A 143,444-nucleotide genomic window follows, 5' to 3' on the forward strand; every position below is an offset into this window, starting at 1 on the left:
TTCCAGCACCAAGCGGAAACCAACAACAATGAACCAACCCAGGCTATCTCCCACAGGCTACGTAACCGTTAATATGCTCCAGAAAGTTTTAGAACAAGTTTAATTTACAAAACAATTTCACTCATTCTTGATATATATCAGGGGACCCAAATCAACAATGTGGAACCTCGATTCTAACTTTCGAATGTTCTATCCGCTTCCTCTCTCCACCTCCGGCCCCCCGGCGATACCCTGTCACCACCTCTTGCGTTATTTCATATTTCCCTCATCCTGGATGGGCTTCTAACGCTTCCCTCTATTTTCCCCTCAACTTATGCGTGGGATCGGCTGTGCGGGCTGGTGGGGGGTGGTCATGGTCGTCGCGGCGGGGGGCGGGTGCGTCTGCGTCGGCGGTGCGGCCGCAGCCAAACACTACGGCCCCTCCTTAACCTGCGTCCACAATCACTGCCTCCTGTCATGTCACATCGATTTTCCCTGACAAGTCATATCCGTTAAATCACATCCCTGTACAACTCACTGACAGGAAATGTTTGTGCTGCCAGGTGAACAAACTGATGAGTCTTCTGGTTTACGTTCACTCAGACTAGAAACTATATGTCTCACAACACGGTACTGGTTTTAGAAACTAGAAGAGTCGTTTTCCCTCTTCTCTTATCCAATTAGTAATAATAACTATATGCATCTTGTTAGCGTAGCCAAGAACATTGGTACACAGCGGGCTGAACCTAACATGTGTCCCTCAACGGTTCTGGACCTCATCTATCTTAGTTCTTTTTTGTTTGTTTTCTTCCCCTGTTTTTTCTTCCCCCCTTTCCCCTTTTTTTGTCCTTCTTTTCCTTTTTTCTTTTTCCCCAGTTCTTCTTCTCCTTTCTTTGGTTCTCTCTCTTTTGGTTTTCTTTTTCTTTTTGTGTTTTCCCCTTCCCCCTTCTTGTTTTTTCTTTGTTTTAAAAAAAATCATAAAAAAAGTGTTGGGTCAAGAGGAGGAGAGTCATCAGAGGGAGAGCAGTCAGAGAGGACGTGAAAAGCTGAGGAGTGGAGGGCATAGTTTAAAAAAAAAAAAATTTGAGACGATAGGATAATTTTGTTTATAATAATCAAAGTTGAAAAGCAAAACATAAACAATGGCACCCCAATCTATAATTTGATCAAGTTTAAATGATAAAACTTCTATGTTGTTTTGTTGGTGGTCTAAATTTTTTCTATTCTTCTATCTTTAGTTTTTTTTTTTCTTTTTTCTTCTTTTTTTTTTTTTTTTTTTTTTTTTTTTTTTTTTTTTTTTTAATCTTTTTTTATTTCTTGCTTTTTTTTTTTTCTTTGCTTTTTTGTTTTTATTTTTGTTTTTTATTTTTTTTTCATTATATAATAAAAATTTTCCAATATATATATTTAATATCTATATCTATGTGTTGGGGGGTTGGGTGGTTGGTTGCTGTTTGTTTGTGGGGTTAAATGGGAAAATTGTTAGTTATTTGTTATTATACATAACTACTAAATTTATATTATATTTTCTTCTCTTCTGTTTTATCTCTAATCATATCATAATCTCGATTTAGAAGTGGTTTTGGTGTGTTTTAATATAAAAAAAATATTTGGTCAAACCAATGATATGACTCTCGTATCCATTTCTCTCTAATCTATCTGTCTTTAATTTAGGCATTAGGTGTTTTTCCATTGTGAAATCTCATAAGAACATTTGGAATTACATAATTGTAAAGGTAGTAAAACCCTGTGGTGTAATATGGGTGAGTTATAGAGCTTGGATGTTTTTTTAAATGGTATCGCGAAGCTCGCCACAAGAATTTTGGTTGGGTGGTAATTGTCCTCTTAACACTAAACACACGTGTGGTTTTTTGTTTTCTGTTCTGCTTTGTGTCTATGCACCAGATAGGACTGTTTCGGTTTTGCCACATTTGTTATTTTGTAGTGTTCACGTTTTGTTGTTATTAAACATGATAACACTAACTACGCTGCGTCTTGTGTCCGATCCCTGCTACACGACGAAGAGGAGGAAATCTGCCGTTACAGAACCACCCACCAAAACCGGACCAAGCAGCGTGGTAAAGGACAGCAGCAGCAGCAGCGGCCAAGTACACAGGACTCCTGGTCATGGGAGGAAATTCTGGACGGTAAGGGACCCTGGGTTCAAGCTGGAGAATATCGCCGCCCTCGTGAAGAGCTGGAGGCAGCTAAAGCCGAGAGGCGGTGGTATGAGGAGCAGCACGGAAGCGTGGGTGGAAGCCAGAGAGGCAGCCCCAAAAATTTCTTGGGGGGGGCACACGGGGAGTGTGGTGAGTCAGGTAGGAGACCTGCGCCAACTTCCCGTGCTTACCTGGAGAGCGAGAGTACGGGCGACACCGTGTTATGCGGAAGAGCGCACGGTGTCTCCTGTACGTGTGCATAGCCCGGTGCAGTACATCCCAGCTCCTCTTATCGGCCGGGCTAGAGTGGGCATCGAGCCAGGTGCCATGAAGCCGGCTCAACGCATCTGGTCTCCAGTGCGTCTCCTTGGGCCGGTGTACATGGCACCAGCCTTACCATGGTGTCCCCCGTTCGCCAGCACAGCTGGGCGGGCTAAGGGGAGTATTCAACCAGGTAAGGTTGGGCAGGCTCGGTGCTCAAGAGCTCCAGTACGCCTTCACGGTCCGGTATATCCGGTGCCACCTCCTCGCACCAGCCCAGTGCCAACACCACGCACCAGGCTTCCTGTGCGTCTCCAGACCCTGTTCCTCCTCCACCACTCCGCCTGTGGTGCGTTTCTCCCCCGGTACCACCAGTTCCGGCACCACGCACCAAGCCTCCTGTGCGTCTCCAGAGCCCTGTACGCCCTGTTGCTGCTCCCCGCACTAGCCTTGAGGTGCGTGTCCTTAGCCCGGTACCACCAGTTCTGGCACACGCACCAGGCCTACTGTGCGCCTCAGCAGGTCAGAGTCTGCCGTCTGCCCAGCGCCGCCTGCGCTGCCCGTCTGCCCAGCGCCGTTTGAGCTGCCCGTCTGCCCACCGCCATCTGAGCTGCCCGTCTGCCCAGCGCCGTCTGAGCTGCCGTCTGCCCAGCGCCATCTGCGCCGCCCGTCCTGCCCTGAGCCTTCAGAGCCGTCCGTCAGTCAGGAGTTGCCAGAGCCGCCCGCCAGTCAGGAGTTGCCAGAGCCGCCCGCCAGTCAGGAGTTGCCAGAGCGCCAGCCCAGTCAGGAGTTGCCAGAGCCGCCCGCCAGTCAGGAGTTGCCAGAGCCGCCCGCCAGTCAGGAGTTGCCAGAGCCGCCCGCCAGTCAGGAGTTGCCAGAGCCCCGCCCGCCAGTCAGGAGTTGCCAGAGCCGCCCGCCAGTCAGGAGTTGCCAGAGCCGCCCGCCAGTCCTGCCAGTCAGGAGTTGCCAGAGCCGCCCGCCAGTCAGGAGTTGCCAGAGCCGCCCGCCAGTCAGGAGTTGCCAGAGCCGCCCGCCAGTCAGGAGTTGCCAGAGCCGTCCGCCAGTCAGGGGCTGCCAGAGCCGCCCGTCAGTCAGGAGCCGCCCGCCAGTCCGGAGCCGCCCCTCAGTCCGGAGCCGCCCCTCAGTCCGGAGCCGCCCCTCAGTCCGGAGCCGCCCCTCAGTCCGGAGCCGCCCCTCAGTCCGGAGCCGCCCCTCAGTCCGGAGCCGCCCCTCCGTCCAGAGGCGCCCATCAGTGTGGGGTTAATTTGGAGGGTCGCCGTTAAGAGGAGGCCACGAAAGCGGGGATTGACTATGGTGGGGTGGGGTCCACGTCCCGCACCCGAGCCGCCGCCGTGAGAAGGCCCACCCGGACCCTCCCTTCTGTGTCAGGTTTTGCGGCCGGAGTCCGCACCTTTGGGGGGGGTACTGTCACACCCTGGCCTTAGTTATCTTTGTTTTCTTTAATATTTTAGTTAGGTCAGGGTGTGACATGGGGGATGTATGTGTTTTGTATTGTCTAGGGGTTTTGTATGTTTATGGGGCAGTGTTCAGTCTAGGTGTATGTATGTCTATGGTTGCCTAGATTGGTTCTCAATTAGAGACAGCTGTCTATCGTTGTCTCTGATTGGGAACCATATTTAGGCAGCCATATTCATTAGGTAGTTCGTGGGTGATTGTCTTCCGTGTTAGTGTTAGTGCCACACGGGACTGTTTCGGTTTGTTCACGTTTATTGTTTTTGTATTTGTGTAGTGTTCAGTTTACTTTAATAAAACATGGACACTTACCACTCTGCGTTTTGGTCCGATCCCTGCTACACCTCCTCTTCAGACGAAGAGGAGGACATCAGCCGTTACAAAGGCACAGTATGTGTGGATGGTGTGGTGTGTGTTTATTTTTTATTTTATTTGTTATGTTTGGAAAGTTGAGTGAGTGAGTAATGAAATGGTTGCATATCCCAGAGCCAATGTATTGCTGTGAGCCGGGGTATGAGAGGGCTTTCAATGTTGTTCAGATGATGGATATACTTTTATAATGAATTATACGTCTTATTTATTTATTGTCCTATCATGGTGGAACAGTTTTTAAATAAATGATACATTTGATTTATTATTGCCCTATCATGGGGAACTACATTTTAAAATAAATGATATCTAATTATATATTTTTGATCCTATTTTAATGGTACGGTCCATGACCGTATACCCTAGACACCCACCTGAATGACCCAGATACTAAGGAGAAGTCCCTAACTGTTTTATGTGCCTGCTGTAAGCGGTCTGTATGCAGCCAAAATGAGGTCAGAGACCAAGAGCAGCACTGCCCCCTCAAGATTCTGAGCCTGCTTGGCAGGGTTGGTCCTGCAAATCCAAAGCCCCCTAAAGGAAGAGCATACTACACAAGGAAGTTCTCAAAGCTGCTAATGAGAACCTTGACGACCTTGTACCTAGCCAGTGGGGATTCTTGTGGGGTGCCCTCACCCAGGCAGTGGCAGTGCTGGCAACACTAGCTGCAGTAGCCCATGGGGAGGGGGTCACACTCGGGCATTCAGAGAGGGAGTATATTATTGTGACCCTGGTGGCACAAAATCAAAGTCAGACTGCATGGAGATGCTTGGGAATATGGTCAATACGGGTGACCGTATTGTGGGTGTTTCAGGAAAAAGGTGTACATTTCACCTCCATCATCTAGGATGTGACAATGGTAAATAAAATCTCTAAATTTTTGCCAATTTTTTGCACGGTCTTGCAGGCCTTCTCATGCAGCTGCAACTGCAAGTGCATTTGTAAATCAAGACCTATCTTGAGTTGGGCTCTGGGATGGTGCAATTGTTGAGAAAGTGAGCTTATGGTTGTGTGGGGGTAAGGGTTGAGTGTGTATGTGTGTATCCCACAACTGTTGTGAAGGAGTAAAAGATGTTAGGGACAATAGAGGATGATCCACAGCTATATATAATACAAATCGAGGTGAGGGCGATGGAAATGCATTTGGCAGTTGATCTACTTCAATTCGATAAATGGCACTGTGTGCTCTTTTCAAAGGATGGATCCCAGTCGGTTCAGGGCTATGGGATACAGGGGGTCGAGGGTGGTCTGCCGGGCATTGGGATGACAACCCAACTCGGGATGAGGAGGGCTTTTAGCGGGTGGAATAGTAGGGACCAATTGGAGGTTTACTTAGTAGAAATGCAAATATCATGGTACAGCTATATTGTCACGTTCTGACCATAGTTCTTGTGTGTTGTGCTTGTTTTAGTGTTGGTCAGGACGTGAGCTGGGTGGGCATTCTATGTTGTGTGTCTAGTTTGTCTGTTTCTGTGTTCGGCCTAATATGGTTCTCAATCAGAGGCAGCTGTCAATCGTTGTCCCTGATTGAGAATCATATATAGGTGGCTTGTTTTGTGTTGGGGATTTGTGGGTGGTTGTTTCCTGTCTTTGTGTTTTGTCTGCACCAGAAAGGACTGTATCGGTTTGCCACATTTGTTATTTTGTTTTGTAAGTGTTCACGTTTATTTGTCGTAATTAAACATGTTGAGCACTGGCTACGCTGCGTGTTGGTCCGATCCCTGCTACACTCTCTCTTCTCGTGAAGAGAGGGAAGGCTGCCGTTACATATATAGACACTCAATCATCATGTTACTTTTTAATGGTACGTTTACAAGCATATATTTTGATAAAAATAATTGAAAGTTGTGTCTCATTATGGTAAGTGGTGAAATAAGTTATAGCCAGTTACAATTGTAATGGCCAAGCAGATAATAAGAAAAGACGATCAGTATTTACCTGGTTAAAAGAGAAGGAATATAATATCTATTGTTTACAGGAAACCCATTCAACAGTTTTAGATTAAGTTTTGTGGAAAAAGAACTGGGGGGCGAAATATATTTCTCCCATGGGCAAAGAAATTCAAAAGGGGTGATGGTTTTAATTAACAATAATTTTGATCCAAATGTCCAAACAGATCCTCAAGGTAGATGGATTCTTTTAAATATGTTATTGGACAATAAACAGATATGTCTTATTAACCTATTCGGTCCGAATAATGATGATCCAAGCTTCTTTGAAAATATATACACTGCTCAAAAAAATAAAGGGAACACTTAAACAACACAATGTAACTCCAAGTCAATCACACTTCTGTGAAATCAAACTGTCCACTTAGGAAGCAACACTGATTGACAATAAATTGCACATGCTGTTGTGCAAATGGAATAGACAAAAGGTGGAAATTATAGGCAATTAGCAAGACACCCCCAATAAAGGAGTGGTTCTGCAGGTGGTGACCACAGACCACTTCTCAGTTCCTATGCTTCCTGGCTGATGTTTTGGTCACTTTTGAATGCTGGCGGTGCTTTCACTCTAGTGGTAGCATGAGACGGAGTCTACAACCCACACAAGTGGCTCAGGTAGTGCAGCTCATCCAGGATGGCACATCAATGCGAGCTGTGGCAAGAAGGTTTGCTGTGTCTGTCAGCGTAGTGTCCAGAGCATGGAGGCGCTACCAGGAGACAGGCCAGTACATCAGGAGACGTGGAGGAGGCCGTAGGAGGGCAACAACCCAGCAGCAGGACCGCTACCTCCGCCTTTGTGCAAGGAGGAGCACTGCCAGAGCCCTGCAAAATGACCTCCAGCAGGCCACAACCCAACCTCCCGGGTGGCGCAGTGGTCTAGGGCACTGCATCGCAGTGCTAGCTGCGCCACCAGAGTCTCTGGGTTCGCGCCCAGGCTGGGCTGGGTTCGCGCCCAGGCTCTGTCGCAGCCGGCTGCAACCGGGAGGTCCGTGGGGCGACGCACAATTGGCATAGCGTCGTCCGGGTTAGGGAGGGTTTGGCCAGTAGGGATATCCTTGTCTCAGTATGTAAAAAATGTAATAAAATGTATGCACTCTACTGTAAGTCGCTCTGGATAAGAGCGTCTGCTAAATGACTAAAATGTAAATGTAAATGTATACCTGAAATATGCACATTTTTCAAACAAAACATAGATTTATTGAATAACATGTTATAAGACTGTCATCTGATGAAGTTGTTTGTTGGTTAGTTTGGTTGGTTCTTGGTTAGTTAGGTTGGCTTTGTGCATGCTACCTGTGCTGTGAAAAATGTCTGTCCTTTTTTGTATTTGGTGGTGAGCTAACATAAATATACGTGCTGTTTTCGCTGTAAAACATTTTAAAAATCGGACATGTTGGCTGGATTCACAAGATGTGTACCTTTCATTTGCTGTATTGGACTTGTTAATGTGTGAAAGTTAAATATTTCAAAAAAATATATTTTGAATTTCGCGCCCTGCACTTGAAGTGGCTGTTGTCATATTGATCCCGACTTAGGGCTTGCAGCCAGAAGAAGTTAAACCACATTACATTAGTTTCTTCTGCTCACCAGAGATGTGATACATTGTAACCTAGTCTAGCTGTTAGGTCGCTAACTTATGTTTCGTTTTTTTGTCAGTGCAACCTGTTATTTAGACTGGTTTATTGAATGAGTTTGGCTGTGGATGTGTTCCGTGTGATGCTTGGATGATGAAGTTTGCATTTATCTTTTACAATAAAAGGTCAAATTGAGGAATAAAGTTTAAGACCTTTATTTTCCATCCTTACAAAAAATATTTAGATACTGTTCTGACAACACTGGTGTTTAGACGTGATTGTTGCGTCATACTTTCTGTTGCTACTGTTCCAATCACGTATTTGAGATCGTACGCAGCAGGGACCACTTAACAATGATCACAAACATGTGATTGTACGCGTCAAAGGGTTAATATTAGGAATGTTGAGAAATAAATATAGTAGGCCTAGCCTATAGAAAGCTGATGGCATCCTCCTCTTTTTAGTAGAGGCCATCACTCTGTTTTCTCACTCAATTACATAGCCTATAGAAATGTTGCGCAACATGAGCTCATGGGCTCTCATGAAGTGTTTGATTAGATTTCAATTACACTTGCATTGGATGTCAGAGTGATTAGAGGGACAAAAGAATGCTGAGTACCAGGCAGTTAGCAAGTTTGGGAGGCTAATAATGACCAGCAGCAGCATCAGAGCTCAGAGAAGTCTAATTACCATGACTTAACAGTCACGTGGAATTTAACTGCCTTCATCGCTCGTGACCGCCGGTGTGGTGGTAATACGGTCACTGCAACAGCCCTAATTTACACACGACACCCCATAATGACAAAGCGAAAACAGGTTTTTAGAAATGTTTGCTAATTTTTTACAAATCAAAAACAGAAATACCTTATTTACATAAGTATTCAGGTCCTTTGCTATGAGACTCGAAATTGAGCGCAGGTGCATTCTTTTTCCATTGATCATGCTTGAGATAGTTCTACAACTTATTTGAAGTCCACCTGTGTTAAATTCAATTGATTTGAGATGATTTGGAAAGGCACACACCTGTCAATATAAGGTCCCACAGTTGACAATGCATGTCAGATCAAAAACCAAGCCATTAGGTCGAAGGAATTGTCTGAAGAGCTCAGAGACAGAATTGTGTCGAGACACAGATCTGGGGAAGGCTACCATAAAATCACCAACGATGTTGAGCATGGCCGTAACTACATATGAGGACACCATGGTATGGACCTCAGTTATTATTTCTAAAAATACATATTTTACCTGGTCAATGTGTAAATATTGCTCCCAGCATTAATCGAAGCGCAGAACGCTTATATTCTTGATCTAACAGATTTCTAATCATGCCTGCCTCTTTGCGAATGAGTGGAATCATGAACAGTGGTTTGTTCGTTATGTTTGCCTGCATCCCCCGGATTAGCATCACATTCACCACTCTCTCAAAGGGGGGTGCTTGTCTCCACCCCCCTCCAGGTGACACCTATCTTTCCCATTATGCCCAGTGTATTTATACCTGTGCTCTCTGTTTGTCTGTTGCCAGTTCGACTTGTCTCGTCAAGCCTACCAGTGTTTTTTCCCGTACTCCTGTTTTATCTCTAGTCCCTGTTTTCAAGTTTTTCCCGGGTTTTGACCATTCTGCCTGCCCCGACCCCGAGCCTGCCTGCCGTTCTGTACCTTGTCACACTGCCCTGGATAACTGACCTCTGCCTGCCGTTCTGTACCTTTCGGACTCTGCTCTTGATTACTGACCTCTGCCTGCCTGTCGTTTACCTGCCCCCTGTTTTTCTAATAAACTTTTGTTACTTCAAACTGTCTGCATCTGGGTCTCCTCCTGAGCCGTGATACTCTCGCAGCACAGGCTGAGGGCCTAAGACCTGAAACAAATTACTCCAGCTCGCAGTCAGCTCAAGTAAACAACTAGTCTAGAGAAGCTGCTGACAGTTTGTTTGTGATGCCGGCCAAAAAGCTATTTTAAAACTCCCACGACTCATGCCACGTCTACAGACATCCCCCGAACAAACAAAAAACGACTCTTGGTGAATGAGTGCACAACTGGTAAAAAATATATGCTACTTATAGGTAAGCTATGTCAGTCAGGTGCAGGGGTGCAAGTAAGAAGGTACAGTCTTGTACCATGTGTCCGCAAAATAAATAGTGGGGGTACGCTGTACCGGTAAAACATTAGCCTATTACAATGATTAAAACAAAATGTCAAGAAAACTGTAGGCTAGTACACCACTTTTTATCATTACTGCATGTCAGAGGCATAAAACAATAGCAAATGGACTTGAAAACGGGTGGTATATACTACTCTCCAAAATGCGATGTGGTTAGACTAGAACACTGAAATGTTGCCAAGGCAGAGATGAGTGGCCCACACCGAGACGCACATGGACAGAACTGGACGCATTATATTCTGGACAAAATACAATCTACAAATGTCATTACACTTTTTGGTGCTTTGTGTAACTGATGTCTCTTTCCAATCACCACTGTTTTTGAGGCTGGAAATATGTTGAGTGGATGAACGTGTGAGGGTAGCCTAGTAAAGGAGCCCTTTGACGTGATTGTTTGACAATCAGATGAAAACATCATGACTGGTTGTGTTTATGCCACAATAAAAGGTAATGTATTTTAAAAGTTAAATAACACTTTTACTTTTAGGTCCACAGAGATCCTATTGAATTAATAGGGATTCTATATGTAATTCTATGATTAGACGCATACACATTTTTGGTGCACGCGCAAACATATAGGAGGTCCTAAAATAATTACACTTTCACCCCTGGTCAGGTGGCTAGCTGCCGGCAGAGACTTTTATTGCAGTAACGTTGCAGGGCTCTGGCTAGTATTACTTAGCGAGCTAGAAGGATGAAGTAATAAGCTAACATTAACTGGAGCCAGAGAGTAGGCTACTGAAACAGACAGTGATGTGGCGCTCAGTGGTGAGGCTGAGGCAGGATACAATGCATGCTGACATAACTTGTCATAACCTGTCATAATATAGTCATAGCACTGTCATGACACATGCTGTGTATTTAGACCTGTTGTGACAGATATTGCATTATTTTATGGCTGGTTATGACACCTACATAAGAGAGTCAAAACCCACAAAACCTACCACACAAAGCAAAACATTCCATTACACCATAGCCTACTTGTCAAGAGTGTGTTTATGTTATACATTTTCTGAAATTGACCATATAAAATTATAATTGTAATTGTGCAGCAAATTATGTCAGACATGCACCTTCTCCCATGCTCTGTTGCTGCTGACTGCGATGAATGCAGGAGTAGATTTCAGGAGCAGGAAAATACACCCTCTTTTTGACTGATGACTGACATAAGGGTATGTATGTGATAGGCCTGTCTGGTTTATATGATTTATGATGGTCATAATGCTTCTTGACATTGTCATAGAGTGTATTTTCTTAGTCCAATTAAAGTGACACAGGATGTTCATAATGCTTCTTGTCAGGGTCATAAATCTTTCTTACTGCAAGTTATTTAAAATATGATGCACAAAAAAAGGAATAAAGAAACACATTTTCAAACGAAAGGAACAGGGGAAAAAACACATTTGAATAAATCTGGGTTTTGACACTCTTATGTAGGTGTCATAACCAGCCATAAAATGGCTTAATATATGTCACAACAGGTGTAAATATATGGGTCATGACAGTGTTATGACCATATTATGACAGGTTATGTAAGCCGTTTTGACATAATGACATAGGTATGACTGTCATAAAGATGGGTGTCAAGTAAAGTGTTACAATCTTATCAAACAAGTTAGGACAAGTTAGAAGATATGTTTCAACATGAACATATCCACATGCCCTATCTTCCCTATAGGCCGACATCAAAATGCAAACAATACAGTTCTAAGAATGTCTTTTGTCGCTGATGCTACGTGTCGGTGTGAAACAGTTCTCATATTTCCCCGCTTTCAGGGGTAGAACATTACAATTGTATAGCTGATAGTGCTGAGTGATTAACCAACATTTCGGTTATGTTTCGGTTTTTAAAACAACTAATTGACCGTCTTCGGTTCAATTATTTGAATTCCATTTGGTTCAGTGTTTTTCTGCGCGCAATGTTCAGTGCAATTATTGTAATTCCATTTTGTTGTGTTTTTTGTCTGCATGCTCAATGAGCACATTTTGCAGTTTCTCTAGAGATAAATCAGATCAAGCCTGAACTGTGAGATGTAGTAGTGAGTTGTAGTTTCCAAAAGGCCAATATTCTACATAGTTTAGCGCAGAAAATGTGGTAATTAACTCTAATGACCAAAATACATTGCGCCTACTTGTCAGATCTGTGTTTTCGGCCTGCTACATAAGAGACAGAAGAATGTGAGATTGAGAGCAGTTGCTTCTCGGCGTATCTATACCTGAAAATACATGATCTAAGTGATTGATAGTTGGTATTCAGCAGTACGCCTTTATTGAATTTGAAGAACTACTAAAATAGTGTATTTTTTTTTCAGACAGCATAGGCAGCAGCTGTATAGAGATGAGATGATGACTTTCAAATTCAATAATAAAGTAATCAAATAAAACCAATGTAATATGCACAACTTTAAATAAATACATTAATGTAAATAAATGATGGTTAATATGTGATAATCAGTAATGGGAAGTGTCACGCCCTGACTTTAGTTATATTTGCTTTCTTTATTATTTGGTTAGGTCAGGGTGTGACAAGGGGTGGTTTGTTTAATTTTTGTATTGTCTAGGGGTTTCGGCTTGTCTAGGGTTTTTTGTTATTTATGGGGATTTTGTATTGTCTAGGGGAATGTAGGTTTATGGTGGCCTGAGTGGGTTCCCAATCAGAGACAGCTGTTTATCGTTGTCTCTGATTGGGGAGCCTATTTAGGTTGCCATTTTCCATGTTGGTTTGGTGGGTAGTTGTCCATGTTTAGTTGCCTGTGAGCACTACGTTGGTGTCACGTTTCGTTTGTTATATTGTTAAGTGTTCTTCGTTGAATTAAACAGTTGCATTCCAATCACGCTGCCCCTTGGTCCACTCCTTTAAACGGCCGTGACAGGAAGTCACTACGATCATTCGTTGTTTTATTCTGTGTAGTTACAGCAAACAACCCACATAATGCATAGTGCATTTAATGTTTTTTAAAATTATCAAAAGCCAAAACCGTGATTATTTTTAAAATAATATAACCGAAACTGAACCGACTTCAAAAAGCACTAATAGCTAGTAAGCTATGTGTTTGTAGATCTACTGAGATGAATGAACTTACCGCAGCCAAGGTGATAATGTCTGGAGTAATTTTTGCTTGTTTTGCTGTTCTCCAAATAGCATTTGAAAGTCATTTCATTGTATAGAAATGCAGCAAATGTGCTTAATTTACTGTAGTGGAGCTTCAAGTTCCTCTGTGTCCACCAGGGGTTTGAACTGATTCAGGGAACAGAACTGAAAACCGGAAAATAACTACATTTGTCAAGGAACAGAATCTGAACTGGGAATGAAAGTGATCTATATTGTTCCGGAACAGAATCATTATTTTTACGTTCCGGGCATTTTTCTACAGTCCCACAAAATGCAACAAAGCGCCTTTGTAAAGCCCTCCCTCTGTCAATAAGAGACTTCTTCCAGTGTCTGCCTGCCAGCTGAAAATCTTTGCCAGTGTGTGTCCTCCACACTCTCTTGCTCTCACCCCACCTGCAAAATTTCAGCTGCTCCACTTGTCTTTCTATCACAGCATGTAAAAGACTCACTGAGCTATAGCTTTCCCACTCCATAGCAAGCTGCTCTGTCCACACTGCATGATTGGTGAAGTAATTTAATGTTAAGTTAAATGTAAAAAAAAAAAAAAAAAAAATGATTTCAGAGGTTTAAAAAGGAACAGAAAGGAACGATATAAACCGGTACAACAAAATAGGGGGGAAGCACCTGAGCGACAGATACTCTGGGTAATTGACATGCAGTGCGCTTCGCACCAATGTCCATACCCCTGAATCGAGTTGCGCACCCCACCCTCACAAGCCTGACTGGGACAGCCAAACGACCGGATTAGGCTACGAGATGCGTCCAAGTGAGTGGCTAGCATTCAACGCTGAAAAGGCATCAACAATAGCCCCACGGGAACGACTTCCATCACAGAAGCCATCATCAACAGTATACATAGGCACTGGTGAAAATGCACTGTGTGACCCAGCCGAAATGTGTGTGATACACGAGTGAGACCCAGAAGAGAGACCCAGAAACGTAATTCGCTGAGATGGAATCAGACAGCTCTTTTTCTGGTTTCTTATGAAGCCTATAGATTGAATATGGGACAGTAGCATGGATGTGTGCAACACTGCTTAGCCCCTTGACTCCGCCGCCACCAGCCAATCGCTGTAATAGCCGCCGGCTCGTAAGCATTCTATTTGTAGACTCTGAGGTGCTTGCTGAGGGCACGTAGGTTTAGAATGGATTGCAAAGTATCATCCCTTTTCATAACCAGGAATAAGTGCTGTACCAACAGTCCCGGATCTACAACATAGGAACAACTCAGATTGCCTGCTTCTGGAGTCGGAAGGATATTTCCTTCCTCAAAACGGGCACTAAGGCCTCGGGAACAGTCGACGTGATGACGCTGCAGAAGCGTGGGGGACGCACAACAAATTGTAGCCTGTACCCTGACGTCACGCATGATCTGGGGCTACATTGAGCATGTGCACCATTGGTCGAAGCAGACAGCGAGACTCCCATGAAGTGCCTTCTGAAGGGGCGGGATGCCACCTTCTGGACTGGGAGATATTGGTTCTGAACATGGAGAAGAAACACAATTGAACTCACATACGGGAGACAACACTTTTAACTTCTTTGGGCTAAGGGGCAGTATTTTGACGTCTGGATGACAAGCGTGCCCAAAGTAAACTGCCTGTTACTCAGGCCCAGAAGCTAGGATATGCATATAATTGGTAGATTTGGATAGAAAACACTCCGAAGTTTCTAAAACTGTTACAATAATATCTATGAGTATAACAAAACTGATATAGCAGGCGAAATCACGAGGAAAATCCATCCAGGAAGTGGGATTTTTTTGATGCGAGTATGTTTTCCATTGAAAGCCTGTTGACTATCTAATAGGTTAGGGCCCAGATTGCAGTTCCTATGGCTTCCACTAGATGTCAAGTCTTGGTTTCAGGCTTGTTTTCTGAAAAATGAAGAAGAATGAGACCTTTTGGTCAGGGGACTATGGAATCATGCAGTACTGGTTTGCACGCGTGACTGTGTGCGCGCTCTTCGTTGTTTTTCCTTTCTATTGAATACGCTATTGTCCGGTTTAAATATTATCGATTATTTAGATAATTGACAACCTGAGGATTAATTATAAACATCGTTTGACATGTTTCGACAAACTTTACCGGTACTATTAGGATGTATTCGTCTGCATGTTTTGACCGCCTTTGAGCCAGTGGATTACTGAACAAAACGCGCCACCAAAACTGAGTTTTTGGGATATAAAGAGGGACTTTATCGAACAAAACAACCATTTATTGTGTAGCTAGGACCCTTGTGATTGCAACCAGATGAAGATCTTCAAAGGTAAGTGATTAATTTTATCGCTATTTCTGACTTTCGTGATTCCTCTACTTGGTTGGAAAATGTTTGTATGCTTTTGTAAGCGGGGCGCTGTCCTCAGATAATCACATGGTATGCTTTCGCCGTAAAGCCTTTTTGAAATCTAACAAAGCGGCTGGATTAACAAGAAGTTTATCTTTTAACTTGTCAATATAGGGGGTGCTGTTTCAACTTTGTAAAATATCGTTCTCAAATTAAACTGCCTTGTACTCAATTCTTGCTCGTACAATATGCATATTATTATTACTATTGGATAGAAAACACTCTCTAGTTTCTAAAACCGTTTGAATTATTTCTCTGAGTGAAACAGAACTCATTCTGCAGCACATTTCCTGTCAGGGAGTGAGATTTCAGAAATCGAGGTCCCTGTTCTGAGGTCAGTTTATAAGTCCCCATGTAAGCCATCGGGCTACATGCACTGCATACGTCTTCCTCTAGATGTCAGTAAGCGGGGAGAATTTGAATGGAGTGGATTGCGCAATCTGGGACCTTATATAAGACCGTGGAACGGAAGTACTGTCCTTTTCAACGGTGCGCCTGGCGCAAGAAGACATCACAATGGCGTCCTGCAAACGCTTTCGTTTTAGTAGTTCTATATCTCCGGTCATGTTTTTATTCGTTATAGGTGTTAAAGACATCATAAGGTAGTTAATTTAAACCGACTTATAGCAGTTTATTGCGATTTTCTGGGATTTCTTTGTCATGCGCTTTCACGAGTTGGACACCTCTCCAGTTGGTGGCTAACATTAGCGGCTATTTCGACCGGACAAGAGGACATCTTTCAACCCAAAGACGATTGTTCTGGAGAAAGGACACCTTGCCCAAGATTCTGATGGAAGCTCAGCTAATAGTAAGCAGTCTTTATGCTGTTAATTCGTACTTATGTTGACAAATGTTAAATAATAATTCCGCCATGAATTATGGGGCGGTCTCGCTTTAGCGCACGCTGTATTGCGCAGTAACGTTAATTTTAAAAATCTAACCCAGCGATTGCATTAAGAACTAATTTATCTTTCATTTGCTGTCCAACTTGTATTTTTTAGTCAAGTTTATGAATAGTTTTCGATTAGAATAGGTGCCTTTCCCAAGATTTCTCCTGACATTTTCTTTGCAGCTTGGCTACTTTTCTCATTGTATAACCACGATTTGTGCCGCTAAATATGCACATTTTCGAACAAACTCTATATGCATTGTGTAATATGATGTTATAGGACTGTCATCTGAAGAATTCTGAGAAGGTTAGTGAAAAAATTTATATCTTTTGGTGGTTTATACGTAATCGCTATGTTTGGCTTGAATCAATGCTGTTGTGATGTTTGCTATTGTGGTATGCTAATATAACGCTATATTGTGTTTTCGCTGTAAAACACTTAGAAAATCTGAAATATTGTCTGGATTCACAAGATTTGTGTCTTTCAATTGCTGTACGCTGTGTATTTTTAAGAAATGTTTTATGATGAGTAATTAGGTAATACACGTTGCTCTCTGTAGTTATTCTAGTCGCTTTGGTGAGATTTTGTGATGGTGGCTGCAATGGTAAACTATGATTTATACCTGAAATATGCAAATTTTTCTAACAAAACATATGCTATACAATAAATATGTTATCAGACTGTCATCTGATGAAGTTGTTTCTTGGTTAGTGGCTATTTATATCTTTATTTGGTCGAATTTGTGATAGCTACTGATGGAGTAAAAAACTGGTGGAGTAAAAAAAGTGGTGTCTTTTGCTAACGTGGTTAGCTAATAGATTTACATATTGTGTCTTCCCTGTAAAACATTTTAAAAATCAGAAATGATGGCTGGATTCACAAGATGTGTATCTTTCATCTGGTGTCTTGGACTTGTGATTTAATGATATTTAGATGCTAGTATTTACTTGTGACGCTATGCTAGGCTATGCTAGTCAGCTTTTTTACTGATGGGGGTGCTCCCGGATCCGGGTTTGGGAGGAACTAGAAGTTAACCGATTTATAACACTTGTATTTTCATGAATATTTATTATTACTATTTCTGTGCAACCAGAGGGGAAAAAATCTAGATAATCTGTACTCCACACACAGAGACGCATACAAAGCTCTCCCTCGCCCTCCATTTGGTAAATCCGACCACAACTCTATCCTCCTGATTCCTGCTTACAAGCAACAATTCAAGCAGGAAGCACCAGTGACTCTGTCTATAAAAAAGTGGTCAGATGAAGCAGATGCTAAACTACAGGACTGTTTTGCTATCACAGCCTGGAACATGTTCCTGGATTCTTCCGATGACATTGAGGAATACACCACATCAGTCACTGGCTTTATCAATAAGTGCATCGAGGATGTCGTCCCCACAGTGACTGTACGTACATACCCCAAACAGAAGCCATGGATTACAGGCAAAATTCGCACTGAGCTAAAGGGTAGAGCTGCCGCTTTCAAGGTGCGGGACTCTAACCCGGAAGCTTACAAGAAATCTCGCTATGCCCTGCGACGAACCATCAAACAGTTAAAGCATCAATACAGGACTAAGATTGAATCATACTACACCGGCTCCGACGCTCGTCGGATGTGGCAGGGCTTGCAAACTATTACAGACTACAAAGGGAAGCACAGCCGTGAGCTGCCCAGTGACACGAGCCTACCAGATGAGCTAAATCACTTCTATGCTCGCTTCGAGGCAAGCAACACTGGGGCATGCATGAGAGCATCAGCTGTTCCGGACGACTGTGTGATCACGCTCTCCATAGCCAACGTGAGTAAGACCTTTAAACAGGTCAACATACACAAGGCTGCGGGGCCAGACGGATTACCAGGACGTGTGCTCCGGGCATGTGCTGACCAACTGGCAGGTGTCTTCACTGACATTTCCAACATGTCCCTGATTGAGTCTGTAATACCAACATGCTTCAAGCAGACCACCATAGTCTCTGTGCCCAAGAACACAAAGGCAACCTGCCTAAATGACTACAGACCCGTAGCACTCACGTCCGTAGCCATGAAGTGCTTTGAAAGGCTGGTCATGGCTCACATCAACACCATTATCCCAGAAACCCTAGACCCACTCCAATTTGCATACCGCCCAAACAGATCCACAGATGATGCAATCTCTATTGCACTCCACACTGCCCTTTCCCACCTGGACAAAAGGAACACCTATGTGAGAATGCTATTCATTGACTACAGCTCAGCGTTCAACACCATAGTACCCTCAAAGCTCATCACTAAGCTAAGGAACCTGGGACTAAACACCTCCGTCTCCAACTTGATCATGGACTTCCTGACGCGCCGCCCCCAGGTGGTGAGGGTAGGTAGCAATACATCTGCCACGCTGATCCTCAACACTGGATCCCCTCGGGTGCGTTCTCAGTCCCCTCCTGTACTCCCTGTTCACCCACGACTGCATGGCCAGGCACGACTCCAACACCATAATTAAGTTTGCAGACAACAGTGGTAGGCCTGATCACCGACAACGACGAGACAGCCTATAGGGAGGAGGTCAGAGACCTGGCCGGGTGGTTCCAGAATAACCTATCCCTCAACGTAACCAAGACTAAGGAGATGATTGTGGACTTCAGGAAAAGGAGCACCGAGCACTCCCCCATTCTCATCGACGGGGCTGTAGTGGAGCAAGTTGAGAGATTCAAGTTCCTTGGTGTCCACATCAACAACAAACTAGATTGGTCCAAACACACCAAGACAAGAGGGCACGACAAAGCCTATTTCCCCATAGGAAACTAAAAAGATTTGGCATGGGTACTGAGATCCTCAAAAGGTTCTACAGCTGCAACATCGAGAGCATCCTGACCGGTTGCATCACTGCCTGGTACGGCAATTGCTCGGCCTCCGACCGCAAGGCACTTCAGAGGGTAGTGCGTACTTTTTTGGGATTCAGTTAATTTGCATGGCAAAGAGTGACTTTGCAATGAATTACAATTCATCTGATCACTCTTCATAACATTCTGGAGTATATGCAAAGTGCAATCATAAAAACTGAGGCATCAGACTTTGTGAAAATTAATATTTGTGTCATTCTCAAAACTTTTGGCCACGACTGTACATACTACCTAAATAAGCCTGACTAACTGGTGTCTGTATATAGCCTTGCTACTGTTATTTTCAAATGTCTTTTTTCTGTTGTTTTATTTCTTTACTTACCTACACACACACACACCTTTTTTTGCCCTATTGGTTAGAGGCTATAAGTAAGCATTTCACTAAGGTCTACACCTGTTGCATTCGGCGCACGTGACAAATAAACTTTGATTTGATTTGAATTTGGCGCTCTGCAATTTCACGTACAGTACCGGTCAAAAGTTTTAGAACACCTACTCATTCAAGGGTTTTTCTTTATTTTTTTACTATTTTCTACATTGTAGAATAATAGTGAAGACATCAAAACTATGAAATAACACATATGGAATCATGTAGTAATGTAACGGCAGTCTAGCTCTTCCTCCTCCTCGGACGAGGAGAGGCGAGAAGGATCGGAGGACCAATGTGCAGCATGGTAAGTTTCCATGATTTAATATACACGAAGACAAGACACTATACAAAATAACAAACGTACTAACCGTCACAGTCCCGTGTGGCACAAACACTGACACAGGAAACAACCACCCACAATCCCCAACACAAAACAAGCCACCTATATATGATTCTCAATCAGAGACAACGATTGACAGCTGCCTCTGATTTGAGAACCATATTAGGCTGAACACAGAAACAGACAAACTAGACACACAACATAGAATGCCCACCCAGCTCACGTCCTGACCAACACTAAAACAAGCACAACACATAAGAACTCTGGTCAGGACGTGACAAGTAACCAAAAAAGTGTTAACTTTTACTTGGTACTCATCCCGGATCCGGGAGCACCCTCATCAGTAAAAAAGCTGACTAGCATAGCCTAGCATAGCGCCACAAGTAAATACTAGCATCTAAATATCATGAAATCACAAGTCCAAGGCACCAGATGAAAGATACACATCTTGTGAATCCAGCCATCATTTCTGATTTTTAAAATGTTTTACAGGGAAGACACAATATGTATTTCTATTAGCTAACCACGATAGCAAAATACCCAACTTTTTTTTCCCACCATTTTTTTACTGCATAGGTAGCTATCACAAATTCGACCAAATAAAGATATAAATAGTCACTAACCAAGAAACAACTTCATCAGATGACAGTCTGATAACATATTTATTGTATAGCATATGTTTTGTTCGAAAAATGTGCATAATTCAGGTATAAATCATAGTTTTACATTGCAGCCACCATCACAAAATCTCACCAAAGCAGCTAGAATAACTACAGAGACCAACGTGAATTACCTAAATACTCATCATAAAACATTTATGAAAAATACACAGTGTACAGCAAATGAAAGACAAACATCTTGTGAATCCAGCCAATATTTCAGATTTTTTAAGTGTTTTACAGCGAAAACACAATATAGCATTATATTAGCTTACTACAATAGCCTACCACACAGCCCCATTCATTCAACATAACGTTAGCGATAGCGAATAAACCAGCAAAAGATATAAATTTTTTCACTAACCTTCTCAAACTCCATCAGATGACAGTCCTATAACATCATATTACACAATACATATATGGTTTGTTCGAAAATGTGCATATTTAGCGGCACAAATCGTGGTTATACAATGAGAATAGTAGCCAAGCTGCAAAGAAAATGTCGGGAGAAATCTTGGGAGAGGCACCTAATCTAATCAATAACTAATCATAAACTTGACTAAAAAATACAGGTTGGACAGCAAATGAAAGATACATTAGTTCTTAATGCAACCGCTGTGTTAGATTTTTAAAATTAACGTTACTACGACATACAGCGTGCGTTAAAGCGAGACCGCGCCGAAATTAATGGCGGAATAATAGTTTAACTTTTTCGACAGAAATTACGAATTAACATCATAAATAGTTCTAACTATTTGATGAGCTTCCATCAGAATCTTGTACAAGTTGTCATTTGTCCAGAATAATCGTTGCTCGGTTGTAGAAGGTCGTCTTCAACTGTGGAATTAGCAGCAAACGTTAGCCATGTGGTGCAGACGTGTCCAACTCAGCATAACGCAGAACAAAGAAGATCCCGAAAATCGCAATATACTGATATAAACTGATATAACTCGGTTTAAAATAACTACATTATGATGTTTTTAACACGTATATCGAATAAAATCAGAGCCGGATATATCTAGCGCCTATAACAACAGCTTTTCAGGACGCAATCCTGAGGTCTGTCTCGTGTCATGACGAACGTAGAAAAGACTGCACACCCGGTTTCAAGAGCTCTTGTTCGGCCTCAGATCTACCTAGACACCCCATTCCAATTCTCACTGCTTACTGACATCTAGGGGAAGGCGTATGCAGTGCATGTAGACCCATAGATTACATGCAAATTAATAAACTGACCCTGGAACAGAGCCCCCGATTTCAGATTTCTCACTTCCTGACAGGAAGTTTGCTGCAAAATGAGTTCTGTTTTACTCACAGATATAATTCAAACGGTTTTAGAAACTAGAGAGTGTTTTCTATCCAATAGTAATAATAATATGCATATTGTACGAGCAAGAATTGAGTACGAGGCAGTTTAATTTGGGAACGAATTTTTACAAAGTCGAAATGGCGCCCCCCTATTGAGAAAAGGTTATCTAGTTCACAGATTCTGGATGTTTAACGTTAAATGGCCAAAACTAGTTCACACAGATTCTAGATATTTAACGCAAAATTACCAAACCCAGGGTATACCTGGCTAGCATATTTAAAATAATTGGAATTCACCCTTTCTGAGGATCACTTAGACAGTCTCACAGACACTTTTCAGAATGAGGTCCTTCTTCCAAAAGGGTTTCACCAGGTACCGTGCTTCACAAAGAACCCACAGTCACCCTGGCCCCTCACCCCTACAGACCGCACCAATCCCCACTGTGATGGCTCTAGGTCGCTCGCAACCGACCAATGATAGGTGTCTTTGAGTCAACTAACTCTCAGATCATCCTCCACTGACCCGGCCCTGTTTACGCATCCAAGGTGCTCCCCTCACACAGGAATACACACTCAGAGCCTACGTAACAGAGGCTTATCTAAAAAACGCAACTTTGCGTGTTTCGCTCACATCTATCTTTTAAAAAAAAACTAGTTCGAGATGTGGTATCCACTTGGCTCGCTGTCTCTCAGATCAACGGTGGGTCGTTCCCAAAGTGCTTGTCTCCCTGAGATCCCAAGTTTGAGGGATCCCTCGTGCACAATTTACCCAGGTCGTCAGGAGCGATCACCACGTGAAGATTCACATCCCATCCTCGTCGCCAAATGTGGTGGTTAATTTCTTTACTATCAAATGAGGAGAGACAAACTTATCACACAAGTCAGAGTTATACTTAAACTAAATCTTTAATCATAAGGACGCAGGTCAATACAACGCACACATATAAAGTGAATCGATCTCTCTATGGTAATGATGGCTGGTCATGGCTGGTCGAGGATTCATGCTCAGATGATTCGTTGAGAGCCCCGAGACAAAAGTACAAAGGTATTTTATAGCCAAGATATACCCCCTTTAACCTACATGACGAACAACAGATATATAGAATGGGTCACAAGGTTAAGATCTGTATGAAAGATACCTATAATAGATAGCAGACAGTATCTGCTGTGTCAACAGTTTTCATTGTGTAGAGACCAGTGTCTAGCCCCATATAGAACAGAAACATTAACTTTAGGTTTTTATACCCCAAAAGACATCATAAATCTCCTCTGTCAGTGTTATCTCTCAGAGGCCCATCCTCAGTAGAACACACACACAATAGTTAATAGAATACTCTATTCTGTTGAATAAAACAACCATTTGATGCAATAAAAGTATTATAACATAATCTTGCAATTTTTCCACCATAGCCTTCATTTCAGGTGAAGCTGGTTGAGAGAATGCCAAGAGTGTGCAAAGCTGTCATCAAGGCAAAGGGTGGCTATTTGAAGAATCTCAAATATAAAATATATTTTGATTTGTTTATTAAGACCATTTATGATATAGTATAAGATAGTAAGGTGCACCTGTAATTGTTTTAAACCTGTACCCCATTTTAGAAGTATTGAAAGATGCAAATGTATGAGTTGCATTATCCTAGGAACTAATCATGAGACATGAGGCTTGATTTTGCCGTGGTCTCTGGGAGGTTAGAGAACCGTTGAGGATCCCATGACGGGCCGGTCATTGTCCGGGAAACAAAAGTAAAACATTTTTGTTCTGCTAGGACTATGTTTGGAGAGCTGCTTCATAGCTGTGGAGAGTCCTTGAAAAAGCAAATGGAATGGTTGTTGTGAGTACCTAAGAATTTCTTACGTTTTATATGGATTCTGTGAATATATGAAAATATGCTAAATTGTATGTGTGTATAATCGATTACTAGAGATTTGATAAAGTAATACTGGGAATATAATTAGATACAATTTAAACCACCCATACGTAGACGTACGTAGGTTTTGAGTTGGTATCTTTAATAAATAATTTTCTAAAGATGAGGTTTAAACTGTCTACAAAGTCTGAGTAATTGTCTCAGAAACTGATTGGAGTGTGTCCACTTTTGGTTAACTTACCCTAATGGTGTAACTATAAAACGCTTATTGGATTTTCTCCGTCCGGGTACTACATTTGAAATTAAACTGCTCTTAAGGCCTGAAAATGTGTTTTATTTTTTTCTTCCCAGTATGAGAGGAGTTGCTGGATTTATTGAATAAACCTTTTTCCATAAAATTATAGTGAATTAAGACGGAATCTCAACGTAATTTATAATGTCGTACAAAGCCTAGTGTATCCATCAAACTAATTATCATTGCGTGATTAATGTGATGTAGTAAAGTAATTGAAATACGTTGCATGAGAAAACATAATCTACTTTTATTAAAAAGCGCAAGATTTGTTTCCTAGTCAATGAAAGTCGATTTAACTCTTTGACTGCTACTCTATTCCTTTGGCATGTGAGAATCTCGCCGGAGAAACACTTGGACCTTTAATTAAGGCTATTTTTGGGGGTATTGTGTCGTTATTTTGTCCCTGATTTTACGACTACAGACAATTGTAAATTGGGTTATTTGCGGGGTTTCTTCGTCATTTCAATAGCATTGGGTCTATGGTATTGACTAAAATCTTGGTTTCTGATTGTAATTGAACTATTGGTATGTTTTGCCTGGAAAGATACGGCCGCCAGTGTTTGCTTAAGATTTGAACTGAACGTTTTAACAGCTTGCTTAGTTCAAGTTGAAAGACTCATTTATTCAACATAAATAGCGAGGTGATTTTGATGTAATAAGTTGTCTTTTGCCTAAATGGTCTGCTGGAATAACATATTGAGAATGGAGTTGTATTTAAATAACTGAATCAAAGAAGAGACAGTTACCTAAATCTAATGAATTCTAATAATAGGGGATAGGTAATTGCGATAGAGCTGTGCCCAATGAAATGTTTTTTTTTGTTATTCTTATGGATTGACTGATGTATTTTATAAATTTGGAGCATTACATGTTATTTTTAAAGTCTTGGACATTTCATAAGTGTGAAGCCGAAAGAGAAGAGAAAGTTGTCAAGTTTGTTTTTAACCTTATGATAGAGGTAATGCAGAACGTTGTTTGAGAATGGGTTATATATTTGCCTACTGGTAAGAATAGGAGAGTTAGTTGTGCTCGCTGGGCTGTAAGGGATTCAGGTCTGAATAGTTGAATCGGAAACGTTTTGTGATAGTTTCTGATTATTGTTGCTTGATTTTATAGTTTAGGTAACACCAGTGAATTTGAGCAGGAAGTTAATGTATTCTTACATTATAATCTATTTCCATTACATGGAACAATGTCCGGTCATAAAAGTGGATTACAGTAGTGAGTTCTTGTGTAGCTTGTTGTTTGCTCTTTGGATGCATATATCACTGTATCATCTGCATACATTGGAACTTCAGACCCAGTACAGACAGAAGGCAGATCATTAATGTACAAGCTGAACAGTATTGACCTTTGGGGCATGCCCACATCGTAGCTAAGAGTGGGGAACAGTTAGTTTTGACTATTACACTGACGAGACAGCACCAACTTTTTAAATGTTCTAGATTTGTTAAACAACAGGTTTATATTTTTTACAAACTTTATGCAACAGGTTGAAATGATTAGATTACTGGAAAGGGGTTATGGATTTTATTGTTTATTTTAGGTGTCAATTTCACTTAATTAAACACTGTATTATCGGATGTGTTTTGAGTAGGATTTTTCCTTCCGGGACTGATGGAAGTTCACTACAGTATGTACTGTGTGTTAAGGGACGTAGGAGAACACGTCTCAAACAACTTTTTATTAAATGCCTGGGATTAAATATCACTGATTCCTTACGCTGAGAAATTTACTACATTTGCGACAGGAGAAATTATTACATTTAGAGGGGTAACAGGAACAAGCTATCACATATTTGTTGGCCATTGGTCTAGTAACAATACCAGGATAATTGTGTCTAAGGGTAGTGCATGCTAAATTAAGCGCACATAAACATTGAGGTGGATTAATACAAACGATAAATGATTTGAGGGAGTACAGTGGATTTATCAGGTTTTGTTTGTAGTTAACTTTTGGTTTGCTGAATCGGTGTAGTTGAGTGAATGCTGACAAAATGTTTTGTGCTCTTTTTGGGAGAATATGGGTTTCATTGTCTCTCTTTGAAATGTTTCCCCGGGCTATAATCTTGGGGAGAGAGTGAGATTGAGGCCGTAAACTACCAAATTAAATAAGGCCTGGCAATTTTGGGTTTGTTTTTACCTTAAGGTTTGCAAATACCCACACACAACACACTTGTTATGACTATTTGTTGGTGTTTTTAAAATACTATGTTTGATTTGTGTGTTCTATTTCCTTTGGGTTTAGTGAGTTTTCCGTTTGTCTTAGTGCCAAGATATCTTAAAGGGGCACGCACACACATGGAATTTTCAGAAGTTTTTATTTTCTGAGTTTTAATTAAACACGTGAATTCTTTTGATAAAGGAATGTTCTGGAAACCTGGGATACGACATGTATGAAATGTTTGACTGTTTTTCATTAATTTGTCTAATATAGTAAGAAACACTTCTTTGAAGGGTTTGTATGACCTCTGACCTCTCATGACTTTCCAGTGTGGTTTGATCACCCTCATTGGAAAGCCATTTGGATAATGAATTTAATGTAATTTGTAATATTGATAATTATGATGACGTTTATAGTTCTTTGCCATATTTGTGATTTGGACCAATGTGAAGAAGGAGAGGGTGTTGCCTTTGACTAAGGGTAGGCTGCCTTATGTCTATTTTCCTATGACCGTATGGGTACAAATATTTTTCTTTATGGAGTTCTTAAGGGTAGTGATTTTAATTCGATTTTGTTTTTTGAAATGCTGTTTTATTTTTTGACCAGTAGTGTTTTATTTTTTATTTTTTTTACACATTACTCACATGGGGAGTTATGTGTCAAAATGGGGGAGGGAACAGTCCTCTGAGGTTTTGGATTGAAGTTTACACACCTTGAGTGATGTGTAGGAGTGTATGGAGTGATATGTGAAGGAGTGTATTGTTGTGTTGTGTTGTGTTGTTTGTTCTGTTCCCGATGGGTTATAGGTCTATCTTCCTGATCCTGTGGCTCTGCGATGAAGTTGACAGTGTGATGGGGAGTTTAAGCCAATTTGAAAGAATAGTTTCAATAGAATGTGTTGTTATTCTCTTTGACATATGTTTAGACATTTGTATTAAGAATAATTGGTAAAAGTAATAATTTATCATATAGTTAATGAACTGAACTAAACTGTTTTTCTGACCTGTCCTCTCAAAGTTATCATGAAAAGTGACATCAGACGGTATCTTAATGTATGGAAGAGATAATTGGACCGAACAGTGTGTGTACCTCAAACCCCCCTCTAACAGGCTGAAGAAGAGCAACAAAGGCATTCAATACGGCCCTGTCCGCACCACTTATACCGAGAGAAATGAGTCCGAGCAAACAACCGGTGTACAGCATCCGATCTCAGCTATCAACTGCTTTTCTCTCATGTCTTTTCTCAGGAGTGTGAGAGGAGTCCACGTGGAGTGAGCATGGGGAGAAATCTGTTCCAAACTTCTCTTATGTTGCTGGTATACTGGTTGACGAATGGACAAAACATAATGGGTGGTAAAGTTGATGGTGGCTCAGGTGAGACATTGAAATTGGGACATTATCATGGCCATCCACTTTGAACTGTAAAGCTATCTGAAGAATATGAAAAGGACACCAGAAGAATCAGTGCCTGAAGGGAGGGGGGGTTGGTCAACTGTGCCCAAAATTGTTTTAGACTTTTGGGGTATCAGGTTGATTGTAGAGGTCTACACACTACATAAAAAGTATAGTAATTTAGATTAAGAATGCATTGAGGTACTGATCTGTATTATAATTGCAATAAAAAGGTTAATAGTAGAATTATGGGATAATTATACTGGATGTTAATATAAATGTACATTCTGCCAATGTTGATGTGTGTTAAATGTATTTATTTACTTTGAGTGATAGGACCAATTTGAATCACTGAGCAATGTCATTCTAAATTTCGGTTGGATAATTAATTGGGTTTTTAATTATGATTTGGAAACTGAATTATTTTTTAAACTGAAAGATTGATTTGAGTTTAGTATGTTAAAACCTGTTTGGGATAGGGGGCAGCATTTTCACTTTGAATGAATCGCGTGCCCATAGTGAACTGCCTCCTACTCTGTCCCAGATGCTAATATATGCATATTATTATTACTATTGGATAGAAAACACTCTGAAGTTTCTAAAACTGTTTGAATTATGTCTGTGAGTATAACAGAACTCATATGGCAGGCAAACTTCCAAACAGGAAGTGAGAATTCTGAGAAGGGTCGATGTTAAAGTCATTGCCTATTCAATTCCCTGTAATATATGGATCTGTTTGCACTTCCTACTAGATGTCAACAGTCTGTAGAATGAGGAATGAAGCCTCTAGTGTGATGTGGGGCCGGATGGGAGCTATTTGAGTCAGTGGTCTGGCAGAATGCTAGTTCCTGGTCTTCTATGGACATGTCTTCCATTACTTATACAGACATGAAGAAATGCTCCGGTTGGAACGTTATTGGATATATATGATAACAACATCCTGAAGATTGATTCTCTACTTAACTTCTTATGGCTGCAAGGGGCAGCACTGAGTAACCTGGAAAGAGGTGGCCATTTCAAACGGCCTCCTACTCAATTCTTGCTCGTACAATATGCATATTATCATTACTATTGGATAGAAAACACTCTCTAGTTTCTTAAACCGTTTGAATTATTTCTCTAAGTGAACCAGAACTCTTTCTGCAGCCCATTTCCTATCCGGAAGTGAGATTTCCAAATGCGAGGTCTCTCTTCAAGAGCTTGTCTATAAAAGGGCATGTCACTTGGGACTATAGAAACACGTCATACGCCTTCCCTTGGGTGTCATGCGGAAGTGAGAGCAGAAATGACTTGAATATCTCGTTCAGGGATTGAATACATCATCTTTGAGTGAGAGGTCCGCCATTATTTTTTGTTTCGAAGGCGCGAAGTTGGACCTGGAATTGCCTCCTGGAAAACCGTCGTTATAGGTGAATATGATCTCCGGCTTCGATTTTACTTGATACATGTCACAATATCATCCTAAAGTATGTTTTTTCAATATAGTTTAATTATATTATTGAAATTTATTCGGGACTTTAGACGTGATTCGTTGGAAGAATTTTTTCAAGAAGGAGAGGTTAGCGCCGCACGGCCAGTGTGCTTGCTAATTCAAGAGGGAAATAGTTCGTTCTGGATCCAAACAAAGAAGGTTCTGGACAATGGACCCCTTTACAACATTCTGATGGAAGATCAACAAAGATAAGGACCCAATTTGGGATGCTATTTCATATATCTGTCGAGCTGTGCTATCGCTACCGATTACTTGGAATCAATGCTGTTGTGTGTTAGCCATTGCAGTAAGCTAATATAACGATATATTGTGTTTTCGCTGTAAAACACTTAAAAAATCGGAAATATTGTCTGTATTCACAAGATCTTTGTCTTTCATTTTGCTATACACCATATATTTTTCTGAAATGTTTTATGATGAGTAATTAGGTAGTTGACGTTGGTGTCTGTATTTACTCTGGCTACTCCCGTGCTATTTCTGACTGTAGCTATGATGGTAGCATCAATGTAAAACTGATTTATAGCTCAAATATGCACATTTTTCGAACAAAATATAGATTTATTGTGTAACATGTTATAGGACTGTCATCTGAGGAAGTTGTTTCTAGGTTTGTTTGGTTGGATCTTGGTTAGTTAGGTTGGCTTTGTGCATGCTACCTGTGCTGTGAAAAATGTCTGTCCTCTTTTGTATTTGGTGGTGAACTAACATAAATATACGTGGTGTTTTTGCTGTAAAACATTTTAAAAATCGGACACGTTGGCTGGTTTCACAAGATCTTTATCTTTCAAATGCTGTATTGGACTTGTTAATGTGTGAAAGTTAAATATTAAAAAAAAATAGATTTTGAATTTCGCGCCCTGCAATTGAGCTGGATGTTGTCATAAGTGTACCGACCTCGGGCTTGCAGCCATAAAAGGTTAATTTGACCAGTTTATTCGACCTGGAATATAACTTTTTGAAGTTTTCGTCCGAGTTCGCCTGGACCGGCGCCAGCGTTTGGACATGTGACCTAAAAGTGCTAGCAAAAGTAGCTAATTAGACACTAGTAATGGACATTATCGAACAAAACAACGATTTATTGTGGAACTAGGATTCCTGGCACCGCATTCTGATGAAAGATCATCAAAGGTAAGGGAATATTTATGATGTAATTTCGTATTTCTGTTGACTCCAACATGGCAGAGAAATGTTGTGTATTTCTGAGCGCCGTCTCAGATTATTGTATGGTATGCTTTTTCCTAAAGTTTTTAAAAAATCTGACACAGCGGTTGCATTAAGAACCAGTGTATCTTTAATTATATGTAAAACATGTATCTTTCATCAAAGTTTATGATGAGTATTTCTGTTATTTGACGTGGCTCTCTGTAATTACTCCGGATATTTTGGAGGCATTTCTGAACATGGCGCCAATGTAAACCGAGATTTGTGGATATAAATATGCACATTATCGAACAAAACATAAATGTATTGTGTAACATGATGTCCTATGAGTGTCATCTGATGAAGATTATCAAAGGTTAGTGATTCATTTTATCTCTTTCTGCTTTTGTGTGACTATCTTTGGCTGGGAAAAATGGCTGTGTGTTTTTTGGATTTGGTGGTGATCTAACATAAATATATGTTGTGTTTTCGCTGTAAAACATTTAAAAAATCGGACACGATGGGTAGATTAACAAGATGTTTATCTTTCATTTGCTGTATTGGACTTGTTAATGTGTGAAAGTTACATATTTCTCAAAAATATTTTGAATTTCGCACGCTGCCTTTTCAGCGGAATGTTGTGGGTGTTCCGCTAGCGGAACCCCTGGGCTAGAAAGGTTAATAACTATATGAGTGAAGCAATTCATGTATTAGGGATTGATTGTTTTGATTGTTGTTATGAACTAAAGATGTTGACACTATTCTCAGCATGCCCTGGTGAATGGAGAGTGTGAACTCTGATCTGGAGAGTGAAACTGATCCTGATCTATAGGCATTGCCTTATAAATAGTGGAATCATGATGCTTGTCTTGGGTCTTGTTCATTAGGCACCAATGGAATACATTTTACTTTAACCAGGAGTCACTAACTGGATTTGTCCAACAATATATGCAAATTTTAGTTTCTGGGATGGAAATAGTTATTTCCACCATGCTGATCCATTGGAGTGTGATAGATAACTAAAGCTTATTTTATTAAAATCCATTGTGGCATGCACTGCATTATGCATTAAATATGTGATTTTCACTGTCTATGAAGATATAGCTTTGAATCTCATAAACTGTATGCATCTTCTGTTTTTCTTCATGGGTTCGTGCAGGTGACTGTGTCTCATAACCTCCCCAGACAAATTGCTAGAGTGCTTAGAAAATGTGTTGGAGGTTGAAATGGGAGACAGTGCTAAGTTTCTTGGAAGGAGGCTGAGCCAGTGCTATAGCAGCCGCTCACGTGCAGGAACCCATGCAATCAGTTATTGCTTTTGTACTTCTTGGTTTATGTAGAATGTGTGCATTTTCTACATGTGAATGAATGTTCTTAAATCTTGTAATTTTCTTTTAAATTGAGAGGATTCTCAAAATGGGGGATTATGGTGGAAAATTGCAAGATTATGTTATAATACTTTTATTGCATTAAATGGTTGTTTTATTCAACATAATAGAGTATTCTATTAACTATTGTGTGTGTGTTCTACTGAGGATGGGCCTCTGGGAGATAACACTGACAGAGGAGATTTAAGATGTATTTTGGGTGATGATAACTAAAGAGCATTCCAGAGCATGAGTTAATGTTTCTGTTCTATACGGGGCCAGACACTGCTCTCTACACAATGAAAACTGTTGACACAGCAGATACTGTCTGCTATGTATTATAGGTATCTTTCAAACAGATTTTAACCTTGTGACCCATTCTATATATCTGTTGTTCGTCATGTAGGTTGAAAGGGGTATATCTTGGCTATAAAAGACCTTTGTACTTTTGTCTCGGGGCTCTCAACGAATCATCTGAGCGTGAATCCTCAACCAGCCATCATTATCGTAGAGCACTCAATCGATTCACTTTATATGTGTGCATTGTATTGACCTGATTCCTTATTAATAAGTGATTAAAGATTTAGTTCAAGAGTAAATCTGACTTGTGTGATAAGTTTGTCTCTCCCCATTTGATAGTAAAGAAATTAACCACCACAAGGCCTACTGTACATTCTGAGACTTTTGTAACGTTTGGAAAATATGCAGGGCTTGACCATTAACCTGTTTATCCACTTATCCTTCAGACAAGGAGGTGACTGAAAATGTGTTGTTTGATGCAAGAAACCACTTTACAAATTAAAGTTAATTATTATTCTCATAACATTATTACAGAGAATTAGACAAATATTTCTACCCTCTGCCTTTTGGCTACTTAGCTTATTCAAGCCTGTACTCTTTACCTCACTCGCTTTGCAAAGATGGCTAGAAATGCACATGTTTTGAGCTCTTGTAGGAAGTAACCACTGCCCAATTGCTGACTATAAATTAGCTATAACTGGGCTAATAACTCACTTACTAGCAAAGAATATGAACAAATGTGCACAAGTGGCTACATGCAGCTCTCGCTTTGATCTCAAAACAAGTGTAACCACTCATGCTGTAAACACAGTCCAGTTCAAAGTGAATGGCACAGATCCATATATGGCAATGGTATATTTGCATTTATAAACTGGGTGGTTCGACCATGGAATGCTGATATGGCTGACAGCCATGGTATATCAGACTGAATACCACAGGTATAACAAAACACTTATTTTTATTGTCCTAATAACATTGGTAACCAGTTTATAATAGCAATATGGCACCTCGGGTTTGTGGTATAAGGCCAATATACCATGGCTATGGGCTGTGTCCAGGCACTCCACGATGCGTCATACATAAGAACAGCCTTAGCCGTGGTATATTGGCCATATACCACACCCCCTCGTGCCTTGTTGCTTATAGAGATAGAGATGCTGCAGCTCTGAGTGGTTATGCCACACAGGTTTGTAGAGTATGGGCTGAGTTGTGCCTGTCATTGCAATAGAATCCTACTCCGGTGCGTTCTGCCTACAAGAAAATCTCTTGCATCGTAAAAATAAACACCTGTCTCCGGATTACATCCTCAAACTAAGGGCAACCATGGCATCCGACAGGAGACGCGTCCATCTATGATGTGTACGGGAAAGAAAGTGGTATAATTTCAAGTTAAAGTGTACTGTTAGCTAGCTAACGTTACATTCATGCAGGGTAGTAACGGGATTATGGTTCATTGTTTAGCTAGCTACATGTCTTAACAAAAGACTCCACTATGCAAGTAACCATTTCAGGTGCATTCGTAAATTCCGGCTGGCCATCTACTCCGATTTCAGAGCACTCTCGTCTGAGTGTGCCAGAGCGCAGAATAAGTGATGAATTTGTGAACGCTCAACACCAGTTGAATATGGCTGGTGTCAGTAAATGTTGGCAAAAAAGCGTAATTAAATTGTTGCCAGCAGCACAGTTACAGTCACCAATGCTCTGGATAACATGAAAACAGCCTAACCAGCTCTGCTAGGGTGAGTAAAATGGTCAGAGTGGGGTTTTCTCTCATTATGTGTCTGGAAGTAGCTAGTAAGCTAGCCAATGTTAGCCAGTTAGCTTGGGTGCTTGACTGCCGTTTTGATGTCAGAATGTTCGGATCAGCCATACTCATCGGCTAGAGCGTCCAGTGTGTGCTCGGAGTGCGAAATGCTCTGAATTTACGAAAGGACAATTTGACAGCACAGTTGTAGTCACCAACGCTCTGGATAACATAACAGCCTAACCAGCTCGGCTAGGGCGAGTAATGTTCAGTGAGCTGTTCTCTCATTTGTGTCTGGAAGTAGCTAGCAAGTTAGCTTGGGTGTTTGACTGCTATTTTTTATTTATTTTATATATATTTATTATTAATATTATTATGAACCAAACAAATACAAAAACAAAAACTGAAAAATACATAAACCTACATATCGAGATACATCTACACAATAGTACGTATTGCTTTTTTGTTTTTACACTTAATTTCAAAATAATATTTCAATTCTATCATAACAATGTGAAGAGGGGTTTGTTCTCCGCCCACTTCATTTTATGGACAAAGAATCTCCCATGAAAAATTAACAAATCAACAATGAAAGTTAAATCAGGGTCCATATCATTTGGATCAAAATAAGACATTATATCAGTCTTTCAAATGAACATCAATAGTATTTTTTTTAGTTTATTTATAAAATCTACTCCGAAATCTTCTGACATAAGAACAGTCCCAAAATAAATGGTCAGGAGTCTCTGGGTCACAAACAACAAAATACACATTTGTTATCAATAGCTAATTTGAATCTGTGTATAATAAAGGTCTTTACAAGGGTGCTTGACTGCTGTTATTAGTACAGAACGCTCGGATCAACCCTTAAAGAGATGGTTGGGGCTAAAGCTTAAGAGGGTGTGAATGATGCTGAATGGGTGTAGACAAAGGGCTCTCCAGCAGTAGTACCAAAAGATTCAAAGGCCATTTTCTCAAAAGTGAGTTTACAAGTTTATCAACTTTCAAAGCAAAATTACTTTCCCATTGTTCCTCAAATACAGTGTATGATATACAATCTTGTAGCTCTGAGTCTCTACATTTATCCAATGTAAAAAACACAATTTCAAATGTTGATACTTAAGACCGATTTGAGCCTGTCGTTCACAAATACTAAACGACCCTAAGGAATGACTCTTGTTGGAGCTACAAAGTCATCAAGAGAGTGTTTTATTGGATATCCCACTTCTGACATCTTGTATTGGTTAGGAGACACCATTATATTATCCTTCATTAACATATTTACTCCGATAAAACCAAAAATGTTATACAGCATTATGGGTATTGAAGTATTTCATCCTACAAGTGTAGCCTGAGGGGGACTTTTGACCTGTGTTTACTGACAGTTGAAGAAACTCCAACTATTCCGTAACACAGAGTGTATTAACAACTGACATTAAGTTGAACAATCACTGAACCTTAGACCACAGACACACAGAACCCCCTTGGGCCGAATGACTTCAAAAGTTATATGCACTGGAGAAGAGGGGTGAAATTTGTTGTTATGAGTAGTATAGCCTAGTTCCAGATCTGTTTGTGCTGTCTTGCCAACTCCTATAGCCATTATCCAGACTCCTATAACCATTGGAGTCTGGATCTGGGACCAGGCTACAGTAGACCTTTTCTCCAGGTCAGCAATATTGTTCCCAGATGTATCATATTCTATTCCCTGACTTAGCACCCAGCAGACCTCCTCAAAGTTGAGATGTGCTGATGTGGGCCCTAAGGGCTCTTCTGATAAGCCCTTTAATTTAACATTCACCATATAGGCCTACCCTCATTCAGTACCATATGATACTGGTACAAAGCACTTTTTATTCCACAGCGATTATCCTTTAAACTGTCTCCAGAGAGAGCAGTTTGTCTGATTCAGTGATTCCGTGTTCAACCACAAAAACAGGAATCTGTTGCTGATCAGACGGAACCCAGAGAGAGAGAGAAGAGAGAGAACTGAGTCATCTGCTGACTCTTCTCATTCTAATTAGCTCCAGAGTTCTAGAACGGTTGACATTTTTTTTCTGTGGTCGTTGAAGAAACTAAAAATGATGGGGGAAAGAAAATAAAAGAAAGAGGAGGAAAGAAAGAAAACAGCTTGGATTTATGGGTCAGTTGGTTTAAACAGGAAATAAGGTGATGAGGTTGGATTTTCCTCCTCCTCCAAAGACTTCCCCCTCTTCCCTCTCTTCCCATTCTATTGGGCCCAATAGATCCCAGGTTTAGATTCCAGGGCCTGTATTCAAAAAGCATCTCAGAGTAGCAGTGCTGATCTAGGATCAGTTCTGATTTGAGATCATAATGAATACGATTTTATGGACGCAGGGACCTGATCTTAGATTAGCACTCCTACTCTGAAGCAGAAGGGGGATGAGTTCATGATAAGAATGGTGCCGGAGGAGAAGGCTGCCGATTTACGGGCTCCTGACCAACGAGTGGGTAAGCCGCCTCTACTATCCACCCTATTAGCCAACGTACAATCACTCGATAATAAACTGCATGAGCTCCGATCAAGACTATCCTACCAACGGGACATTAAGAACTGTAATATCTTATGTTTCACCGAGTCGTGGCTGAATGACGACATCGATAACATACAGCTGACTAGATTTTCAAATGGTTCTGCTCACCTGAGGAAGAGTATCTCATGATAAGCTGTAGACGACACTATTTACCAAGACATTTTCATCTATATTTTTCGTAGCTGTCTATTTACCACCACAAACCGATGCTGGTACTAAGACCGCACTCAACAAGCTGTATAAGGCCATAAGCAAACAAGAAAATACTCATCCAGAGATGGCGATCTTAGAGGCCGAGGACTTTAATGCAGGGAAACTTAAATCCGTTTTACCTCATTTCTATAAGCATGTCACATGTGCCACCAGAGGACAAAAAACTGTAGACCACCTTTACTCGACACACAGAGACGCATGCAAAGCTCTCCCTCGCCCTCCTTTTGGCACATCTGACCATAACTCTATCCTCCTGATTCCTGCTTAAAATCAAAAACTAAAACAGGAAGTACCAGTGACTCGCTCAATACGGAAGTGGTCAGATGACGCAGATATTAAGCTACAGGACTGTTTAACTAGCAGACCAGAATATGTTCCGGGATTCTTCTGATGGCATTGAGGAGTACACCACATCAGTCACTGGCTTCATCAATAAGCGCATCGATGATGTTGTCCCCACAGTGACCGTACGTACATACCCCAACCAGAAACCATGGATTACAGGCAACATCCGCATCGAGCTGAAGGGTAGAGCTGCAGCTTTCAAGGAGCGGGACTCTAACCCGGACGCTCATAGGAAATCCCACTATGCCCTTCGACGAACCATCAAACAGGCAAAGCGTCAATACAGGGATAAGATTGAATCCTACTACACCGGCTCCGACGCTCGTCGGATGTGGCAGGGCTTTCAAACTTTTAAGGACTACAAAGGGAAGCACAGCCGCGAGCTGCCCAGTTACACAAGCCTACCAAATGAGCTAAATGACTTCTATGTGCGCTTCGAGGCAAGCAACAGTGAAACATGCATGAGAGCACCAGCTGCTCTGGACGACTGTGTGATCAAGCTCTCCATAGTCGATGTGAGTAAGACTTTTAAACAGTTCAACATTCACAAGGCCGCAGGGCCAGACGAATTACCAGGACGTGTATTCCGAGTATGCGCTAACCAACTGGCAAGTGTCTTGACATTTTCAACCTGTCACTGACCGAGTCTGTAATACCAACATGTTTCAAGCCGACCACCATACTTCCTGTGCCCAAGAACCCCAAGGTAACCTGCATAAATGACCACCGACCCGTAGCACTCACGTCTGTAGCCATGAAGTGCTTTCAAAGGCTGGTCCTGGCTCACAACACCATTATCCCAGAAACCCCTAGTTTGCATACCGCCCCAACAGATCCACAGATGACGCGATCTCTATTGCACTCCACGCTGCCCGTTCCCAACTAGAAAAAAGGAACACCTATGTGAGAATGCTATTTATTGGCTATAGCTCAGCGTTCAACACCATAGTGCCCTCAAAGCTCATCACTAATGTAAGGACCCTGGGACTAAACACTTCACTCTGCAACTGGATCCTGGACTTCCTGATGGGCCGCCCTTAGGTGATAAGGCTAGTTAACAACACATCTGCCACGCTGATCTTCAACACAGGGGCCCCTCAGAGGGGTGCGTGCCCAGTCCACACCTGTACTCCCTGTTCACCCATGACTGCATGGCCAAGCATGACTCCAACACCATCATTAAGTTTGCCGACGACACAACAGTGGGCCTGATCACCGACAGCCTATAGGGGGGAGGCCAGAGACCTGGCAGTGTGGTGCCAGGATAACAACCTCTCCCTCCCCGTGATCAAGACAAAGGAGATGATCGTGGACTACAGGGTTGTAGTGGAGCAGGTTGAGAACTTCAAGTTCCGTGGTATCCACATCACCAGCAAACTATCATGGTCCAAACACCAAAACAGTCGTGAAGAGGGCACGACAATGCCTATTCCCCCTCAGGAGACTAAAAAGATTTGGCATGGGTCCACAGATCATCGAGCGCATCCTGATTGGTTGCATCACCGCCTGGTATGGCAGCTGCTCGGCGTCTGACCGCAAGGAACTACAGAGGGTAGTGCGTACGGCCCAGTACATGACTTGGGCCAAGTATCCTGCCATCCAGGACCTATATCCCAGGCGGTGTTAGAGGAAGGCCCTAAAAATTGCCAAAGACTCCAGCCACCCTAGTCATAGACTGTTTTTCCTGCTACCGCACGGCAAGTGGTACCGGAGGACCAAATCTAGGTCCAAAAGGCTTCTTAACCTGTTTGGGCTCAAGGGGCAGTATTGAGTAGCCAGATAAAAGGTGCCCATTTCAAAAAGGCCTCGTACTCAATTCTTGCTCGTACAATATGCATATTATTATTACTATTGGATAGAAAACACTCTCTAGTTTCTAAAACCGTTTGAATTATTTCTCTGAGTGAAACAGAACTCGACTTAGAGCAATTTTCCTATGTGTATGTCAGAATGCAGAATTTTGCTGGCTGTTCTGAGACCTGTGTATTAATTTGCCTGTCCTCTATTGGTTGAGATGCACTGCATACGCCTTCCACTGGGTGTCAGCGAATAGGGAGAGTTGAAATGGAGTTTCTACGTAGTTCCCAAAGGTTATAAATTGCTTGGAACCGAAGTGTCCCATCTTTCCAGTCTTCGCTCTGACGCAGGGAGGGTCTTGGCATGTCATTTTAGAAGCTCCCGTTTTAGCTCCTAGATATATCCGGCTCTGTTTTTATTCGATATAGGTGTTGAAGACATCGTAATGTTGTTATTTTAAACCGAATTATATCAGTTTATGTCAGTATATTGCGATTTTCGGGTATTTATTTTCGTGACGTTGTAGGAAGTTGGGTATCTCTGGCCCACATGGCTATTGTTTACTGCTAATTGCAACGTTGAAGACGAAGTTCTCCAACCTAGCAACGATTATTTTGGACAAAGGACACCTTTCCCAAGATTCTGATGGGAGTTCATCGAAAAGTAAGAACTATTTATGCTGATAATTCATTGTTCTGTTGAAAAATGTCAAATGCATAAGACGCCATTTCCTGCAGTGTAGCCTTGCGTTATCGCAGCCTGTATTGCGCAGTAAGGTTAATTTTAAAAATGTAATTCAGCGATTGCATTAAGAACTAATTTGTCTTTCAATTGCTGTCCAACCTGTATTTTTTTAGTCAAGTTTATGAATAGTTTTCGATAAGAATAGGCGCCTTTCCAAGATGGCGCCGGACAGATTGCTTGACGTTATGGACACTATTCTCATTGTATAAGCACGATTTGTGCCGCTAAATATGCACATTTTCGAACAAACTCTATATGCATTGTGTAATATGATGTTACAGGACTGTCATCTGAAGAATTCTGAGAAGGTTAGTGAAACAATTAATATATTTTGGTGGTTTATACGTTATCGCTATTTTTGCCTTGAATCAATGCTGTTGTTATGTTTGCTATTGTGCTAAGCTAATATAACGCTATATTGTGTTTTCGCTGTAAAACACTTGATAAATCGGAAATATTGTCTGGAATCACAAGATGCCTGTCTTTCAATTGCTGTACACTATGTATTTTTCAGAAATGTTTTATGATGAGTATTTAGTTATTTGGCGTTGGTGTCTGTAATTTTTCTGTCTGCTTTCGGTGCAATTTCTGACTGTAGCTGCAATGTAAACTATGATTTATACCTGAAATATGCACATTTTTCTAACAAAACATATGCTATACAATAAATATGTTATCAGACTGTCATCTGATGAGGTTGTTTCTTGGTTAGTGGCTATTTATATCTTTATTTGGTCGAATTTGTGATAGCTACTGATGGAGTAAAAAACTGATGGAGTAAAAATAGTGGTGTCTTTTGCTAACGTGGTTAGCTAATAGATTTACATATTGTGTCTTCCCTGTAAAACATTTTAAAAATCGGACATGTTGGCTTGATTCACAAGATGTGTACCTTTCATCTGGTGTCTTGGACTTGTTAATGTGTGAAAGTTAAATATTTAAAAAAAATATCTTTTGAATTTCGCGCCCTGCACTTTGAGCTGGCTGTTGTCATAAGTGTACCGACGTCGGGCTTGCACGCCAAACAGGTTAACAGCTTTTACGCCCAAGCCATAAGACTCCTGAACATCTAATCAAATGGCTACCCAGACCAGTCAAAAGTTTGGACACACCTACTCATTCAAGGGTTTTTCTATATTTTTACTATTTTTCTACATCAGAACTATGAAATAACACATGTGGAATGATGTAGTATCCAAAAAAGTAGCCACCCATTGCCTAAGCCCATTCCAAAAGTACCCTTGATAAAGAGCTCTGATGGAGTTTGGCCCCGACAAGAATGCTCCAGATTTATTGAGAAGATGTTGTTACTAAAGCATCTGTATCTCCCAAGATATGTCTCCCTGGAACAAGCACTTCTTCAAACTGCTCAAAGTTTTTTTTTCTTTTCTTCTGTGAAGTGCATGCCGCACTGCTCAGAATTTCTCTATTTCTCTAGATACAGTCGAGAGTTATTTGGCTGTTCCAGAGCAGCCTTCAACCAAACTCCATCACCCTGGACTGAAGCTAAGAAGCCAAGAACAAAACAATTCCGTCAGGTTTTTCTATTTTCTTAGCTTTAAAAAAAAAAAAAATAATAATATTTCGATCTGCTTTTATGTAGGTCAGTTTAATCAAACGTTCTTCCCACTGACATAACAATACCTTTAGCTTGATGTAATAGTCCTCTCTGCAGCCTGGAACAATACCTCCCTCCTGGCTGACTGGCTGTACTAGCTAGCCTCTGACCCCTTTCTCTGTTTCTCTTTCTCTCTCTTTCTCTCTGTGAGAGCCGAGAGCCTGCCTATATATAACAGAGTAATAATGAAGTCAAACTGCCATACATGGCTTTGCTTTGGGAGGCTCCAGATGTAAAACTTTCCTGCTTGCAATTTGGTTCCTTCCACACTCCCTTTCTCTTCCTCTCCCTCTCTGCTCGTCCTCTCTGTTTGCCCTCTTTTTTTGGATGATGATCCATATTTTTGACGTGCCCCACATTTCTTAAACAATGCCTGGAAAATGATATGCTATAAACATATAACTAACAGACACAACTACAAGAGAGAGAGAGAGAGAGAAAAAACCCTTTGTATATTGTATACATATCCCACTGGGCACGCCACGTCATTTCAAAGTGGATCATATTTGACAGCAGAGTTCAAATGGGAATACAATGTCAGATGTTTAGTTTATTTATACAACAGATTCATGTGCTATCACTGTGCTTGGTCAGAACCAAATGACCTGGATTGGAGTTGAGGTTACATTAAAAGTACATGGTGCAAGTGATCAATGCCGTTTGAGATTCTGCACGGATTATTACAGCAATTGTGAACATCTCCACAGACCTGCAACGACCTATGCATGCTATCTTGAACATGCACGCTTTATACGATTCATAAGAAGAAATGCATAGTTAGACAGTAGCCTCAATGTGGCTATGGATGTGTTCATCATTTTAAGGTTGAATGTTACATTAGTTTGAAAGAGATGTATCTTCTGCTTGGATAGTTCCATCTGTGCTACTGACTTAGTCTGGCTGTAATTCCAGTTTGTCTACAAATTAATAATTTATATGTTGACTTCATGTCTCCATCTCAACCAAACATCTAAGTTAAATAATACGACTAAATCAAACTTAAAATGCACTTCAAATAAAGTTTGATTTGATTTAGTCCCATTCTTTAACTTATATTTTTGGTTGAGATGGATTTGTGTATGTTTACCATGAAGACCATGTGTTTTAAATTTTACCCCCAAAACAACAGTTTACATTGATTACTTTTTCAAATTCAAATGTATTTTTCACATAGATTCCATGTCACAAAACGTTGACAAATGACATTGAGTCAACCAGTTTGTGCCCAGTGGGAAGCTTTTTCATTTATCGTTGGCAACAAGCCTGAGGACGACTGTGAGAACCAAAGATATTTTGGAGAGGGGAAGAGGGGGAGTGAACAGATGTGTAAATGTTTTTATTTGGAATAAATATCTTGATGTCAAATACAATTTTTTTTAAATGCCAGCGTAGACAAAACCCCCCCGAAAAACATCAAAAAGTATTTACAATACTTATTTTGCGCAAAGCCAAATGGATGTATACATAGTATACAAGACAGCCCATGCAGGACATGACATTGCACTCTTTTGCTGTACAAAGTGCAAAAGATAAATGACAAATCAAATATTCCAAGTAATACAGGAACCATCTTTTAGATGGACAATGTGGTCACTCTGAAGAACCAAAACAAAAAGCATATAATGGATTACAGGGGGTTTCATTAACTGTGTACAAAGAACAGCTCGCCTCTCGCCTTTAGGGCTCCGGCTGTGGACAGGATGGAACAGAGAGCTCAAACAGAACACACATTCTGTAACAGTCTCAGAAAGATCAGGACATTCTTCTATACCACTTCAATTATAACAACTTGGCTAGGACAACTGAGCCAAACATGTTGACAGGATTTCAGAAGCTGCGCCACTGGCTCAACAATTGGAATGATAGGGGCAACAATGAACACACAATCAAACCCAATGATAAAGATGCTTACACACTTGCTATGTCCTAGTACTAGTTCAAACACTGCATCGATACGAGCACACTACTTAGAAGAATGCATGCCCGACACCCGCTGCTTAATTCATTGTGGTCTGCTAGTGCAGATATTGGAACACACTGTCTGTCCATGTGCATGTGTGGAGGGGACGGTGGGGAAAGGGAGAATGAACGGGAGAAGGTATCTGCAAGTTAGCATTTCATGAACACCTGCACACCTCTTTTCATGACAAAGACTGGCCAGGTGAATATAGGTGAAAGCTATGATCCCTTATTGATTTCACTTGTTAAATCCACTTGAATCCGTGTAGAGGGAGGGAGAATCAAACAGGCAACAGGCTGAGTCAACATCGGTCTCTGCTAAACGTAGCTGAACTACGTGGTAACAGCCGGTGAAGTCAGGGGCTGGGGCGCAGCCTAACTTAGTGTGGGGCTGGGCGCAGCCTAACTTAGAGGATGATGACATCGCTGAAAGCTCTCTCTCTCGCTAACATACTAGTGCGGTGGTGACAGAGTGCAGACTACTACAGAGGCGTCGGTAGCGAGTTTCCTTTTTCCTGTCCCAGTTCGCTTCTTGGGACTGACTACACTACCGTATGGGGCTTTTTCTAAAGCAGCCAATAGGACGATTTTTGCAACAGTTTCCGTTACAGAAGTTCTGCTGTCTGTCAAAGTTCTGTAGAGAGTTAATGTCTTATGCTGCATCCAAAGTACAGGTTTATTTCTGCTCTTCTGTGTTGTTTGCAAGAGGAGCACAAGGGAAACAGATATGATATCCCCATTGCACTACCCCTTTTTGTCATTGCTAAAAAAAAATGTGTAGGCGTATTTTCATGTCGTGGAGGAGCAGAACACAATAGGAAAACAATTATTTTCATGGATCACGGAACAGATATCCTATCATCACATTCTATGCTTACCAAATTAATTCCTAATAAGAACATGTTAATTCTAGAACCAGGTGTGGAATAATTACCATGATACTGTATCTACTGGTAATATCCGGTGCAATAATACTCAGTACAATACTCTGTATAGTACAACCATTTCTCTTGATTCTTATTCTACCTCTGGACGTAAAGGATACAATAAGTATTTTTGCAGTATAAACTCGTCTCATGCAGTACAAGGGCATTAGGATCTTGGTCCAGTTAGCAGATGGTTTTTCCATACTGTATGTTTTCTTTATATTTTCCTACAAAGTCTGGCTTTTCAGGAAAAGTAGGTGAGAAAGCTGTGTGGACAGTTGGCTCGCCAGCGAATTAGAGTTCTGCTATGTCCCACAGAACCTGAACTTTGCAACACCAGAGAGGGACAAGATGGTGCCTTGGTTCCAGATTCATCAGGTCAACTGGATGGATTGCTGGCATATGGACATTCTAGAATACAATCTAGAATACGTTGGGATTGAAAAAAAACAAAAAAAAACTGCACCAACTCTTTCTGTAATATTGGCTCTTCAAAAGTGTTACCGGTAACCAACTAACCAATGACCTCAAGCTTACAGCACATTTCCCTCTCAGCCTCTCTGTCTTTCCAACAACATTGGGTCCTTCATCTCCTTCACATTTGTCCCATTTCGCAGGCAGATGCCAGATACACCAGAAACAAAGTTCAGGATCATTATTGGGATTGTTTATTCTTGTTCGTTTTGTCTTTTCTTTGTCAAATGCATTTCTGAAAAACACTGTAGACTGTAGACTAGGAGGGAACAAAAGGAGGGTTCATGGTGTGTTAACAGGGCTTTAGGTGACAGAAGTCCAGTTCCTGTGGCTTGCGTTTCCCCGCAATGCAGTGGTCCCGGGGCAGCTGCAGCCCCGTCTGTGTGGTACAGCGCAGCGGCCGCCTCTTGAAGCCTTTCCCGCAACTCCTGGAGCAGGGCGACCACTCCCCAATCTCCCACACAGGACAAGGGTCCGCACACACTCTGGTGGCCGAGGGCCTCACGATGGAGTCACAGTTCAGCCCTGGCTCGCCGTCCTGCCCCAGGCACTGCACCAGCCTCCCTTGCACCCCTCTCCCACACGTCACCGAACACTTGTCCCACATTCCCGCGGACCACTTACCTGGAATGGGTCCCTCAATACTGTATGAGGACTTCTTCAGGAGATCCCCTCCTTCTCCTCCCTTCTGCCCCCCGCCCACGTCCTCCGCTAGAACACTATTATGTGACCTCGCCCGTTCCTCCTTCTTCTTGTCCTTGCTCTCGCGGGCCAGGTAGAAGGAGTAGCGGATGCGGGGAGGGGTCATTTGACCGACAGACAGGACCTCCACAGTGAGGGCCTCGCGGAGCGGCTTCACAGCCAGCAAGGTCTCTGCCAGGCCGGCCGTACCGCTGTACCTCAGCAGGCTACCCTTCACGATGATGTCCCTCTCCACGGCAGAAACCACGTAGTTCCCGTTAAGCAGGTACTGGCCCTGGCTGTTCTTCACCGCCAGGTAGTTGTCGTCACTCACCAGGCCCTTGTAGCCGCGCTGCCGTACGTCTATGTTGGATGCCCCCACCGGAAGCATAACCACAAAGTTGTAACCGTGTCTTTGGGGGAAAATAGAATACATTCATAAATCTGTAAAACCACTGTTATTAAACAGTTACAGGAATGTTAACAAAACCATTCCTTTTACATGGAATCCATCCAATCCATTCCTGTTATAGGAATTTGTGTCACTTGTAAACAATGACGACTTCCATGCATTACAAGATGGTTCTCTAAGCACCTATGAGAAATTGCATAAATGGCCCTAGAACTCACATGGGTTTGGTGAAGAGTCCCGACACCTTCTTGCAGCTTTTGTTGTCACCTCCACAGATGCCACACTTGTCAAACTTCTTGTTGGAGCCCAGCTTGCCATCACAACCGGCCTTGATACACTTCCCCTGGACACAGACGGCTGAGGAGTCTGGAGAACATGGGGTCCCATCCACCACCTGGGATACAGAGAGAGATATACTTTATTACTCAACAAATGTTATGCAACATCAATAGCGGCAGGTAGCCTAGTGGTTAGAGTGTTGGACTAGTAACCGAAAGGTTGCAAGATCAAATCCCTGAGCTGACAAGGTAAAAATCTGTCGTTCTACCCCAGTTAACCCACTGTTCCTAGGCTGTCATGTTTAATAAGAATTTGTTCTTAACTGACTTGCCTAGTTAAAGAAAGGTAAAATAAAATAAAAAATAAATAAAATTCAGTTCTGAGATTAGTGTACATGACATACACAAACTGTACATGTAAAATATCACACCTGAGTGGTATTTGATCGAAGCAGGTTTGAGGAGTTAGCGAGGTAACTTTGGTCAACTCGGGATAACTGGTCATACGAAAGTGGAAAACCTTTTAGCCGGATAAATTTCTATGCCAACGAATTCTTCAGAACTAACCTGCACCGGGCAGGCTAACTCCCGGAAAACTCAAACGTACCCTGAGTGAAATGACTGAGCCGCGAGTTGAGGATCAACGCAATCAGATTCCGTCCCTGTTGCAAAGATTGCGTCATCATCTCCTTCATTTGAGGAAGACGACTGATTAAATACTGCATTATTCAAATGTTTTTTTGTGTGTTAAAAAAAAAACAGTAATGTTAAAATATCACATTACACATTTCGTAAGAACACAATTAATTTAAAACGTCACCGCAACGTAACCCTTTTGTATGACTTAATAAAGAAATAAAAAATATCGATAGGAGTGGGGGAAAACATATGTTTGTGCGTTGATAAATAAGCATACCAAAGCACACAAAAGACGGCATTAACAATAAGTAATAAAAAAATAAAAAGCCTATTTCACACCATCAAAAAATCATTTTGATTTCGGCACAAATGAAAATGTGGCACTGATTTGCACATGGATTGATATTTCAGCGTTGTCTCAATGAAGAGTTTGTTGTTCGACTAGCCAGGTGCAACATGCAAGTGCAGTTAAACACCTGCTAGAGTTAGCGGCAGGCGGACGAGCAATATCCACTGTCATAGTATGGATGAAGCCCGAGCTGGAAAGTGACGCTAAATAAAGCTGGTTAGCTTTAGCAAACCCTAAGTAGATGTAGCTTGTTTTGTGGGATACCCCTCTGTTCTGTCCTACTGTGATCGTTTTAGACACGTTTAGACTGAGCAAAATATGTAGTTTACATACAGCCTTATAGTTGGTTCTCACACCCTGAACATGACCCTACTAACACATGATCAGCCTGTCTGGAGTGGAAGCAGTCGACCAGGTCAGTATGCTCAGCAGTCTGTGTCGGCAGAGTTGGGGCCATGGTGAAATATGTAGCTGATAACTCAACATGGTGTCTGTGAGTACTGCCTCAACTGAACTCAACTGTCTTTTTCCCATGACCCGGTCAAAACTGGGACCTAATTGAAGTCCCAATTTTTTAACCCTCCTGATGTGTTCCGATCGAATTGGACCGATTTACACGTTTTCTCTCTGAAAAATATAGTTAATTTAATCTTGTTGTCATAAGGTTCCATGACTTTGTCCACACAGGGCATCTGAACACACAAAATACATTTTGATGATTTTCATAAAACTTTGGGTGTTTTATTTAACTTTTGTACACCTGTGGTGTTCCTGGTCAAAAATGACCGATCATTATAAATGAATGGGTGAGACTACAATTAGTGTATAAAATTGAGTTCAGCCACATGCCCATTCATCAGATGGACACACTTCCTCTCCCAGACCCCCACATGCATGTGTGTTTGAGCACACACACACACACACACACACACACACACACACACACACACACACACACACACACACACACACACACACACACGCCTCACTCCCCTTCTTGGCTTCCATGGCAACCCCAATGGGAACTTTTCCCTAATATAATCTTTCCCCCACGGGAACCACACCTGTTGGCATTCTCACAAACATTCGCAACATTGTTTCAATAATATATAGAACTTTTCTCGTAGCTCTGGTATATAAATCTTTTTTGAGGCATTGCTCACAATTCATTCTGTGGCAGCACAATGACCAAATGATATACTGTATGTGAGGCTCTTGATCATATCTTTGATCATGACACTGGTGAGGAGGAGAGAGTCCTTGTTAAACTTTGACACAAAGTGATCTGTGATAAATAGCACAATATGTTTCATCTGAGTATTTGTTATAGTCAAAATAATCCATACATTATGCTTGTTTTACTCAAAAACAAGTTGTATGAGCTCAGGTCAATGAGGCCTACAGGCCATAAACAGAAAATAGAAGTTCAAAACCTGTAATGTTCACAAGAACTTAAAACCTCTTCTGGCTGCAGGGTGAATATTGAAAAAACTGGAAAATATGCGCACATTTTCAAACGGCCTCTTAAGAAATTTTTGATCTTACAATATGCATATATTTACTACTATTGGATAGAAAACAGTCTATAGTTTCTAAAAACGTTTGAATTATTTCTCTAAGTTGAACAGAACTATTTTTACAGCCCATTTCCTATCCAGAATTGAGATTTCCAAATGCGATGTCTCTCTTTAAGACCTTGTCTATAAAAGGTCATGTCACTTAGGACCGTAGAAACACGTCATACGCCTTCATCTGGGTGTAATGCGGAAGTGAGAGAAAAAAGCAGTTGAATATCTCTTCCAGGGGCTGAACACAACATCTTGTAGTGAGACCTGCGCACTTTAATTTTTTTTCTGGGCGCGAGGTAGAACCTGGACTCGGCTCCTGGAATACGCTCGTTAAAGGTGAATATGACCTCTGGCTACGATATTATTTGATACATGTCACAAAATCATCCTAAAGTATGTTTTTTCAATATACTTTAATTATATTATTGCAATTTATTCTGGACTTTAGACGTGATGCTTTGGAAGAATTTTTTGAAGAAAGAGAGATTAGCGCCGCACGGCCATTGTGCTTGCTAACCCAAGAGGGAAATAGTTCGTTCTGGAACCCAACTAAAGACTGTACTGGACAATGGACCCCTTTACAACATTCTGATGGAATATCAACAAAGATAAGGACCCAATTTGGGATGCTTTTTCATATATCTGTCGAACTGTGCTATGCTAGCGTTTGACTAGAATCAATGCTGCCGTATGCTAGCTAATGTTGTAAGCTAATATAACGATATATTGTGTTTTCGCTGTAAAACACTTCAAAAATCGGAAATATTGGCTCTATTCACACGATCTTTGTCTTTCATTAGCTATCCACCATATGTTTTTCTGAAATGTTTTATGAGGTGTAATTAGTAGTTGACGTTGGTGTCTGTATTTTCTCTGGCTACTCCCGTGCGATTTCAGACTGTAGCTATGATGTAGCTATGATGGGAGCAGTAATGTAAAACTGATTTATAGCTAAAATATGCACATTTTATGAACAAAACATAGATTTATTGTGTAACATGTTATAGGACTGTCATCTGAGGTAGTTCTTTCTAGGTTGTTTAGGTTGGTTCTAGGTTAGTTAGGTTGGCTTGTGCATGCTACTTGAATCATACTTGTGCTGCTGCTACATGTCTGTCCACTTTTTTATTTGGTGGTGAGCTAACATAAATATATGTGGTGTTTTCTCTGTAAAACATTTAAAAAATCGGACATGTTGGCTGGATTGACAAGATGTTTATCTTTCAAATGCTGTATTGGACTTGTTAATGTGTGAAAGTTAAATATTTTTAAAAAATAGATTTTGAATTTCGCGCCCTGCAATAGAGCTGGATGTTGTCATAAGTGTACCGATATCGGGACAGCCCGCCTAACAGGTTAAGTTGATAAAAAGATCTAACACAACATTAGGTGATAACATATGTATTATTATGGATTTATAATCAGCCATAATGGGGCGGTCATTTTGGACCAGGAACACAGAATTAATTAACATGAAACAAACACAACAGGAGGGTTAAATAAACATACTTGTTCTCAGAAACTCTGTTCCAGTATTGACCAGTAAGAGCTCTTACCCCTTCATGTCTCTCTGCATATCTGCCCCTGCTCTGAAAGCCTGATAGTGTGACGGCAATGTGAAGTGGAGTTTGTGGACTGTGGAACCCGCAACTCCATGCCGTGACTGGGGCTCCTGCTCTGTCTCACTCCACACCACTCTATCTGAACAAGATAAGCCATGTCTCCATGCCCTCCTTCTCTCTCTACATTCCCTCCTCATTCCTTTCTTCTTAGACGTTGCTCTCTTAGGTCAGTTCATCTGCATGTACGTGTGTGTGTTGGGGGTTGTGCAGCGAGGTGCTGTCTGTGGCTCCAGGAATACGTCACATCATCTCATAATGCTTGACTGCCTGCCATTGTTCTTTTCATGTCTTTACTACTGATACTGTACTGTAACATCTGAAATACCAGTCAAAACATTATGCTTCAGTAATTCTGGACAAAAACACGTCTCAGGTGGTCTGGACATGTTTAGTAGAGGTCTTCACGGATATACCCTAGCCCGATTACCCGAGATCCGACACGATATTCGAACAGGTCAGATATTCTGTAGTTGACCCTTGGATCCCTGGTTGGATCACGCTCGGTCGCCACAGATTTCGGATCTGTCTGACAATATGTGAAATACCGACCAGATCCAAAACTGTATTTGAAGAAGAAAATATCCTGATGAAAATAAATATTCCCCATAAATCACATTTGCTACACATGGCAGTTGGTTCAGTCAAAAGCATGAATCCCTCTCCTCTGCCGGTCTGCCTCTTTCTCTGACTGGCTTGATCTCTCGCCGTAGCGGACATGCTACATTGTTTCAACTGGGCCCTCCCAAGGGGGAAGTGTTCAGGTAGCATATTTTATGATGTTTCCACTGGAGATATGAGATCAGCAATATGTCGCTATTTCACACCAAGGCGCATTACGCCTATCGAGAAGGAGAGTGTCGGAAAGATTTTTCAAACACAGTGAGGAACTACTGCTTACATTTACACACAGACCAGGTACTTTCATGCGTGCTCAAGCAAAAATGACCTGGCCCTGTCGGTGTCGGATGGGAATTTAATGGATCCAATTCCATTCGGATCTCAATTTCGGGATCCCGAGAAGACCTCTAACGTGCAGCGGTTAACAATGCTGCGTCTAGCACACATGTACCATGTCTTCAAGGTTTCAAATGTGCCCGTTGCTTACCTTAGGTTTGAGGATATAGAATATAATAAAACAAAATAGAATAGGAAGGTGGCTGCTAACTAACCTTGGGTGCAAGGACGTAGAAGTATCCTGTCCCGTTGGCCCTGCAAATGAGCTTGCACTTGTCCTTGGGGGAGACCCCGGAGTACTTGGGGACCCAGACCACAGAGGGGGTAAGACGGTTGGTGTTGAGGCTGAAGCCGTTAAACGCCTCACACTGCTCCTCGCGGTAGCTTTTCCCTAAGACCAGGGAGAGAGAGGTCAGAGGTGAGGAACAACCATACAGTCATGTTGATTAATGTGTGCTGTCCCAGTAAAATGAAATGTAATCAAGTAATAGAGTAAAGTAGTGGTAGGTTTTGAGAGATGACCTGGCAGGGATCAACCTCTCTTGGAGCGCGGTACAACATGTCGCCATGGTCCGGAAGAAGTGGAGTGAGCTCATTGACCTTACAATATGTCCCAAAGGGAATGGAGAGGATTAAGTAATTAAATACAGGTCTTGGGCCGACTCTTACCTGTGTCAGAGCAGGGGTTCAGGCTACAGGAGCGGTACTTGACCCGGACCCCTTGGCAGTATTTGCCCCCGTTGGAGGGCACTGGGTTGTTACACTCCCTCTTGGCCAGTTGGACACCCCCGCCACACGTACGGGAGCAGGAGCCAAACGAACCCCACCTCCCCCACCGCCCGTCCACCTGGGGTGAGGTTATAACAGGTTATTATACGTCTATAACAGTTATTAAAGTGTTATTACATGGTTCTTATAAGAGGATATGACAACATGGCCTATGTCAGTGGCCAATGCTCCAGCATGAGTAAAAGGCCTAAATAAGTATGTTTGACAACATGGAGCTTGCGTCATTCATACCACAGTGGTAGGGGATTCACATCTCTACTGACATGACATATCTCACACTGATGTGAGAATTGCTTGAAAGCTTGAAGTGTATGAAGTGTGTTGACGAGTGTTGGACGAGTGTGTGTGTGCGTGCGTGCCTGCCTGCATGTGCGTGCATGAGCATATCTCACAGCCTTACCTTAGTCTTGTGTATATCCATCTTATCCATGCAGACGCCCCTCATACACAACTTTCCATCCCCACAGGCGGTGCCATCAGCCCAGGGGAAGTGACGTGTCTGACACACCAGCTGGCCCCGGGACATCCCTGTACACCAGAGGCGACCACAGGGCGGCTGCATGAAGGGACAAGGCTTGGAGCCATCTCCGAAGGCCAGCTCACACTGCCGGTCCAGGCTGTAGGAGGATCCAGGGAGGACTTCAGGCAGGGCCAGAGGCTTCAGGGGCTGATCCAGCAGACACTCACCTAGTGAACAGAGAGAGAGAGAGAAATACAGGCCATGGGTTACCCAGCTACACCAACAGGTTTTTTACTCCAACTCTTAGTAAGGCTGAGCTTACTGTATTTCAAGTGCCTTCAATTCAAGTGTTTAACTGCTCTGTCTTCTTGCATCCTTTCTCTTTTTTTATTTTTCTGCAGTGAAACACTTTGCATGTGAGGATTAGGATTTTCAAACGTTTGTGTGAGTGGGTACGTGTGTATCTCTGCGTGTGTGCACGTGTGTGCAGATTAAACAAGTGCACAGCCTCTCAGCCAGTCACCCAGTTGTGACCCTGTGACGTCGACCCCTTTGAAGACGGCGCTTCAGAAACTGCTGATGGTTCATTACACTTAGCTGTTAAAGACCAACCCCAACCAAAAACACACACACACACACACACACACACACACACACACACACACACACACACACACACACACACACACACACACACACACAGGAGGTGGTACGTCTACCTCCTAAAACATACACACACAATCTCTTGACTCGGCCAAGTCTAGTTTAACCCATTAGTGTGCTGTTCCATAGGCGTCTGCCTAGTGTCTGCCTAATGTCTGCCTCTGCCCTGCTGAGTAGAGTAACGATCACACACACACACAAGCACACAGACATGCACGCACACATGTGCACGCACAGACATATACAGAGACACACACACACAAACAAACAGATACATGCTAATTAATTGACCTACGGCTAGGGTTGCAAAGGGTCGGAATCTTTCCGGTGAAATAGTAGCTTACAGCAAAGTGTGTTTAAATCATTTCTAACTTGTTAACAATTTCTGCTAGTTAATTTTTGCTACCATGTGGGTTTTAGCTTGCTTGAGCCTGCTAACTGAGGAGTGTGTTAATTCACCTGTTTCCATACATTTCATTTTAAAACATTTATCTTACAAATCAGTTGTTTAATCTAACTGCTGAACTATTTATCTATACATGGAATTGTATTTGTTGTTTTTTTTACTCATTTTTTTCTAATCTTTACAGGAAAATCCACAGACACTATCTGATGTGTGGAGACATTTCACTGCAGCTAATGTAGAAGGAAAAGCTGTGTACATTTGCAAATACTGTGCCAAATCATATGTGAAGAATGCAACAAAGATGCAGAATCATCTGGTGAAGTGCATAAAGTTCCCTCAGCGCTCACAACAAGCAACCTCTGACAAAAGTCCCTCTACTTCTATTCGAGGTGAAAATGATGAATCAGACACCTTATCGATAGCAACAGCTCATGGTCCTCCTGGAATCAGAAGTTTTTTTGACTCAATGGAGGAGTGTAGTCAGAGAAATGCTGATGAATGTCTTGCTTGAGCTGTGTATGCAACTGGTTCACCTCTGATACTCACAGGCAATGTGTATTGGAAGAGATTTCTGAATGTTCTTCGCCCAGCATACACCCCTCCAACCAGACATGCTTTATCCACTCATTTGCTGACTTCAACAGAGTTCAAGTGAAGGTCAAGCAAATCATAGAAAAAGCAAACTGTATTGCAATCATCTCTGATGGGTGGTTGAATGTTCGTGGGCAAGGAATAATTAACTACATCATCTCCACCCCTCAACCAGTATTCTACAAGAGCACAGACACAAGGTACAACAAACACGCCGGTCTCTACATAGCAGATGAGCTGAAGGTAGTCATCAATGACCTTGGACCACAGACGGTATTTGCGCTGGTGACAGACAATGCTGCGAACATGAAGGCTGCTTGGTCTAAAGAGGAGGAGTTCTACCCTCACATCATACCCATTGGCTGTGCTGCTAATGCATTGAATCTGCTCCTCAAGGACATCATGGAACTGAAAACAATGGATACACTCTACAAGAGAACCAAGGAAAAAATTAGGTATGTGAAGGGTCATCAAATTATAGCAGCAATCTACCTCACCAAGCAAAGTGAGAAGAATAAGAGCACCACATTGAAGCTTCCCAGCAACACCCATTGGGGTGGTGTTGTCATCATGTTTGACAGTCTCCTGGAGGGGAAGGAGTCTCTCCAATAAATGGCCATATCACAGTCTGTCGATATGGACAACCCCATCAAGAGGATCCTCCTGGATGATGTATTTTGGGAGAGAGTGGTAAGCAGCCTGAAACTCCTGAAACCTATAGCAGTAGCCATTGCACGGATTGAGAAAGACAATGCCACCTTGTCTGATGTTCAGACTCTGCTTGCAGATGTAAGATAAGAAATCCATACTGCCCTGCCCACTTCACTGTTGCTCCAAGCAGAGGACACTGCTGTTCTGAAATACATCAAAAAGCGTGAAGACTTCTGCCTGAATCCCATACACGCCACAGTGTACATGTTGGACCCCAAGTATGCTGGCTAAAGCATCCTGTCTGGTGCAGAGATCAACAAGGCCTATGGTGTCATCACTACCGTGTCTCGCCACCTTGGCCTGGATAAGGGCAAGGTTCTTGGCAGTTTGGCGAAGTACACTTCCAAGCAAGGGCTTTGGGATGGAGATGCAATATGGCAATTGTTCCAACATATCTCATCAGCCACCTGGTGGAAGGGACTTTGTGGATCTGAGGCTCTTTCCCCTGTTGCCTCCATCATCCTCCAAATCCCACCAACATCAGTCGCCTCAGAGCGCAACTGGTTCTTGTTTGGGAACACACACACCAAAGCACGCAACAGGCTGACCAATACAAGGGTTGAAAAATGGGTGGCCATCCAGGCAAATTTTGGGCTTTTTGAGCCTGACAATGAGCCATCCTCAACACAGTTGGAAAGTGACAGTGAAGATGAGGCCTCAGAGTCTGATGTTCAAGAGGTGGACATTGAGGAGGTCCAGGGAGAAGACATGGAAGCCTGAGAGGAAGACAACCAAAGTTTTTGTTTCTAGACTAACATTTTTGGGAAATGCGATGGATCATTGGGGATCATTCAATTTTCCCTTTCTTGAACGTGAAGAGTCAACTAATTTAATTAAAGTTAAATTCGTAACTAAATAGTTTTTTAAAATTTCTATTGGAAGGATTTATAATTTGCAATTATGTCTACTTATGATAAGGTAAAAGGTTTATGTTTCTGTCTCCATGTGATATGGTAAATATATCCAATGCAAAAAACATCTACATTTAAATGGTATTAATATGAATGTGCATATATTTCCATTAATTCCCATATATTCCTGTTAATTCCCACGGAAACTTTCCACCTCTGAATATTCCGCAAAATGTGCACACCTGAGTGACAAAAGCCCTGCAGAGTGGAGTTAAGATAAGAAGAAGAAGCACAGAGCAGAGGGCCTAGCTGTTTCTAGGAAAAGTCTAATAATAATTAGGGTTTGATAGGCCTGTGTTACACAACATCAAAAGGCCAGACTGAATTGGAAGCGTTGGACAGTCTGTGACTTAGCACTCAGTGAGACACTCCTAACTTCTCAATACACTCAAATCTAATTTTATTTGTCACATGCTTCGTAAACAAAAGGGGCATACTAACAGTGAAAGGCTTACTACTTACAGGACCTTCCCAACAATGCAGAGAGAAAGATTTTTAAATAATATAAAAATATACAGTACCATTCAAAAGCTTGGACACACCTACTCATTCAAGGCTTTTTCTTTATTTTTACTATTTTCTACATTGTAGAATAATAGTGAAGACATCAAAATTATGCAATCATGTAATATGGAATCATGTAGTAACCAAAAAAGTGTTAAACAAAGGCACTAGCCTTTCTTGATAATTCCTGCAATACAGCCTGTTCAAAATTTTGGTGAAGGTTTAAACCAGTTTGCAAGTTTTGTTGTTTTGTTTTGTTTCATTCTCTTCAGCCATTTTCTTTTGCCAAATGATGTTCCAAATGCAATGTTGTGTTTGCTGTGATATAATATCCTGCTTGTATTTTCCCTTTAGCAATAACATGACTTATGATATTACATTACCTTAAGTTTAGAAACTTTTTTTGACGGTTTGGTGTGGTGTGAATATTAACCTATTAAATGCTACTGCAGGCCTATGATATGAAGGCAGTGTGCATTGGCACTCCAACTGTCTATGACAGTAGAACTTGAGGAAGAACATTTTAGGCCTACCAAAGATTCTCCTATAATCTAACATACAATGCTTATCTTAGTTAAAAAAAGATTAGACTAAAACATTTACGAATTAGCCTCCTATGTCTATATCTATATAGCAGACGCAGTAGCCTATCTGACAAGGATAAATAAATGCATGTCGGTGTCGTAGCATGCCACTGGCATATCTGTGTCTCTCTCTCTGGGGCTAGGCCTAAGCATCTCTTCCTTTTATATTTTATTTTTAAATATTAATATCATACAGTGGATGCATAAGCCTATAGGCCTATGTGCATGCAATTCCCTGATGCATTTAGTGCTCAAATCTGCAAAAATCACTCCTGTCTCCCAATGGCACGTTTTGTTAGCTAATCCAAGTTTATCATTTTAAAAGGCTAATTAATCATTAGAAAACCTTTCTGCAATTATGTTAGCACAGCTGAAAACTGTTGTTCTGATTAAAGAAGCAATAAAATGGGCCTTCTTTAGACTAGATGAGTATCTGGAGCATCAGCATGTGTGGGTTCGATTACAGGCTCAATATGGCCAGAAACTTGTCAGTCTATTCTTGTTCTGAGAAATGAAGGCTATTTCATTCGAGAAATTGCCAAGAAACTGAAGATCTCGTACAACGCTGTGTACTACTTCCTTCACAGAACAGCGCAAACTGGCTCTAACCAGAATAGAAAGAGGAGTGTGAGGCCTCGGTGCACAACTGAGCAAGAGCAACTTTCAAAATTTCTAAAGGATATTTTCACATCTGTCACTTTGACAATGGTATTTTCATGCTAATTGCCTTATGAAACGAACATTCACGCGTAGCCTACTGTCTTGTGCACATTGTTGCGCTTATAATGTGAAGACACAGACTAATAGTGCATCAACATTTTCTGATCTGTTGCATCAGACTCATTGATTTTTGTATGTTTTTTATGTAGCCTAGGCCCAGTGTTGTGATCGAGACCACCTAAAGCGAGACAAATTCAAGACCAAGACCGGAGCAAATCGAGTCCGAGTCAAGACCAACACCGGAGGGAGGTCGAGACCGAGTTGACATCGAGACCGGGAGAGGGACAAGCCGGTTCGAGACCAATTCAATATCGAGAACAGAAAAAAGCGTGTCCCATTCAAGACCATGATTGTAATTCTTTGTCCAGTATTTCTGCATATTTCAGAAGAACATATGGATTCTATAGAGACATTCAGAATGGTAAACAAATGCATGCTGAGGGCAATTATTACTAACCCAAACACAGCGGGGAACAATGAGGACCTTCTACGCCTTCAGAGGGCTAAGGATTTATAATATAATTAAAAACAACAATAATTACAATTATATTATTATTTTCAATCATATTCTGATTTAATCTCTTCAGTTCAGATTTAATCTCTGGCAAGATAAATCTACCTAGCTAATTCAGCCATTAGCTAGGCCATGAGAAGCTGGATAGAAGGCACATGCCATTCAACCGTATTAGGGCAAAATTTGGGAGTGACATCGGAATAAACCAATCACATTTTGAATTGTAATGGGTGGGACCGTTTTTACCAAAAATACGTATGGAAACTTCTGCCTTATCAAAGGCCAACAGATCACTGTGCAAAAGTGAGCAGTAGTTTTCCCAGGGTCTAGCTAGCTATCTTTTGTTGTTGGCTAGTTTGCAGCGGCTGCAACAGGTGTTATCGAAGAGGATGTTGTTGCTAATTTGTTAGCTTCTCCCTTTTCAAGAATAACTTTTAACAAGAAGTTAACCTTTAACTGCAGTGGGCTAAATCAGGGTCACTCAGAGTGATTCTTAGTAGTCTTTAAAAAAAATACATTTAAAAAAAGTATACACCTCACACATGGTTATGGACTTTAAAAAAAAGACACCTGCACCATGTCAGATATAGAACTAAAATGTATTCAAATTGTTGTTCGCATCCCAATATTACACTTTATTTACATCACAGAACACTGAAATATAACAAACGTGTTTGACATAGAAACACTTGATATTCGTTTATTTTTATGTTTATAATCTTCACTATTTACAAAATTAGAAAAAATATTAATATCATTCCACCTATGAGGCCAAAGAAGGCGCTTTTGGTCATTGACTGCAGGGAAGGGTTGTTTCAAATGATCATCATCTGGTGAGTGGAACTGTGATGTTTTAGTTTTTTTGCTCAATCTGATTGGTTGGGCCTGGCAAGGCCCCAGTGGTTGGGCCTGTGTCCAACCAGGCCCACTCATGCCTATGCCCCTGATACAAACAGCACATAATGACTGAAATCACAAATAGCCTACTAACCAAGACTTCAGACTAACATTTTTCAAAACCTGGTTTGCATACCCATTGTTGCCTTAGTTAGCATTTATTGGTAGATATCATAAGTTGAAACGTCTTTCCTACCTACCAGCTATGGATGACATTCTGTGAGCTGCTCCATACCAAAACCAGTTAAAAGCTGCGCGCTCTTGCTGCCTGCCTGCAGATGATATTCTGCTGAAACTAGGCTATGTGAGCGGCGTGCATGTGAATATATTTCACGTGTTTTGCAATTGTGTAGGCTACTTTGTGCAGGATTTCACTATTGTACTACATACTTGATATTGTATACCTCCACTACACTACTTTGTTACACATAACTGGGGATTAAGAGGTGAGTAAATGCAATGCCCACTGAAAGAAAAGTGGGTATACGGCATACACCTGCATTTAAAAACTGGATGGTTCGAGCCCTGACAGCCTTGGTATATCAGGCCATATACCACGGGTATGACAAAAACATGTATTTTTACTGCTCTAATTACATTGGTAACCAGTTTATAAAAGCAATAAGGCACCTCGGGGGTTTGTGATATATGGCCACAATACCACGGCTAAGAGGCTGTTGAGTCGTGGTATATTGGCAATATACCGCACCCCCTCGTGTCTTATTGCTTATATATCCCCCACTACACCACTGGCTTAAATAGCCCCCGCTATCCATACATTTTTTTTTCTTCTTCACCTGGGGATCATCTGTTTTACAAAAAGTGCACTCTCCTACGTACATGAGTGCGCTGGTATTACCGTTGCTGTCTCTTCACCATCACCAACCTGTCACACAATGAATGCCTAGGTCCAATAGGTTCGCCACTGCGCAAACATGTCTATAATAGATATAAAGACTGCAGGTATTAATGTTTCACGAAAGGAGTGTATATGTTTGGCCTGGTGAAGCGGTTGTATGCGCTTATTAAATGGAAGCTGATCATTATGAGTTTTTTACTCCGCTGGTCTCGGCTGACTGAGTACAAATGTCTCTGGCGAGGCAAGACCGAGACACTAAAAATGTGGTCTCAAGACCGGTCACGGTCTCCAGTACTACAACATTGCCTAGACCTACTGATTGTATGAATTTGGGTTCTATTGTCTAACATGTGTCCCAGTGTCTGCTGGGGTCTTTGGCAACTTTTAGGACCTTTCTTCACCGCCTGGTATAGAGGTCCTTGAAGGTCCACTACAGCCCCGTCGATGTGGATGGGGGTGTGATCGGCCCTCCGTTTCCTGTAGTCCACGATCAGCTCTTTTGTCTTGCTGACGTTTTATTTATTTTTATTTAACCTTTATTTAACTAGGCAAGGAGAGGACAGGTTCTCCTGACACCACACTTCCAGGTCACTGACCTCCTCCTTATAGGCTGTCTCATCATCTTCGGTGATCAGGGCTACCACCGTTGTGTCGTCATCATCAGTAGACTTAATGATGGTGTTGAAGTCATGCATGGCCATGCAGTCATGGGTGAACAGGGAGTACAGGAGGTGACTAAGCACGCACCCCTGAGGAGCCCATGTGTTGAGGGTCAGCGTGGCGGTTTTGCTGTTGCCTACCCTCATCACCTGCGGGCGCCCTGTCAGGAAGTCCAGGATCAAGTTGCAGAGGGAGGTGTTCAGTCCCAGGGTCCTGAGCTTAGTGATGAGCTTGGAGGGCACCATGGTGTTTTAGTCTATGAACAACATTCACACATAGGTGTTCCTCTTGTCCAGGTGGGAGAAGGCAGTGTGGAGTGCAATAGAGATTGAATCATCTGTGAATCTGTTGGGACTGTGTGCAAAGTGGGTCCAGGGTGTCTCGGATGATGGTGTTGATGTGAGCCATGCATTTCATGGCTACAGATGTGAGTGCTACGGGGCGATAGTCAATTAGACAGGTTACCTTGGCGTTCTTGGGCACAGGGAATATGGTGGTCTGCATGAAATATGTAGGTATTACAGACTTGGTCAGGGAGAGGTTGAAAATGTCAGTGAAGACACTTGCCAGCTAGTCAGCCCATGCTCTGAGTACGCATCCTGGTAATCCGGCTTTGTGAATGTTAATCTGTTTAAAGGAATTACTCAGTCGTCTGAAACAGCTGGTGCTCTCATGCATGGTTCAGTGTTGCTTGCCTTGAAGCGAGCATAGAAGGCATTTAGCTCATCTGGTAGGCTCGTGTCACGGGGCAGTTCGCAGCTGGTTTTCCCTTTGTAATCCGTGATAGTTTTCAAGCCCTGCCAAATCCGACGTGCGTCAGAGCCGGTGTAGTAGGATTCGATCTTAGTCCTGTATTGATGCTTTTCCTGTTTGATGGCTCGTCAAAGGTTGAAGAGGGATTTCTTATAAGTGTCTGGATAATGTCCCACTCCTTGAAAGCGGCAGCTCTAGCCTTTAGCTCAGTGCGGTCGCACACGAATCCATGGCATGCCTGTAATCCATGGTTTCTGGTTGGGATATGTACGTACGGTGGGGACGACGTCATTGATGCACCTATTAATGAAGCCGGTGACTGATGTGGTAAACTCCTCAATGTTATTGGATGAATACCGGAATATATTCCAGTCTGTGCTAGCGAAACTGTACTGCTGTGTATCATCCGCGTCATCGGACCACTTCCGTATTGATTCTTCCTGTTTGAGTTTTTTGCTTGTAAGCAGGAATCAGGGAGGGCGAGGGAGAGCCTTGTACACGTTTCTGTGTGTCGAGTAAAGGTGATCTAGAATTTTGTGGCCTCTAGTTGCACAGGTGACATGCTGGTAAAAATTTGGTAACCGGATTTCAGTTTCCTTGCATTAAAATCACCGGCCACGAGAAGCGCCACTTCTGGGTGTACATTTTCTTGTTTGAATATGGCCCTATACAGGTTGTTGAGTGCAGTCTTAGTGCCAGCATCGGTTTGTGGTGGTAAATAGACTGCTACTAAAAATATAGAAGAAAACTCTCTTGGTAAATAGTATGGTCTGCAGCTTACCATAAAGTATTCTAACTCAGGCGGGCAAAAACTTGAGACTTCCTTAACATTAGAGAACAAGCACCAGCTGCTGTTAACAAAGAGACACACACTCCTAATGTCTCAAGGCACTCCTAACTTGCGTGCGTGCTGGTGCTACTTTCAACCAGCCATTGTCGTTGTCTACTTTTCTCTGTCCTGAGAACAAATGTCATGTAACGGGCATGAAAACAGAATTGAACGAACAGAGCATTTTTCCTTCTATTCTATTTTAACCTATGTGGGAAGCATTGAGGACTACACCTATCTGCCCAAACCACTGTGGTGGTTCTTCGTATAACAGCCCCTATAATTTGGGACAGATGGTCAGGATAGCAGGACTTGAAATAACAGTTTGTCACTGATCTGGGTCCAGACCTTGTGGTTTGCCCTGCTTGGCACACGCTCCATATTCAAGAGAGTAGGATTAGGATGTCTGCAGAGTTTTCTCTCTCTCTCTCTCATTGTCTGTAATGTAACATTGTGTGAGTGCCTCCAACGTTACAATGAGTGTAGCCTGTCTGGTCTGTGCACACGTCCCATTTAGAGTTCATCTGATACATAATTTGTCTTTATGACGGAGACAACTATAGCTGTTGTTACCCCATCAGGTCATATTCATGGCTGAGAGGTTATTATATTCTTGGACTATTTGAAGACTCATAATCATTATGTTAAGCAATATAAATGTCTAAAACACATTTCCCTTTCAGGGACAATAACTACCATCTTATCTATTTGATCTTATCAGGCGGAATTGAGAAAAACCAAGAGACAAATGTCTGCTTTGCGAAGTAAGTCAGCCTGCTCCTTGACAACCGCAGGCTTCCTAGCCCCTTAGTTACTGACCCAGTGGCAACAGATAACAGGCTAGACTGTGTGACTCTGTTTGTGGCAGGGACACAACAGGAACAAAACAGGCTCTGTGATTATGTGCTCAGCAGCACGTTAGGATGGGCATGTGTTCTCTTAATGTGATCAGCCATCAGCAGTCCTGGTGCCAACACAACACAAGATGTTTGTACCGTGTGTTGTCAACCAATGAGTGTGTTATAAGGGGGGCCTGAAGCACCACAGTGCGACTGAGTTCAGCTGAGTCTCACTCACACCTCTTTATCAAACACTCGCCCTCATTCCTTCCTCTTGTTCTACACAACAAGGGTCAGGGGTTAGGGGTCAGAAGGTGAGTCACGATGACTCACCATTTCCACTGTCCAGGCAGTTTACCAACCTTGTAGGGTTTTCCCACATATTACGCAAGATAAACGGGTTAAGGGTTTGCCCACTTATTGCATAAGGGTTTGCCCACTTATTTTACCGGCAGCACTCAAGGGTTACCCACATATCTCTTTACCACTACCACACCTTAGTAAAGGGTCAAGTATGTGCTGTGCGTACATGCCTATGTGTGTGCGTCAGGGGTTAGAGGTCAGAGGTTCTGCTGACTCACCATGTCCGCTGTCCAGGAAGTCAGTGATGATGGCTGCGCTGCAGGGGGACCAGGGGCTGGTCCTGTTGATCTGGATCAGGGTAGGGGACATCATGTGGTTGTCCTTCAGCTTCCCAAACGTCTCCTCACACGCCTTCACATTGTCATGTGGCATGTTGAACACATGGCCTGTAGCAGGAAGAGGAAGTAGGGAGACATTACTGTCAACTGTCTCATTCGTCTTTGTTGTTCAATAAATGACTTACTGGATTTACTTGGGCAGCATCGGTCATATGCCTTGCCGTCAACTGGCTTGTTGTTTCTGTCAGTCACTAAACACTGGAAATTTACAAAATTATTTTATGGTTGCTCAGGTATTGTGAAAGGAGGGTGATACCTTCAACAGTTTCGTCTTTGTTTTACAGTTTTTACAGCTTTACATTCACATAAAAATACAATAAGAATCTGCATGGATATCGGTCTTCCTTTATATCAGCTCTGTTCAAACTAAAAAGTGGAAATCTGGGTCATTTTTAGTAACTATTCTTGTCACACTGACAAAACAGCAACTTTGGGTTCTCAATGACGGTGCCGGGGGGGTTGGAGAGGACAGCAGGTTTGGGTGAACGGGTTCACCCCATTGAGTCGATTCAGTCAATTCAGGAAGTAAACTGAACATTCAATTCCGACCCTGGAGGACGGACTAAGGTGATGTAACAGAGCACTCACCAAGCTCGTGAGCAGTGGTGAAGGCGGAGGGCAGACCGTCGTCTTCTATCACGGAGCAGCTTCTCTTGGGGTCACACATGGTGCCCACGTCAGCCATGCCCAGGGTGTCACAGGTGGAGGCTCCACACAGGTCCTGGACAGGAGATAACACACACACCACACACTGGTCAGACAAACACACTAATTTCTCCCATTACACATGGCAATAACATTTCTATTGCTGTTCTGAGATTTAACTAGGATATTCACTTGCTGTCAAGCTAATTTGACCCTCTTACTTGTCGTGCTTTTAATATCTTGAAAGAGGAGGACAACACAGTAGTATGTACTATATATAGTGATTACACTGTGTGTCATCAAATCAAATTGTATTTGTCACATACACATGGTTAGCAGATGTTAATGAGAGTAATATCATTATGCTGTGACAAACCATTCTAATACGTCTGCTTTGGTTTGCCATGCGTTCTCCCAATAGGCATTGCGTTCTGGAACCCCCCGCTACACATTCAATCTACCTGTACTTGAGTTCATGTAAATGCCTCCAATTGTTCTGCCAAGTAGCAAAGTTTCCAATTTACCTATATTTCTGCACCACACTGTTTTAAACACAATGGATGTTAGTAAGGACCCATTGGGACCTCATTATCACAGGCCTCACTGACAACCAGGCAGTACCTAAACAACCCATGGAGCAATGCCTTTCTGTCCAGTTTGTATTATTCTGTAAGTAAATCTGTGAAACTCAATTTAGTATGATACAGTATGTTACGTTATGTCGGGTTACATTACGAATGGAGTAGCGGTCGTACAATATCATACAAATTAGAGGACGTACAGTATCATACATTTACCTGGTCGGACAGTAGCATACGAATTGGATGACGGAAGTTATCACACGTCTGGGCGGACATATAGTATTATACGTCTTTCTCTGAGACCAGGTTGATTGTTGCGTGTAACAACAAAGTAGAATTACGGGAAGAATTTACGTTGGCGGTTTGGGGAACTAACAACAAAGATTAGGAAACATTACGTGAAAGGTTTGGGGAACTAAAACAACAACGGTAAGGTGAATTTAAGTTGTAGTTTAGGTGAATTGGGTAAAGTTTAGAATAAAGGTTAGGGGAAGGGTTAGCTAAAATGACACAGTTGTTCCCGACGTGACTCAAACACACAACCTTTAAATTGCTAGACGGTCGCGGATTACGCCCGACCAATCTCCCTACTTTTGTTTCAGTCTAAAGTAACTAGACCATTAGTAGGTGTCATACGTCTTGGAGGAGCTCTGAAATACATTAAGTATGTTTCGTATTGCTCTGATGCCAGGCTGTGCACACTAGAGTAGAATCTTCCACAAACACACAGTAAAAACCCATCAATCCCCAAGCTCCTCTCAGCTTTGATCTGGTATTTAAAAGTATATCCAAACTGAAGCCTTAAAGTACTGTGACAAAATATTTGCAGTATATACCACAATTGTTAGACAATGAAAATCCAATCCAGGTGTGTGTGTGTGTGTGTGTGTGTGTGTGTGTGTGTGTGTGTGTGTGTGTGTGTGTGTGTGTGTGTGTGTGTGTGTGTGTGTGTGTGTGTGTGTGTGTGTGTGTGTGTGTGTGTGTGTGTGTGTGTGTGTTTTAACTCAATATCAAATAATAAAGTACCTGGGATTCTTTTCAATTAAAAGGGTCAAAAAGAGCAATTTCTCAAGCAATCATTTTTTCTACGACTGTCTGGGAGTGGTCTGGGTGGGGAGGGAAAAACTGAGAACTAGCTGTCTTTTCAAACAGCTCTTACACTAAAAGGCCATTATCATCATATTCACAATTTCATATTATTATTCCAACCTCATAGTGTGGAAATATATATAAAAACACAGGACAATCAAATTTTTTGATTGCGCTGGGCCTATGAGAAAATATACTACACTGTAACGAGCTGCTGTGTTTTCATCTGCCAATGACCTACTTTTCCCATCCGCCATCTGCCATATCTTTCCATGGTGTGGACTCACTCACCCAGCTGTTTAACACACACACAGACACGCACGCACACACACACACAAACACAACTTCCAATCCTGACTCTCCATCCTATCCATCTTTCCACGGTGTGGACTCACTCACCCAGCTGTTTAATGACAATGACCAATAATATCGTTCCAATCCTGACTAATCATAATTAAAAAAAACACTGCTTTTGGTGACCTTGTTTCTGCATGTTACTTCCTCTTTTCACTGAACCAGGCATAGAACAGAGTAGGATTTGGGGTGGCAGGTAGCCTAGTGGTTAGAGTGTTGGGGCAGTAACCGAAAGGTTGCTGGATTGAATCCCCGAGCTGACAAAGATAAAAATCTGTCGTTCTGAACAAGGCAGTTAACACACTGTTCCTAGGCTGTCATTGTAAATAAGAATTTGTTCTTAACTGACTTGCCTAGTTAAATAAAGGTTAAATTAAAAAATACTCTCCCCTCCATAACATAAGTCATGTTGCTAGTGATGGCTCAGTAGGGCCAGGGGGGACATTCAAAAGGAACATGTTGTTGCACAGAATTGCAACAGAACAGCGTAGGGCCGGGAACCAATCAGAGTTGTAGTGATTCAATCAATCAGCCATTGGCTGATTAGTAGGGGCCTGGCGGCATATTCAAAAGCGACATGTTGTAGCAAAATGTTAAAAGAGCAACACCGAGAAAGAATGAGGCTAGGCACTAAACAAGTTACACAACAACAACTGCAGCAGCTTGCAACGACAACTGGAAACCTTGGTCTGATACACCAGTATCACCGGGAAGGGTTTTATAAGATCTGGAAATACTTAGCTAGGTGTGTCCTTCCCCCCTTGTTACCCTGGTGTGTATCTGTCTATCATGGAAGTTAATAGCAAACTTAGTGTAGAGTTACTCTCCCATCCAGCCCTCTCTGGGGAAATATGAATCTGGCAGGTTTATGGTCAGAATCCATTACTAATCTTTTGGAAAAGGGGTTTTCACATACACTGCACATTCTGTGGACGTTACTGTGCGATCTCAGCAAGCTGCAGAGCAGTAAGGAAGGAGCCATGGGGAGAACTGAGGCTCCCTGTGAGAGCTGAGTGGTCTATATAAAACACATAAGTATAGTACATTAAACTCAGCATAAGTAAACATCACATCGGGCGCAATCTGTGCCTTACTCAAGCCAGTGTGCTGTTGATTGCAAACCATTTCAAGACCCTTTCACAGGCGTCTAAATCTAATGTGCCTAACCAGCTGGGGGAAAATGGTTGAAATGGCGTTAGAAACTGATTGAAATGACGTCATTGTGATGTCACGCCCTCTGGGTATTTAGAATGAGAATGCCTATGCCACAAGCATGGAAAGTGTCCCATGACTGTCTCCTGCTATGGACCAAGGTCGGCTGAGTGCATCATCAGCATCACCACCAGCCCATGTCTGTCAAAACCTATTCATTTTCACTGTGTCAAAGACGACTCCTCTCCTCAAGCAACACTGACCCAATTGGCACCCGGTGGTACAAACAGCAGACTTTCATTAGGCTTTTATAACATCCAAACTGTTCCATGTGTGCATTCCCCCTCCTTCTCTTTCCATTTCTCTCTCTTCCTCTCTGCCTCTATCTCACTCCAACTCCCTCTCAATTTGTCTACTTTCTCCCACTCTCTAGTTCTCCCACTCCCCCCCCCCCCTCTCTCTCTCTCTCTCACTTTCTCCCTCTCTTTTTCTCTCTAGTTCTCCCACTCTCCCCCCTCTATCTCTCTCTCTCTCACTTTCTCCCTCTCTTTTTCTCTCTAGTTCTCCCACTCTCCCCCCTCTATCTCTCTCTCACTTTCTCCCTCTCTTTTTCTCTCTAGTTCTCCCACTCTCCCCCCTCTATCTCTCTCTCTCTCTCTCTCTCTCTCTCACTTTCTCCCTCTCTTTTTCTCTCTAGATCTCCCACTCTCCCCCTCCTCTCGTTCTCTCCCTCTCTCTGAGTCACAGACCACATACCAGTGTCCACCACAACTCAGCTTTAACATGTTTAATCAGACTTGTTATTATTACAGACAGAAACGAGTGGAAATGGAAAGGAGAGCTGGAGTGGGGTGAGAGGAGGAAGTTAGGATTACTGCCAATGAAAGACAGTAAAGAAATTAGCTCACACAAGGGTCTGCTGTGTGGTAGTTGTAAGGGCCCATTGGGAGTATTGGGTCTCATAATGACAGCTTCACAGCTGAAGGTGAGATATGTTAGTCTTTCACGTCCACTCCAATGTTCAGGAACATTAAGACTCATTTGTCATGAGGAGTAATCTGAATGCCTGAGGGAGCTAAATTTAAACTGAAACTGATTGTTTCAAGTCTTTCTTTCTCCCACTTCCTTTTACAAGTCACCATGACAGTATCTTTTAAATGATGAGCCCGAGCCCATGCTTTGGAAGGTTTTACCTCACAGAACTGCATCGTAGCTCAGTGGTCATAACAAATCCTGTTGCCAATGGTCTGTATGGTTACCAAGATTACTGAAAAGGCAATGACTGCAGAGTGTAATTCTAGAGATAACATATTCATCCAACTTGTTGAATTAAGTTGTATCAATCTACTCCACTTCTAGTAGGCCTATTATCATTGACATTGCTTTTCAAGCCTACATTCAGCCTACACAGCTGCCAACTAAGCCAACCAAAGTGTCGCCTGGAGAGATATGATTCTGACACATTCAATTTTCTCATAGTGATGCTGATCCATATTGCCATTCTTTGCCACTCTTTGCCATTCTTTACCACAGCGAATGTGCTGACACACACAACAGTCAGTCTCTGTTATGTTATTCATGTGTAATTACTTGGTTATAGCCTGGCGTGAGACTGTTTATATTTTGTGGTTTTAGGATGACAGGCTCGTGTGGTGCCGCTTAAAATGACTTGCACGGCTTCTTTGTCACTTTTGGGGTTTTGAGAGGAAAGCGTGTGACTGATGATGGCCAACTGTGCCACGCCACACTGCCAGTGCTACTAAGCCTCTTTTATTAGGTGTAAATCTGAGGGACTCGATAAAGTTGGGCTATATTAAAAGGTAAGGTTTAGCCAACTGGAAACCACTATGGCAAATTAAAAAGCAACACGATGTGTAATAGTGTAGTTATTGTGTGGTTGTTTCAAATCTCCAGTGTATGTTGAATACTCGACAATCAATTCTCAATCAATTTTCAGAACGATTATTCACAATATGCGTAGGTGAACAACCCTGACGAGTGACAGGCTGATAGGTCAAAAAAAATCATCGCTGTAGAGGTCACATGGTAGAGACGCGGGGAATGAATGGAAACACACACAAACAGATCAACTGAGCCAACAACCCAGATGAGAAATGTGCACTAGGCAGAGGAGAGGTGTGCCGACTCCTGTCCCTTGCGGCTGGCTGCAGCTGCGAGGCTCTCCCTCATCTAGTGCTGCTGTGGTCTCAGACTGGGGGCAAAGCAAGTGGGCCAGGGCCAGAGACGTGGCGGGAGGGAGGGAAGGACAGGGGAATTTCTGACATGTTCATGGTGATCTTCCCCAGGGGCATATTTAATGGGGAGCAGGCAAGGCATCCTCAGAAGGGGGAAGCGGGAGGTGGGTAGGGACAAGCCAGCGCATTTACAGCTGGAGGCAAGGCAGGGCGGGGAAGGTCCACATAAAACAAGACACTTCCGATTGCTGCATCCCTAAGGGGGACTGACGGACTGACTGACACTCCCTTGTCACAGAGCACAGGGTCAAATAACTAAGCTAGTTGAATTAGTTTATCGGTACATTTTCTATTGGATTGTTATGTGCAGTATGTTTGCTGGAAAGTACGGTGACTTGGTCATGAAGAGATTGGCCATGACACAATGTGCTATATGACATGATCCGGAATTATTTCAATTACATCTGCCAAGTAAGGGTGGTTGAGTACAGCACTGCGCTGACATTGAGTTTGGCTCTATTTCTTGCATGAAAGCTCTGAGACTACAGTAGCTAACTGCATGGTAACTGTATTCCTTGCTACTATTGGAGGTGTCTGAATCTCTCTCCCCACTAAATGCGTGCCTACCTTCAAGACAGTAAACCACGGACAACCTTCTTTACTAAGGAAAACAAAGGACTGTATAACGTCTGCGTCTGTCTGTCTGTCTGTCTGTCATATCACGGCTGTCTGAAACTTGGCTGAGAAGTGAGTGTTCACATGTCTCTTCTTGGGTCAAAGAGCTACACCTTCTCTAATAACGGTTGGAATGTAAGGAGGGACTTCAACTCTGACCTGAAATTTAGAAATGAATCAAAAAGAAAATATGTCAGCAAAACAGAAACAAATAACTGCCACTCTGCTCTGACAGTGATTATTTCTGGTTATAATGGTAAACTTGGACCATGACAATCCCTGACCTTACTTCAGTGTTAGGGCTGACCAGCCGGTTGGCCACGTGGCATGTAGTCTTGTTGTTTGGCTGTGAGTAATGAGTGGTCTGGTCTGTCGACACTGCTGTGGGCGCGGCCCTCCATTTCCCTCTCCCTCCCTCCCTCTCTCTCCCTCCCTCTCTCCCTCTCCCCCTCTCTCCCTCTACCTCTCTGTCTACCTCTCCCTCCCAACAGGTGGGGATTGTCTCAGAGTTCATCAGAGGTGGAAAGTGTGTTTGAGTGCAAATCAATTCATGTTTAAGGGCAGGGACAACCCACTGAACCCAGCCTTTTATAAATAAGCATTGTGATTTGTGCACAAGCATAAATCAAGTCAGTGTCTACTTTATGAGACCTGGGGTTGGGTTGGTTTAGCTAGTGTTACGTCTACGACTATGTCTCGTGTGCCATTGGGTTTACATGGACTTATGCCAAGGCTCCCATACCTCCTTGTGACACAAGTTCTATTATATGGCATCTATGTCACCATAGACAAACACATTGCCTATAGCTCACTGATGACTAATAGAAGATGCTGGTCAGCATTATAGACTGGATTAGATTGTTTATGTGGTGCATTCAATTATATTCCCATTTTCAAACTATTGCAATGGTCCGATGCATCACAATAATCCTCATTCTGCATGCAGATTACACAGTAATTCTAATTGCACAGATGCATACATTTGCAAACCAAGGTCAAATAGAGGGTGCTTAAATCTATCCAGTTTCACTGCATGTACAAGTGTGAGGTGTAAAATGGAAATGTGTTTTTTTGCTTATTGCAACCCTGAGAGTGGGGTCACGGGCAGGAATCAACTATTATTGACGGAGACCCTGGAACAATCAGGGTTAAGAGGGAAGATTGATAGATTATAGATTTTTCATCTTGTCGAATTCAAACTAGCAACCTTTCGGTTACTGCCCCAACACCTTTGCAATAAGCTACCTGCCACCCCATGCTCCCATGGTGATCGCAAGGTGACAGAGAGAGAGAGCACCCCATGTTGACAGAATAAAGCTCAACTTTACCTGCTTGGTGAACAGTATGGCAGTATCCCAATACTCTGGATGCTTGTCGTTATTCTTATTCATCTTTTTTTGCCAAGTGCAAAAGTTACGCAGCGTCATTGCTGCATTGCCTGAGACTTTGGGTCCTTTGTCGTCATCAGTTAGCACAATGAACTTGACAACTACAATGTTGATGTAGTTGAGAATACTGGGGTGCTTGTAGAGCCTAGCTGCCACAGACATGAGGGTCAAGAGGTAATGTTTAAGGTCATCTCCATGGAAACTAGCCATGGACTCATCAGCAACAACCAGCGTCTCCACGTATCTGGGGATGGAGGCAAATCTCTTGGATCTGGGGATGGAGGCAAATCTCTTGGATCTACCTTGGATACCTTTCAACATTGTTTCAGTCCCATTGTGCCCTTTGTATAAGTGCTTGTATTTCTCCAAAGACGCGGCGACCTCGGGACTCAGACCCGTGTCCACCGCGCACCTGGAGGTCGAGTTACCATTGAAGTTAGCGTTGCTACGGCGCCGGATAACATGCACGCTCTCGGCGCTCCTGGTATTTCCTGAAGTGGTGTCATTGTGGACAGGCTTGATGAAATATTCCCAGCCATTGAAACCGAATGCGCCTTGCAAGCCCTTGCACAGACTCAGCGCTGCGTATGAGAGCCGGTCTGAGTTGACATAACCAGAGTAAAAACACCTGCTCAGGTCCCCGCTTGCAGCTGGACTGGAGGCAGAGACGATGGGGGCAAGGAAATTAGAATCTGGATGCAAATCAAGCACTAGCTCCTGCTGGAAGGCGCGTATTTTAAGAACAATTATCCCCGTAAGAATATCCTCGCCGTTGTCAAAAACATTAGGCTCATATTGTTCTTCATCCAGTCTAATGGGGTAGCAAAGTTCACTTTCACTCTCCATGCAATTAACGGATCTGGAGTGTAGAATCACGTAACAATAGAGCAATATTGTCCTTATGAACATAACCATGATTGATTTTATTGAGTAACCTAATGTTATGATCAGGAATTGAAATGAACAACAGAAGTAGCCTGCACGAGCCGTAAGCGTTCCCTCTAATGCAGTCGTAATCAGTGATCGATACAACAGAGAATAATCCAAGGCGCGAATGGAAGGCTATTCTAAAACAATTGCCGTTACAAGTCCGCTCAGTGCAAAATCCTTCAGTATCTGACCCGTTCCCATCATCTACCTGTCTGCTAAGCCGATTGCTGCCTTCTGTGGACTTTATGCTTTGGCGTCATGAGTAGCCTAAATATTGAGAAATTGTAATCAGAGTTTTTGGGGTCGTAACTAGTTACCACAGCCGCAAAGTCATAATTATGGTTTAACCCCGCCTATTTCTACAATTTCTCTTCAAATCTGATTTTAAACCTAACCTTAAATGTATCCCTAACCTTAACCACACTGCAAACCTTATGCCTAACCATAACCTTAAATTAAGACTATAAAGCACATTTTTGTTTCAATGATTTTTTACGATATAGACAATTTTGACTTTGTGGCTGCGGTAACTAGTGACAACAGAGTTTTTGGGGAGGCGCTCGGGAAAGCTCATTGGTTATGCGTCTCAGTTCAAGGTTTACTCTGCGACCACTTGAAACTCTGTACTGTATTAGTATCACCACTTCCGCGCAGCACACGAAAAGCAGGGTTTTCTTCCAATTTACCCCTCGAGCTGGGTCTGTGCTATGTTATGCAGTGCATAGGGCGCAGCCTGCCTCCATACACATCTGTATCCCAAGCAAAGTGGCACAACACCAAATGAGTGGTATATTTTGCATATGTTTACCAGTGACTATACTCTACAAAATGTCCTTTTATATAACATGGCTTTGTGAATGAGTAAGATGTATCTAGGGTTAGGCTATGCTTCAACACCCACTGATGATACAAATATGGTCATCTTATTGGCAGACGAGCGCAGAGACAAACATCAGTGGCCGTGGATAGTGTGCATAATTGTAATCTTGTGCTCAATATACACATTCTTCTTGGGGTTTATAATTACCTGAAACTAGTGGGCTTACATGCCTATGCACTGTAGTATAATTGAGCCAGTGAGACAGGGTTTAGGCTATATCTGATTATAAAGTAATCATGCTACCACAATCATCATACTAATCATCAGCAGCAGATCATCGGGGAAAAGTCCATTCAAGTTCAACACGAGTTTATAGCCTACGATGTAACACAGTAGCCTAGTGTTACTATGGAATTGTGAAAATATGAATACAACACAACCTTGACAAAGTGAAACAATGTGATGTGTTGGGTACTTTTACTTGACGTTTTTGCTCTTTCAAGATTGTTCAAAACTCCAACTTAATTTAGATTGATGCCTGGCGGTGTCCAGCCAGTCCTCTTTTTAGATACAATATTCTGGAGGCTGATACAAGTGCGGCATCTTGTGGCAGAATAGGCAGAATCATGTACACAGCTTCCATGCTGCATGTCTATGTGTCCCCTATTTGAAATAAGTAATGTCTCATCGAATAAATTGAATACAATTAGCTGCTATCATCCATTAACTGTTACGTTTTAATTGTGTGCATCATTTGTTTGATTTCTTTCCATTTAAATGCATTTTTGTAACATACATGGGTTTCAACGACATCACCAGAAGCGCCTACATTTGAATTGTGAAACAACACTGCCACATCGTGGTTAAAAGACGGTGATTTAATAATACTTTTGTTTTATCATTGGTCATTATGATAATTTAGCTGACGCCTGATAGAGACTTCGAAGTAAAGTAGCCTATTTTAATGTGGCCAAAATGGGAACAGAAAAATATGTAATAGACATCGAAGCATTTTAAAAGTCCCAAAGTGAATGTGATGCGATTGCATTCTTTTTTTTTTCATTGTAATTTTGGCATTTTTATTTAACTCCACATTTGTGTGTTAATGTGGGCGTGTTTAACTTAATTTAATGTGTCTAACGAAAACACCATTATTACATTATTATTGTTGTTTAACAAAAAGCCATTTTACATTTTTAATACCAGGCTATAAATGTCAATGGCTATAGCCATAAACTGCCTACTGATCCTAAATAATGTGCACGTGTCGAGCTCAGTCAGTCACTGAGAATGAAAAACAGCACAAGCACAGCCTACAAAATAATTCCAGAGAAGAGAAAAGTGCTCAAGTCTTTCCTCTATGTAACATTCACGGCTTTATTATGTAATCTATGTAAGTGCTTCCTTTGAGCTGAAATCAGATATTTGGTGGTAAACAGTCCAGTCACAGAGGTTCTAAATACTGTACTGTCTTCGGTCCAGTCTTGTCAGATGGAACGTGAAGATAAGACTCGAGCCTTAAGTGTGCGCGTGCAGTTCTGGAAGAGATTTGATTATATTTTCAGACTCGGGCTGCAGTTTGCCGCTGAAATAGAGAGCTACGCGTAATGGAGTGAGTTGAGCCAACTGTTTGCTGGTATTACTTCGACCTGACTCGGTCCAGGGACGTCCCAAGGATCCCGTTTAGACTTTCCCGTCTAGAATATCTGTTGGAACTATTGAAGAGTGGGCGTGCCAGTGAGGTCCCATTGGATCAATTTGATTTTAGTTGATGTTTTTTTCTGTAAGCACGAGGGGGTGGAGAGAGCAGCAGCAAATGATATTAAAAAAATAAACCACTTAGGCCTATGTTTTAGAAGAGCAAGGCTGTATAAATACCAGAGCCACGAGAAGTCGCCGCTTATTCAGACTGCTACAGGTCTCGAGTGCTGACCTCAACTAACTATTAGAATAATTCTTTATTTTTAGTATAGCCTACTGTTTTGCAACTCCTATAGATGTATTGGTGGATGTTTAATTTATAGCGCAATTTTATGTTGAGCACTTAAGACTGTATGGTACCTGTCATACGCGCTCTTCTTTATTCATAGCAATTTCTCTATTAAGAAGAAAAAATATCTTATTGTACATCTTTTCTTTGATAGAAACGGTGCTTGTGATAGTAATCAAATGGGTTCAACTTTGCATATCACTTTATTAACCCTGTCCTTAAACAACGTTGTGCTGTCGGAAATGTTCCACTCGGAGGAGACCATACCCGTCAGAAACAGTGTGAAGACCAGCGGTCGGCTCTGGAAAAGGAGCGAGGATCAACAGTGTTTCAGATTGACAGCTTTCGGCCAGGACTTCACATTGAATTTGATTCCGGATGACTCGTTTGTTGCTCCAAAGTTAACCATTCAGCACATACAATCGAAACATCTGGCTGCGCTTTTCAACGGAACCAGATCAGGGCATTTTACCGGTGGTATCACCAAGACAGAGGGGAATGGGGACGAGTTTAAAGGCTGCTTCTTCTCAGGGAATGTGGACACCGACCAGGAATCTGTTGTCGCGGTGAGCCTGTGCCACGGGATGCAAGGGTTCTTCATAGCGCATGGGAATGTGTATCTAATTCAACCCAAAGTTCTTGGCCAAGGTAAAACAGAGAGATCACTCTTGCAGGTGCACATTATAAAAAGGAGAGTTTTGACCGACGTACAAAATGTGTCCAAGACTTTCCAAGCTTTTGATCAGGTGAAGGATAAAAGCCGTCTGGCCACAGATGACGGCACTGCATATCCTGTTGATGATGCTGAGATAGCGACGGGACGGAAGCGACGGTTTGTCTCCTCTCCAAGATATATCGAGACGCTGGTCGTAGCCGACGCTTCAATGACACATTTCTATGGAGACGAAATAAAGGTGAGGGCATGAACTGGCACAAATTGATAACCACAAACGGAATATATCGTTAACAAAAATTAGAAACCAATACACTAATTATATATTTTTTTGCATTGGCTGCAATGTGATGGGCACATTTCCAAACGCGTCATTACAAAGGGTTTTCAAAGCAGTTTAATTTTCCAGGCAAAAATAAGCGCCTGAAATGTCATTTGTGGAACTGTCAAGGCAGCCCAGCCTGGTCTCATAGACTAGGCGTAATATAGTAAATGTAAATCCGTGAAAACTAAATTAGTATATGTTACTTGGTATGGTTACCCGGTAAAATAAGGGTAAAATAAATAAAAACATTATATGATAGAAGTTTATTTAAGGCAAAAACAAAAGGAGGGTGGATGGGTGGGCATATAATGCAAATGTCTAGCAATCTTTGTTCTAATCTCATCATGGATAACTTTAGTATTTTAGCAACTTTGCAACTACTTACTACTTTTTAGGTAGTTTGGAACCACTTAGCATGTTAGCTAACCCTTCCTCAACCTTAACCCTTTTAGCTACCCCTAACCTTAACCCTTTAACCTAACTCCTAACTGTAACAATATCCCCTAGCCTAGCTAATGTTAGCCATCTGGCTAACATTAGCCACCTAGCCACCTACCTAACGTTAGCAACAACCCAAAAATAATTCGTAAACATATCATACATTTTGCCAATTCGTAACATATTGTACATTTTGCAAATACGTAACATATTTTACAAATTGCACATACAGTGAAAGTCAAAGGTTTGGACACACCTACTCATTCCAGGGTTTTTATTTATTTAAAAAAATGTACATTGTAGAATAATAGGGAAGACATCAAAACTATGAAATAACACATATGGAATCATGCAGTAAGCAAAAAAGTGTTAAACAAATCAAATATATTTCAGATTTTCAAAGTATCCACCCTTTGCGTTGATGACAACTTTGGACACTTGGCATTCTCTCAACCAGCTTCACCTGGAATACTTTTCTAATACTCTTGAAGTATATGCTGAGCACTTGTTGGCTGCTTTTCCTTCACTCTTCAGTCCAACTCGTCCCAAACCATCTCAATAGAGTTGAGCTTGGGTGATTGTGGAGGTCAGGTTATCTGATGCAGCACTCCATCACTCTCCTTCTTGGTCAAATACCCCTTACAAAGCCTGGAGGTGTGTTGAGTCATTGTCCTGTTGAAATACAAATGATAGTCCCACTAAGCGCAAACCAGATGGGATGGCGTATTGCTGCAGAATGCTGTGGTAGCCGTGCTGGTTAAGTGTGCCTTGAATTCGAAATACATCACTGACAGTGTCACCTGCAAAGCACCATTCTTTCCTGTGGCGGTTAAAGTAATGATGGACTGTCGTTTCTATTTGTTTATTTGAGCCATTCTTGCCATAATATGGACTTGGTCTTTTACCAAACAGGGCTATCTTCTGTATACCACTGCTACCCTGCCACAACACAACTGATTGGCTCAAACGCATTAAGAAGGAAAAAAATTCCACAAATGAACTTTTAACAAGGAACACCTGTTAATTGAAATGCATTCCAGGTGACTACCTCATGAAGCTGGTTGAGAGAATGCCAAGAGTGTGCAAAGCTGTCATCAAGGCGGCTACTTTGAAAAATATCAAATATCAAATATATTTGGATTTGTTTAACACTTTTTTGGTTACTGCATGATTCCATATGTGTTATTTCGTATTTCATAGTAGGACAGACTATGTTTGTTTCCACACTCGGGACTCTGACTCTCTATTGGTTATACAGACTCTTGGCCTCCCATCCTATTCTAACCAGCTCTTGCTGGCTTTGTATTCATGTTACCTGGTGAAATTGCTGTACGATATGATCTTGTTGCCATTTAATGCATATTCAAATGTCATAAATCAACACTGCAGAGCTCTCTCTATCCTCTGCCGTGCCCTGATTGTATTACTGGACCATCTACCCTGGACCATCTACTGTTGCTAGCCGCAATTCAGACTTGATATCTGCTCTGATATCTGCTTCACTGATTTCTGCTCTCGTGAAAGCCTGGGTTTTCTACACGTTAACCCTAGAAGCTTATTGCCTAAAATTGATCAATTGAAAGTGTGGGTTCACAGCTCCAATCCAGATGTGTTGGTCATTACTGCGACGTGGTTAAGAAAAAGTGTTTTAAACACTGATGTTAACCTTTCTGGTCATAACCTTTTTCGGTAAGACAGATCTTCCAAAGGTGGTAGAGTAGCAATCTTTACCAAGGAACACCTTCAGTGCTCGGTTGTCTCCACCAAGTCTGTCCCCAAACAATTAGATTTTCTGGTTCTAAGCATTAAACTTTCAAATAGCTCTTTGTTGACTGTTGCTGGGTGTTATTGTCCACCATCAGCACTGGCCTGTACCCTATATACCCTATGTCTGAATTTGTCCTGCTAGGTGACCTAAACTGGCAGATGCTTAAACCACCTGACCAAGTCCTAAAGCAATGGCACTCCCTAACTCTTTCTTAGATTATTACCAATTCCACAAGTATGTGTATGTCTCCAAACACCCAGAAAAGGCTACTTTCCTTGATGTTATCATCACAAATAATCCTGATAGGTATCAGTCTGGTGTTTTCTGTAATGACCTTATCGATCATTGTTTTAAAGCCTGTGTTCATAATGGCTGCTCAGTGAAACGACCTGTACTGATTTGTCATAGACCCTTGCTAAAAAACTTTAATTAGCAAGCCTTCCAATCAAATACAATCAAATCAAATACAATTTTATTGGTCACATACGCGTGTTTAGCGGGTGTAGCGAAATGCTTGTGTTTAAGCTCCAACAGTGCAGTAATATCTAACAAGTAATATCTAACAATTTCACAAAAATACCCACAATGCACACAAATCTAAAGTAAAGGAATGGAATTAAGAACATATAAATATTTGGATGAGCAATGTCAGAGTGGCATAGACTAAGATACAATAGAATACAGTATATACTGTACATATGAGATGAGTAATACAAAATATGTAAACATTATTTAAGTGACTAGTGTTCCATTATTGAAGTGGCCAGTGATTTCAAGTCTATATACATAGGCAGCAGTCTCTGATGTCCTAGTGATGGCTATTTAACAGTCTGATGGCCTTGAGATAGAAGCTGTTTTTCAGTCTCTCGGTCCCAGCCTTGATGCACCTGCACTGACCTCACCTTCTGGATGATAGCGGGGTGAACAGGTAGTGGCCCGGGTGGTTGTTGTCCTTGATAATCTTTTTGGCCTTCCTGTGACATCGGGTGCTGTAGGTGTCCTGGAGGGCTGGTAGTTTGCCTCCGGTGATGCATTGGGCATACCGCACCACCCTCTGGAGAGCCCTGTGGTTGTGGGCGGTGCAGTTGCTGTACCAGGCAGTGATACAGCATGACAGCATGCTCTCAATTGTGCATCTGTAAAAGTTTGAGTGTTTTAGGTGCCAAGCCAAATTTCTTCAGCCTCCTGAGGTTGAAGAGGCGCTGTTGCACCTTCTTCACCACACTGTCTGTGTGGGTGGACCATTTCAGTTTGTCCGTGATGTTTACGCCGAGGAACTTGCAGCTTTTCACCTTCTCCACTGAGGTCCAGTCGATGTGGATAGGGGGGTGCTCCCTCTGCTGTTTCCTGAAGTCCACGATCATCTCCTTAGTTTTTTTTGACATTGAGTGAGAGGTTACTTTCCTGGCACCACACTCCCAGGGCCCTCACCTCCTCCCTGTAGGCTGTCTCGTCACTGCTGGTAATCAAGCCTACTACTGTTGTGTCATCTGAAAACTTGATGATTGAGTTGGAGGCGTGCGTGACCATGCAGTCATGGGTAAACAGGGAGTACAGGAAGGGGCTGAGCATGCACCCTTGTGGGGCCCCAGTGTTGAAGATCAGTGAAGTGGAGGTGTTGTTTCCTACCTTCACCACCTGGGGGCGGCCCGTCAGGAAGTCCAGGACCCATTTGCACAGGGTTCAGACCCAGGGCCTCGAGCTTAATGATGAGCTTGGAGGGTACTATGGTGTTGAATGCTGAGCTATAGTCACTGAACAGCATTCTTCCATAGGTATTCCTCTTGTCCAGATGGGATAGGGCAGTGTGTTGTGCGATGGCTATTGCATCATCTGTGGATATATTGGGGCGGTAAGCAAATGGAAGTGAGTCTATGGTGTCGGGTAAGGTAGAGGTGATATGATCCTTGACTCGTCAATCAAAGCACTTCATGATGACAGAAGTGAGTGCTACAAGACGATAGTCATTTAGCTCAGTTACCTTTGCTTTCTTGGGTACAGGTACAATGGTGGCCATTTTGAAGTTTGTGGGGACAGCAGACTGGAATAGGGAGAGATTGAATATGCCCGTAAACACTCCAGAAAGCTGGTCTGAGGATGCAGCTAGGGATGCCATCTGGGCAGCCTTGCAAGGGTTAACATGCTTAAACGTCTTACTCACATCGGCCACAGTCCTTGGCCCGCGTCGTTGGCACTGGGTTATCCTCAAAGCGGGCAAAGAAGGTGTTTAGCTTGTCCGGAAGCAAGATGTCGATGTCTGCAACATGGCTGGTTTTCCTTATGTAGTCTGTGATTGTCTGTAGACTCTGCCACGTACGTCTCGTGTCTGAGCCGTTGAATTGCGACTCCACTTTGTCTCTATACTGACGTTTTGCCTGTTTGATTGCCTTATGGCGGGAATAACTGCACTGTTTGTATTCGGCCATATTCCCAGTCACCTTGCCATGATTAAATGCAGTGGTTCACGCTTTCAGACCTGGCCTCTGTAAATTAGTATAGAATCAGCTTGATCCCCTATGTCGAAGACTTGGACCTTCATTTTTGATATTTTCAGTGGTATTGTTAACAAATACACCCCCATAAAGTAAAATGAGAATTAAAACAGGTTCAGCCCCTGGTTCGACCGTGATCTGGCAGAGTTACTCCACCTCAAGAATTCCATTTGGCGCAAGGCACACGCATACTCAGGCTGACTGGCTCTCGTTCAGGCAAATGAGAAATAAGTGCACTCAGGCTATCTGGAAGGCCAAGTTAGTTACTTTAAGGAGCAGTTCTCTCTCTGTGGGTCTAACCCCAATATGTTCTAAAAAACGGTTAAAGACCTAGAGAATAAACCCTCCTTCTCACAGGTGCCCATGTCCCTTAATGTTGATGATGTGGTTGTTACTGACAAGGAGCACATGGCTGATCTCTATAATCACCACTTCATTAAGTTAGGATTCCTATTTGATTCAGCCATGCCTCCTTCCCCTTCCAACATTTCCTCATCACCCACCCCTTCTAATGTTTTCCCCTGTCCTGCTACAACGTTTCTCCCTGTAGATGGTCACTGAGTCCGAGGTGCTAAAGGAGCTCCTTAAACTCTCCTCTCTTGAAAGGCAGCCACGGTGCGTCCTTTATTTAAAGGGGGAGATCAACCTGATCCTAACTGTTATAGGCCAATTTCTATTTTTCCCTGTTTATCAAACGTGTTGGAAAAACTTGTCAATAATCAACTGACTGGCTTTCTTGATGGCTATAGTATCTAGTCCCAGTTGGTTTCCGCTCAGGTTATGGATGTGTCACTGCAACTTTAAAGGTGCTAAATTATGTCACCATTGCCCTTGATTCTAAGCAATGTTGTGCTTCTTTTTTTATTGACTTGGCCAAAGCTATTGATTTTATTTAATTTTTTCTTATTTTCAATGACGGCCTAGGAACAGTGGGTTAACTGCCTTGTTCAGGGGCAGAGCGACAGATGTTTACCTTGTCAGCTCAGGGATTCGATCTTGCAACCTTTCGGTTACTAGTCCAACGCTCTAACCACTAGGCTACCTGCCGCCCCAAATACGGTAGACCATTCCATTCTTGTGGGCCGGCTAAGGAGTATTGATGTCTCTGAGGGGTCTTTGACCTGGTTTGCTAACTACCTCTCTCAAGGAGTGCAGTGTATTAAGTCAAAAAATCTGCTGTCTCAACCACTCCCTGTCACCAAGGGAGTACCCCAAGGCTCAATCCTAGGCCCCACGCTCTTCTCAATACACATCAACAACATAGCTCAGGCAGTAGGAAGCTCTCTCCTCCATTTATATACAGATGATACAGTCTTATACCATCCTACCCATGCTAGATTACGGAGGCGCAATTTATAGATCGGCAGGTAAGGGTGCTCTCGAGTGGCTAGAGGTTCTTAACCATTTGGCCATCAGATTTGCCACTAATACTTCTTATAGGACACATCACTGCCCTCTATACTCCTTTGTAAACGGGTCATCTCTGTATACCTGTCGCAAGACCCATTGGTTGATGCTTATTTATGAAACCCTCTTAGGCCTCACTCCCCCCTATCTGAGATATCTACTGCAGCCCTCATCCTCCACATACAACACCTTTTTCTCCCAGTCACATTATGTTAAAGGTCCCAAAAGCACACACATCTCTAGGTCGCTCGTCTTTTCAGTTCGCTGCAGCTGGTGACTGGAACGATCTGCAAAAAACACTTAAACTGAACTTCTATCTTCATCTTTTCATTCAAAGAATCAATCACGGACATTTACTGACAGTTGTGTCTGTTTTGCTTGCCCTTTGTGCTGTTGTCTTTGCCCAATAATGTTTGTACCATGTTGTGTGCTGCTACCATGTTGTTGCCGATGCCATGTTGTGTTGCTACCATGTTGTTGTCATGTTGTGTTGCTGCCATGCTATGAGGTGTCTTAAGCCTCTCTTGATGTAGTGTTGTGGTGTCTCCTGTCGTGATGTGTGTTTTGTTCTATATTTTAAAAATATATAATAATTCCAGCCCCGCAGGAGGCCTTTTGGTAGGCCGTCATTGTAAATAAGAATTTGTTCTTAGCTGATTCGCCTAGTTAAATAAAGGTTAAATAAAAATAAATAAAATATATTTTTATGTCTTCACTATTATTCTACAATGTAGAAAATAGTAAAAACAAAGAAAAACCCAGGAATGAGTAGGTGTGTCCAAACTTTTGACTGGTACTGTACATTACAAATTGTAATTCGTAACATATTGTATGAATTGCAATTCGTAATGTACCATAATATATAAATTGTAATCACATGTTAATACATAACATACAAAATGTAACATATCATACAAAATTTTACCTCGTGGGTTTACGTACAGAATAAAACGAAATGCTCTGAGACCAGGTTGGGCAGCCATGACTCATGTGAGGCTGTGCAATTCCAATATCATCCCACATTCTCACAACCATGACAGGCACAGCACAGTGCTTGTCGGGAAAGCCAATTCTCTTGAAAAACTCCCCTATGGCCATGTGGCTATATTGAAAGTAAGACTAAATATTCCCGCAAATTCAATGATCAAAATGAGTTATTCAATATCATGCCAAGCCGGGGGACAAATGTGCGTTTACTTTCTAGTAGGTCTACAGTAGGCCTAACTAGTCTGCAAGTCCACAAAAGCATCCCCTCTGTCAATAATTTAAAGAGCATTTCAACATGTTAGGGATTTTAATTGGTATTTTGGCTTGGGTCAAGTTCCCCACTGGGCACAAACTGGTTGAATCAACGTTCTTTCAACGTAATTTGCCAATGTATTGTGATGTGGAATCTATGTGGAAAACACATTGGATTTGAAAAACTGTTGTTATGAGGGTGAAATTTTAACCACAGGATTAAATCAAATCAAATTGTATTTGTCACATGCGCCGAATACAACAGGTACAACAGGTTCACCTTACAGTGAAATGCTTACTTACAAGCCCTTAACCAACTATTTCGTTTTAAGAAAATACCCCCCAAAAAACAAAAGTAAGAGATAAGAAAAACAAATAATTAAAGAGTAGCAGTAAATAACAATAGTGGGGCTATATACAGGGGTACCGGTTCAGAGTCAATGTGTCAATGTGCGGGGGCACCGGTTAGTCGAGGTAATTGAGGTAATATGTACATGTAGGTAGATTTATTAAAGTGACTATGCATAGATAATAAGAGAGTAGCGGAAGCATAGAAGGGGTGTGTGGGGGGGGGGGGGGGGGGGGGGGCAATGCAAATAGTCTGGGTAGCCATTTGATTACATGTTCAGGAGTCTTGGGGGTAGAATCTGTTTAGAAGCCTCTTGGACCTAGACTTGGCGCTCCGGTACCGCTTTGTGTGCAGTAGCAGAGAGAACAGTCTATGACTAGGGTGGCTGGAGTCTTTGACAATTTTTAGGGCTTTCCTCTGACACCGCCTTGTATAGAGGTCCTGGATGGCGGGAAGCTTGGCCCCGGTGGTGTACTGGACCGTACGCACTACCCTCTGTAGTGCCTTGTGGTCAGAGGCCGAGCAGTTGCCATACCAAGCAGTGATGCAACCTGTCAGGATGCTCTCGATGGTGCAGCTGTAGAACATTTTGAGGATCTGAGGACCCATGCCAAATCTTTTCAATCTCCTGAGGGAGAATAGGTTTTGTCGTGCCCTCTTCACGACTGTGTTGGTGTGCTTGGACCTTGTTAGTTTGTTGGTGATGTGGACACCAAGGAACTTGAAGCTCTCAACCAATTTCTCGCATGGAATAGCCTTCATTTCTCAGAACGAGAGTAGACTGACGAGTTTCAGAAGAAAGTTATTTGTTTCTGGCCATTTTGAGCCTGTAATCGAACCCACAAATTCTGTGGCTCCAGATATACAACTAGTCTAAAGAAGGCCAGTTTTATTGCTTCTTTAATCAGAACAACAGTTTTCAGCTGTGCTAACATAATTGCAAAAGGGTTTTCTAATGATCAATTAGCCTTTTAAAATGATAAACTTGGATTAGCTAACACAATGTGCCATTGGAACACAGGAGTGATGGTTGCTGATAATGGGACTCTGTACGCCTATGTAGATATTGCATAAAAAATCTGCCATTTCCAGCTACAATAGTCATTTACAACATTAACAATGTCTACACTGTATTTCAGATCAATTTGATGTTGTTTTAATGGACAAAAAATAGCTTTTCTTTCAAAAACAAGGACATTTCTAAGTGACCCCAAACTTTTGAACGGTAATGTAAGTGAATTTGACTGAAAACTTTTGGTCCCCTAAAATGGGGGGACTATGTACAAAAAGTGTTGTAATTTCTAATAGTTCCCCCGATGTGGATGAAAATATCCTCAAATTAAAGCTGATAGTCATTTTATGATTTCAAAACCAAAATACTGGAGTACAGAGCCAAAATAAACTAAATGTGTCACTGTCCCAATACTCTTGGAGCTCACTATATATCTCTGTCAATACCTAATAATCTCAGAAAAGATGGAGACATTCTGGTCTTAATATACCGTGTGATGTTATACAATCTGACTAAGTTTGTGTCTATCTGAAACGGTAAATAAAAATGTTGGCACAGAGTCTTGTGTTTGAGTTTAAACCATCTGGGAATGAGAGGAAGCCAAGAGGAGTTTGTTTTTGTGGTCAATCCACCCATTTTATTGATGGAAAGAAAAACACAAATGTTTAAACATTTGATTACAATTGGCTTACGGATTTGGGTCCCTTCTCTGACTGCCTGCAGAGCGTGTGTTGTCAGATCTCTTTGCAATTAATTAAGCAGTGAAATGAATCCAGGATTCAATGTTTATTGACATCAACTAGGTAGTGCACAATTGATAGTGCCTTCCCAGCAAACCCGGGAACATTCCCATAACAGATTCACATTAAATTCTAGTTAGGGATTTATCTAACACTAAGAATATAACATACCAAATACATTCAGAGAATTGTTTTGATAAAATCTATGTATTTATCATAAATGTTTTATATTAAATATCCTTGGAATGTTCTAACATTCACTAAAATGTTGTGCACAACATCTGTAACAACGACCACAGAACATTCCCCAAAAGTTTGTATGTTTGTATAAAACATTTGCCTGATGTTGCAAGAATGTTCCTATAACACATTTAATCTGTTCTTTAAAGGTTCCCAGAATGTTTCATTAGCTTGTGGGAAGAGTCTGGTGGGAACATTATGGGGACAAAATATATGTTCCCAAAACACCAAAACTGTCCAGCGTGCAGATCATTGCACAATGTTTCTTTTAGGGTGCAAAAAAACATTCACCTGATGTTACAAGAACGTTCCCACAACACATTTCATCTGTTGATTCCCACAAATTTCATTAGGTTGTGGGAACATTGTTGGGACAACTGTCCAGTTGTGCTGACATTCAGATAACGTTTGTATCAGCGTGTACAAAACATTCCTTTGATGTTGCAAGAATGTTGACAAAACAGTGTTTCTGAGTCCTTTAAAGGTTCCAAGAACATGTAATTAGGTTGTGGGAACAGTGTGGGTAAATTACGATAGTTTACCAAAACACAAAATATGCTCAGTTGTGATGACATTCATACAATGTTTAAGGTTAGGTTGCACAGGACATTCCCTTAATGTTGTAAGAATGAAATGTTAGTTTTTATGAAGTTCATAGCATATGTCTTTTAAATTTAACTTAATATTGATGTTCACTCAATATACATTTTACCTTGTCTTGGAGGTCTTCACAACATTCAAGAGCATTTCGAAAATGGTGTATTTACGTTTGACCTAATATTACCACAACATACTTAGCATGCAAATTAAAGCATAGGAAAGCAGATTGGAATCCATCCACATTATCTTTCTCTCCGGATTTAATAGCAATTCACATTTGAGGACTGTATTTGAGAAATAGTGCATTCGGAAAGTATTCAGACCCCTTGACTTTTTCCACATTTTGTTACGTTACGTTTTTCCTCATTAATCTACGCACAGTACCCCATAATGACAAAGCGAAAACAGGTTTATAGACATTTTTGCAAATATGTAAATCAGGTATTTCTGTTTTTTAAGTATTCAGACCCTTTGCTATGAGACTCAAAATTGAGCTCGGGTGCATCCTGTTTACATTGATCATCCTTGAGATATTCCTAAAACTTGATTGGAGTCCACCTGTGGTAAATTCAATTGATTGGACATATTTTGGAAAGGCACCCAACTGTCTATATAAGGTCCCACAGTTGACAATGCATGTCAGAGCAAAAACCAAGCCATGAGGTCAAAGGAATTGTCTGTAGAGCGCCGATTGAGGATTGTGTCGAGGCACAGCTCTGGGGAAGGGTACCAAAAAATATGTACATCATTGAAGGTCCCCAAGAAAACCGTGGCCTCCATCATTCTCAAATAGAGGAATTTTGGAACCACCAAGACTTCCTAGAGCTGGCCGCACGGTCAAACTGAGCAATCGGGGAGAAGGGCTTTGGTCAGGGAGGTGACCAAGAACCTGATGGTCATTCTGAAAGAGCTCCAGAGTTCCTCTGTGGAGATGGGAGAACTTTCCAGAAGGACAACCAGCTCTACAGCGCTCCACCAATCAGGTCCTTATGGTAGAGTGGCCAGACGGAATTCACTCCTCAGTAAAAGGCACATGATAGCCCGCTTGGAGTTTGCCAAAAGGCACCTATAGACTCTCAGACCATGAGAAACAAGATCCTCTAAACAAGATCCTTTGGTCTGATTAAACCAAGATTGATCTCTTTGAACTCTCAAAGTACTGAGTAAAGGGTCTGAATACTTATGTAAATGTAATATTTCAGTTTTTATTTTTAATACATTTGCAAAAATGTTGCTTTGTCATTATGGGGTATTGTGTGTAGATTGATGAAGGGAAAAAAACTATCAAATCTATTTTATAATAAGGCTGTAACGTAAGAAAATGTGGAAAAAGTCAAGGGGTCTGAAAACTTTCCGAATGCACTGTAGAGACACAGGACATTCTTATTTAATTCATAGGACATTTGAACAGCATTTAATCATACAAGCACATCCATATTTTTAACACTTCATATGTTGACAATCTGTATATAATTTCATTCATAGGACATTTGAATTTGAACATTTAATCATACAAACACAACCAGATTTTTTTTACACTTCCTATGTAAAAAATCTGCATAGAATTTCATTAATAGGAAATTTGAAAAGCATTTAATCATAAAAATAAAAATGTTTTTTTTACACTTCATACAGTGCCTTCAGAAACCACATTATTCTGTATTCCTACCCCTTGACTTGTTCAACATTTGTTGTGTAACAGCCTTTTTTTCTCACTCATTTACACACAATACTCCAAAATTACAAAGTTAATACATTGTTTTAGAAAATTTTGCAAATGTATTGAAAATGAGATACAGAAATATCTAATTTATATAAGTATTCACACCCCTGAGAAAATACTTTGTAGAAGCACCTTTGGCAGCGATTACAGCTATGAGTCTTTCTGGGTAAGTCTCTAAGAGCTTTCCACACCAGAATTGTGCAACATTTGCCCATTAGTCAGAATTCTTCAAGCTGTGTCAAATTGGTTGGTGATCATTGCTAAGCAACCATTTACAGGTCTTGCCATAGATTTTTAAGTAGATTTAAGTCAAAACTGTAACTCGGCCATTCAAGAACATTCACATTCACCAAGCTTCTTGGTAAGCAACTCCAGTGTAGATTTGGTCTTGTGTTTTAGGTTATTGTCCTGCTGAAAGGGGAATTCATCTCTCAGTGTGTAAAAGCAGACTGAACCAGGTTTTCCTCTAGGATTTTGCCTGTGCTTATCCATTTATTTTTTATCCTGAAAAACTCCCCAGTCTTTAACGATTACAAGAATACCCATAACATATTGCAGCCACCACTATGGTTGAAAATATGGAGAAGGCTAGTCAGTAACGTGTTGTACTCAATTTGCCCCAAACATAACACTTCGTATTCAGGACAAGAAGTGCATTGCTTTCCCACATTTTTTGCAGTATTACTTTAGTGCCTGGTTAGAAACAGGATGCATGTTTTGGAATATTTTTCTTCTGTACAGGCTTCCTTATTTTCCCTCTGTCAATGTGGTTATTATTTTGGAGTAACTACAATGTTGTTGATCCATCCTCAGTTTTCTCTTATCACAGCCATTAAACTCTGTAATTATTTTAAAGTCACTGTCACCTAATGGTGAAATCCCTGAATGGTTTCCTTCCTCTCCGGCAACTGAGTTAGGAAGGACGCCAGTAGTGACTGGGTGTATTGACACACCATCCAAAGTGTAATTAATAACCTCACCATGCTCAAAGGGATATTCAATGTCTGCTTTTAAATTTTTACCCATCTACCAATAGGTGCCCTTCTTTGCGAGGCATTGGAAAACCTCCCTGGTCTTCGTGGTTGAATCTCTGTTTAAAATTCACTGCATCACTGAAGGACCTTACAGATAACTGTATGCATATCAGCAGCATACCACCATGCATACCACTGCTGGCTTACTTCTGAAGCTACACAGGGTTGGTCCTGGTCAGTCCCTGGATGGGAGACCAGATTCTGCTGGAAGTGGTGTTGGAGGGCAAGTAGGAGGCACTCTTTCCTCTGGTCTAAACAATGCCCCAGGGCAGTGTAGGGTACTGTCTTTTGGATGGGATGTTAAACAGGTGTCCTGACTCTCTGAGGTCATTAAAGATCCCATGGCACTTATTGTAAGAGTAGGGGTGTTAACCCTGGTGTCCTGGCTAAATTCCCAATCTGGCCCTCAAACCATCATGGTCACCTAATAATCCCCAGTTTTCAATTGGCTCATTCATCCCTCCTCCTCTCCCCTGTAACTATTCCCCAGGTTGTTGCTGTAAATGAGAATGTGTTCTGAGTCAACTTACCTGGTAAAATAATGGATAAATAAATAAATAAAAAATGTGTGGGGGTACTGAGATGAGGCAGTCATTAAAAAATCATGTTGAACACTATTATTGCACACGGAGTGAGTCCGGGCAACATATGTGACTGGGTGAGCAAATTTTTACTCCCTAACTTATTTAGGCTTGCCATAACAAAGGGGTTGAATACTTATTGACTCAATACATTTCAGCTTTTCATTTTCAATTAATTTGTAAAAATGTTTAAAAAAACATCTCATTTTGACATTACAAGTTATTGTGTGTATGCCAGTGACAAAAAAAGCTCAATTTAATAAATTTTAAATTACAAGTACACAGCATATGAAGAGGATGGGTACATTTTTATGTGTTCTGTGTCCTGATTGACCATATTTGGCTGAACAAAGCCACAAGGCTCAGATGGTTAATTATCTGGTTGGAAAACCAAACATTGAAAGTTCAAACCCCACATGTGCAGTTTGTCAGCATATGAAGAGTAATACAGATAGTTGTGTTTGTATGATTAAATACTGTTCAAATGTCCTGTGAATTCAATTAAAAAGCCATGTGTCTCTATATCATCAAATTTGATTGGTCACATACACATGGTTAGCAGATGTTAATGCGAGTGTAATGAAATGCTTGTGCTTCTAGTTCTGACCATGCAGTAATATCTAACAAGTAATCTAACAATTTCACAACAACTACCTTATACACACAAGTGTAAAGGAATGAATAAGAATATGTACATACAAATATATGGATGAGCGATGGCCGTGCGGCATAGGCAAGATGCAGTTGATGGTATAGAATACAGTATATACATATGAGATGAGGAATGTAGGGTATGTAATGATTATATAAAGTGGCATTGTTTAAAGTGACTAGTAAAGTGACTAGTGATACATTTACTACATCCAATTTTTTATTATTAAAGTGGCTAGAGATTTGAGTCAGTATGTTGGCAGCAGCCACTCAATGTTAGTGATGGCTGTTTAACAGTCTGATGGCCTTGAGATAGAAGCTGTTTTTCAGTCTCTCGGTCCCAGCATTGATGCACCTATACTGACCTCGCCTTCTAGATGATAGCGGGGTGAACAGGCAGTGGCTCGGGTGGTTGTTGTCCTTGATGATCTGTTTGGCCTTCCTGTGACATCGGGTGGTGTAGGTGTCCTGGAGGGCAGGTAGTTTGCCCCCGGTGATGCGTTGTGCAGACCTCACTACCCTTTGGAGAGCCTTACGGTTGTGGGCGAAGCAGTTGCTGGACCAGGCGGTGATACAGACCGACAGGATGCTCTTGATTGTGCATCTGTAAAAGTTTGTGAGTGTTTTCGGGGACAAGTCCAATTTCTTCAGCCTTCTGAGGTTGAAGAGGCGTTGTTGCGCCTTCTTCACCACGCTGTCTGTGTGGGTGGACCATTTCAGTTTGTCTGTGATGTGTAAGCAGAGGAACGTAAAACTTTCCACCTTCTCCACTACTGTCCCGTCAATGTGGATAGGGGGGTGCTCCCTCCGCTGTTTCCTGAAGTCCACGATCATCTCCTTTGTTTTGTTGACGTTGAGTGAGAGGTTATTCTCCTGACACCACACTCCGAGGGTCCTCACCTCCTCCCTGTAGACCGTCTCGTCGTTGTTGGTAATCAAGCTGTAGTGGTAGGCTTGATGTTTTGAGTTGGAGGCGATGTTTGATGTTTGAGTTGGAGCGATGTTTGATGTTTGAGTTGGAGGCGTGCATGGCCACGCAGTCATGGGTGAACAGGGAGTACAGGAGAGGGCTGAGAACGCACCCTTGTGGGGCCCCAGTGTTGAGGATCAGTGGGGTGGAGATGTTGTTTCCTACCCTCACCACCTGGGTGCGGCCCGTCAGAAAGTCCAGGACCCAGTTGCACAGTGCGGGGTCAAGGCCCAGGGTCTCGAGCTTAATGACGAGTTTGGAAGGTACTATGGTGTTAAATGCTGAGCTGTAATCGATGAACAGCATTCTTACATAGGTATTCCTCTTGTCCAGATGGCTAGGGCAGTGAGCAATGAGATTGGGATTGCGTCGTCTGTGGACCTATTGGGGCGGTAGGCAAATTGGAGTGGGTCTAGGGTGTCAGGTAGGATGGAGGTGATATGATCCTTGACTAGTCTCTCAAAGCACTTCATGATGACGGAAGTGAGTGCTACGGGGCAATAATAGTTTAGCTCAGTTACCTTAGCTTTCTTGGGAACAGGAACAATGGTGGCCCTATTGAAGCATGTGGGAACAGCAGACTGGGATAGGGATTGATTGAATATGTCCGTAAATACACCAGCCAGCTGGTCTGCGCATGCTCTGAGGACGCAGCTAGGGATGCCGTCTGGTGTTAACCCTTGCGAGGGTTAACACGTTTAAATGTTTTACTCACGTTGGCTGCGGTGAAGGAGAGCCCGCAGGTTTTGGTAGCGGAACCTGTCAGTGGCACTGTATTGTCCTCAAAGCGAGCAAAGACGTTTTTTAGTTTATCTGGGAGCAAGACTTCGGTGTCCGCGATAGGGATGGTTTTCTTTTAGTAATCCGTGATTGACTGTAGACCCTGCCACATATGTCTCGTCTCTGAGCCGTTGAATTGCGACTCTACTTTGTCTCTATACTGACGCTTAGCTTGTTTGATTGCCTTGCGGAGGGAATAGCTACACTGTTTGCATTCGGTCATGTTCCCGGTCGCCTTGCCATGATTAAAAACAGTGGTTTGCGCTTTCAGTTTTGCGCGAATGCTGCCATCAATCCACGGTTTCTGGTTGGGGAAGGTTTTAATAGTCACCGTGGCTACAACATCACCGATGCACTTGCTAAAAAACTCGCTCACCGAATCAGAGTATACATCAATGTTGTTGTCTGAGGCTATCCGGAACATATCCCAGTCCGCGTGATCGAAGCAATCTTGAAGCGTATAATCAGATTGGTTGGACCAGTGTTGAACAGATTTGAGCATGGGCGTTTCCTGTTTTAGTTTCTGTCTATAGGCTGGGAGCAACAAAATGGAGTCGTGGTCAGATTTGCCGAAAGGAGGGCGAGGGAGAGCTTTGTATGCATCGCGGAAGTTAGAGTAGCAATAATCCAGATTGCTGCCAGCCTAGGTTGCGCATTCGATATGCTAATAAAATTTAGGGAGCCTTTATTTCAGATTAGCTTTGTTAAAATCCCCAGCTACAATAAATGCAGCCTCAGGATATGTGGTTTCCAGTTTACATAGAGTCCAATGAAGTTCTTTCAGGGCCGTCGATATGTCTGCTTGGGAGAGATATACACGGCTGTGATTATAATCGAAGAGAATTCTCTTGTTAGATAATGCGGTCGGCATTTGATTGTAAGAAATGCTAGGTCAGGTGAACAAAAGGACTTGAGTTCCTGTATGTTGTCATGATCACACCACGACTCGTTAATCATAAGGCATACACCCCCGCCTTTCTTCTTACCAGAGAGATATTTGTTTCTGTCGGTGCGTTGATAACGTATCCCGAGTGAGCCATGTTTCCGTGAAGCAGAGAATGTTACAATCTCTGATGTCTCTCTGGAAGGCAACCCTTGCTCGAGTTATATAGTTATACTATATAGTCTTCAAATGTAATTTGGCATTACATCTGGAGAGAAGCATAATTTGAATGTTTTCCAATATGCTTTAAGGAGCTACACCTTTGCATGCTGAGAATGTTTTGTTAATATTAGGTCAAACTTAAATATAATTTTCCTAAGCCTCAAAGACAAGGTACAATGTATATTATGTGAACATCAAAGGAATATTATATTAAACCTAAAACAAATGTGCTATGAACGTCATAAAAATTGACTTATTTCATTCTTACAACACTAAGGGAATGTCCTGTGCAGCGTAACTTAAACGTTGTATGAATGTCATCACAACTGAGCATATTTTCTGTTTTGAGAAGTTATCTCTTGTAATGTACCCACACTGTTCCCACAACTTAATTAAATATTCTGGGAACCTTTTAAAGAACTCAGAAAGTCTGTTCTGTCAACATTCTTGCAACATCAAAGGAATGTTTTGTACACCCTGATACCAACGTTGTCTAAATGTCAGCACAACTGGACAGTTGTTGTGTTTTGGGAACCTACAGTATCTCCTGTCATATCCACACAATGTTACCACAACCTAAATACATATTTTAGGAATTTTTAAAGAACATAAAATGTGTTGTGGGAATGTTCATGCAACACCAACAAATGTGTTTTGCAACCGAATAGAAGTAGTGTAATCAAATCAAATCAAATTGTATTTGTCACATGCGGCGAATACAACCTTACAGTGAAATGCTTACTTGCAAGCCCTTAACCAACAATGCAGTTTTAAGAAAAATAAGTGTTAAGAAAGTATTTACTAAATAAACTGAAGTAAAAAAAGAAGAAAAATAGAAAATAACAAATAATTAAAGGGCAACAATAAAATAACAGTAGCGAGACTATATACAGGGGGTACAGAGTCAATGTGCCGGGACACAGGTTTGTCGAGTTAATTGAGGTAATAGGTACATGTAGGTAGAAGTAAAGTGACTATGCATGGATAATAAACAGAGAGTAGCAGCAGCGTAAAAGGGTAGCCATTTGATTAGCTGTTCAGGAGTCTTATGGCTTGGGGGTAGAATCTGTTAAGAAGCTCCGGTACCATGCGGTAGCAGAGAGAACAGTCTATGACTATGGTGGCTGGAGTCTTTGGCATTTTTTAGGGCCTCCCTCTGACACCGCCTGGTATAGAGGTCCTAGATGACAGGAAGCTTGGCCCCAGTGATGTACTGGGCCATACGCACTACCCTCTGTAGTGCCATGCAGTCGAAGGCCGAGCTGTTACCATACCAGGCGGTGATGCAACCGGTCAGGATGCTCTCTTCCCACAACCTAATGAAACATCCTGGGAACCTTTAAAGAACAGATTAAATGTGTTCTAGGAACGTTCTTGCAACATCAGGTGAATGTTTTATATGAACACGACTGGACATTAGCCGTGACCGAACAAATGTCCTGGGAACCAGAATCAATTTTGGTTTGCTTGGTTTGTACTGTATGTTCATCATATTCAGTACATGCATTGAGTTGATGAGTTCATGTTGCCTTGCTCACCATGTCATTGCAGAAAACGTTTTGCCTTTAGCTAAAAGTGAACTGTTAGTGAACTGTTGAGTGTTTCAGGTCATTGTTGCCCATGCTTCCACATGTGCTTCCAGTCGCTCATTTGGTTAAAACATGGTGCTGGCAACACCAGGGTTCGATTCCCGCATGAGCCACATTTCCGTTAATATATGTGTCACTGTCAATGCTGACAGTTCTACTAAATGGCCATATTACAAGGCACATCTCTCTCTTCCCTCGAAAGCACTACCTGCTGACTCTGATGGCAGTGGCGGCGCGGGTCTACCACCACCCCAGTCTGAAGAACTCAGTGAGCCTGGTGGTTGTGAAGATGCTGGTGGTGGAGGACGAAGATGTAGGGCCCCAGGTGTCCAGCAACGGAGGAATGGCCCTCAGGAACTTCTGTAACTGGCAGCAGCTCTTCAACCCCTCCAGCCAGAGGCACCTGGAACACTACGATACGGCCATCTTATTCACCAGACAGGTGAGAACATAGAACGTTAGACATTCCATCTCAATCACCCAGCACACTACGACACAACTATCCAATTCACCAGACAGGTGAGATGAACCCTATTACCCGTTTACTCTCTTGTGCTGACCACACAGTACTAGCTCAAATATTTTATTTTAACATTGTCCTTTTCAGTATGGTTCCAGCAACTATGGTGGATGCAAAACCAGGCCATGCTCGGTGCAGCTTGGTTTGGCTCTGTTTAGTGTGAAAAGCAGGCACGTGCACAGATAGGGTGGCACGTGCACAGATAGGGCTCCACCTGTGCAGCAGAGGAGGCTGCTGAGGGGAGAACGGCTCATAATAATGGCCGGAACGGCACAAATGGAATGGCATCAAACACTGTATGTATTTGATGTATTTGATATATATTATATATATATGTATTTGATGCCATTCCACCTATTACGCTCCAGCCATTACCACCAGCCCATTCTCCCAAATGAAGGTGCCATCAACCTCCTGTGTTCTGCAGAGCACATGCCCCTTTGCCCTTCCAGTCTCCAAAGTACCCTTTTGGATTGTGGTATAATTTGGGGGAGGCCTATCTGTAAGTGTAACTGAAACTAGAGCTTAAATGGCCTTGTTAATACTGAATCCCCCTTCACTGTGTGCTTTAGATACCACACAGTTACATTTCCTTTCTCCCCAAATCTACTGGTTGCCATGTATTTGCTTCATTTTACGATGGAAACACTGACAAATATGTTTTGCTGGCAAGAGCTTCACTTTTAGGGGGAAAACCCCCTCTGTCTGGAACAAACGTAGCAATGTCTGGATATCAGTGTCTGAAATGTGTCCCTCCTCTTCCTACTCTCCCTACTCCCCTAGCCCTTTTCCTCTCCTCTCCTCTCCTCTCCTCTCCTCTCCTCTCCTCTCCTCTCCTCTCCTCTCCCTCTACCCCATATAGGATATCTATGGGCAGATGAGTTGTGAGATGCCTACTACTCTTGCCCTTTTTCTCTCATCTTGTCCTCTTTCCCGTGTTGTGATAAAGTCCTCATGCCCTCTCTCTCTGTACCCCCTATGCAGGACATCTGTGGTCAGAGGAGCTGTGACACCCTGGGGGTGGCTGACGTGGGCACCATGTGTGACCCCAAGAGAAGCTGCTCTGTGATAGAGGATAACGGTCTTCAGGCCGCCTACACCGTGACACACGAGCTAGGTATGTTAATACTCAATAGAAATACGAGCGTGGTATGTTACAGTAACACACTATGGAACAAACGGCATGCTTGTGTGTTTCCTATCTCAGAAGGTATGACACTTTAGTAAAAGGCCAATGTGGATGGATGTCCAGTACTTCTCCTGAGTCACTTGTCATGGCTGTCCTGCTTTGCCTCTTGTTTTCACCACGGAACCATCCGGCGAGCTTAAATGAGAACAAAGTTAGAAAAGTACATGATGTAAGCCATACGTCGGCTCTCAGCGGCACCTTCTTCTTTATCTCCTCAGGTCATGTACTCAGCATGCCTCATGACGACTCTAATAACTGTATCAGATGGTTCGGACACCTGGATGGGCCACACATGATGGCGTCTGTGTTCTTTAGCCTCAACGAGACTTTGCCATGGTCGCCATGTAGCGCCCGCTATGTCACAGAGTTCTTCGACAATGGATACGGTAGGATAACTTACCCTTTTAAACCTTTTTATCCCAGTGCTTTCTTCTCTACTCTTTTATTCTATTCTCTCTAACCACTGTATCAAGTGTCGATGTATTGAGTCAGATGTATTGGCTGGAATCATGATTCCCCCGATGCACTACTTACTACACAGAAACATAATTGTATCGACAGTTTGTTCTTATTGGTTAACATGTGGTTCCCAGCTTTCATTTGGTTTTGGTCATGAGGTAGCATTCCAGACAAACTGAATCTGAGTAAAAACAGTTTGCGGTTGCATTAAGTTTGAATAACAGTTTTGAGACATTTGTCCTAAAGGGCCATAGGCTGTTATTATGCAGTTAATAGAAACCTGCCACAGAGAGTGTGCTATGTAATTTAGGACTCAGAGAGTGGGGAGAAATCCCTATATAATATGAACCCCTAACATTTCACAAGTTTATTTTATTCCTCTCTCTTTTTAAAAAGCCCATTCTGCCTAAACTCGCTCCATCAACCACTATTTATGGTCTCTGAAAACCACTATTTGTAATTTTGCTGAGAGTGTCCAAACTAACAGTCCTTGGAGAGTAAGCTCCTCTCTCTTTGCAGTGAGAGGCTCTTCTCTTCACTTCTGTCTGCTCATGGCAGCGCAGAGACACAGACAGCACAGTAATAATTCAGATGACACACACACACACACAGCAGACATGCCTGAGATTGCTGGGAGAAGGCATCTCAAGATTGATGTTCCTGCTCCTGGAATGGAAGATATCAAATCTAAGGCAAAGCAGATATTTGTGTTGCGAAATAGCATACATTTTTCTCAGTCAATGTTTTAATCCCCCATCGATATTTCAGTCTCCACTTTGATTTCTCTCTCAAATTCAAAAATTCAAGTTGCTTTATTGGCATGAAAAAAACATTGCGTCAATATTGCCAAAGCAACAATATACACAATATACATTGTAATAAAATAGTCTCTCTGTCTCTCTCTCTCTCTCTCTGTTTCTCTGACTCATCTGCTGGTGAGTCACACATTCCAGCTTTAACAACTGTTTTCCCTCACAGAGAAGAGAAAATGAGTGTAGCCAAGCACATGTTGTCTTTACCGGCCTTGCCACAGATATATAGTGAACTGATGTTGCAGAATTCTCCTCTGTTAAAGGGGCCATACCACTAAAAAGATCTAACAAAATAGGATTAAGCAACATACTGTACCAGGGCAGAGAGGCAGTAACTCTTCTGTCCGACATGCACATCAATGCCAAGAGTTAAAGTATATTTTTCTACATAAGAGTTCATGAAGAAAAGCTGCTTCAAAAGCCTAAAGTTAAATGTAATGTTTGGCAGTGATCTACAACTATTTCTATCACCCGATTCAGCCACTGGATATGGTGTTACCTTCCGGCAACAGAATCTTTAGAGGCAAAGAATGTATCTTCCCGTTAAACACATCTTTGTGTATTTGGCCATTTCATTCTGCTATGAAAATAGCCCCCTCAAGCTAAACCTGTTGTAGACCTGTTTTAGGTTTGCAAAAAAAATAAACATAACAGTCAAAATTTCACGTGCTTCAGGCGGACTGGCACCCAGTTGCAGTTGTCGTTTCCTGGTGACTGATAGAAGAGGAACGTGTGTTCCCACCTTCATCAGAGCTTTTTAGCCCCCCCCAGGTCTTCTTAACACCTTCAGTATAATACAGTACTGTATGTACAGGTCTCCAAATGTCAGTCACTGACTAACACGTCCTCCAGATCTTATTGACATTTTGTCACCCCTGAGTTTACTGGAACGTTCACGCCTGCTGTTGTGTCTGTGCCTGTTTGCTTATGTAGCTAGACCATCGTTGTATACAATCAGTTATTCTCAACTGACTCAATAAATACAAAATGCGTCTCTTTCCCAGGTGACTGTCGGCTGATCTAGAAAGGGCCAAGTAAATCAATTTGATTGACTGATTTGTGCCTGCTTATGTTCCTCTCTCCCAGGTGACTGTCTGTTGGATCCTCCAGAGCGGACTCTCCCTCTCCCTGTTGATCCCCCTGGTGCCTCCTACAACCTGGACCGTCAGTGCCAGCAGGCCTTCGGGGAGGAGTTCACCCTGTGTCCGGACACCCCAGAAGACCAGACTTGCAGCCAGCTGTGGTGCCGGGAGGAGGGCCAGCCACACTGCACCACCCGGAACGGCAGCCTGCCCTGGGCTGATGGCACGCTCTGCTGGGCTGGGGCTGGGACCAACACCACCTGTCAGGGAGGTGTCTGTGCTGCAGTGACTGATCAGCAGAAAAGAGAGGTACTATATGTACAGTTGAAGTCGGAAGTTTACATACACTTAGGTTGGAGTCATTAAAACTCGATTTTCAACCACTCCACAAATTTCTTGTTAACAAACTATAGTTTTGGCAAGTCGGTTAGGACATCTACTTTGTGCATGACACAAGTAATTTTTCCAGACAGATTATTTCACTTATAATTCACTGTATCACAATTCCAGTGGGTCAGAAGTTACATACACTAAGTTGACTGTGCCTTTAAACAGCTTGGGAAATTCCAGAAAATTATGTCAGGGCTTTAGAAGCTTCTGATAGGCTAATTGACATAATTTGATTCAATTGGAGGTGTACCTGTGGATGTATACAAGGCCTATATTCAAGCTCAGTGCCTCTTTGCTTGACATCATGGGAAAATCTAAAGAAATCAGCCAAGACCTCAGAAAAAAAATTGTAGACCTCCACAGGTCTGGTTCATCCTTTGGAATCAAGTTCCAAATGCCTGAAGGTACCATCATCTGTACAAATAATAGTACGCAAGTATAAATACCATGGGACCACGCAGCCGTCACACCACTCAGGAAGGAGACGCGTTCTGTCTCCTAGAGATGAATGTACTTTGTTGCGAAAAGTGCATATCAATCCCAGAACAACAGCAAAGGACCTTGTGAAGATGCTGGAGGAAACAGGTACAAAAGTATCTACATCCACAGTAAAACCAGTCCTATATCGACATAACCTGAAAGGCCGCTCAGCAAGGAAGAAGCCACTGCTCCAAAACCGCCATAAAAAAGCCAGACTACAGTTTGCAACTGCACATGGGGACAAAGATTGTACTTTTTGGAGAAATGTCCTCTGGTCTGATGAAACAAAAATAGAAATGTTTGGCCATAATGACCATTGTTATGTTTGGAGGAAAGAGTTGGGAGGCTTGCAAGCCAAAGAACACCATCCCAACCGTGAAGCACAGGGGTGGCAGCATCATGTTGTGGGGGTGCATTGCTGTAGGAGGGACTGGTGCACTTGGCATCACGAGGATGAGGCATCACGAGGCATCACGAGGATGGAAAATTATGTGGATATTTTGAAGCAGCATCTCAAGACATCAGTCAGGAAGTTAAAGCTTTGTTGCAAATGGGTCTTCCAAATAGACAATGACCCTAAGCATACTTCCAAAGTTGTGACAAAATGGCTTAAGGACAACAAAGTCAAGGTATTGGAGTGGCCATCACATAGCCCTTACCTCAATCCCATCGAAAATTTGTGGGCAGAACTGAAAAAATGTGTGCAAGCAAGGAGACCTACAAACCTGACTCAGTTACACCAGCACTGTCAGGAGGAATGGGCCAAAATTCACCCAACTTATTGTGGGAAGCTTGTGGAAGGCTAACTGAAACGTTTGACCCAAGTTAAACAATTTAAAGGCAATGCTACCAAATACTGATTGAGTGTACATTTAACATTTACATTTAAGTCATTTAGCAGACGCTCTTATCCAGAGCGACTTACAAATTGGATGTAAACTTCTGACCCACAGGGAATATGATGAAAGAAATAAATGCTGAAATAAATCACTCTCTACTAATATTCTGACATTTCACATCATTAAAATAAAGTGGTGGTCCTAACTGACCTAACACAGGGAATTTTTACTAGGATTAAATGTCAGGAATTGTGAAAAACTGAGTTTAAATGTATTAGGCTAAGGTATATGTAAACTTCCGACTTCAACTGTATTCTGAACCATTCTGATTCTCGCTCTGTCTGAGTGACTGGCTAAATCCTCCATCCTTTTTTATAGGGATCGGATGATTGTGTCTGAGGCACTAACTCCTCCAGGCACTAACTGATTGTGAGGCACTAACTGATTGTGTGATTTATGAACCCTCTTACCTGCCTGAAAAAAATATGTTTAAATAGGCTACCTCAACGATTTACTATCTACTTCTGCTTTTTGTATGTAGTGTTTATGTCATAGCCTACAGGATTTCTCTCTTGTAGTCTTTCTCTTCTGACTTTCTCTCTCTTGCGCTCTGTTTCTCTCACCGTCTACACTTGACCATGACAGGTATTATTTCTTTTCACTGCTTTGGTGAGAGACAGTTTCTGGCTCCCGTCTGTTTCAATACTTCATCTTCAGAAATAGAATGTAGTCTCATTTTGTCATGTGCCCCCATCCGGCCCTGGCCCTATGCCAGGCCCCAGCACCAGCCATGTCGCGTGGCAGCTGAAAATAATAAATCCCTGTCTTATTCAGACCCCCAAATGTCAGTCTGAGGGCCCGGCTTAGTATATTTGGTTCAGGCCTTTAAAAAGTAAGTATATTTAAAAACAGCCAGGCCTATTCCAAGGGACTAGCTTGTGATTCCAGACACTCTGGCTGTTAGAGGAGTTGTTGCAGCCAACTCGTAAAAGCCCCCGAGAAATGAAATGCTGTGTCTTAGTAGCACATGCCAGGAGCTGTGAGTACGCACAAGAGGCAGTTACACGCGTGGCAGACTGCAGGCCAGGCCACTATGTGCCACAAGAGATGCCAAACTAAAAAACCCTAACCAAGCAAAGAAAAACTCTTGTTAAGACTGCCATGTAGTAATTGTTTTCAAATGACATGGGTAGGGAATATCATTACTGAGCATAGAGATTCCATTTTTTTGTAGTGTGAATCATTTCATTTCACATGTTCACTCAAAGCCTGTAAACTTTGTGACAACTGTTGAAGGGTTCTAAACACAATTTCATTGATTGAATTACTGATTGATCTGTCTGGTTGTATCTTGTAGGAGCCTGTGGACGGAGGGTGGGGTGTGTGGGGCCCCTGGGGGTCGTGCTCCAGGTCATGTGGCGGAGGGGTGGAGTTTTCCCAGAGAGAATGCACTGATCCCAAGCCACAGAACGGAGGAGCATACTGTGCGGGACAGAGAGCCAAGTACCAGACTTGTCACATACAGGCCTGCCAAGATGAGCATGGTAAATTAACACTAACAATGAATCACTATATCCAAATTAATAACTGATCAATATATCCACACCTCAACAATCACATTGGGCGGGCACCCAAGCACAGACACACACACACATACACATGCGAACACACGCACTCTACACACACGTACACATGGATTTTGTATTGTAGATATGAGGTAGTAAAGTAGTAGCCTGATGGTACACACTTAATGTGTTGTGAAAAGTGTTATGAAATGTAATGTCATGTAATATTTTTTAATTGTATATAACTGCCTTAATATTGCCTTGGCAGCAGCTAATGGGGATCCTTAATAAACACAAATACATCTTCCATATGGTGCATGGCAATGATAGCATTTCAAATGTATACAGTTGGCATTATCACATACAGTATAGATACAAGGCTAGTTTAATTGGTAGTATAAGAGTTTCCTTGACATGCTGGGAATGTCATCAGTAGAGATAGGATTGATAATGATATGCCATGTTCGTTTTCCCAGGTAAGAGCTTCAGAGATGAGCAGTGTGAGAAGTACAACAGCGACCGATACCTGGACATGCATGGGAACATGAAGCAGTGGATCCCCAAGTACAACGGCGTCTCACCACGGGACAGGTGCAAACTGTTCTGCAGGGCAAGGGGCAGCAATGAATTCAAAGTCTTTGAGGCCAAGGTAGCTATAACTCTACTCAAATTTGAAATAGTTCCCAGCTGGTTGAAATTACGTCATTATAACCAGAAACCAGTTTTTTGATCACTGAGTTGATTCATTATCAACTTTACAGTGCTCTAGGAGTTTAGGCTAATACTTCGCATCATTTTTCTATGTCGTTTCAAGGTTGTTGATGGCACCACCTGTGGCCCAGACACCACCTCCATCTGTGTCCAGGGACAGTGCGTCAAAGCTGGCTGCGACCAGGTGATCGGCTCCAGTGTGAAGCTGGACAAATGTGGCATGTGTGGGGGTGATGGAACAACCTGCAGGAAGATCACTGGATCGATGAATAAAGCCATGTGAGTCAAATAAATATATTCCGGATTCAATTCCTTTGAGGGCAGTGTTGTCTCTCTAAAATCGTGAAAATGGCTGACTGATTCACGTCTTTCCAAGATGATTCTGATGTTATAGAAAGCATTAAAATGCCGGTCATGGAAAGCCATTAGCAAGTATAAGCTTTCAACTGAAACGTTCCTCTTGTCTTAATTTAATTCAACACAGATTCGGCTACAACGACATTGTGACCATTCCGGCCGGGGCCACCAACATCGACATCAAGCAAAAGAGCCACCGCGGGATCAAACACGACGGCAACTACCTGGCCTTGAAGACAGAGGTTTCCTACATCCTGAACGGGAATTTCTCTGTGTCCACAGCAGAGCAGGACATCCCAGTCCTGGGCGCCGTACTCCGGTATAGTGGTTCCTCCACCACCCTGGAGAGGCTCTTGAGTTACCAGAAGCTCCGACAGGCAGTCACTGTCCAACTCCTGTCCACAGCCGGAGACGCCTCTCCCCCTAGGGTCAAGTACACCTTTTTCCTCCCCAGGGATGTCCCCTTCACCAAGCCTGGAGCTGAGGGTAGAGCTTCGCTACATGCGATTCTGCCACTAGGGGGCTCAGAGTGGGCTCTGGGGGAGTGGTCCGAGTGCTCCAAGAGCTGCGGCTCAGGTTGGTCAAGAAGGAACATAGAGTGCCGGGATGGGGCAGGCACCCTGTCCTTCTCTTGTGATGAGGACCTGCGGCCGGCAGACATCCGGCCGTGTGGGGACCTGCCCTGCCCTGTCTGGCAGATGGGTCCCTGGTCGGCATGCTCAAGGACATGTGGTGTGGGGGTGCGCCATCGAAGCGTGCTGTGTATTGACTACACCGGTAAGATGGTGGAGCTAGGGAAATGTAATCTCGCCAAGAGGCCAGGGGTGGTTTCTTCAGAGTGCAGCTACCAGGACTGCTGAGTCTGTGCTGATAAAGCAGAAAGGGAAAGGGCAGTTGGTGGCAGTGGTGGGATCCGAGGCCGAGGGAAGTAGTGTAGGAAGCTAGTTAGTTAGTCAACTAACCAATGCACAACCCTTTCCCAACCACCACAACCATGCTTCAGAGACAAGCAGGGAAGCTAGACTAATCAAGAGTGGTCGGTTCACTATATCAACCAGAACCAAAACTGTGGTTTGGCTTGGTTGTAGAAATATTTCACATTTGATAGATTAACTTAATTATTTCAATGTTTATTTCCTTGATGATGTCATAGCTTCAAAACAACTATTGGCGGTTTGTTTTCCAACAGAGATCTACCTCAAAGGATGTAAAAATAATCAACTATCACTCCTTAACCTGACGTTTCTGTTTGCATCTAGCTTAACACATTATCAAAGGCACATCTTACCTTTCCACAAATGCTGCTGATATGCCGCTGGAGTGGTTGAATACCACTATCATTCATTTTCGTCGGGCCACATGCCCCCCTTTTGAACACACATGCCCTCAAATCAATTCAAAGTGTACCACCTAATCAAATCAAGTGACATTCAATATTTTAGGGAATAAAGAAAAACTTTTTTCATATGAATAGAGAGACAATACATCAAATCAAATTTAATTTCTCACATGTGCCAAATACAACAGGTGTAGACCTTACAGTGAAAAGCTTACTTACAAGCCCTTAACCAACAATGCAATTTTAAGAAAATACCACAAAAAAAGTGAAATAAGAATAACAAATAATTAAAGAGCAGCAGTAAATAACAATAGCAGGGCTGTATTCAAGGGGTACCGGTACAGAGTCAATGTGCGGGGGCACCGGTGTCGAGGTAATTGAGGTAATATGTACATGTAGATAGAGTTATTAAAGTGACTATGCATAGATAATAACAGAGAGTAGCAGCAGGGTAGAAGAGGGGGGCGGGGCAGTGCAAATAGTCTGGAGTAGCTGTCTTATGGCTTTGGGGTAGAAGCTGTTTCGAAGCCTCTTGGACCTAGACTTGGCGCTCCGGTACTGCTTGCCGTGCGGTAGCAGAGAGAACAGTCTATGACTAGGGTGGCTGGAGTCTTCGACAATTTTTAGGGCCTTCCTCTGACACCACCTGGTATAGAGTTCCTGGATGGCAGGAAGCTTGGCCCCGGTGATGTACTGGGCTGTACGCACTACCCTCTGTCGTGCCTTGCGGTCAGAGGCCGAGCATTTGCCATAGCAGGCAGTGATGCAACCCGTCAGGATGCTCTCGATGGTGCTACTGTAAAACCTTTTGAGGATCTGAGGACCCATACCAAATCTTTTCAATCTCCCGAGGGGGAATAGGTTTTGTTGTGCCCTCTTCACGACTGTGTTGGTGTGCTTGGACCATGTTAGTTTGTTGGTGATGTGGACGCCAAGGAACTTGAAGCTCTCAACCTGCTCCACTACAGCCCCGTCGATGAGAATGGGGGTGTGCTCGGTCCTCCTTTTCCTGTAGTCCACAATCATCTCCTTTGTCTTGATCACGTTGAGGGAGAGGTTGTTGACCTTGCACCGCATGGTCAGGTCTCTGACCTCCTCCCTATAGGCTGTCTCATCGTTTTTAGTGATCAGGCCAACCACTGTTGTGTCATCAGCAAACTTAATGATGGTGTTGGAGTCGTGCCTGGCCCTGCAGTCATAAGTGAACAGGGAGTACAGGAGGGGACTGAGCACGCACCCCTGAGGGGCCCCTGTGTTGAGGAGCCATGTCGGAACATCTGAAACCCTGTTCCATTCTGTCTGTATTTCTGGAACACTGGAGCATGTTTTTGATGCCAAGTCTCTGGTCACAGAGTTAAACTCACACTATCATATTTCTCACATAAATCAGAGCTATTTAATCAAGTAGGGATGATTGAAACAAACCCACATAACCTTTTCAATTTGCTTGAATATTTATAGCCTGCTGAAATATGCATATTCATGATAGAAGTACTAGTTCTTTAGACTTAATTTTATATCCACAGCTAGTTGGAATGGTTTTGTGGCGTTCTTTTAAAAGAAATGTCTGTCATGTTAATAACAAGGAGATTGTATTTATTTTCTTAACTTTTTGTTCGTTATTGTTCTTGGCCATGGTGAATGCTGTAGATAAACATTTTATGAGCAATGTTTTTTCATCAACTAATGACAAGGAAAACAATGGAATATCTGTATCTAACGTCAAACATGTATATGATGCTTCATTTGAAATATGCTGTCCCAGAAAATATGGCATTATGAAAGGTGAGCTGAAGAATAATACTTTTGAGCTCAAGTGAAACGAGCATAGCAGCTATTGAAATGGTGTAAATGTACTTTATGACGCCACAACCTAGATGTCATTCATTCATTTGTGTTAAATAGCATGTAGAATCGCAGCTTCTTTTAGAAGTGAAATAAGAAATGAGAAGTTGTTTACGTAGATAGTAGATACACTCCTAATGTGGTTAAAGTCTAATCCATACATTCTTAGAAAAAAGAGTTCCAAAGGGTTCATCAGCTGCCCCCATGGGAGAACTCTTTTTGGTTCCATGTAGAGGGAACCAGATACCTTTTGGGTTCCATGTAGAGGAACCCGAAAGGGTTGTACCTGGAATCAAAAGGGCTCTACCTGGAACCAAAAAGGGTTCTCCAAAGGGTTCTCCTATGTGGGTAGCCGAATAACCATTTTAGGTTCTAGATGGCACCTTTATTCTAACACTGTACAACTCAGAGTAACAGAGAAAGAGGTCATGGTTTCCATGTACTCTGTTAAGTAGAAATACAATATGTTGTATATTTGAGCTAAGGGTCATTTCCACTCTCTGGGTGGAATGAGAACAGAAGTTTATAAGACACAGCAACAACTGAATCTGTTTAATGGTCATTTAAGTTCATAGTTAATAGCTACAGTTGAAGTCGGAAGTTTACATACACTTGAGCCAAATACATTTAAACTCAGTTTTTCACAATTCCTGACATTTAATCCGAGTAAAAATTCCCTGTCTTAGGTCAGTTAGGATCACCACTTTATTTTAAGAATGTGAAATGTCAGAATATTAGTAGAGAGAATTATTTATTTCAGCTTTTATTTATTTCATCACATTCCCACTGGGTAAGCAGTTTACATACTAATTGAGTTTATTTGGCCGCATTGCCTTAATAAGTTGGTTAAATTTTGGCCCATTCCTCCTGACAGAGCTGTTGTAACTGAGTCAGGTTTGTAGGCCTCCTTGCTCGCACATGCTTTTTCAGTTCTGCCCACACATTTTCTATGGGATTGAGGTCAGGGTTATGTGATTGCCACTCCAATACCTTGACTTTGTTGTCCTTAAGCCATTTTGCCACCACTTTGGAAGTATGCTTGGGGTCATTGTCCATTTGGAAGACCCATTTGCGACCAAGCTTTAACTTCCTGACTGATGTCTTGAGATGTTGCTTCAATATATCCTCTTAATTTTCCATCCTCGTGATGCCATCTATTTTGTGAAGTGCATCAGTCCCTACTGCAGCAAAGCACCCCCACAACATGATGCTGCCACCCCTGTGCTTCATGGTTGGGATGGTGTTCTTTGGCTTGCAAGCCTCCCAACTTTTTCCTCCAAACATAACAATGGTCATTATGGCCAAACAGTTATATTTTTGTTTCATCAGACCAGAGGACATTTCTCCAAAGATTACGATCTTTATCCCCATGTGCAGTTGCAAACCATAGTCTGGCTTTTTTATGGCGGTTTTGGAGCAGTGGCTTATTCCTTGCCGAGCGGCCTTTCAGGTTATGCCAATATAGGACTCGTTTTACTGTGGACATAGATACTTTTGTACCTGTTTCCTCCAGCATCTTCACAAGGTCCTTTGCTGTTGTTCTGGGATTTATTTGGACTTTTCGCACCAAAGTACGTTCATCTCTAGGAGACAGAACGCGTCTCCTTCTTGAGCGGTATGCCAGCTGTGTGGTCCCATGGTGTTTATACTTGCATAGTATTGTTTGTACAGATGAATGTGATACCTTCAAGCGTTTGGAAATTGCTCCCAAAGGATGAACCAGACATGTGGAGGTCTAAACTTTTTTTCTGAGGTGTTGGCTGATTTCTTTAGATTTTCCCATGATGTCAAGCAAAGATGCACTGAGTTTGAATGTAGGCCTTGAAATACATCCACAGGTACACCTCCAATTGACTCAAATTATGTCAATTAGCCTATCAGAAGCTACTAAAGCCATGACATAATTTTCTGGAATTTTCCAAGCTGTTTAAAGGCACAGTCAACTTAATGTATGTAAACTTCTGACCCACTGGAATTGTGATACAGTGAATTATAAGTGAAATATTCTGTCTGTAAACAATTGTTGGAAAAATGACTTGTGTCATGCACAAGTAGATGTCCTAACCGACTTACCAAAACTATAGTTTGTTGACAAGAAATTTGTGGAGTGGTTGAAAAAAGAATTTTTATGACTCCAACCTAAGTGTATGTAAACTTCCGACTTCAACTGTATATTAAAATTATTATATTTCTGCCAGGTAAATCCCTGAGTGTTAAAACATCATTGCTTTATTTAATTGAAGATGCTGTTGGTGACAAAGTAAAAGGGGGGAGTTAGCTATTACGCCACCCCTTATGTGTTGTTAGTTTAAAACAGCTTTGTTTTCAGATTTCCTCTCACTAGGTATGTAATGATAGAGCATTCCAGAATGTATTTAAAGGAGAAAAGATGTAGAACTGATTTCAAAGCATTCTATCCCTTCAATGAAGGTCTTTACGATGCTATTGTTATAGCTTCCCTACAAAGCTATTTATTTTTTAATACTTTCAGACTAATTACTACAGTTTCATCTTTACGTTGCTGCTGTCTGTCTTCCTGAATTGTAAGAAATTAGACTGAATCATAATTTAACAATAAAGATGTCTCTTGACTGAAACACTTTTGTTGGGTCTGTCTTGTTCAACCAGTTCGTCAACACAAAAGGATTCTCTTGTCTTGCAAGCCTCATTGTCCACATTTTGAGGCCTGAAAATGTTTTATTTTAAAAATAAATAAATGATATATACAGTACCAGTCAAGTTTGGACACACCTACTCATTCAAGTTTCTTTTTTATCTTTACTATGTTCTACATTGTAGAATAATAGTGAAGACATCAACACTATGAAATAACATATATGGAATCATATAGTAACCAAAAAAGTGTTAAACAAATCAAAATATATTTTATATTTCAGGTTCTTCAAAGTAGCTACCCTTTAACAGGTTTGCACACTCTTGGTATTCTCTCAACCAGATTAATGAGATAGTCACCAGGAATGCATTTCAATTAACAGGTGTGCCTTGTTAAAATATAATTTGTGGAATGTCTTTCCTTTTTAATGTGAGTCAATCAGTTGTGTTGTGACAAGGTAGGGGTGGTATACAGAAGACAGCCCTATTTTGTAAAAGACCAAGTCCATATTTTGACAAGAACAGCTCAAATAAGCAAAGAGAAACGGCAGTCCATCATTACTTTAAGAAATGAAGGTCAGTCAATGCGAAAAAATTCACAAACTTTGAAAGTTACTTCAAGTGCAGTCGCAAAAACCATCAAGCACTATGATGAAACTGTCCCTCATGAGGACCGCCACAGGAAAGGCATACCCAGAATGCTTCTGCTGCAGAGGATAAATTAGAGTTAACTGCACCTCAGATTGCAGTCCAAATAAATGCAACATATATCAACATCAACTGTTCAGAGGAGACTGCATGAATCAGGCCTTCATGGTCAAATTGCTGCAAAGAAACCACTACTAAAGGACACCAATAAGAAGAAGAGACTTGCTTGGACCAAGAAACACGAGCAATGGACATTAGACCGGTGGAAATCTGTCCTTTGGTGTGATAAATCCAAATTTGAGATCTTTGGTTCCAACCGCCGTGTCTATGTGAGAAGCAGAGTAGGTGAACGGATGATCTCAGCATGTGTGGTTCCCACCATGAAGCATGGGGGAGGAGGTGTGAGGGTGTTGGGGTGCTTTGCTGGTGACACTGCCAGTGATTTATTTAGAATTCAAGGCACACTTAACCAGCATGGCTACCACAGCATTCTGCAAGGATACGTCATCCCATCTGGTTTGCGCTTAGTGGGACTATCATTTGTTTTTCAACAGGACAATGACCCAAAACACACCTCCAGGCTGTGTAAGGGCTATTTGACCAAGAAAGAGAGTGATGGAGTGCTGCATCAGATGACCTGGCCTCCACAATCACCCGACCTCAACCCAATTGAGACGGTTTGGGATGAGTTGGACCGCAGATTGAAGGAAAAGCAGCCAACTAGAGCTCAGCATATGTGGGAACTCCTTCAAGACAGTTGGAAAAGCATTCCTCATGAAGCTGGTTGAGTGAATGCCAAGAGTGTGCAAAGCTGGCTACTTTGAAGACTATAAAATATATTTTGATTTGTTTAACACTTTTTTGGTTACTACATGATTCCATATGTGTTATTTCATAGTGTTGATGTCTTCACTATTATTCTACAATGTAGAACATAGTTAAAATAAAGAAAAACTCTTGAATGAGTAGGTGTGTCCAAACTTTTGACTGGTACTGTGTATATAAAATACATGGTATTTTCCAATACTAAACACTCTGAAAACCATGTAATTACAACCTTGGAAGGACATTCTATAGAGCAAGATAGGTGTGTCCAAACTTTTGACTGGTACTGTATATACAGTATATATACAGTATATACATAGTGTACCAAATTAATTTCCCAAGCTTGGGATAATCATAGTTTTTTTTGGACCTGGTACTGAACCGTACCGTACCATACTGGTTCACTTGTTATGGGTTCGGTTCTGTTCTGATTTGGCATTTAAAAATGAACAGATAGGTAGCTTCGAATGTCGTTGCAGATAGCCTGGATATGGACACTCCATTACCAAAAGTATGTGGACACCTGCTCGTCGAAAATCTAATTTCAGAATCATAGGCATTCAAATGGAGTTGTTCCTCCCTTTGTTGCTATAACAGCCTCCACACTTCTGGGAAGGCTTTCCACTAGATGTTGGAACATTGCTGAGGGGACTTGCTTCCATTCAGCCACAAGAGCATTAGTGAGGTCAGGCACTGATGTTGGGCGATTAGGCCTGGCTTTCAGTCAGCGTTTCAATTCATACCAAAGGTGTTCAATGGGGTTGAGGTCAGGGTTCTATGCAGGCCAGTCAAGTTCTTCCACACGGATCTCTACAAACTATTTATTTATGGACCTCACTTGTGCACAGAGGCATTGTCATGCTGAAACAGGAAAAGGCCTTCCCCGAACTGTTGCTACAAAGTTGGAAGCACAGAATCGTCTATAATGTCATTCTGTGCTGTAGCGTTAAGATTTCCCTTCACTGGAACTAACGTGCCTGAACCATGAAAAACAGCCCCACCAACATTTACAGTTGGCGCTATGCATTCGGGCAGGTGGCGTTGGACTGCCAGATGGTGAAGCGTTATTCATCACTCCAGAGCTCCCGACGAACAGTTCTTGTGCTGGCGTTGCTTTCAGAGGCAATTTGGAACTCCTTAGTGAGTGTTGCAAACAAGGACGGACGATTTTTACGCGCTATGCGCTTCAGCACTCCCGTTCTGTGAGCTAATGTGGACTACCACCTCTTGGCTGAGCCATTGTTGTACCTAGACGTTTCCACTTCACAATAATAGCACTTATAGTTGACCAGGCAGCTCTAGCAGGGCAGAAATGTGTTAAAAGCCACTGTGCTCTTCAGTAAGGTCATTCTACTGCCAATGTTTGTCTAGGGAGATCGCATGGCTGTGTGCTCAATTTTATACACCTGTCAGTAACGGGTGTGGCTGAACTAGCCGAATCCACTAATTTGAAGGGGTGTCCACATACTTTTATATATATAGTGCACATCCAATGCTAGCATCAGTAATAGACACATTTTTATGGGAACGTTGCACAAACATTTATGTGTGCAAAACATAAATAATTACACATCATGTCTTTTGCCGAGGCCCTGATTGGTGAACCACTGATCCACTCATTGCTCTTTGCCTGTTGGCAAGGTTCGGGATACTCACGCACACAATGCTTTTAAAATACAGTGCTTTCACCATACATATTTGACAGACATGATTACATTTGCATGTTCATTTATACAGTAATTCTTATTCGACATGTCCTCACCTGGGATTTGAACTCACAACATCTTAGTTCGCAGGACTCCGATCTTCCTGCTACGCAACCATGTCTTTGTCAGGTATCAGATAATCTGACTATTCTCTCATTATTGATTATATTTACTTATTTCAGCAATTGAAGGGCTTTCTGTATAGTTGTCTAATGTTGGTGTGGCATGTTAATTAGCCTGTTTTAATGATACTCCTGAATCACTATGATCAATGAAATATTTTAACAGAGCTGAGATTTACTTCTGGACAGATTTTTTCTGGACAGGGCCTAATAAGCATACCCTGGGGATATTCCTTATTGGGACAGTGGTTAGGGTGTTTGTCATTGGTGCTGGTGGCCTGGGTGTGAGACCGGCTAGAGGAGTCACCCTACTCTCACATTTTTAGCAATATATGATCATGTCATTATTGCTGTGTGAATAGCATTTATAAGACATTTCAACTGTTTATATGGAAATTTCGTTAGAATACTTGGAAATAATATTTGTTTATTACCATAGTGTGCATAGATTTCTCCTATTTCATCCACTTCTAGAACTTTGGCTTTCAGCAGAGTGACCTCCAGATGTTTTTTCAGGTTTGATGTGGTGTTTCTGGACAAAGAGATCTTTTTTCTCATTTAACTCAAAATAATGGGAGCATTACCACAAGGAAAACGTTAAGTGGTGTAACAACACAGATGACATTTTTCTTAGATTTTCGGCTTTACGATAGACTATTGGAAACAAGTTAGCCTACAGCAGGTATTCTCAAACTGGGGTACGTACGCGCAATGCCGTCGGGGGTACGCCAAATAAAAATGTGATTCACATTTAAAAAAAAATATCAAATACAAAAAACAAGTTATTAAAAAAATAATGAAAAATTCTTTACATTTTCAAACAGTCCATTTATATTTTCTAACGGGCTATACATTTGGGTGAGTTTTCTTTCGCCTGAGTAGGCTCGTTTCACTGCCAAACAATTTGCATAAAATTTAACCATCTAGTGTTCAGCTAAATAACAACACAATGTCAAACACAGGTAGCCTAGTTAAATAATTAACATCCAATCACATTATCAGTTACTCTTTCACAGGATTTCCACTAACGGTCCGTATGTAGCTAAACGTATCTGCTGCTCATTCCGTTTGCTCAAATTGTTTAAAAAAGTAAGGCCTGTGTCCATAGGGACACATACCAGCTCTACTGGTAGTACTGCAACTACCAGCAGTACTACACCTGCACCTGTCGACGACGCAAGTTGTTCTGCTTCCACGAGTACATCCAATGCTAGCATCAGTAATTCTACATTTGTTGTTAGCTCAGCTATTATGGACACTGACAGTTGTGAATCTGATGCAGCCGTAGAGCTACTGCCCCCTTACCCGGGAAAGCACCGAACAACAGACAGGGATGTTGGACCATCGAAGAGGCGCAAATATGGGAACTACATTGATTTGGGGTTCACTTATATTGGGAGTAGTGCCTTTCCTCAGCCACAGTGTGTTATATGTGCAAGAGAACTATCTCACAACTCGATGAAACCTTCACTCTTGTGCAGACATTTAGATACAAAACATGGCAATTTGAAAAATAAGCCACAGGAGTTTTTTGAGCGCGAATTAAGACGACTTTTGAGTAGTAAGACATGTATAAAAGCAACAGATACCATTAATAAGAAGGGGCTAGAAGAGTCTTATATGGTGAGCTACCGAGTGGCTAGGACAGGCAAGCCCCATACTATTGTGGAGGACTTAATTCTTCCTGCTGCCGCGGATATGGCTGGGAAAATCCTGGGGGAAAAGGCCAAAAAAGCTATACAGAAAATTCCTTCATCAAACAACACTGTTTCACGACGCATCGGTGACATGGCAGGAGATTTTTTTGAAACAAGTACTGCTTCGCAGGCCTGGCACAGCTCCTGGTATATGTCTGTTACGTTTATGGGGGGTCAATTAAGGAAGACATCCTCTTCTGCAAACCACTGGAAACCAGGACAACAGGAGAGGATATTTTTAAAGTACTGGACAGCTTTGTGACATTAAATGGACTTTGGTGGTCAAGATGTGTTGTTGTCTGTACTGATGGTGCAAAAGCCATGACAGGGAGACATAGTGGAGTGGTAACGCGTGTGCAAGCAGTTGCTCCCGGCTCCATTTGGGTACACTGCAGCATCCACCGAGAGGCTCTTGCTGCCAAAGGAATGCCTGACAGCTTGAAAGATGTTTTGGACACTACAGTGAAAATGGTGAATAACTTTCTTAAAGCTAGGCCCCTGAACTCTCGTGTATTTTCTGCACTATGCAATGATATGGACAGTGACCATGTAACACTTTTACAACATACAAAAGTGCACTGATTATCAAGGGGAAAAGTATTGACACTTTTTTTGAATTGAGAGACGAGCTAAAAGTTTTCTTTACTGACGATCATTTTCACTTGTTTGACCGCTTGCATGATGACAAGTTTCTCACACGACTGGCCTATCTGGGTGATGTTTTTTCTCACCTGAATGATCTGAATCTAGGATTACAGGGACTTTCCGCAACTATATTCAATGTGCGGGACAAAATTGAGGCTATGATTAAGACGTTGGAGCTCTTCTCTGTATGCATTAACAAGGACAACACAAAGGTCTTTCCATCATTGTATGATTTTTTGTGTGCAAATGAACTCAAGCTTACGGACAATGTCAAATGTGATATTACGCAATTACGCAGGTACTATTCCGAAACGGATGACACAAACATCTGGATTCATTATCCCTTTCATGCCCTGCCTCCAGTCCCCTTACCGATATCTGAACAAGAGTGCCTCATCGAAATTGCGACAAGCGGTTCTGTGAAAAATGTATTTAATCAGAAACCACTGCCAGATTTCTGGATTGGGCTGCGCTCAGAATATCCTGCCTTGGCAAATCGCGCTGTTAATACACTGATGCCCTTTTTGAGAGTACGCTCACCCTGGTGCTAGAGGGGGTACGCAGCTGGAGGTTGAATGTTTAAAGGGGTACAGGATTATGAAAAGTTTGGGAATCGCTGGCCTACAGCATGAATTCAGACATAAAAAAGATATAGCACGCTGGTAAAGATATGCTTCTGAAAGTACAGTGGTCCTTTAAAAGTTGTGGCGCACTGCGACACAGCTCGCTGGGTGCCGAGGAACTCTATGGCACGTTATTTAAGTGTCAGCCATTGTTGCCAGAATGACTCAATTTACCATAATCTGCCACCATCTACCACGAACGGTTGCGGCATAAGCTCAAAACTTTTAAAGGAAGAACCACTGTAATATATGGATTACTTGCAAAAGTAACTGTAATAATATTACAATATTTGAAGACAGTAACTCGTTATATTACTCTGTTACTCATAAAATGTATAAAACTTTAAGTAATATATTAATTATTATTATTTAGCAATTTGTCTATTTTTCCACAATAAAACTTGGAACACTGTTTTGTGTATTGTTTTGGTATAACTGGCATCATACTTGCTTAAATGGCAAATGTAAGAATGTAAAGACATGCTACTGTAAATATAACACGCATGAAATGCACAGCATCATATAATGCAAGATGCATCATTCCACTTGTATTTCTGTATTTTGAAAGTTATATATCTTGAAAACTTGATTGCTGACATGCAAAACATTTTGGGACTATATCAACCATGGACTAATGAAACAAATACCAAAACGTCGTTTTTGGGTGGAGTTTTCCTTTAATTAAGGGAATGTTCTCCTAACTTTAACACCAAAACATGGTAAAAAGGTTCTCAGAAGGTTTTTCTAACATAGATAGAATGTTCCCCTATCTAACGGAAAACTGGACACTCAAACATTAGGGGAACATTACGGGTAACATTACAAAAAATGTCTCTCTCCCCAGAATTGTTAGCTGGGTAGGCAACGATTCAGACCAGAGCATGAACAGGCAAAATAGTTATCTTAAATGATTACATACTGTAATGACCTCAATAGATTATGTATAAAATAATGTCCAGAACAGTGGATTGCATTCTCGAATCAAACGGTTTATTATGCCACTCGAACAGGCTATAATAAACCGCTATACACAAATCACAAATTACCAACTCTGAGAGCCATCTCACTGATCCAGGACGGAAAGATAGAGAACAATGACCGGCAAGGCAATATAACCAAACTTGTGTCTAGCCCCCTGTCCAGCCCCCCACTGTTGCACCAACCACAAGGACGCCTGGCACGAAACATTCCAGGCATTCTTTTGATTGGCAGACAACAGGGGTCTGGGTTGCTGGACCCTGCAAAACCTTCAGTAACTCGTAAACGTGCCCTGATTGTCACGATCGTCTTCGTGAGAGAGAGTGGAGCGCAGCGTGTGCAAAATACATCTCTTTATTTAGAAGAGGGAAAAACACGCAACGAACACTATTACAAAACGAAACAAACCAACAAACGATCGTGAAGCTAAAGACGTAAGTGCAATCACAAGCTACAAACGTACAACATAGACAACTACCCACAAAAAGCCTACTGCCTATGGCTGCCTTAAATATGGCTCCCAATCAGAGACAATGAATGACAGCTGTCTCTGATTGAGAACCAATCTAGGCAGCCATAGACATAACTAGACAACTACACTCTTCTCTGCCCCATACACATACAACACCCCTAGACACTACAAAACATATACATTCCCCATGTCACACCCTGACCTAACTAAAAAACATAAAGAAAACAAAGAATACTAAGGCCAGGGCGTGACACTGATAACCACACAACAACAGAATGTAGGGGGTTGTCCCTCTGGGGCACAGGGGGTGGAGGCAGGGACATGGGAGAAAAGGATCAGGGAACAGGGGCTACAGTCGGAACAGGGGATGCAGTCGGAACAGGGGATACAGTCCGTGGCTCTTGGGAACCATGCAGTGGCACAGTGGAGACTGGGTGAGTGGGCCATCTGGAAACCTGTCTGTGGGGCCTGGGTGTGGGAGTTTGGGGAATGTCATTGCCAGAGGGAGGGGTTGTGGGGGTCCCTGTTTGTGGAGGAGAAGCGGCCCCTCTGTATGGGCTAACCTGTCCCGGTGCAGTGCCATCTTTATCACCCTGGGAGATAGCTAGACCCAGTACACCACCTCCCCCATCCTCTCCAAGACCCTGCAGGGCCCCGCCCAGTGACTGTCAAGCTTGGGGCATCGGCCTTTCTTTCTCAGGGGGCTGTAGACCCAGACCAGCTCCCCAGCCTCAAAGTGCCTTCCCAGGGTGTTCACATCATAGTTCCTTTTCTGCCTCAAACCTGCATCTACCAGCTGCTCTGTGTCGAAGGTGTGAGCTATCTCCAGACGGTTCTGGTGTCTCCTGCCGTACTCTGGCCCAAGGGAACAGCAGGGCAATCAGGCCACTCCCAGGAGGTTCTTCAGCTGCTGCTGGTCAGTGGGGGTGAGCCAATCTCGGACAGCCCACACTTTGTCCTCCATGGTGCTGATGCTCTCTCCTCCCACTTTGTGCCCTAAGAAGGACACCTGTCCCCCCCCCTAGCTATGGTGGGCAGGTGGTGGGCAGCCATTGGTCTCTGCTGCTTTGACTGCCTGCATTAGAGGGCCATTGGGATGTGACATTGGGGGGGGGGGGGGGGGCATGGTGACTGCAGGCCCTCCCTGGAAGCTCAATGTGCCCCTGTCTAGGTCTAGCTGGAAGCCTGTGCTCTTAAGAAAGTCCAACCCCAGGGATACAGGGGTCCTGTACAGGCACTACCCACACAGGATGATGCACAGCCCAGCCCCCTAGTGTCAGAGTCATTATCCCCTTCCCTTTGCCAGCTTACCTGTGACTATGTGGAGCTGCACAGTTGTGGGCTTGAACTGTGTCCCACCTGGTACAATGTCGGCCTCACCAGGGTGTCTGTGGACCCAGTGTACACCAGGGCAGAGCAGGGCACTCCCTCCACAGTGGCAGGGACGTGAAAAAAGTCCCCAACACAGGTCCAGCACACGTCTGGGGGAAGTGGAGCCCTGCTCCCCTGTCTGTGCCATTGGGCTCCTCCTGGCAATGGTGGGGATTGGGAAAGAGAGCCAGGGGTCCACACTGCACTATCTATACGGACCCTGTGCCGTTTCCTTGGGCCCTGGGGCACATGGGGCAATCCCTGTGCAGATGGCCTGCCTTTTCCACAACCCCAGCAGACCATGGGGCCAGAGCGTGTGTTGCGTGCGGTCTGTGTGTTGCGTGCCATCTGTAGTGCTACAGCACGAATGAGTTCATTTATTTCAGCCACCCATGCAGGCTTTTCCAGCTCTGGGCTGCTTTGCACCACAGCCCGGAAAGTGGGTGTATCTCCACACACCCCCACTGAAACCCCAGCCCACACAAAACATTAGCTACCACCCGTAGTGGCTCCCCTGGCTGCATGCGTCTATTAGTCATTTCGGAGCACAGCAGCCCGGGTTCTAAACAATGTCCAAAACGCCTCTTCAGTGCTCCAACTAAAGCCCCATAATCACGTCTGTTCTCCGGGCTAATTAATATCAAACAGAACAGAGCATCGTCCGTGAGGCACTTCAGCTAGCTGAAGTGCCTTATCTTCAACCGACCACTCCCGTGATTGAGCTAACAGTTGAAACTGGGCATCAAAAGCTTCCCAATGTGCCTCCTCCTCCTCTTTTACTCTCGGACTACCACAAAGTATTTTCAGTCCTTTTTTCTCAGCTACCGTAATCCACGTAGCTACCTAGCCACCATAATGTTAGTTCAGCTAACTACCTCAATTTTTGTTTCTGCTTCAATGTAATGACCTCGATATATCATGAATAAAACGGTTTATTATGCAACTCAAACAGGTTACTGTATGGCCGTAGCCTATGCCAAAAAAATCCTTATATACAAATCACAAATCTCCAACTCTGAGAGAAAGCTCACTAATCCAGGACGTAAAAGAGAGAGAATGCCAGCATGGCAATATAACAGAACCTGTGTTCAATCCCCCGCTGTTCCACCAACCACAAGGACGCCTGCATGAAACATTCCAGGCATCCCAGCTAACAATTCTAGGGTGAGAGAACGCTTACGTAATGTTGCCCATAATGTTCCCCAGATGTTTGAGCGTCCAGTTTTACGTTAGTTAGAGGAACATGTATGTTACAAAAAACCTCCTGAGAACCAATTTAGCATGTTTTGGGATTAGAGTTAGGAGAACACACCTCTAAATGGCAAACAGAATTTACCCAGAACATGGATTCCATGTTCTCAGAATATCCCATATTAATATCCTAGACACGTTTCATTGGAATGTTGCAAGATCATTCCTATGTCCAGTTTTCTGAGGGTTAGGACAATATTCCATTAACGTCCCCCCCAAAAATATACAGAACATGGTTGCCAGTGTTGCCACTTCGTTTCGGGCCTAACAGTACCTGTGCCAATATATCCTCCAAACACCGGCTTCTCTGGCATTATCACTTAACTGAAATGCTGCTGGGTTTTTCATACTCAACAGTTTCGCTTGTGTATCAAGAATGGTCCACCACCCAAAGGACATCCAGCCAACTTGACAGAACTGTGGGAAGCATTGGAGTCAACATGGGCCAGCATCCCTGTGAAATGCTTTTGACACATTGTAGAGTCCACGCCCTGAAGAATTGAGGCTGTTCTGAGGGCAAAAGGGAGAGGGGTGCAACTCAATATTAGGAGGGTGTTCCTAATGTTTGGTATACTCAGTGTACATGATAACATTGTGCATGTTAATGTATTCAGAAATTATTATTCAGCATATCCTCACCTGGGATTTGAACCGCTTAGTTCAAGTCATTCCACACTTACTGCTACGCCACCATGTCTGTGTCAGTTAATCTAATATTCTCTCATTGGCTTCTCTCATTGACTACATATTTCAGCAATTTTAGGGCTTTTTGTATAGTGGTCTATTATTGGTGGTCAATAAAATAGTTGAGATTTACTTAAGTGCATTTCAAGAAGACGATGGAGAGATGCTCAGCTATAAAGAATAAATAAATACTGATAGTTTAAGAAAGATAGTGGAAATGTGGTCATAATTTGCGCTCAATGGGTAATCCTACAGATTCCTATCTTTCAATAAGAAACTGATTTTAATATTTGGTTGTACTATATTTAGTATATATCAAAATGTGCCACAGAACAAATTCTGTTTGGTGTAAATGCATAAAATGAGGTGTCAACAAAGTTAGTAAAAGTATCTAGACAGGCCACATTGACATTTTAAAATTGTCATTATCTATCATACTTCCAGTGTCAAACAAATCTGGGATTTTGAGAAAATGTGAAAAAAATCTATAAAATGACATCAGTGTATATATTTTGAAATACATTTCGGAATTAAATTGTTTAAAAGCATATAGTATTGTTATTTGACGCGTTCTAAGACCAAATATAACAAATATATGAGGTCCGTGTACGTGTGGTTAATTCCTTTTCTGTGTTAAAACGGAGCAATCGGCAACGTTATCACAATCTATTATTTTGGGGTTTATTGTGTTTTTTTACGGAAAAACTGTAAATTGCTTGTTTTTGATATCTCATTTTTGCTAATAAACAACATCCAAAAAATATATATTTAGATTTTCACATTTGGGTGGGATTAAATGTGGAATGCCTGTTATTGACCAAATGCACAGCCAACACTTCATGTCCCTTCAAAATAAAAGTTCACCCATCTAACTTCGCTCTACTAAACTATTATCTATTATACAACGGGTGGGTCTAATCCTGAATACTGATTGGTTGAAACCGCATTCCAGACGGTGTCTATTCCACAAGTTACCACCGGATAAATCTATGATGTTAAAATGTCTGTTTAATAACCTCTACCGACCACCAAACCCGGATCCGGGATCCCCCCCAGCATAATTGCTGACTAGCATAGCCTAGCCTAAAGTTACAGGGATATCATAAAAAAAATTGTTCATGAAATCACAAGTCCAAGACACCAAATGAAAGATACAGATCTTGTGATTCAAGCCGTCATCTCTGATTTGTAAAATGTTTTACAGGGAAGACAAAATATGTAAATCTATTAGCTAACCACTGTTAGCAAAAGACAACAATTTTTTTACTCCACTATTTTCTTACTGCATCAGTAGCTATCACCAATTCGGCTAAACTAAGATATTGATAGCCACTAACAAAGAAAAAACCTCATCAGATGACAGTCTGATAACATATTTATTGTATAGGATAGGTTTTGTTAGAAAAATGTGCATATTTCAGGTATAAATCATAGTTTGCTATTGCAGCCACCATCACAAATCTCACCAAAGCGACTAGAATTACTACAGAAAGCAACTTGTATTACCAATTTACTCATCATAAAACATTTCTTAAAAATACACAGCACATAGCAATGGAAAGACACAGATCTAGTGAATTCAGACAACATTTCAGATTTTCTAAGTGTTTTACGGCGAAAACACAATAAATCGTTATATTAGCATACCACATATGCAAACGTTACCCCAGCATGAATTCAAGCCAAAGAGAGCGATAACGTAATCATCGCCAAAATATATTAATTTTTTCACTAACCTTCTCAGAATTCTTCCGATGACACTCCTGTAACATCATATTACAACATACATATATTGTTTGTTCGAAAATGTGCATATTTAGCCATAAAAAACCGTGGTTATACAATGAAAATAGTAGCAAATCAAGCCTCAAAATGTCTGACGTCATCTTTCAGAGTGATCTAGTTTAATTGAAAGCTAATCATATACTTGACTAAAAAATACAGGGTTGACAGGAATCGAAAGACAAATTAGTTCTTAATGCAATCGCTGATTTACATTTTTTAAATTATCCTTACTTTTCAATACAGGTTGCGCCAAGCGAAGCTATAGAAAACAAAATGGCGCCATAAGCGTTTAAAAATTTTCGACAGAAACACGATTTATCATCATAAATTGTTCTTACTGTGAGCTGTTCTTCCATCAGAATCTTGGGCAAAGAATCCTTTCTTGGGTCTAATCGTCTTTTGGTCGAAAGATGTCCTCTTGTCCGTCGAAATGCCCACTAACGTTTGACCGGGACCCCGAAACGTGCCCGGCGCTTCAAAGTGCAACACAAAGCAATGCCTCAAAATCGCACGAAACGGATATAAATTGCTATAAAACGGTTTAAATTAACTACCTTATGATGTTTTTAACACCTCTAACGAGTAAAAACATGACCAGAGAAATATTACTGGCTAAACTAAAGCTTGGAAGGAGGCGAGTCCGATGTCCTTCGCGCGCAAGGCGCAGGCAGCAAAGGGAAGCTACTTCCGGTATTTGCTGTTTTATACAGCCCCTGATTGCGCAATCGACTCCATTCAAAGCGTCATCACGCACTGACATCCAGGGGAAGACGTAAGACGTGTCTGTTTCTCCATAGCATTTACACGGACCTTCAAACTGACTCCAGATCAGTGGCCAAAATGTTTGAAATCTGACTCCCTATCATGAAAAGTGCTGTAGATTGAGTTCTGTTTCACTCAGAGACAAAATTCCAACGGCTATAGAAGCTAGAGACTGTTTTCTATCCAATAATAATAATAATATGCATATTGTACGAGCAAGAATTGAGTAGGAAGCCGTTTAATCTGTAGTGCAAATTATGCTAATGCAAAACAGCACCCCCTATATTCGCAAGAGGTTAACTCTGTTCCATCTGACTGTGCAATCCAATGTCTCATCAGCCCAGCCAGGCACTTTATAAACTTGATCTCCACTATAAAAAGCCTCTAGACATTATCTCACATTTCTTTTAGACTAACATTTAGTTTTCAACAGCTGAGATTTATATAAACCTTGCTGTGTGTCTCTCCAACATTTACAACATTGTTTCAATATTCAAATTCAATTCCAGCTGTCCCATAGTAATGAACGTGTCGGGAGTTGGGACGAAACAGACAGGCAGGCAGCGTTTCTCAGCCAGTCGAAATCATGAATCAGCTGGCATATTTTTTATAGATATATACAAGGAAATGTCAATTGAAAAAAGGTCCAACGAAAACAAAGTGCAGCAAGTTTACAGTCTTTCCAGCTTCAGTTTGAAGTGATTGTGTTAGCTGTGTTGTTGGCTAGCCTCTCTGAACAACAGTGTCCTGATGAGTGAGCACATTTTCTATGCCAGGTGAAATCGCGCCTCATTAGCTCATTGTTATGGGTGTATCCAAATAAATGTAACTAGAAAACAGCTTAAACAAATGCAAATGTGGCTACTTTGCTGTTATTCTGGCTGCACTTTTTTGACGTGACTGTAAGTTACTCGTAGTTGGCTAGCTAGCAAGCGAGGGATAAGAACGTTGCCAGCCAGTATGGCAATGGAACATTTAGAACGAACAACTGGGTCTCATCCATAGATACAGAACAAAAAGACTGAGCGACTGGGTTGCATCTCTAGCAACCGTACCGATAGAACGAACGACCAGCTATTAATGAATCTACTAAAGCTAAAATCCTTAGTTGTACTTCTAAATTAATTATACCCATTGATTCTTGAAGAATATAACTGATGCCTCATGCTCTTAGTTCAACTGTCATACCCCATCAGAACAATGTAAATGTAAACAACACTGTATAGCCTCAAAACATGGTTAAAACTATCATTTTTATATCACGGATGGTCAGTCCTTGCATCCATAGCTCTGTCTATGAATTTTTGGAGTGGTTCAATCTTTCCAGGCACATCCCTCTGCTTTTTACCACTATGTCACTATGTTATTGTTTCAACTACAGATTCTAGCTTTAATGCCAAGATAAGTTGATAAATTCTCCATTTCTACTTCAGATTTAAGGTTAGTTATGTAAACTAGCCACAACAATGATAGTGTTTATTGATTTATTAATGAACTGCTGTTACTGTCAATGGTTAGCTGCTAACTGATATATCCCAGCTACCTAGCTAACCATTGGTAATCGTATTCAATGATGGCATACAGCCAAAACAGCAGTATCTATTGCTAGACTACAGATATGCCGCTAGCTATGTCTTTTCACTGTTTACAGCAGATCTCCAGCTATTCTGAGGTGGATCCAGAGCTGCTCTGCTTCACTATCAGCCCGATATGGTGCAGTGTGTGTGTCAAGAAATGGAATGAAATATCCAACCCATGCCTCAAATGACATGCTAAACAGTGTTCATTTTGACAGCTATTTTAGGTGTAGTTTAAGTCTTAGTCTTTTGACTAAAATACCTTTTAGTCTTAGTCCTATTTTAGTAATTTCATCCTTCGTAGTTTTAGTTATTATCAGTCGACTAAAACTCGGGACAATTTTAGTCTAGTTTTAGTGACATTCATTTTAGTCATTTATTTTTCTCCATGAAATGATTCTGATTTACCTCTAACTTCCATCATATGCACCTTAAGATAGCCTTGTCCAAATAGTTTTACTATTCCCTCATATAACTGGCAACATTGCTATTGTGGCATATTGTAACCAATGCCAGGCCAGCCATAATTTGCCATATACAGTGCATTCGGAAAGTATTCAGACACCTTGACTTTTTCCAAACATTTTTAAATTACAGTCTTATTCTAAAATATATTAAATAGTTTTTTCCCTCATCAATCTAGACACAATACCCCATAATGACAAAGCAGAAACAGGTTATTAGAAATTTTGCAAATATAAAAAAGAAAGAACTGAAATATTACATTTACATAAGTATTCAGACCCTTTACTCAGTACTTAGTTGAAGCACCTTTTGGCAGGGATTACAGCCTCGAGTCTTCTTGGGTATGACGCTACAAGCTTGGCACACCTGCATTTGGTGAGTTACTCCCATTTTTCTCTGCAGATCCTCTCAAGCTCTGTCAGTTTGGATGGGGAGCATTGCTGCACAGCTATTTTAAGGTCTCTCCAGAGATTTTCGATTGGGTTCAAGTCCGAGCTCTGGCTGGGCCACTCAAGGACATAGACATAGACTTGTCCCGAAGCCACTCCTGCATTGTCTTGGCTGTGTGCTTAGGGTTGTTGTCCTGTAGGAAGGCGTTCATCAAAGATCTCTCTGTACTTTGCTCCTTTCATCTTTCCCTCGATCCTGAATAGTCTCCCAGTCCCTGCCACTGAAAAACATCCCCACAGCTACGGCTGTGGCAGTCACAACATTTCATCAGCCGGGGATTATCAAGTAAATAACTGTCAGTCTTACGGTAATTGACCGTTAATAAACATACACACATTTAGCATCTCCTGGCTGCCACTGATGCAGACCTTTGGAACATCTATATTTTAAAAAGTCTAATAAATCCATGTAATATAGCCTACACCTTCACAATAAATCCATTATTTATTAGTTCCGTTAGCGTTTCGACAACATCCGGTGAGATTGCAGAGCGCGAAATTCAAATTAAATGATTAGAAACATTTAACTTTCATAAAATCACAAGTGCAATACACCAAATTAAAGCTTCACATCTTGTTAATCCAGCCACTGTGTCAGATTTCAAAAAGGCTTTACGGCAAAAGCAAACCATGCGATTTATCTGAGGACAGCACCCCATCATACAAACACATGACTATTATATTAAAAACCCTCCAGGCGCGACACAACTCAGAAATAACGATATAATTCATGCCTTACCTTTGAAGATCTTCTTCTGTTGGCACTCCAAAATGTCCCATAAACATCACAAATGGTCCTTTTGTTCGATAAATTCTGTCGTTATATCCCCAAAATGTCAATTTATTTTGCGCATTTGATTCAGAAAAACAACGGTTCCAACTCGCCAAACATGACTACAAATGATCTAAAAAGTTTCCTGTAAACTTGGTCCAAACATTTCAAACAACTTCCCTAATCCAACTTTAGGTATTTTAAAACGTAAATAATCGATCAAATTTAAGACGGAATACACTGTGTTCAATAGCGGATGAAATTAAAGTGGAGCGAGCCCCAGGTCGTGCGCCCCAAACAAAACAGTCCACTTGGCTCGACACCCAGAAAGGATAGGGCCACTTCTTAATTTCTCAAAGGAAAAACATCAACCAATTTCTAAAGACTGTTGACATCTAGTGGAAGCCATAGGAACTGCAACCAGATGCCTCAGAAATCTAGATTCCCATAGAAACCCAATTGAAAACACAGTCACCTCTAAAAAAAATGTATCCTGGATGGTTTGTCCTCGGGGTTCCGCCTGCCATATAAGTTCTGTTATACTCACAGACATTAATTATCCTGCATGGTTTGTCCTCGGGGTTCCGCCTGCCATATAAGTTCTGTTATACTCACAGACATTTTACAGTTTTAGAAACTTTAAAGTGTTTTCTATCCAAATTATATGCATTTCCTAGCTTCTGGGCCTGAGTAGCAGGCAGTTTACTTTGGGCACGCTTTTCATCCAGACATGAAAATAGTGACCCCTAGCCCGGAGAGGATTTATTAAGTGCTCAGAGTCACCTCTCACTCACATGGCTCTCCATCACGTGATCGGATCTTTCTCTCTATCCAATTCCGAGGTGCATATTGAAGATATTGGAAAAACTGTCCGCATTTACTTTTCGTCAGCCAACAAGACGAGTAGGCCTAATGAACCGCAAAAGCACTAGCCTATGTCATTCTACTATCCCCCATAGTACAAAGGTCGCCATATTCTATTCTGTGCGATAAATAAATATTCCAAACATAGTCTAGGACAGTTGTGGGATAGGATAGATCCCAAATTAATACAACCACTAGCAACAGAGCAGACGCAACATAGCAGAACGTTTAGCTTAAAATGTTGATCAACTATTTAGCTACTTCTTCACTTTATAAGCGCAGCAATGCGCACATGGTAGTAGGTTATAAACGCAAATATTCCATTAGCGGAAAACACCATAATCAAAAGTGACTGCAAATACAATTATGCATGTAATGCTTTCATTTTAAACATGCATTTTATTATGGTGAAAATTATTTTCCACAAACTTGAAACTCACGCGCAGTTTATGGGCTCCCGAGTGGCACAGGGGTCTAAGGAACAGCATCTCAGTGCAAGAGGCGTCACTACAGTCCCTGGTTTGAATCCAGGCTGTATCACATCCGGCTGTGATTGGGAGTCCCATAGGGCTGCAGCGTCGTCCGGGTTCGGCTAGGGTAGGCCATCACTGTAAATAGGAATTTGTTCTTAATTAGATACAAAATAAATAACCCTTGTAAAGCGGATAAATGTTTTACATTTTAAGAATTTATTTGGCCACTTCAGTTGTGATACAAACCTATGAGCTAGGCTACATGAGGTGTGTAACAATGATTTGAAAAAGTAACAAAAAACAGGCATCGTTTCTTATGCTGGGCATTATCCACAAGTGATAATATGATAATATATCATTCAAAAGTGATAGGCTAATATTGTTATCCATCAAACAATTCTTGATTTAATCTTGTCTTTACATATACTAAATAATATATATATGTGTGAAATGTGTTTTGATTTAGAATGGACCATTATCATGCACCTGTATCGAAACAGGGGCTGCAGGAAAAAATACATGTCATCTATGCACTTAAATAGCAAATGGAGAACGCTTTTCGCGTGGTTAATTTTCATGCCAGCCAGGTAGGCTATATTTCTGTTGTAAATATAAGCAATGTGCTTAATATTATGAATGTTGAAAAATAAATATAGTAGGCCTAGCCTATAGAAAGCTGATGGGATCATCCTCTTTTTAGTAGAGGCCATCACTCTGTTTTCTCGCGCAAATGCATAGCCTATTGAAATGTTGTGCAACATGAGCTCTCATGAAGTGTTTGATTCAATTTTCGACTACATTTGCATTGATGTCAGAGTGATTAGAGGGACAATAGAGTGCTGAGTACCAGGCAGTTAGCAAGTTTTGTAGGCTACTATTTACTATTAGCAGCATCAGCGCTTGGAGAAACCTAATTACTGTGACTTAACGGTCACGTAGAATTTGACTGCCTTCATGACTCGTGACCGCCGGTGTGGCAGTAATACGGTCACCACAACAGCCCTACCCACAGCATGATGCTGCCACCACCATGCTTCACCATAGGGATGGTGACAGGTTTCCTCCAGATTCGCTTGGCATTCAGGCCAAAGAGTTCAATGTTGGTTTCGTCAGACCAAAGAATCCAAGTAGGCTGTCATGTGCATTTTACTGAGGAGTGACTTCCGTCTGGCCACTCTACCATAAAGGTCTGATTGGTGAAGTGCTGCAGAGATGGTTGTCCTTCTGGAAGGTTCTCCCATCTCCACAGATGAACTCTGGAGGTCTGTCAGAGTGACCATCTGGTTCTTGGTCACCTCCCTGACCAAGGCCCGTCTCCCCTGATTGCTCAGTTTGGACGGTCGGCCAGCTCTAGGAAGTCTTGGTGGTTCCAAACTTTGTCCATTTAAGAGTGATGGAGAACACTGTGTTCTTAGGGACCTTCAATGCTGCAGACATGCTTTGGTACCCTTCTCCAGAGCTGTACCTCGACACAATCCTGTCTCGGAGTTCTAAGGACAATTCCTTTGACCTCATTGCTTGCTTTTTGCTCTGACATGCACAGTCAACAGTGAAACCTTATATACAGTTGGAGTCGGAAGTTTACATACACTTGCACCTGAGCTCAATTTCAAGTCTCATAACCTTGGTAGTATTAGTATTTTCAAAAAGTAAACATAAAAATGTATATATATATATATTCACGAGAAGAGAGGGTGAAACAGGGATCAGACCAACACGCAGCGTAGCCAGTGCTCAACAGTGAACACGATACAAAATAACAAATAACAAAGCCCTATCTGGTGCAAAGAAAACACAAAGACAGGAAACAACCACCCACAAACCCCAACACAAAACAAGCCACCTATATATGATTCCCAATCAGAGACAACACAAAACACCTGCCTCTGATTGGGAACCATATTAGGCCAAACATAGAAACAGACAAACTAGACACACAACATAGAATGCCCACCCAGCTCACGTCCTGACCAACACTAAAACAAGCAAAACACACAAGAACTATGGTCAGAACGTGACAGTACCCCCCTCCTGAGGTGCGGACTCCGAACGCACCCCCTAAAACTCTAGGGGAGGGTCTGGGTGGGCATCTGTCCGCGGTGGCAGCTCCGGCGCTGGACGAGGACACCACTCCACCATTGTCTTTGTCCCCCTCCTTAGCGTCCTTTGAGTGGCGACCCTCGCCGCCGACCTTGGCCTAGGAACCCTCACAAAGGGCCTCATCAGACTGAGGAGACGTACTGGAGACCAGATATGTTGAGCCGGCTTCATGGCACCTGGCTCGATGCCCACTCTAGCCCGGCCGATACGTGGAGCTGGGATGTACCGCACTGGGCTATACACACGTACAGGAGACACCGTGCGCCTTTCCGCACAACACGGTGTCTGCCCGTACTCTCGCTCTCCACGGCAAGCCCGGGAAGTTGGCGCAGGTCTCCTACCTGACTTCGCCACACTCCCCTTTAGCCCCCCCCCCCCCAAGAAATTTTTGGGGTTTCTTCTCGGGCTTCCTGGCCAGCCGTGTTCCCTCATAACACCGGTTCCCCTTCACGGCTGCTTCCGCTCTGCTAGCTGCCTCCACCTGTTCCCATGGAAGGCGATCCTTACCAGCCAGGATCTCCTCCCATGTGTAGCAACCCTTTCCGTCCAACACCTCTTCCCAAGTCCATTCCTCCTGGTACTGCTGCTGCTGCTGCTGCCGCTGCTGCCCGTTGCTATGCTGCTTGGTCCGAGATTGGTGGGTGGTTCTGTAACGGCAGCCTTCCCTCTCTTCACGAGAAGAGGGTGTAACAGGGATCAGACCAACACGCAGCGTAGCCAGTGCTCAACATGTTTAATAAAACAATAAACAGGATACAAAATAACAAATGTGGCAAACCGATACAGCCCTATCTGGTGCAGAGAAAACACAAAGACAGGAAACAACCACCCACAAACCCCAACACAAAACAAGCCACCTATATATGATTCCCAATCAGAGACAACACAAAACACCTGCCTCTGATTGAGAACCATATTAGGCCAAACATAGAAACAGACAAACTAGACACACAACATAGAATGCCCACCCAGCTCACGTCCTGACCAACACTAAAACAAGCAAAACACACAAGAACTATGGTCAGAACGTGACAAAAGCTGACTACATTAAATTACACATAATTTAAAAGCCCATTTCATAGAGAGTGTTACAAATTGGACAATATTCCCACACGCCTTCGGATGTGATCAAAGATTTTTTTTAATTGCATATCTGAAAGCAAAGATTATCAAATACATTGTTTCTAATTGAGGTAAATTACAATTGAAATGTCCTGGTTGCAGTTCAAACGAGAGATGAGTGACTGAAGTGACCGAATGGTAGCTGTGTGTGTGGGAAAACCAGGCAGATTAGCTCAATCAGCCCATACAACTGAAAGACCAATGAGAGGATTGTATTATATTCTGCTAAGGAATGGGTGATTATGATTGGACAAAACAGATCAAAAGGAGATCAAAAGGAGCCGACTGTCCATTAAACTGAATGCCCATTAGTCACTCGTGGAATTCTCTTCTCGTTACATTTTCATCAACTAAAATTAAAAGTAATTTGTAAACGTTTTTTTTAGGGCATCTCCTCTCATTATTGTCATTCGTTTTTTTCTCAGGAAAAATAGGTAGTTGATTCATATTTTTAGTCATAGTTATTGTTGACGAAACGAACACTAGTGCTAAAGGTACCACACAAACCCACCTTGTTTCCTTCGTTCTTTGCCTCCCTCTGAAACCACATTTGGGGAAAGGCTTGAAGGTTCCCTCCCCTCGGGCCTCCTCCTCCGATGCGCTTTGAAAGAGAGCCAAGGAATGAAGGAGGCATGGATTTGACAGCTAGTGGGTGTGTGGGTAAAATGCAATATAACCATAAAGAAAGGATAGTGATATAAAAGTCTGACCGTCTTTTTTTTTTAATGCTGTGTGTGTGTGTGTGTGTGTGTATCACTCCTACTTATCATTGTATTGAATGTAACATATTCAAGCTACCAACATACTGACACAAGATACCAATAGGGCTAAACTAGGCTCCAGGGTTCATTGCTGCTCCTTACTGCCACCTAGTGGAATTTAACAGGCTACTACATACAATTGAAATGGATTAAATAGGCCTTTTTCTGAAATGATTGATAAGAACCCCCAAAATCATTGTTTCTATCCATTAAAGCACATATCTGATATCTGAGGTTTAGGTGTGCATAGGTTTGAGCATGAAAAATATTGGACATTTCCAGAATCATTTTGTGCACTGTGGTATAAAGAAAAAGGTGTGAAGAGTCTGAATCAGGATGACAGGATATGTGTCCCTTGATAGAATGGAGGGGAGAGACCCGTGCACTTGTCTCATGAAAACACTGCGGTTGCAAATGTTGTACAACATTAAATATAGGCTACGGTTCCATGATTTTCCCTGTAATAAAACGTCAAACATGGACACAACAACGCAATATAAAGAGAAATCATCTACACAATCATTTGTTAAATGGGCCTTTTCCTATAATGATAACTCAATCAGGGGACCGGTCAGTGCTGAACAGTGCTGAGATAGCAGCTTCATCTGCTGATTAAATGGACAAGGGGAACCTGACCAGTAATCCTAGATCATCACTGCTACCCTGAGACACTTTGTGAACACAGGCCTAGATCTTCCCGAAATGTGAATGAGTAACTGGCAGGTAGGGGTGGGGGGGCGGGGAGATGAGTGTACTGCAGGTGTGTGTGTGTGTGTGGTAGCCTGGCCAGTCATTTGTGGGTTGTTTCTGTAGCCTCATGCCTTTGGCTCTTAATCTGAAAAGCTCAGCCTGCTTTCTACCTCTTTACTGTCACTCTGTGATGTCATTCTCTGACTCCTCCACTCTCCTCCTTTCCTGAGCCCATGCCCTCGACAGACAGAATAGCAACACCAGCAGAGCTACAGCACCCCTCATTCTGAAATGGCACCTCTTCAGAAATGATATGGTCTAAAATGCTCAGATTACCAATGTTTAACTAGGTAGCTAGCAGTTAACAAACCATTTACAGCACCAGTGGTTCATTAAAACCTTTTCTCAATAGGGGGTGCTGTTTTCACTTTGTAAAAATTTCGTTCCCAAATTAAACTGCCTCGTACTCAATTCTTGCTCGTACAATATGCATATTATTATTACTATTGGATAGAAAACACTCTCTAGTTTCTAAAACCGTTTGAATTATATCTGTGAGTAAAACAGAACTCAAGTTGGAGCAATTTTCCTGTGAGGAAGTGAGAAATCTGAAATCAGGCAGGCTGTTCTGGGGTCAGTTTATTAATTTGCATGTCTTCTATTGGTCGAGATGCACTGCATACGCCTTCCCCTAGATGTCAGCAAATAGTGAGAATTGGAATGGAGTTGCTAGGCAGATCTGAGGCCATATAAATGGGCTTGGAAGTGGGGTGCAGTCTTTTCAACATTCGCCATGACGCAAGACAGACCTCAGGATGTCGTTCTGGAAAGCTGGATCCGGGAGCACCCTCATCAGTAAAAAAGCTGACTAGCATAGCCTAGCATAGCGCCACAAGTAAATACTTGCATCTAAATATCATGAAATCACAAGTCCAAGACACCAGATGAAAGATACACATCTTGTGAATCCAGCCATCATTTCTGATTTTTAAAATGTTTTACAGGGAAGACACAATATGTATTTCTATTAGCTAACCACGATAGCAAAAGACACAACTTTTTTTTCCCACCATTTTTTTACTGCATAGGTAGCTATCACAAATTCGACCAAATAAAGATATAAATAGTCACTAACCAAGAAACAACTTCATCAGATGACAGTCTGATAACATATTTATTGTATAGCATATGTTTTGTTCGAAAAATGTGCATACTTCAGGTATAAATCATAGTTTTACATTGCAGCCACCATCACAACTCTCACCAAAGCAACTAGAATAACTACAGAGAGCAACGTGAATTACCTAAATACTCATCATAAAACATTTATGAAAAATACACAGTGTACAGCAAATGAAAGACAAAGATCTTGTGAATCCAGCCAATATTTCAGATTTTTTAAGTGTTTTACAGCGAAAACACAATATAGCATTATATTAGCTTACTACAATAGCCAACCACACAACAGCATTGATTCAAGCCAACAATAGCGATAACGAATAAACCAGCAAAAGATATTAATTTTCACTAACCTTCTCAAACTTCTTCAGATGACAGTCCTATAACATCATATTACACAATACATATAGAGTTTGTTCGAAAATGTGCATATTTAGCGGCACAAATCGTGGTTATACAATGAGAATAGTAGCCAAGCTGCAAAGAAAATGTCGGGAGAAATCTTGGGAGAGGCACCTAATCTAATCAATAACTAATCATAAACTTGACTAAAAAATACAGGTTGGACAGCAAATTAAAGATACATTAGTTCTTAATGCAACCGCTGTGTTAGATTTTTAAAATTAACGTTACTACGACATACAGCGTGCGTTAAAGCGAGACCGCACCGAAATTAATGGCGGAATAGTAGGTCAACATTTTAACAGAACAACGAATTAACTTCATAAATAGTTCTTACTTTTTGATGAGCTTCCATCAGAATCTTGGGCAAGTTGTCCTTTGTCCAGAATCATCGTTGCTCGGTTGTAGATTGCCGTCTTCAACTTAGGAATTAGCAGCAAACATTAGCTATGTGGCCCAGACGTGCCCAACTCACTATAACGCAGCACAAAGAAATATCCGAAAATCGCAATATACTGATATAAACTGATATAACTCGGTTTAAAATAACTACATTATGATGTCTTTAACACCTATATCGAATAAAATCAGAGCCGGATATATCTAAGGCCTATAACGAGAGCTTTTCAGAATGCCATCCTGAGGTCTGTCTTGCGCCATGACGAACGTTGAAAAGAGTGCACCCCACGTTCCAAGACCATTTATATGGCCTCAGATCTGCCTAGCAACTCCATTCCAATTCTCACTGCTTGCTGACATCTAGGGGAAGGCGTATGCAGTGCATGTCGACCAATAGAATACATGCAAATTAATAAACTGACCCTGGAACAGATTGCCTGATTTCAGATTTCTCACTTCCTGACAGGAAGTTTGCTCCAACTTGAGTTCTGTTTTACTCACAGATATAATTCAAACGGTTTTAGAAACTAGAGAGTGTTTTCTATCCAATAGTAATAATAATATGCATATTGTACGAGCAAGAATTGAGTACGAGGCAGTTTAATTTGGGAACGAATTTTTACAAAGTGAAAACAGCACCCCCTATTGAGAAAAGGTTAAGAACAAATTCTTATTTACAATGATGGCCTAGGAACAGTGGGTTAACTGCCTTGTTCAGGGGCAGAATGACAGATTTTTACCTTGTCAGCTCGGGATTCAAACTAGAAACCTTTCAGTTACAGGCCCAACGCTCTAACCACTAGGCTACCTGCCGCCCCTGAGTTGTGGCTGAACGACAACATTAAGAACATACAGCTGGAGGGTTATACACTATCGGCAGGACAGAACAGCAGCCTCTGGTAAGACACGGGGCGGGGGCCTATACATATTTGTAAACAATAGCTGGTGCATGATATCTAAGGAAGTCTCAAGGTTTTGCTCGCCTGAGGTAGAGTATCTCATGATAAGCTGTAGACCACACTATCTACCTAGAGAGTTTTCATCTGTATTTTTCGTAGCTGTCTACATACCACCACAGACCGAGGCTGGCACTAAAACCACACTCAATGAGCTGTAGTCCGCCATAAGGAACAGGAAAAAGCTCACCCAGAGGTGGCGCTCCTAGTGGCCGGGGACTTTAATGCAGGGAAACTTAAATCAGTTTTACTTATCAGCATGTTAAATGTACAACCAGAGAGAAAACAATTCTAGACCACCTTTACTCCACACACAGAGACGCGTACAAAGCTCTCCCTCGCCCTCCATTTGGCAAATCTGACCATAACTCTATCCTCCCGATTCCTGCTTACAAGCAAAAATGAAAGCAGGAAGCAGCAGTATATAAAAAAGTAGTCAGATGAAGCAGATGCTAAACTACAGGACAGTTTTTCTAGCACAGACAGGCATATGTTCCGGGATTCTTCTGATGGCATTGAGGCGTACAACACATCAGTCACTGGCTTTATCAATAAGTGCATCGAGGACGTCGTCCCCACAGTGACTGTGCGTACATACCCCAACCAGAAACCATGGATTACAGGCAACATTCGCACTGAGCTAAAGGGTAGAGCTTCCGCTTTCAATGAGCGGGACTCTAACCTGGAAGCTTATAATAAGTCCTGCTATGCCTTCTGACGAAAAATCAAACAATACAGGACTAAGATCGAATCGTACTACACCGACTCCGACGCTCGTCGGATGTGACAGGGCTTGCAAACTATTACAGACTACAAAGGGAAGCACAGCCGACAGCTGCCCAGTGACACGAGCCAAATATCTTCTATGCTCGCTTCGAGGCAAGTAACACTGAAACATGCATGAGAGCATCAGCTGTTCTGGATGACTGTGTGATCACTGTGTGATCTGTGTGATCTGTGTGATCACGCTCACTCAAAGCCGATTTGAGTGAGATCTTTAAACAGATCAACATTCAACCTCTCCCTGTCCGAGTCTGTAATACCAACATGTTTCAAGCAGACCACCATAGTCCCTGTGCCTAAGAACGCCAAGGTAACCTGTCTAATTGATAACCGACCCGTAGCACTCACGTCTGTAGCCATGAAATGCTTTGAAAGGCTGGTGATGGCTCACATCAACACCATTATCCCAGAAACCCCAGACCCACTCCAATTTGCATACTGCACCAATAGATCCACAGATGATGCAATCTCTATTGCACTCCTCCCTTTCCCACCTAGACAAAAGGAACACCAATGTGAGAATGCTATTCATTGACTACCACTCAGCGTTCAACACCATAGTAACCTCAAAGCTCATCACTAAGCTAAGGACCATGGGACTAAACACCTCCCTCTGCAACTGGATCCTGGACTTCCTGACGGGCCGGCCCCAGGTGGTAAGGGTAGGAAACAACACATCCGCCACGCTGATCCTCAACATGGGGGCCCTTCAGGGGTGCGTGCTCAGTCCCCTCCTGTACTCCCTGTTCACTCATGACTGCGCGGCCAGGCACGATTCCAACACCATCATTAAGTTTGCTGATGACACAACAGTGGTAGGGACAGCCTACCACTGAGACAGCCTATTGGGAGGACAGCCTATTGAGACAGCCTATTGGGAGGTCCGAGACCTGACCGTGTGGTGCAAGGACAACAACCTCTCCCTCAACGTGATCAAGACAAAGGAGATGATTGTGGACTACAGGAAAAGGAGGACAGAGCATGCCCCCATTCTCATCGACGGGGCTGTAGTGGAGCAGGTTGAGAGTTTCAAGTACCTTGGCATCCACATTACCAACAAACTAACATGTTCCAAGCACACCAAGACAGTTGTGAAGAGGGCACGACAAAACCTATTCCCCCTCAGGAAACTGAAAAGATTTGGCATGGGTCCTCAGATCTTCAAAAGATTTTACAGCTGCAACATCAAGAGCATCCTGACGGATTGCATAACTGCCTGATATGGCAACTGCTCAGCCTCCGACCGCAAGGCACTACAGAGGGTAGTGCGTACGGCCCAGTACATCACCGGTGTCTGAGGAAGGCCCTAAAAGTGGTCAAAGACTCCAACCACCCTAGTCATAGACTGTTCTTTCTGCTACCGCATGGCAAGCGGTACCGGAGCACCAAGTCTAGGTCCAAGAGGCTTCTAAACAGCTTCTACCCCCAAGCCATAAGACTCCTGAACAGCTAATCAAATGGCTACCCAAACTATTTGCATTGTCCCCCCCCCCCCGCTGCTGCTACTCTCTGTTATTATCTATGCACAGCCACTTTAATAACTCTACCTACATGTACATAATTACCTCAATTACCTCGACACCGGTGCCCCCACACATTGACACATTGACTCTGTACCGGTACCCCGTGTATATAGCCCCGCTATTGTTATTTACTTCTACTCTTTAACTATTTGTTATTCTTATCTCTTACTTTTGGGGGGGATTTTCTTAACTTAATTGTTGGTTAAGGGCTTGTAATTAAGCATTTCACTTTAAGGTCTACACCTATTGTATTTGGTGCATGGACAACAAACTGTAGGCTTCTAAGTTCAAATAAATAATGGATTTTAAACATTTAGGTACATACAGTGGGCAGAACAAGTATTTGATACACTGCCGATTTTGCAGGTTTTCCTACTTACAAAGCATGTAGAGGTCTGTAATTTTTATCATAGGTACACTTCAACTGTGAGAAGTGTATCCAAAAATCCAGAAAATCACATTGTATGATTTTTAAGTAATGAATTTGCATTTTATTGCATGCCATAAGTATTTGATCCCCTACCAACCAGTAAGAATTCCGGCTCTCACAGACCTGTTCGTTTTTCTTTAAGAAGCCCTCCTGTTCTCCACTCATTACCTGTATTAACTGCACCTGTTTGAATCATACAATGTGATTTTCTGGATTTTTGTTTTAGATTCCGTCTCTCACAGTTGAAGTGTACCTATGATAAAAAATTACAGACCTCTACATGCTTTGTAAGTAGGAAAACCTGCAAAATCGGCAGTGTATCAAATAATTGTTTTCCCCACTGTATAACTTCTTCTGGCTGCAGGGGGAGTATTGAGTAGCCAGATAAAAGGTGCCCATTTCAAACGGCCTCATACTCAATTCTTGCTCGTACAATATGCATATTATTATTACTATTGGATAGAAAACACTCTCTAGTTTCTAAAACCGTTTGAATTATATCTGTGAGTCAAACAGAACTCATTTGGCACAAACTTCCTGACCAGGAAGTGGAAAGTCTGAAATCGAGGCTCCGTTCTACTTCCTGCCTATAAATGGGCATGATACGTATTAGTATACATGCACTTCAGAGACCTTCCCCTGGATGTCAAGAGGCGGTGAGAGAAGAAATTTAGTGTTTATCTTGGTCTGAAGTGGAATACAAGCTCTTTGTATGACGTGTACCCCATTTCCTGTTTCCTGGAGAGCGCGTCAAGGGACCTGGATTTGCCTTCTGTTTAGCTGCCATTATAGGCGACTACTATCTCCGGCTTTGATTTTATTTGATACATGTGACCATATCATCGTAAAGTATGTTTTTTCAATATAGTTTAATCAGATTATTGAAATTTTTTCGGGAGTTTTGCCGTGTTCCGTTCTCTGACTTTGTTGACGATGGATAGATTCGCGCCACTTGGCTAGTGCGCTTGCTAATTCAAGAGGGAAAGAGTCCGTTCTAAATCCAAACAACGACTGTTCTGGACAAAGGACCCCTTGTCCAACATTCTGATGAAAGATCAGCAAAAGTAAGAAACATTTTATGATGCTATTTCATATATCTGTCGTACATGTGAACTAGTCGTGGGCGCCCAACTTTTGGGTACTCTAGCTATACCGAAGCTGGATGTCGTAATGAAGTTATTTTTTAGAATTCTAACACTGCGATTTCATTAAGAACTAATGGATCTATCATTTCCTATACATGTATTTTTTTGTTATGTTTATGAATAGCTATTTGGTCAGAATATGTGTGTCAGAAAAAGTGTCCGAAAAATATCCGGGCGTTGTGGGAAAAAGTAGCTAAGTTAGCACAATGTATAACCACTGATTTCAGCTCTAAATATGCACATTTTCGAACAAAACATAAGTGTATGTATAACCTGATGTTATAGGACTGTCATCTGATGAAGAAAATCAAGGTTAGTCAAAAATTATATATCTTTTACTGGTTTGTTACGATCGCTAACCTTTTGCTACTGGGAAATGGCATGTGTTTCTGGCTATTGTGGTAAGCTAATATAACGCTATATTGTGTTTTCGCTGTAAAACACTTAATAAATCGGAAATATTGGCTGGAATCACAAGATGCCTGTCTTTCATTTGCTGTACACTATGTATTTTTCAGAAATGTTTTATGATGAGTAATTAGATATTTGACGTTGGTGTCTGTAATTATTCTGGCTGCTTTCGGTGCAATTTCTGATTGTAGCTGCAATGTAAACTATGATTTATACCTGAAATATGCACATTTTTCGAACAAAACATAGATTTATTGAATAACATGTTATAAGACTGTCATCTGATGAAGTTGTTTGTTGGTTAGTTTGGTTGGTTCTTGGTTAGTTAGGTTGGCTTTGTGCATGCTACCTGTGCTGTGAAAAATGTCTGTCCTTTTTTGTATTTGGTGGTGAGCTAACATAAATATACGTGGTGTTTTCGCTGTAAAACATTTTAAAAATCGGACATGTTGGCTGGATTCACAAGATATGTACCTTTCATATGCTGTATTGGACTTGTTAATGTGTGAAAGTTAAATATTTAAAAAATATATATTTTGAATTTCGCGCCCTGCACTTGAGCTGGCTGTTGTCATAAGTGTACCGACGTCGGGCTTGCAGCCAGAAGAAGATAAGTGTCTTATGTCGGCTGAAAGTTTAAATTCTTGTTAATCTAACTGCACTATCCGATTTACAGTAGCTATTACAGCGAAAACATGCCATGCGATTGTTTGAGGACGGCGCCGCACATCAAAATATTTTTCCACCGGCACAAGTTTCATAAATTCATAAAATATTCACTTACTTTTTGAAAATCTACCTCTAATTTGTCATCCAATTGGTCCCAGCTATAACATGTAGTGTATTTTTGTTAGATAAAATACTTCTTAATATCCCAAAATGTCAGTTTAGTTGGCGCCATCGATTTGAGTAATCGATGTACAGAGAAAGGAATCTGAAAATCTACCCTTAAACTTTGTTTCAACAAGTCAAAATGAGTTTCTATTTACTCCTCACATACCCTAAAATGTAATCAAACTAGAATATTTCTTACGGAAAGAAGTATGTTCAATAGGAAACCGATTTTAGCAGATGCGTAATGTCTTCATGATGCACGCAAACACGGATTTCCAAGACTGTGTCCTTCTGCTAAACTGATATTTCTTATTAGTTTTTAAAGTTACAAACCTGAAACCTGGAACATAGACTGCTGACACCCTGTGGAAGCCATAGGAATTGCATCCAGGGAGCTAATTCTCAATATGACATTTCTCTTGCATTTCTAAGAGGATGGTCTCGCTCCCAAAAAAATTCTGGTTGGTTTTTCTTTGGATTTCCTCCTACCATATCTATTGTGTTATATTCTCCTACATTATTTTAACATTTCTACAAACGTCAAGGTGTTTTCTTTCCAATGGTACCAAATATATGCATATCTTGGCTTCAGGGCCTGAGCTACAGGCAGGTTACTTTGGGCATGTCATTCAGGTAGGAAGTGGGGAAAAAAGGGGCCTAGCCCTAAGATTAAGTACTGCAGTGCGTAACAGATTTGACAGTTTTTGCAGTGAGATGTTACCCCACTCTTCCACCAAGGCACCTGCAAGTTCCTGGACATTTCTGGGGGGCATGGCCCTAGCCCTCACCCTCCGATCCAACAGGTCCCAGACGTGCTCAATGGGATTGAGATCCGGGCTCTTCGCTGGCCATGGCAGAACACTGACATTCCTGTCTTGCAGGAAATCACGTACAGAACGAGCAGTATGGTTGGTGGCACTGTCATGCCGGAGAGTCATGTCAGGATGAGCCTGCAGGAAGGGTACCACATGAGGGAGGAGGATGTCTTCCCAGTAACGCACAGCATTGAGATTGCCCGTAATGAAAACAAGCTCAGTCCGATGATGCTGTGACACACCGCCCCCAGACCATGACGGACCCTCCACTTCCAAATCAATCCCGCTCCAGAGTGCAGGCCTCGGTGTAACGCTCATTCCTTCGACAATAAACGTGAATCCGACCATCACCCCTGGTGAGACAAAACCGCGACTCGTCAGTGAAGAGCACTTTTTGCCAGTCCTGTCTGGTCCAGCGACAGTGGGTTTGTGCCCATAGGCGATGTTGTTGCCAGTGATGTCTGGTGAGGACCTGCCTTACAACAGGCCTACAAGCCCTCAGTCCAGCCACTCTCAGCCTATTGCGGACAGTCTGAGCACTGATGGAGGGATTGTGCGTTCCTGGTGTAACACGTGTTGCTACATGTGGTCTGCCACTGCGAGGATGATCAGCTGTCCGTCCTGTCTCCCTGTAGTGCTGTCTTAGGCTTCTCACAGTATGGACATTGCAATTTATTGCCCTGGCCACATCTGCAGTCCTCATGCCTCCTTGCAGCATGCCTAAGGCACGTTCACGCAGATGAGCAGGGACCCTAGGCATCTTTCTTTTGGTGTTTTTCAGAGTCAGTAGAAAGGCCTCTTAGTGTCCTAAGTTTTCATAACTGTGACCTTTTAATTGCCTACCGTCTGTAAGCTGTTAGTGTCTTAACGACCGTTCCGCAGGTGCATGTTCATTAATTGTTTATGGTTGAATGAACAAGCATGGGAAACAGTGTTTAAACCCTTTACAATGAAGATCTGTTAAGTTATTTGAATTTTTACGAATTATCTTTGAAAGACAGGGTCCTGTTTCTTTTTTTGCTGAGTTTATATACATTTTATGGACACAGTATTTTTTCAATAGTTATCTTTTGTTTGTTTTTAGTCCCATCTTTCAGCTCCACTCAACCACTTCCATCTATCTCTGAACACCATCCAGTTTAGTCTATTTTCCATATGTTTTTCAACTGTGCTGTGATATTTCACAAAAGTTATGAAGCTTTCTAGTCTCATAGATTCTACATGTTGTACATTAAAAATGAACATTTTTGCTAAGATTATTATTTTTATATTATCGATCGATTGACTATGACTTTTTAAATCACCCAGCAGTGCTATTTGCAGATTGGAACATAGCTCGGCAGGGGTCTGGGGGCCCTCCCATTTTTTGGCCCGTCTAAAGCACGTTTCATGCATTTCTACACAATCTAATATGACCCATGGCCCTTCTAGCTCTCTCTATTTACAACAACCAAAAGTAAGCAAAAACGCCCACAGTCATCAACCTAGGTAAGAGATTATTAAATATATTTAAGTGAATGATAAGACTGAACCACATCCATGATAATTAAGTAATCAATATTGTGCTGCACCTTTAACCAATAGCCTAACAAATGAACAACTCTTACAAATAAAGTACAAAGACAACTTTTGATTGTCTTTAAAACATCCTCTATATCAAATTTCAGCCAGACCACACAGCCAAACAGAGCCGCCTACACGCCCGACACCCACCAGTCTAGTCAACAACTCAAATCTCTCCCCAACACAACTTCCTACCCGTCTTTTTTTAACGTCTCAAGGGAAAGGTTTGGAAAACAAAAGTTGAATGAAAACACACATACACCTACACATGAACACACAGAAACAGTACACCCACCATATAATTCATATCATAGGCCTAATAGCACTGTAGAGCTCTTTTTACTTGCACACAATATATCTGGGTCACCCCGCCCTGCCCCTAGGAGTCCACGGCCCTGTAGTGCCCCAACCCAACACACCCCTGTCAGCTTTAGGATCTTAGTGAAACATTCATTATGAGTTTCAGGTGTGTTAGGCCAAGGCCAGAGTGACAGCAGTACAGCAAACCCCCAGGTCCAGGACTGAGCAGCCCAGCAGCTAGGGATTGTCTCCCGAGTGGTGCAGCATACTAAGGCACTCAGTGCTAGAGGCGTCACTACAGACACCCTGGTTCGAATCCAGGCTGTATCTCAACAGGCCGTGATTGGGAGTGCCATAGGGCGGCGCACAATTGGCCCAGCGTCGTCTGGGTTTGGCCGGTGTAGGCCGCCATTGTAAATGAGAATTTGTTCTTAACTGACTTCCCTAGTTAAATTTAAAAAAAAATTGGTATCTCCCCTGACGTGGGCATGTTTTCAATATAGACGCCTTTTGTTATACAGTATTCCATATAAGGCATCCAGACCTTATGAAAGTTGCACAGTATACCCTTAATCTTAAAACAAATCTAGTGATACTGTACATAACTTGACATTTCTTACGTACCTTTCAATTAATGGCAATGAATTTATTAGCCCCCCCCCCCCCCCATACAGTAAATGCTAGGTCACACCATTTCTTCTTCTTCCAGCAAATGTACTTCTGAAACGGAACAAAACAATGGCTACAAAAAATGTCCATACAAACAGCTGCTGTTAGATAGTAATAATAGCCAGATAACTAGAGGCTAGAGCTGACCTGGCTGTGGTAGCTACTCATTAGCATAACGTATTCATTCAGCTCAGTCGAGAAGGGATGAAACATTAGCGCCCCTGGTCTCTCGCCCTTTGAGCGTTCCCTGGGTTAACAGCCCCTGCTCTTCCCGGAGCAAGAGGAAGAGGTTGACATACCCTCGGCCAAGATGCTCGTCCGCAGCTGTCGACGTACCTGGAAGA

The 143,444-nt window shown here is 42.1% G+C and overlaps 2 protein-coding genes across 2 annotated transcripts; one reads left to right on the forward strand and one right to left on the reverse strand.

Moving 5' to 3' along the window:
- Positions 1-42,197: 42,197 nt before the first annotated feature.
- On the reverse strand, positions 42,198-72,343 carry adamts15a (ADAM metallopeptidase with thrombospondin type 1 motif, 15a). Its single transcript, XM_039005979.1, has 8 exons — positions 71,133-72,343; positions 63,702-63,834; positions 62,994-63,161; positions 51,912-52,198; positions 51,392-51,569; positions 50,938-51,113; positions 45,531-45,706; positions 42,198-45,313 (listed from the first exon to the last, which is right to left on the reverse strand). Exons 1-8 carry the CDS (start codon positions 72,105-72,107, stop codon positions 44,512-44,514), a joined length of 2,895 nt encoding a protein of 964 aa, XP_038861907.1. The 5' UTR covers positions 72,108-72,343; the 3' UTR covers positions 42,198-44,511.
- A 2,831-nt stretch (positions 72,344-75,174) lies between these two features.
- Positions 75,175-103,912, forward strand: adamts8a (ADAM metallopeptidase with thrombospondin type 1 motif, 8a). The gene is made up of 10 exons (XM_039006184.1): positions 75,175-75,498; positions 75,679-75,846; positions 94,851-95,090; positions 96,153-96,285; positions 96,576-96,743; positions 98,715-99,019; positions 101,777-101,963; positions 102,461-102,633; positions 102,799-102,974; positions 103,180-103,912. The coding sequence occupies exons 1-10, from the start codon at positions 75,175-75,177 to the stop codon at positions 103,910-103,912; spliced, it is 2,607 nt and encodes an 868-aa protein (XP_038862112.1).
- Positions 103,913-143,444: the final 39,532 nt, after the last annotated feature.

Source organism: Salvelinus namaycush, chromosome 12 (genome assembly GCF_016432855.1).
Source record: "Salvelinus namaycush isolate Seneca chromosome 12, SaNama_1.0, whole genome shotgun sequence".
NCBI classification, from domain to species: domain Eukaryota; kingdom Metazoa; phylum Chordata; class Actinopteri; order Salmoniformes; family Salmonidae; genus Salvelinus; species Salvelinus namaycush.

Bases quoted from the DNA above. Each gene is read 5' to 3' on its own strand.
- adamts8a (XM_039006184.1), top strand. From the start codon at position 75,175: ATGTTCCACTCGGAGGAGACCATACCCGTCAGAAACAGTGTGAAGACC. The intron at 101,964-102,460 runs GTAAATTAACAC...TCGTTTTCCCAG, and splicing joins GGCCTGCCAAGATGAGCATG to GTAAGAGCTTCAGAGATGAG. The intron at 102,634-102,798 runs GTAGCTATAACT...TGTCGTTTCAAG, and splicing joins TCAAAGTCTTTGAGGCCAAG to GTTGTTGATGGCACCACCTG.
- adamts15a (XM_039005979.1), bottom strand. From the start codon at position 72,107: ATGGTTATGTTCATAAGGACAATATTGCTCTATTGTTACGTGATTCTA. The intron at 51,570-51,911 runs GTAAGGCTGTGA...ACCTCACCCCAG, and splicing joins TGGATATACACAAGACTAAG to GTGGACGGGCGGTGGGGGAG. The intron at 45,707-50,937 runs GTTAGTTAGCAG...TCTGTATCCCAG, and splicing joins TCTACGTCCTTGCACCCAAG to GTGGTGGATGGGACCCCATG.